General features: G+C 39.4%; 14 protein-coding genes and 1 long non-coding RNA gene across 32 annotated transcripts; 7 read left to right on the plus strand and 8 right to left on the minus strand.

Annotated features, from left to right (window-relative positions):
* The first annotated feature begins 855 nt into the window (after positions 1-855).
* LOC115745231 (CMP-sialic acid transporter 2-like) lies at positions 856-9152 on the plus strand. Its single transcript, XM_030680677.2, has 16 exons — positions 856-1179; positions 1709-1915; positions 2496-2612; positions 2904-2960; positions 3852-3929; positions 4775-4819; positions 4933-4992; positions 5166-5285; positions 5401-5478; positions 6244-6313; positions 6530-6637; positions 6845-6978; positions 7083-7162; positions 7480-7525; positions 7619-7679; positions 8696-9152. The coding sequence occupies exons 2-15, from the start codon at positions 1748-1750 to the stop codon at positions 7667-7669; spliced, it is 1212 nt and encodes a 403-aa protein (XP_030536537.2). The 5' UTR covers positions 856-1179; positions 1709-1747; the 3' UTR covers positions 7670-7679; positions 8696-9152.
* Positions 9153-10199: 1047 nt separating this feature from the next.
* On the minus strand, positions 10200-25615 carry LOC115745230 (lysine-specific demethylase JMJ25-like). Of its 4 annotated transcripts, XM_048284252.1 has the most exons (14): positions 25045-25613; positions 24482-24597; positions 23595-23694; positions 23371-23512; positions 23024-23087; positions 22188-22941; positions 21244-21573; positions 19515-20201; positions 18959-19031; positions 18287-18372; positions 12194-12313; positions 11640-11701; positions 11052-11132; positions 10200-10592 (listed from the first exon to the last, which is right to left on the minus strand). In XM_048284252.1, exons 1-13 carry the CDS (start codon positions 25240-25242, stop codon positions 11090-11092), a joined length of 2775 nt encoding a protein of 924 aa, XP_048140209.1. In that variant the 5' UTR covers positions 25243-25613; the 3' UTR covers positions 10200-10592; positions 11052-11089. The 4 variants fall into 4 exon arrangements, 3 of the variants coding, with proteins under 3 accessions (XP_048140209.1, XP_030536536.1, XP_048140214.1); XM_030680676.2 differs by lacking the exon at positions 11052-11132 and having other exon boundaries at positions 25045-25612; XR_007199569.1 differs by lacking the exons at positions 10200-10592; positions 11052-11132; positions 11640-11701 and adding an exon at positions 14370-14481 and having other exon boundaries at positions 25045-25614.
* Positions 25616-27414: 1799 nt separating this feature from the next.
* LOC115745233 (DNA-directed RNA polymerases II, IV and V subunit 6A-like) lies at positions 27415-29354 on the plus strand. The gene is made up of 6 exons (XM_048284461.1): positions 27415-27566; positions 28344-28377; positions 28466-28635; positions 28712-28763; positions 28852-28919; positions 29012-29354. The coding sequence occupies exons 1-6, from the start codon at positions 27532-27534 to the stop codon at positions 29079-29081; spliced, it is 429 nt and encodes a 142-aa protein (XP_048140418.1). The 5' UTR covers positions 27415-27531; the 3' UTR covers positions 29082-29354.
* Positions 29355-38247: 8893 nt separating this feature from the next.
* Positions 38248-43449, plus strand: LOC115745324 (uncharacterized protein YnbB-like). 5 transcript variants are annotated; one of them, XM_048284295.1, is made up of 13 exons: positions 38263-38394; positions 38679-38990; positions 39248-39406; positions 39937-40047; positions 40130-40192; positions 40304-40417; positions 40501-40650; positions 41082-41159; positions 41244-41465; positions 41582-41668; positions 42010-42129; positions 42664-42756; positions 42893-43449. In XM_048284295.1, the coding sequence occupies exons 3-13, from the start codon at positions 39299-39301 to the stop codon at positions 42950-42952; spliced, it is 1206 nt and encodes a 401-aa protein (XP_048140252.1). In that variant the 5' UTR covers positions 38263-38394; positions 38679-38990; positions 39248-39298; the 3' UTR covers positions 42953-43449. The 5 variants fall into 5 exon arrangements, 4 of the variants coding, with proteins under 4 accessions (XP_048140247.1, XP_030536671.2, XP_048140252.1 ...); XM_048284303.1 differs by having other exon boundaries at positions 39248-39361; XR_007199571.1 differs by lacking the exon at positions 38679-38990 and having other exon boundaries at positions 38248-38394; positions 42010-42115.
* A 1154-nt stretch (positions 43450-44603) lies between these two features.
* LOC115745284 (PTI1-like tyrosine-protein kinase 3) lies at positions 44604-50093 on the minus strand. Of its 6 annotated transcripts, none has more exons than XM_048284329.1 (8): positions 49904-50093; positions 48347-48527; positions 47040-47293; positions 46808-46934; positions 46430-46703; positions 45420-45552; positions 45210-45296; positions 44604-45091 (listed from the first exon to the last, which is right to left on the minus strand). In XM_048284329.1, the coding sequence occupies exons 2-8, from the start codon at positions 48495-48497 to the stop codon at positions 44960-44962; spliced, it is 1158 nt and encodes a 385-aa protein (XP_048140286.1). In that variant the 5' UTR covers positions 48498-48527; positions 49904-50093; the 3' UTR covers positions 44604-44959. The 6 variants fall into 6 exon arrangements, with proteins under 6 accessions (XP_048140286.1, XP_030536608.1, XP_030536607.1 ...); XM_030680748.2 differs by having other exon boundaries at positions 49900-50093; XM_030680747.2 differs by having other exon boundaries at positions 48347-48524; positions 49881-50093.
* A 9549-nt stretch (positions 50094-59642) lies between these two features.
* Positions 59643-65009, plus strand: LOC115745311 (50S ribosomal protein L22-like). Of its 3 annotated transcripts, XM_030680796.2 has the most exons (8): positions 59643-59659; positions 59692-59866; positions 59955-60114; positions 60257-60339; positions 62295-62456; positions 63233-63343; positions 64096-64162; positions 64245-65009. In XM_030680796.2, the coding sequence occupies exons 3-8, from the start codon at positions 59997-59999 to the stop codon at positions 64523-64525; spliced, it is 822 nt and encodes a 273-aa protein (XP_030536656.1). In that variant the 5' UTR covers positions 59643-59659; positions 59692-59866; positions 59955-59996; the 3' UTR covers positions 64526-65009. The 3 variants fall into 3 exon arrangements, with proteins under 3 accessions (XP_030536656.1, XP_030536654.1, XP_048140366.1); XM_030680794.2 differs by lacking the exon at positions 59643-59659 and having other exon boundaries at positions 59692-59862; XM_048284409.1 differs by lacking the exon at positions 59643-59659 and having other exon boundaries at positions 59692-59842; positions 59953-60114.
* A 3273-nt stretch (positions 65010-68282) lies between these two features.
* LOC115745309 (uncharacterized protein At3g49140) lies at positions 68283-75301 on the minus strand. Of its 2 annotated transcripts, XM_048284285.1 has the most exons (14): positions 75276-75301; positions 75111-75232; positions 74653-74773; positions 73445-73649; positions 73255-73357; positions 73101-73165; positions 71906-72019; positions 71702-71800; positions 70676-70829; positions 70300-70406; positions 69946-70095; positions 69064-69159; positions 68833-68933; positions 68283-68680 (listed from the first exon to the last, which is right to left on the minus strand). In XM_048284285.1, exons 2-14 carry the CDS (start codon positions 75142-75144, stop codon positions 68608-68610), a joined length of 1422 nt encoding a protein of 473 aa, XP_048140242.1. In that variant the 5' UTR covers positions 75145-75232; positions 75276-75301; the 3' UTR covers positions 68283-68607. The 2 variants fall into 2 exon arrangements, with proteins under 2 accessions (XP_048140242.1, XP_048140245.1); XM_048284288.1 differs by lacking the exon at positions 68833-68933.
* Positions 75302-76983: 1682 nt separating this feature from the next.
* LOC115745243 (non-specific lipid transfer protein GPI-anchored 22-like) lies at positions 76984-77863 on the minus strand. The gene is made up of 3 exons (XM_030680688.2): positions 77523-77863; positions 77307-77390; positions 76984-77154 (listed from the first exon to the last, which is right to left on the minus strand). The coding sequence occupies exons 1-3, from the start codon at positions 77851-77853 to the stop codon at positions 77006-77008; spliced, it is 564 nt and encodes a 187-aa protein (XP_030536548.2). The 5' UTR covers positions 77854-77863; the 3' UTR covers positions 76984-77005.
* A 1824-nt stretch (positions 77864-79687) lies between these two features.
* LOC115745264 (protein WHAT'S THIS FACTOR 9, mitochondrial) lies at positions 79688-83797 on the plus strand. Of its 3 annotated transcripts, none has more exons than XR_004015903.2 (3): positions 79688-79820; positions 82033-83565; positions 83649-83797. XR_004015903.2 is itself a non-coding variant. In XM_048284316.1 (1 exon), exon 1 carries the CDS (start codon positions 82142-82144, stop codon positions 83438-83440), a length of 1299 nt encoding a protein of 432 aa, XP_048140273.1. In that variant the 5' UTR covers positions 82033-82141; the 3' UTR covers positions 83441-83797. The 3 variants fall into 3 exon arrangements, 1 of the variants encoding a protein (XP_048140273.1); XR_007199572.1 differs by having other exon boundaries at positions 83658-83797; XM_048284316.1 differs by lacking the exon at positions 79688-79820 and having other exon boundaries at positions 82033-83797.
* Positions 83798-85430: 1633 nt separating this feature from the next.
* LOC115745263 (2,3-dimethylmalate lyase) lies at positions 85431-91817 on the plus strand. The gene is made up of 8 exons (XM_030680712.2): positions 85431-85849; positions 86574-86785; positions 88202-88483; positions 89258-89380; positions 90120-90273; positions 90672-90883; positions 91154-91190; positions 91289-91817. Exons 1-8 carry the CDS (start codon positions 85471-85473, stop codon positions 91405-91407), a joined length of 1518 nt encoding a protein of 505 aa, XP_030536572.1. The 5' UTR covers positions 85431-85470; the 3' UTR covers positions 91408-91817.
* A 157-nt stretch (positions 91818-91974) lies between these two features.
* Positions 91975-99482, minus strand: LOC125316355. Its single transcript, XR_007199592.1, has 3 exons — positions 99470-99482; positions 92214-92758; positions 91975-92115 (listed from the first exon to the last, which is right to left on the minus strand). It is a non-coding gene; the product is annotated as an uncharacterized LOC125316355 (long non-coding RNA).
* LOC115745262 (clathrin interactor EPSIN 2) lies at positions 92559-100120 on the minus strand. The gene is made up of 14 exons (XM_030680710.2): positions 99923-100120; positions 98893-99046; positions 98599-98650; positions 98248-98327; positions 98081-98159; positions 97812-97895; positions 97528-97673; positions 96530-96889; positions 96186-96227; positions 95975-96070; positions 95726-95883; positions 95204-95397; positions 93600-94464; positions 92559-93499 (listed from the first exon to the last, which is right to left on the minus strand). The coding sequence occupies exons 2-14, from the start codon at positions 98925-98927 to the stop codon at positions 92985-92987; spliced, it is 2706 nt and encodes a 901-aa protein (XP_030536570.1). The 5' UTR covers positions 98928-99046; positions 99923-100120; the 3' UTR covers positions 92559-92984.
* A 2645-nt stretch (positions 100121-102765) lies between these two features.
* LOC115745265 (mitochondrial import inner membrane translocase subunit PAM16 like 2) lies at positions 102766-105305 on the minus strand. Its single transcript, XM_030680714.2, has 4 exons — positions 105062-105305; positions 104892-104979; positions 103252-103385; positions 102766-103162 (listed from the first exon to the last, which is right to left on the minus strand). Exons 1-4 carry the CDS (start codon positions 105062-105064, stop codon positions 103037-103039), a joined length of 351 nt encoding a protein of 116 aa, XP_030536574.1. The 5' UTR covers positions 105065-105305; the 3' UTR covers positions 102766-103036.
* A 1888-nt stretch (positions 105306-107193) lies between these two features.
* LOC115745241 (extensin-2-like) lies at positions 107194-112027 on the minus strand. The gene is given in 9 exon segments (XM_048284249.1): positions 107194-107260; positions 107359-107809; positions 107906-108516; positions 108608-108646; positions 108713-108967; positions 108998-109136; positions 109138-109642; positions 110843-111603; positions 111697-112027. Coding segments are annotated over 8 exon segments (2931 nt in total). The 5' UTR covers positions 111903-112027; the 3' UTR covers positions 107194-107260; positions 107359-107394.
* Positions 112028-134086: 22059 nt separating this feature from the next.
* Positions 134087-137038, plus strand: LOC115745321 (vesicle transport protein GOT1). Its single transcript, XM_030680808.2, has 6 exons — positions 134087-134247; positions 134920-135011; positions 135100-135180; positions 135269-135366; positions 135454-135529; positions 136557-137038. Exons 1-6 carry the CDS (start codon positions 134220-134222, stop codon positions 136590-136592), a joined length of 411 nt encoding a protein of 136 aa, XP_030536668.1. The 5' UTR covers positions 134087-134219; the 3' UTR covers positions 136593-137038.
* Positions 137039-139348: the final 2310 nt, after the last annotated feature.

A 139348-nucleotide genomic window follows, 5' to 3' on the forward strand; every position in this document is an offset into this window, starting at 1 on the left:
ACTTATTTAATCATTTGCTCGACGATGAAGTATTTATGCCATAATAATATTGAACGCACTCTTTTTTTTTTTTTTAGAATACCAAACCAATTGCAATTATGCCAATTCAATTCTAAACATTTTGCAATTATATCAATTCGGTTCATTCGGTCAATTTTGGTCGGCCAATGCCGATGTGAATGCTAGCCGAATTTGGCCGTCCAAATGCATATTATTTTAATATTTATTTTGGAATTTTTTTTATTTTTTTATTTTGTTCCCTATTTTTCTTTCTTCTTCCTTTCCTTCCATCTCCTTCCTCTGGCCGAAAGAAAAAATGAATAAAATTAAAGAACATTAAAATATTATGCCTTTAGCCGGTGTTCATGTTGGCATCGGAAATGGTTTATGACTGAATTGCACAATTGCAAAAGATTTATGGCTGAATTGACAAAAAAAAAATTAGGACTGAATTCGCACAATTGCAATATTTTTTTGGATGTTTTTGATAATTTTCCTTTTTTTTCTTGCAATTGATGGAAAGAAAATAATTTAATATTTGTATAAATTTTAGGTAATTATATGGTCAATCAGTTTTTTATGCTTATGTACTTTTTTTATAAATTTATTAATTAGGTTGTCCGAAATAAGGTTAATCATTCATTGTTGGTGAATTTTCAATATCTCCGACCAATTTAAGCGAAAGAAACAGCTGACCTCACAAATAAAAACGAAGGAAAGCGACGAAATGGAGTCTAATACCAACTTGTAGATTCGATGCTCAAGTCACCCATGACCTTCGTCACCCGCGACTTCAATGAAATTCTATTGGTCCGACTTAATACCACTCGCATCTGATTGGTCCGTCACTGTTCCAGCTGCAACTCGCTGTCCCCGAAAGCGAGAGGCGCACGAAGACCCCATTACTATTGAGTTCCAAGCCAATGAGAAGAAGAGAGAACGCTCCAAAAGAGAGACAGAGAGCGAATCTCCCCCTTCTCTCCGACGTCCGCATATTTCTCTGTCGAAGCGCATTTGCTCCTTGTTAACTGGAGGTGTCTTGGTGGATTGGAGTCTCGGAAAGAGTGGAATTCGCATTCGCCTGCTCGGGAGAAGCTCCGGATTCGGCGGGTCGGAGCTGCGATCTGGCCGGTGAATTCGCCGCCGGCGGTGGATGACTCCGAGGAATGCGCGTTTTTGGTGAGTCTTCGTTCCGCACTTCATTGATCGAGGCGGCATTTTTGCGTGCAATTCGCTGTTCGGTTAAGATTGTTGTGGCGAATGTTTGAATTTGCTTTCCTGTTGGTGTGATCTGCGCTTTGCGATTGGGTTTTCATTCGGATCACATCAATTTTGAATTTTGAAAGTTGGGTTCGCAAAAATGAGGTAGCTTTGCGTTGTGTTGTGTTAAAGGCAAGATCCGGTGGAAGTCTGGTCGTAATGGTGGCATTCGGATTGAGTTTCTGATATCAATGAAGAATTGGATTGAGTGGCTGATCGTAATGAATAAGAGGTCTGACAATTGTGTGCCTTTGTTGATTTTCCTTGCACTTGGCCGATGAGTCCAGAGTTTTGTCTTACGAGCATCTAGAATTGATTAAGGCATTGATGATCATGTTTTTGACATGAAATGCAAGTCTTACAGAAATACTTCTATCATGACGAAGATTGAATTAATCCTTTACTTGATTTTGTACTGATTTTCGAGTTTATCTGTAGATACCTGTAGATACATCTGGCAAGATCGTGAGATTTTAGGGGCAGATCAATGAAGAACGGGATTATAGAATGCAGTGTTTGCCACTCGAAGCTTTTGTCACCAAGCTCCAAAACCATATCAAGGGCCTATGACCGGCACAGAAGCAGAGTATCGTCCAAGCAGCGTGCCCTCAACACCCTCTTGGTGGTCGGGGATTGTATGTTAGTTGGTTTACAGGTAATTACTTGCATTTATATCAGTTTTTGCTTTCCTTCCCTGGATTGATTGGTTCATTAGGAAAACCTCTTTTGTCATTCCCACAAATTAGTAGCAAAAGGCATGGTGCATGTTCTTGAATTAATGCACGAAGTAATAGTAAAAGCATTTCGTTCTCTTCTCCATCCGTTCCCAAAAGGAAGATGTATTCACAGTCATCCACTAGCTTATATTCCTTTAATTGTCCTATGTGCTTCTAGAAACATGAAATGCCTAAATATCCTCATGGTTCTGGTGTGGTATTAGAAACATGATGTTATGCTAGATGTATTAATCGATCATACATTACACTTGGTCTTTGACTTCGCTTAGTAGTTGTTGTTGACTTTGTATGGTTTAAATAAACAAGCATTATTCTTCATGATTTCCACTGAGTCATTGGCTTTTCCAAACGGTTGACTATTTTTACCATTTTGTGTTCTTATCCACTACGGAATTATATTTTTGGCTTGTCTTTTGATAGTCTACTTGTAGGATCTTAGTCCATGCTTTTTGAAGGTGCAAAGATCATCTGACTTGTTTATGACTTCTGTTCTGCCAGCCTGTTTTGGTTTATATGTCCAAGGTTGATGGAAAGTTCAACTTTAGCCCAATCAGCGTTAATTTTTTGACTGAGCTTGCAAAGGTCGCTTTTGCAATTGTTATGCTTTTGTTACAGGTACTTTTCCCTTTCTCTTTTTTCCTGACTCAATATACATCAACAGTTTAGTGTTGTCCAGCTTTTCACATATAATATTACAATTGATCTGAGACTGTGGAAGGAAGATTGTCTTTCGTGTGGATAATGCTGTTAAGCATGTAATGTACATTGATTTTGGGGAGGGGCTGGGGAAGTTTAGAAGATAGAGGTACTGTCTGAAATACCAATAAAAAAAAAAATGATACTTAATAATGGCATTTTATTTCTATATCTCATGCTAAGTTCTTGCTGTCTCGATTTACTCTGTAGGCAAGGAATCAAAAAGTTGGAGAGAAGCCATTGTTATCAATATCGACTTTTGTGCAGGTATCAGTTCGATACTTTAATCCACCTTAGTTTTATGTATTTTTAGTTTGAAGTTAAGCCTTTTGCTTCATTGTGGAGTACATATCAAAATAATTCACGTTGGAAAAGTTAAGCATGTCAGGTTTTTGCACCATGATCTGTCATTTGCCCTTACAAAATTGTCAATGAATACATTTGCAAGTAAACATGGAATATGCGCTCGCATGATTAACATTCTCCTTGGGTATAATACTTACTCAATGAGTGGTCTGTAAACCTAGGCTGTTGTACTTTGAGATTTTGATATTTTTAATCAGGGTATTAACATAAGGATGAATAAAGTTGCGAGACAGATAGCTAGCACCACATTGAGACTGCTGCAGAGGTGGGACAAAGACTCGCATGACTACTGCCCAAAGAGCTGGCACTAAGTAGGCCTGGTGCCACTATAATGGACTTCTCATAGTGTAGCACTGCAGAGTATGGAACCGAAGGAAACAGGGATGAATAAGGAGGATGTGGGGATCGTCGTGGGTGCCTATTGTTCCCATGGGATGAAGGATGGGGGAGTTTGCTGTTTCAGCTATACTTAATGAGTGGTCTGTAGCAGCGAGACTAGTTCCCCGGTTACCTGCCACCAGTATACTTGCAGGTTAACATTAAGTTTACCTGCTAGGTGATGGACTGGTGTCGGCGACAAGTATTGCTTTAAAGATATCAATTTGGAAGGCTGAAGAATGTTGTGGAAGAAGGATTTCCTTTTACTTAGTTTTTTTCTCAGCAACTAAGCATGTGCTCACAATCTGTTGAATTCAGACCGATATATCTCAATGAAACGTAGCCTTAGATGTCCTTTTAATTGGCCTAGCTTTTCAGTTTTGATTTTTGTTTACAAGTTCCATCTCTTTGTAGGCAGCACGCAACAATGTGCTTCTTGCTGTTCCAGCCCTTCTCTATGCTATCAATAACTATTTGAAGTTCATCATGCAGGTAATTTTTCTTCATTGACATATCTATATGCTTCTTGACCTAGTGATGTTCTGCCTTTACCATGATTTAAGAGATCTTGGGCTTGACTTCTGCATTCCCCCTCCGTCATCATACATATTAAGGCAGCCTTGAGTACCAACTAACCTAATTCTCTTTTAAATCATGGGTTTGACCATACCCTGTAATAGATGATGCTTGAAATGAGAACATGATTTGATACCAAAAGGCACTTTTATGTACATGGCCAAGAAATGCGTGGAAGTTTGATGTAGCTTTACAATTGAATCTTATTCAAAGGGGAGTTTTAAGTATGGAATGGATCACCACATGTGCAGACGAACAGAGCCTACCACGCACTTATGAAGATAATAAAATTTAACTGACAAGTTTGTGAGTGACTGTCCATTTGGCTTCTGTTATGATATGCTGTTCTTCCTCCAAATGGTTTGACACTAGTTATTAAAATCAAATGGAGTGAACAAATTTGCTCAAACATATTTATAGAAATATGACCGTGCTTAATGATTGACATGTTTGTAGATTCTTAATTATTGCCAGGATGTACGTAATAATGAATGTTAAGTGTATTTTCCTATGTGCGATCTTAATAGACAAGGAATGTCAAACGCATGCTTAGTGTGTGTGTGTGTGGTCGCACTTGACCTTTTAAGCAGAGGAGCATTTAATGACATGCCTTGCTTATGGCTAGAAAATTTGTGCCGCTTTCGAGCAATATTCTTCGCCCTTATTCATTCTTTTTGGGACTTGGTTTGCTGTTGATGTTGGAGTTGCTGCAGCTTCCAAATAGATTGGCTGCTAATAACTGGGATTACATTTTTCTGCAGTTATACTTTAATCCTGCAACAGTGAAAATGCTAAGCAACTTGAAGGTACTCTGATTCGTAATCCGTTCTCTTGTTTTTCCATTCTATAGTAGTTTTAGCTGTCAGAGTTCACTTAATGTGCTTTTATTAATTTCATGTTTTTATCACAAATCCTGCAGGTTCTGGTTATTGCATTTTTGTTGAAAATAATAATGAAGCGCAGATTCTCCATAATTCAGGTTGTTCTGGGCTTTGATATCCTGTTTCCTTTGTTTTTCAGTTCAGACGAAGTTTTGGGTTTTGGGTGAGGGGAATTTCGTTGATCCACAATGTCAATGAAAGTTCTCTTTGTGGGCATAATACACCATCTTTACTATTTGAACATGTAAATTGAATATTCATTTATTGGCAGTGGGAAGCCCTTGCTCTCTTGCTCATTGGGATTAGCATTAATCAGCTGCGCTCACTACCCGACGGACCTGCTTTGGGTCTTCCTGTTGGAACGGTTGCGTATATCTATACATTTATTTTTGTAAGAGATTTCTTGTTGCTTTTTCATCTTATTCTTGTTAGCTTCTCTTTTGGACTATTTTGTCTGGTACCTAGATTTATTTCATTAGAAGGGATGCCCATGTTTTATTTTGCAGGTCACAGTTCCGTCTCTTGCCTCTGTATATAATGAATATGCTCTGAAGAGTCAATATGACACAAGTATATATCTTCAGGTAATATTTGCAACATGTGTAATTTTGTGGTGCTCCTATTTCTCGTCATTTTGGCAGACTACACCATTTTGCGATATATGTGGTGTTGCCAGAGATACTATCCTAAAAGTTTAGGCTGTCAAGGAAAGACCTAATATATCTAGCATATTTCTTGACCTGCCTCGTCCTCTACATGTTCAAGTCCATCCAACAACACAAACAGAAAAACCTTTTAAAAAAAAAAAAAAGAGTGAGTGATAGGATTGGAATTATTGGCCCGTGCTTTGGTACCAACATTTGTTGCAAAAGATTGAGATGTCAGGTAGGAAATGGACTCGCGCTAAATTGGTGTATTTCTTGTTTTGCAGAAACATCTCAAGTAGCTATTATGCTAGATTTTTTAAGGGCCATATTCTTGGCACGTCCTCTTGTGTATAGGCCAAATTTTTATACATCGGACATTGGATTGGTTTTCCCATGTCAAATTGACAATTGCAGGCCCAAAATTTAAAGAAAGTAAAACAGATGAGTGATAGGATGGGAATTCTGGATGTGCATTCTGGTACCATGTGGACAGCATTCACTCCAAAAAATTTAAGTTAGGACAGGCTCACATTGCATATCCGGGGATTTTCTCTCTTATTTTGGACAAACATCTCAAATCAAATAGTTCACATCGTGCTATATCTGTGATATCCCTTTATGTAACATTTGTTACTTTATTTATTTTTCTTGCTTTGCGGGTCTCATCTTATGCCCTTTTTCTAATTCTTCTTTCTGTTGCAGAATTTATTTTTATATGGATATGGTGCTATATTTAACTTTCTGGGAATTCTTGGAACTGCCATTGTTAAAGGTATTGGCATGCTTTTAAGAAGCTGTTTAATAAATAAACCTAGCATTGTGGCCGACTTTTTTCCTTGATTTGATTGTGATGAACTATGTCTTCTCTCTCTTGGATGGCATCCTTGAGTGCATTAATTTGATGGGACTAAATTTTTCATGTATTCCAAAGTAAATTTTCTAATGTATTGCAAAATACTTACAGTTTGTTATTACTTTTTCTTTTCAGGTCCCAGCAGCTTTGACATCTTGGAAGGACATTCAAAAGCTACCATGTTTCTAATCTTTAATAATGCAGCCCAAGGAATTTTATCTTCCTTTTTTTTCAAATACGCAGGTTTGATTTTGTTTTGCTTGTTCTGCTTATTATATTTTGCTCATCTTTAGTTAGAGCTCTCTAATTTTGAATATATTATGCTTAACAGGCCTGTCTATCACGTCCAATTCTTTTGACTTAATTTTGTCTCACTCGTGTCATCAGCTTTTCTAAGTTCTTCGACAGAATTAGTCTCTTTCCCCTAATTTCTGCATTGGTTGTAAATAGATACAATTTTGAAGAAGTACTCGTCAACAGTTGCCACAATCTTCACCGGCATAGCTTCAGCTGCACTCTTTGGTCATACTTTAACTGCCAACTTCGTCTTAGGAATTTCTGTTGTGTTTATATCAATGCATCAGGTAAACTGTGGATGAAAGTGGCTTCGTTGTACAGATTTGGGTTTGATTAGATTCCATAAATTTAACCATATGGCTAAGAGATTGCTTTTGCATCTTTCCCTCAGTTCTTTTCACCCATTTCAAAGGTTAAAGATCCACCAAGAAATGGGACTCTGGAATTAGTTGATCATCAGGACAGCCACAGGTGATGCCGATATCTATTCATCTTTCTGTAAATTTCTTTAGCTTATGGAAAAGCAGTCATAAAGATGTGGTTCTAGTGCCCGTATTTGGAGTTACTTATCTCTTCCTAATGCAGATTTTATTGTTCTTGATGCTGCTGTTACCTAATGTTAAAGTATTAGAGTCAATGAATCTTATATAGATGGAAATGATCAAAGATATTTTTGGGCATTACCTACCAGAAGTCTAGAATATTTCACGTGGAAATTACTTTTAAGCACAAACATATAAGTTTCTTTCCCCTGCAATTAAACTTTTGTGGTGTTTCTTCCTTTTCAGGTCTAAGGATTCATTTATAAATATGGCAGCAGGAGCAAATGATGAGGTATGAAATTTATCTGATTAAATTAATAGCTTCTAATCCTTCTTAAATTCATCCATTTGTTAATCTTTCTCCATATTTATTTGCCTACTCCAGGCTAGTCATCGGGTAGGGTCTGATGAGGAACAGCCTCTACTCCCCAGATAGGTTACGTCAGGTCTGATGCTCCCTTATCCATTTTCCAGATTCACTTTGTACTTCCCTACTTTTATGTCTACGGTCAGATTTTGCTTACTGGGATACTTAAAGATTTCATCTCTCAAGATCCCAAAATGGGTTTGGCAAAGTGGATATTCTGGGTAAAGCTAACTAGAGAGCTTTAAGAATGAGACTAACAGTTGGTCTTACTGCTTGTAGACTCTGCAACAAGGATCCGTTTGTTTGAAGGAAAACTGTTTCTGGGAAATTGTTTTCATGATATAAAACTAATCGATTTACGAAAAACGTTTTTCATGGATTGAAAACAACAAGCTTAAGTCCTTACCAAAAAAAAAACAACAAGCTTAAGTTGTAGGAAAACGACTTCCCTTTCTGGCAAGAAGGAAACACTTTCCCTATACCACCAAATAAATGAAAACTAACCATATTTCTTAAAAATGATTTTCATGTAAAATACTTCCCAGTATATTGAAGTTTTCAGTGAAACAAACACATTCTAAGTAGACAGAGAAGGTATGGTTTTTCCCTAACGGAAAACTTGGGTACACTGAGTCCATATGGACTGGATAGATCTGGATTGTCACATATGGTAGTCCTGCATGATGCACTGGTCTGACAGTGCAAATCTCGTCCATCCATCTGAATTTGGTGCGGGAAACAGATGCTTTTAGAGACAGTCTTTTGTATATCTCATCTTCCACAGGTCACATCATAACTTGCATATGCATATATAATAATTAGTCTAACACTGGAACCAGCCTATTTCAAAGGCTGTACCTGATGCGTGGACTTTTCCAGCTCCTTTAAACATTACATGTTGATAGTTTCTGGTCAGATTTCTAGCCAAATGTTGATGCATGTGTTTTAGTGATGATGTTTTTTATTTTTATTTTTTGTTAGCTTGGCCTTCCATGGTGATGATGTGCTGTAGGAGAGAGGCCTTTGGCTCCAAGGCCATAGACATGATGAGATATTTCAGTTTCTGGTACTGAGTAAACTGCTTTGCCTTTGCAGGAAATTTTCAGGCATTGTCTAGGAAGAAAATGGTACAGAGATGGCCACTTATCAGATTCGGTGTGGAATAATCGAGCAATGCGTGCTGCTCCTGTGGGATCCACGAGTGTCGCTGAATCCAGTTAGTTCCGATATTGAAGCTTTTTCATTTGGGAGAGCTCGAAGCATTTTTTCTTTTGGATAGAAGATAGCAGCGCGTAAGGTGCCATGCCAGTTTTCGAGATCCTTGGATTTCTGTTGCAGACAATGTAAAGCCTATCATTCTTATCTGTATTCTTTAAGACATTGAGAAATATTTTTTGCTTCGACTTTTCATAGGTTTCTCAAAATATGTATTCTTTCTTCATTTATTTTTTTATTGTTTTTTTTTTTTTTTTTTGTGACAACAGAAGTTCTCATTTCAATTTCGTTCTTCCAAAGGAATAGAAATCAAATGCTCATAAATTTGTTGAACAGACATTTAGCTTTCCGTTTTTTTTTATGGAGCGACAATGCTCCTGACCATACGAGTGCTTCTGTTATACTTACAACGTCCCATTTATGAACCAGCTATAAGTACGTTGTCCAAGAGTGGTGAATTAAGAACTAGGAGCAGTGGGCAGCATAGTTTGTTCAGAAACAATGTAAACAATCAAGTTTCACCTTTCATTGTAACTAGAACACAAAAAATGACATTCTAATCATTGGTGAAAGATTGTCCTAGGGGCTCTCCGGCCAGGGAGGGGCTTGCTCTCGTAACCTTATCTCCCGGTGTATGTACAGGCAGGCTTTTGATGATGATGTCACAGTAGGTACTTTTTGATGTGGCCGTGGGATGCAGATAATGGGGATGGTGGTAGCCATGGATGGCTATGGTGGTGGTGGGTCGGGAGTAGATTCTCTTTTATCACCCTCCCAATTGTCTTTTAATGATGTTGATGTACGTAACTGGTTTTATATATATACATACACGCGTGCGCGCGAACGAAATCAGGTGTTTAATGATATGTGTGGGATGATCTTGTCTATGACAAGTACAGATTAAGAAAACCTTCTAAAGGCCCATACCCTTTAGGCACGCTCCCTTTGTTGATTGTTAATATGGCCTCATCAGCGACTTTTGTTTTCTGCATGCGCCACGTGACATGTATTAAAAGATTAAAAGAAGATCGCGGGTAGGTAACGATCTGGGACGTCACAGCTTTGTTTTTCATTTACAACTTAGTATGCTGGCAAATAGATTTCGTTTCTTCTGGATTTAGCTTGCCAATCTAGCAAAGCTTCAAAGCTCTAATCTCGACGAACAAATGATGAGTAACATTCTCCTTATTGCGGGTTTGTCCATCATTTGGCACCATTTAGAAATCTTATTCCTTTTTTTTTTCTGTTCAAACCAGGAGTTAATATCCAGTCTCTGTCATCCCTACCTGCCGAAGGGAGATGCCAGCATCAAACCTGAGTCCTCCGGGCCGAATGAGACACCAGTGGCCAGGAAAGAATGAAGTATGGAACAAGTCAAAACATCTATCACCAAAAACAAGTGACACACTTTTCACTCTAATTATATTGCTCTGAAGTCCTGAGAATTGACACTCTCGAATAGACCAATTAGCCGAATCATATCTCAACTACAGGAGATTCAGTTGGGTGCAAAATTATACAACACAGGGTGGAATTGTCATACCCAAAATGCCAGCTTCAGAGAATACATTGCATGGGGAAGTCCTCGCTGCCTAGGATTACTAAAATCAGAGGACAAAACTGAGCTGCTGTCAATCAATCACCAAGGATCATTCAAAATGCAGAAGGCTTCGTTGGTGCCAATGCCTCCGCCCCCCCCCCCCCCTCCAAAAAAAAAGAAAGAAAGTGCATCGAGTCCCATTTCCATTTTCAGGATCTTCCTCCACTTCATCTTTTCCTGCATTATTATTTACCATAACAGAAAAGAGAGCGCTGGTGAGGGAAAAATGAAGCAAAATGCCATTGCTAGAGAAATAGAACGAGAAAAGGATTTAGTGAACAATTCAGTCGAAGAACAGAAGTCAAAACCCCCCTAAAGGACATGAGATCACCACAAAATATACAGAAAAAAAAAAGCATACAATAGGTCACAGGCTGGCGTTACACACTGCCAATCGTACCATCAATTTGGTTACAGAATGCATATAGTGGAACATGAGACTTCTGACAGTTCCATCTATGAATAAATTTCATGAAAGTGAATTTTACGAGTAATTCTCCTGATTTTTCATGGTAAATTTTCCTTGTTTTTGTCAATAGTAGAAAAGTAAAACAGTAGAGAAAATTCTCTCTCTAGAGTATGAAACAGAAAAATAGAACTATCTGAAACTGTTAAAACCAGCCAATACCCAGGTACCTCTTCACTGAGCCAAACAATGCTCTGATCATTTCAGCCTAGTGCTTTCTTCTAGAACCAATTGCTAATATCACGTTCAGCCTTCAATTATTAAGTAAAATGCATGGTTCCAGTTAGTTCAGTGACTTTTTCTCTGCAAATGTTCATCAATGTCCTAACCTTAGCAGGGAAAACCCATGTCTTGCCGAGTCTCTGATCAAAGGAATTTGGGAGTCTAATAGCTCTCATTACCTAGTACGAGCTTCACAAACACTACAAAAAGCACTTGATCATGTTGAGTTGGACATGACATGTACAGTAAGCTTATAGCTTAACAGAGCATGCTCTTCAATGTAACAAACATATTGCATTCTTTGAATCAGCAATTCAGTAAATTATTTTTCAACACCCAGTACTCAACTACAGTGGAACAGAAGGAAGGATCTGAAAATGGTAATCAATCAATCAGAAGCAGGTACACAGATAGTCTTCAATTTTTGTAGGCTTGAGATCAATGCATCCAGTCTCCCATAAAGCTTCACAATTGGAGAATAAAAAAGAAACTAAGGACTAGAAAAACAGGTTTTCCAGTTGTATGTATCCACTTACCTGGAAAGTGCTTCCAGATCTTTCACAACCCTTTGCAATCCATAAACAGCCATTTTCTTCACCTAACATGGGGGAAAAAAGAACATTTGATACATTATGCAAAAATGTTAAATTGCGGACCCAGAAAAGCAAGAGATTTAATTTATCTCCTAGATTTAACAGCGTCATGTACAAAGACAAATTACATGTAATAGTTAAATAGCTCAGAAACTACCATTAGTAACGGCAGATGGAGGGCAACTGACTATCTCAAAATGAATGTCATTCATTGATAGAAGGTGCCTAACGGGAGTACTGATTGTACTTGAAACTAACCAAGGTGATGAACTGGGGGGAAAAATTAGTAAGACCATGCGCAGACAAAACGAGGGAAAAATGCAAGTGCACGTAAATGTTTTAGTCACAATGCTCTGTACTTGAGATGAGCAGTTAATACTTGAGATTGTGGGCATCTACACACACACACAAGTGCACAGAATCAATACCTCCAACTTTTGTGTACGCGCACACGTGTATGAATGCACAAGAATAAACAAAGTCCGCAGAATTAATACCTCCAACTTATCTTCCTTGGCCCGGTGATTTGCAGGAAGTACACGGAATTCTTCTGTTAGTCGAAGGCACTCCTTTATATTTTCAGGTGAGACAAAGTCGAGCGCAACTTTGATGCACGACTACAAAAGGAGGTTAGAACACAATCAGCAAACTTGAACAAGGTAGCAACCATGATCAAGGCATAAGATGCATCTGACGGAAACTATAAACAAACAACAAATGGTTGTAGTCTTAGAGATAGCACATACTAAATTGCACCTAAGCAACAAAGGCCACAAGCCACTAATTGGAAAATAGGAGCACAAACCAGAAAGTGCCAAACAGAGTTTATGGAGGTGGTAATAAAAGCCGATTGTTTCAGACATAAGCATACTACTTTACAAAATTTGGTAGACTCCATACCGAGAACATAGATTGAGATGATTTGAGCATATTTTTTCAAGATCCCTAGATGTTCCGATAAAAACAGAAGTTTGTTACCGAAAGCATGACATGAAGAAAGGAAGAGGTCGGCCGAAACTTACCTGGGGAAAAGTAGTGAAACAAGATTTAATGAAGTGGAAAATAAATTGGCGTACGGTTCGTCTTAGGACGGAATGGAGGAAAGCTATTAGCATTGTGGAGGGGCAGAATTCCTATGTTCCAGACTGTCTTTTTTAATCCTATCTCCCTATATATATTTATATATTTTTATTTTTATATATTTATTTTTTATTTTTGTATTATTATTTCTTTTCCCTCAATCGGTCTTACGTTTATTTTATTTATTTTTGGGTTCATCAACCGCCGACCCCAACTAATTTGAGATAAAGATGATGTTGATGTTGGTAGACTCCGTACTGGGAAACCGATACCGCAAGGGTGATTGGTTCGTGTCTTAGCAGCTGTTCCTGCTTCAAATTCCTATTTTAGAACCAACAGCTGAACAAGCCAATTTAGGAACCTATCGTTCTAAACGTGCTAGTTGCAGGACCAATTGGCCTGTAGTTCTAAACCTGCTAGCTGCAGGACCAATCAGCCAAATTCATTTTTATTTACAAGAGTTCTAAGCTTACCATAAAACATAAAATTAAGTCTTTGAAACACAAGAACTTCCCTTGGTTAAGTGGTACCTGTTTTCATACTGAATTCATCATGTAAATCCTATATATATAGAACACATTCAAAGCTGGTTCACCCAAGAATCAGCCCAATTTGGATGGTTCCTAAGTAAGACCAGCGGTTGCAACCTAGGAGGCAGGAATGAAACCGGGTCTACTCAATTTTGCATCTTGAGAAGGAGAAACCAAGTAGGTTCCCCATAAAACCAGCCTAAAATAATACTGACAACGTCAGTTCAAATTAATTTTTAAGTCAAACCAGCCCAGTTGCACAACCTGCGTTGCTCCTAAACAATGAGGACACCACATCCTTAATTTGTGAGGACAAAAATAGGTGCAACGTGGTAAATGTTAGCATCGTTGATGTGGGAGCATTAAATAAGCTGAAAAATTTAAGAAGGCAATTAGTTTTTACCTACTTTTAATTTGTACTATAGAAGTTTTTGTATCTCTTTATTCAACTCCAATGTCTGGATATGCTTTTATGCTCCATTTGGGACACTAAAGATAGGGGAAGAAAATTTAAACTCGTCATCTCTCATTCTCGGAAAAAAAAAATCATATTCTTTCCCCTTTCCCAAAGCAAGCATTAGAATCACATGTCCAACACATGACGACTAATGATGCTCATAGCATTGATTAAATGGCTGAGATTTCAAGATTACTCTGTCATTATAATTGGTCTTTGACCTCATTATTATTAGGCATATTTAGTCCTATTGATTGCTGCAAATTTGTTCATTCAAGTTAATCCAGTTTTCTAAACATCAGGCATGGAGTTCTCTGTATTCCAACTTCATCGCTTCAATCGCCTTATTGGCTCGTAGTGCCGTACCATCTTCTCCACCATTAAAGCATATTCAAGCCTCATCAAGACTACGCACATGAACTACTTCAACCCATCTCTGATAGAATTTTTCAAACCACACCAATAATGGAAGGCCGTCTGGTGGTCAGTCTCAACCCAACTTGAATTGATAGGTTATTGAATTTGACAGAGCAATCCTCGTCTACTATGTTTCTTTGCGTCATAGAATGAAACTTCTTGTATAACCAGCCGGTAAGAATTGCTTACATGATCAGTCTTCATGTCCTCCCATGAACTCAAAGGGGCTGCTGCTCCTCAACTCTCTTCCACGAGTGAATCACAACCACTTTCAAGTATTCAACTTCAGCTTAACAAACACCTATCTATCTTTGGCCATAGATGTTTAATCAAAATGGGTCTTAACAGTCGCTTGCCAATCTAAATAGTCATTGACAAGCTTTTAACCAAAGCAATTCGCAAGTTCAATCTTGAATCCTTGATCATTAAGACTGAGATGTACTAATTATAAATAAATAAAAATTATACTAAGTGATGTGGCAATCCTGTACCATAAGTGTTAAATATGACTATTTTAAGTACAAACTAGGAAAAAAAAGATTTGCAAAATACAAATGTAAGCCCACAAATTAAGGGACCAATCCCATAAATTAAGGGATACTAAGAAACATTTCCTAATTAATTATTTACAGTTATTTCCTAATAAGCAGGACGTAAAAATCAAGACAATTCACCCACCGATCGGTGGCCGAGTTGGTTCGAGTTCGGTTCCTTTCACGAGAGGTCCTGGGTTCAAAACTCCTCGACGCCGGTGTCTTAAGTAGGGGGTCGTGGTGGTGGGCTCCTACGCTAGCCCCCCCGAGGACTAGTCGTGCTCCACCGCTGGTTGAGCGAAACTCGCCGGCCACGCGGAACCTCGGTTATCAAAAAAAAAAAAAAAAAAATCAAGATAATTCAACACTCCCCCTCAAATTGAGGAATATATGTCTTCCATTCCCAGATTGGAACTTATTTCGTGAAAGATCCCACCATTAAGTCCTTTGGTCAGCACATCTACCAATTGATTTCCAAAAGGTACGTAGGACACGCCTCTTCTAGCTTTTCTTTGATGAAATGTTTGTCAATTTCAATATGCTTCGTCCTATCATGCTGTACGAGGTTATGAGCAATGTTAATTGTTGATTTATTGTCACAATCCAGCGTCATACGACCCTCCCACTCGTTTTTCAAATCTTCTAGGATGATTTTGAGCCATAATACTCGCATATTCCTTGGGTCATTGCTCAAAATTCTGATTCAACACTCGATCTTGCAACTACATTCTGTTTTTTACTCCTCCAAGTCACTAAATTTCCACCAAGAAATGTGCAATAACCAAATGTTGACCTTCTATCCACCACCATGGATCCTGCCTAGTCAGCATAGGCATAAGCTTGTAACACCAGTTTTTTATTTCTTCTCAATAGAACTCCTTTTCTGGGACTTCCTCTCGAGTAATGTTGCACTTGATTGATGGCTCGTAGGTGTGATTCTCTTGGGTCATGCATAAACTAACTAATCACACTCATTGAATAGGCAATATCAAGCCTAGTAGAGCCAAATAGATGAGTTTCCCAACCAATCTTTGATACCTTTCTCGATCTACAGCAAGTTCTTCCTTTGCCTCCCCAAGTTTTTTATTAGGCTCAATAGATGTAGCTACTAGTTTACAAACAAGTTTTCCTGTTTCCTTCAAGAGGTCGGTCACATACTTCTGTTGTGAGACAAAAATTCCTTGTCTAGAGAAACTTCAGTGCCAAGGAAGTATTTTGAGTCTTCCCAGCTCCTTTATTTCAAACTCTTTAATCAAACAACATTTTAGCTCCTGTTTCTCCTTATTACCTTCATCGTGACAATAATATCATCACAGCACACAAGCAGTGCCATCACTCTCCCTGTTGCCGAATGCTTAATGAAGAGATTAGGATCGCCTTGGCTTTTTTTATAGCCCGAAGCTTTCATAAATCTGGAAAATCTCCCAAACCAGGCTCTAGGAGATTGCTTTACGTAATCTACCTGCTTTGTTTGTTGTCCTTTCTCCTTCAAAGCCCAGTGGAATACTCATGTAGATCTCTTCTTGTAGGTCTCCATGTAAGAATGCATTTTTCACATCATACTGTTGAAATTGCCAATTAAAGTGGACCGCTAGAGAAAGTAAAATACTTAGAAGGAAGAGCAAAACAGAAGCAATGAAGGCTGCAAGTGAATGAAGTTTTATGACAAAAAATTGAGACAAGATTAGAGACTAAGTCGGAAAAAATATAGCTAAAGGGATCACAACAATGACTGTTGCGATCAAATTGTTGAGCACAAAAACAAATCCAGCAATGAAGGCTGTGGTTGGAAGATTATTGAAGCAATGAAGGCTGCACTGCACCATTATCCCAGAAAAAACAAGCCTAAAGCTTTGATACCATGTAAGATTTGATGGGACCACTGTTAATTATTCTAAAAATTTAAGCTGTTAGATAAAATAGTGATTTAATATTTAATTATTCTATCAATGTTGAAACATCCTGATTTTTAGGTCTCGATTATTAGGAAATAGCTATAAATAATTAGTTAAGAAATGATTTCTCAGTATCCCTTACTTTATGGGTTGATCCCTTAATTTGTGGGCTTATAGCTGTATTTTTCAAATCTATTTTTCCTAGTTTGTACTTAAAATAGTCCTATAAATAGCTTTGTAACTGTTGTATAAGATAAAAAAAAAAAAAAAAAACTGTTGTATAAGATAAAAATGAGAATTATCGTGATTCTTTTCTCTAATTCTTCATGATATCAAAGCAAGAAATCCTTGGTTCAAAACTTTCTAGGCCCATTTGTTTCCCTAATTAAATATGCCCACGCTTAGTACTAAGTAAAAAGACCAAACTAAACTTTTAGAACAGTTGACGGTGATCCCTCCAAATGTCATAATATCCATGACAAAGCACATCCACTTTCAAGTTTTCAACTTCAGCTTCATAAACACCTTTCTGTCTTTGGCCATAGATGTTTATTCAAAATAAGTTTGCACAACCGCTTACCAACTTAAATAGTCAACTACATGCTTTTCACTAAAAAGTTCTCATGAGGAATCTCTCCAAAATTTGGGTCTTTCTATTTCATATCTCAACTGCAATCTTGATTCCTCCATTATTAAGATTGAGATATACTTCGATTAATAAAAAAACACATTTGCTTTTACTAAGTGTTGAATACGACCTACTTGTTACAACATCCATCTGCAATTTGCCACATCATGTTACTATTCCAATGTTATAAGCCTTGGTATGCAAAACATTACTCATTAAGATTGGCACCAATACAATTTCAATCCACCTATTCCTGCATTATGATCAAACCCACCACCATGGAAATGACTTTCATCCGCGTCAAAATCTTTATCGTTGTAACTACCTTCAGGTAAATCCAAGGGTTTGTGTTTCCCTTCAGAATCTCCATACAAGCTTCCATAATTTCTTAGCATGTGCACCACTTGCAACCAATCTTCTACTATACTACTCGCCGCAATTCAGCAACAAATTACACATTTTCAAAGTCCCAAGAGCATGTGAATCCATATTTGCAATAAAAGTAAGATACTTCCACAGTAAAAACTAATCAATAAGGATAGGTTACAAGTCAACCAACTCAATTTGTGGAACCGCCAAGTCAATGGAATGATACCTATCTATGTGGTATGTTGAGGAATCCGGCATGCCTATGCCACTCATGAAGCAAGCAATTCGTGGCTATTAAATCCAAGAAGGGGTAGTGACATGTTACAAATTAAACCGCAATGAACCAACAAGTCCATTTGTACCCTCACTTACAAGTGGATCATATTCTCATGATAGTTGAGACAAATCAAACCAAGTTGAAATGAGTTAGATTAGATCCCATTTTGGAAGACTGATCCAGAACAAATTTAATAGTATAAGATTGAACTCGAGATTAATTGTAGGTTCCAAACATCGTGCTCATCTTTCAAGTTCTATACATCATCATGCAGATGCACTTTGAAAGTGAAACCTACTTACATGCATTACCTTTAGATTAGTAACATTAAGCTTCCCAACTTATTTATTTTCACAATAATTTGCAAACTTTAAATATAGAAATCTCTGTTATGCATTATTTACCTTCAAATTTCTAACTTGATGGGGGCAGCCAGCAGGAATAAAAACAGCATCTCCAAGTTTTTGAACGAATGTCCAGGGCTCAATTCCTGCATTTTTCATACGGGAGCAATGTAAAGAGCAATGCATATAATAGTGGCTGGATCAATAAAATGAACAGAGTAAGCCAGGAATGATGGGGAGGAGGATGATATGGACGGTGCTACATTGGAAGGGTTCTGAGATAGGTAGTGATCTACTACTTAACAACCCTTTCCAACTTTAAAAGTTGGATTGTATAAATGGAGCAGGTGCAAGGTATTTGACAGACAATAGAATCGGATAATTATTTTCTATAATGTTAGTGATATGCTACTTAACAACCCTTTTTAACTCTAAAAGTTGTATGGGATAAATGGGGGTTGTGCAAGATCATTGGCAGACCTACAGGGCCTGATGATAACCCAGCAAATCCCAGGTACAAAACTTTACTATAATTTAATATAGATTCCTTTTATTGGAAAAATTGTCTCCCTATGCAAGGAATTTTATGTGCAGTAGGATCAGATATTCATTTTCAATAAGCTCCTCTGTCATTTCTCGTTATCTCTGTTTCAATTTCCATTTAACGATTGTTCTTTATGAAGTTGACATGCATGTTGCACCATCTTCAGATGAAACACAAGACCAACTAACCATATTCTTCCTTCAGCTTCCTCTTGTGCTCTGAAGTTAAGTACATTGTCTGATCATGAATTGGATGGACAACCTGCAGTGGAGAAGCATGGTTATATATCATACATTACAGCCTGCTCTGGCGAAATGAAGATCAGAGTGAGATCAAATCTCACAAAATTAGACAATCCAATCAACTCAACTATAAGTTATTTTCCAGATAATAATACCACAGGAACTTAAAAAACAAATCAGTGCAAAAACTTCACAAACTGCTGACAAGTTACTTGCCTTCAAATTTTCTAGATTTTTTCTGGCACTTAGAACATCGCAATGAATGATTTCAGATCAGATGCTTTTAGAAAAAAGAAAGAGGACTCTCAACATCTAAAAGCACAGCATCCAGTCAATTAAACAACTTGAGTGTCTGAACAAACTCAGACTCAAGCAAAGGTTAAAATTCAGACGTCAAAATATATCCTACACTTCTTAGAGGACAGAAGCACTCGTGTACTACTACTTTTCATACTTTCAGTAACTAAAACCCATGGGTTTCTATTTCCAATACAAGCATTACCTGGCTCAGAAGGTTGCAATGGATGTGTCTAAACTCCTTAAAATGCTTCATAAGATATTCCTGCAACTTTGGAACATCTTGTCGCCTAAAAATATCCCAAAGTGCACCTCCCTCTGTCTGTTCTATCCCCTCTGATGCAGAATCCAGGTTAATTTCATTACTCTCGCTCATGTTATCTGGGGAACCCAGTACTTCCTCATCAGTCAGATCTTCCAGGTCATCCATCTCAATTTTGAGTTTACTCGACTTTACTCCACCAGAATGCTTTCTCCTCTTCCTTTTCCTGCCCGGATTACCTCTTTTCGTTGTGCCATCTGTCTCACCCACTTCAGTAGAATTGCAAACAGATTTCTCTTCTAATGTTAAAGCGGACTCACTCTTCACTTCCTGGTCCACTGATAAATCCATGTTATTGTGATTTGAATCACTCTTTGGATCATTAACTTCACAAACAAGCTGGTCAGTATCTCCATGCAATGTACTAGGGCAGTCATTCTTTAATGCTACATCCACCTCTTCAGTCTCACAGATCGATGACAGCTTTCTCTCCTCAAACTGTTTCCCCACATTAGAATCAGAATACAGCTCTCGTTTATCCTGTGCAAAATGTTTTTGCTTCAACTTGTTAACACAACGAAGCTGACCAGGAGTGAGAACCACCTCTGCAGTATGTGTCAGGATATTTACCTGAAAATTGACATCCGAATAATTCAATCTGACACAAGAATATAAAAATAGAAGAGGAAACGACGCAAAAGGGGAAAACAAGATAAATCCTCAATGAATTAACAATAAAGCTTTGATCAAGAAATTTCCCCTGTTCCGAGGCAGTCAACCATTGATAAGAAAGTGAAGACTCTAGTTGTGACTGCAAAACTAAAGTGAAGCTAAGAGAAGGCGAAGTTATGATATTGGGAAACATAGTGAGAATGAAAGAAAGACTGGAAAGTTTAACGAGAGAAGCATCATGATGCTTCAGTCCACAACCAAGAGACGCCTTCAGATGCAGGGTTCTTGCACAATAGCACCACCCAGAGAACATACAATTAAATGCAAATGAATAATGACACTAGAGGCAATGTCGCTACAGTCAAAACAGTGTGAACAAAAGGGCCAAAAATTAGCTTTAAAAAAAAATAAAATGCTAAGATGGTAAAATGTTTCATCTAGAAAAATGCTAATGAGTTGAGAAAGTGTCTTTCTAAGGCGACAGAACGCACAATTGGCAATTCTAGTTCATGGATACTAAATTTAGATTCACCTTAGAATACTTAGAATAGAAAAGATTAGACATTGCATGTATAAAGAAGAGAAACCCATCAATTTCTTTTTAATGGCCTGGCTGGGAGCAATACACCAAGCAAGAGCAGAAGGAGAAGAATAAAGAAATTTCGAACTGAACTAAGCGGACCAGACTGAAAAGGTTTGATCGGCTCAGCTTCCTTATACATGTTTAGTCTAGAACTTGGTTTCAGGCAGGAAAATATCCTAACCAAAGTATCAGCAGGATTGATCCGTTTATAAAAAAATGTCAATGAGCAACGTCCATAAGACCAAACCATGAATCAGACACCGGCACAACTAATCTCTGTCATCTAATTATTGTATCCTCAGGAACTGAAAGAAAAGTTCAATTGGGAAGTGGATGATGTCTCGAGTCTCTCAAGTAAGGCCATAAAGTGGAAAATGATTCAGCATTGTAAGAGTATTGTTAGAATAGCGGACATACAGCGTCAGACATGTCGCAATGAAGCTTTGTAACAGAATCTCCACGCCCCAACTCTGGGTGAACTCCATAAGCAATGTATGTCTTCGGCCCAAGATCTGGTTTCAAGATATTATCGGGCAACTTCACAGCAACATTAAGAATTCCATGGCGAGGATGCGTATATTCCTTGAAAGGCAACGCAGTCATAAACTCGGCCCCATGGCGTGGCAATCGGTCCTCAAATGCATTTTTTGGTGGCCAGTCCTTCAGCTTTAGTATCTGAGGCCATGATTTAGTGTCAGATCGACCTTCTGTATATCCCTTGAAAAATTGGTGAATGTTTATATCCACCTGCAGGATCACCAACAGGAGAAATATGACCACGATAAGGAAGCTAAATATAAAAAATACCAGATTGTCAAATAAATTTCATTCCAAAAGTAAAGTTGAGTTGCACCCACTATCATGCCTTCTCTCAGCCTCTATATGTATATCAAAGGGAAATGAGTGCAGAAAGCAATGTAGTAATTACATGGCATCACTCCAGTGAGGGATTGAAAGTCTAAAACTTGGTTTCATTTGCAGGCTATTAACTCAAAAATTCCTCAGTCTTATTATTCATAACCTTAACAATTTAACTCATAACTGCCTATGATAAAAAATCCAGTTGATCCCATAATCAAGTAAAGTTTCAATTTGTCTAACCAGCCAAAACCTCTTGGGTCTTTAGTACGGGTGGACCACCCTGAACCAATCCCTTGTTCCTGATTTTCTGGATTTTCACCAAAGAGTTTCTTAAAATTTCATGAAAATGCATGTGCAGAGAAGAGGCTTATAGGCACATGTAATTGAACAGAGGATCATCAAATATTAGATACAAAATACTACAAGCCAAAGAGAGGTAGACCATTGGCATGTTTAGGTTCACTGTGAGAAAGCAACCTACGATCATACAATTAACTAACCAGACTCCAGTCTAAGCAATCAATTGCTGTCACATCCAAGTGTTGACCATGTTTCGTATTGGTAATCTGACGAAATGCACGCCACATGACCATTGGCTCCCAACTCAATCCGGATGCAGTTTCAAGAACATTGCCTACGACAATAGGTTCGCCTTTGGTCCAGTGGGACTGGAAATGCTTCAAATCTTCAGATTGGATGTCCTTAGCTGTTGGGCAAAACAGATAATTATCATCGGAATCCTCACGGGAGGCTGCTTTTCTCAACTTATCACTGGCGAGGTCAACAATGCCATCTGATGTGAAACAAGAGCATCGATGCCCAGGATCCTCTTGAATCTCCAAGTAATCATATCCTTGGACTAATTTCTCAGCTTTTTCAACCAAATCTGAGAGCGGTTTATCAAGAAATATGCACCTCAATTCGAGCAAGCCATTTCCACAACCACCCATAATTTCTGGAGGGCAAGGTATGATTCCATCATCTTTAGCTTTCCACTCCAACACTGACTTCACATTGTCATCTGAGGTAGATACATCATTGACATTAATGTCTACCTTTTCTTCTAGACGTTGACGGCGAGGCTTACCACCATGCAAATAGTCAAATCCATAATTAGCGTATTCTGCGACCACCTCCTCTTCACCTCCCTGGAGGTGACCCTCGCGGATTTCACGGCAACAAATGAGACAGAGGTCGTACGAACAGTTTGGACAGCTTCGGTGAAAATCAAATATAGAGGTTCTGCAGTTGTTGCTGCAAAAGTATTGTAATAAAGTCAACTATGCTGTGTACTTGGCTAATTGAAATACAAAAAAGAATGGTAAACTCCCCATACCAGTACACACGTTCATCTTCGTCAACATCTGCTTTCTGTACCCTTAGCTCTGATAAGGATAAACCTGTCACAAAATAGAGCCAATCACTTACCATGCCACAGTATTCTCCACAAAACAAAGTACAATTAACAGGCATCCTTCTGTTAACTACACAGGACAAATAATATCTCCTCATACTTACATGAAAAAGAATTAAGCAGTCCATGACCATTTCTTTTATGGAATTTGCGTGTCAAGCACACAAGAAACAATCACCGACAAACAATTCCAAGATTAAAAGCCTCTTCCAGCATTGACACATAACATCAGGAGTAAGTTAGTTTGTGCTGGCACATAAAAAGCTGACCTTGAAGTTCTGCCTCCAATTTTTTCTCCAATGTTTGCTCTTGATTCTCATGCTGCAGGACTGGCAGAAGCTTTCGCAAAATATACACATTGTGTCGCAACTTTTCAACATCACCATAGGTTAGTCCAGCGTCAAGCATTTTCTGAGGGAAAACACAGAGAGCCTAAATTAAAGCCAGCAAGATATAGAAATATCAATGAAGAGGAAAAGATCGAGTAACTGACTTTCAGTGACCCATCCAGGCGCAAGCATGCTTTACAATTGCAGTTGCCACAACAAAATGGGCAAGCCTCCGCAATGGCCTCCTCTGTTGATTGAGGATACCTGCATTTGAATACCAATAGTGATCAAGGGATCATGTCTGCAAAAAAATTGCTAAAAAGTGGATTACATATGACCATGAAAATTTCTCAGCATGCCTGAGCATGGACCACCAAACAAAACAATGTGGATTATGACAAACAGATCCTTCAGAAATTTAAAGGACTCATTGATTGTTCTGATGAAAAACAAAAAGGAGGAGGGTGAGACAACCTTCTACTCAAGCGAGAAAAAATTTACCAGAGTAGAGTTTCTTTGGTATTGCGCTTATTTAGCAATCAAAACCAGTTACAAGCATGAATCAAAGTTTCACAAAAGTGATAATATTCTTCAGTCCAGCAAGTAGTCCTCTGTGCATGCACTTGTGTGCACGAGGGATGGAAATCATCTCTAATCACTCAACATGGACAGAAAGGGCTTACTGTCAAACATTAGTAAGGGGTCCAACAAACAGAACCCATCAGCATAAAAAGCACAAAAGTCACGGATATATTATGCAGCAGCCCCTTATAGACACACAAGGAAAGGTATAACGCATGCATTCATCAAAAATGTTTCATTAAGCATTCCCACTGTATCCTGTAAAATGATTACTATCACGTGATTCAAAACTCGGTAGTACACGTCGACAGCAATTGGAAATGAGAATGACATATATACTTTGTTCAACTTCTAATCTGTTAAAAATGCAATATATACTCTTGAACAGACAGAGGGTGAAGAAGCCTAGCAATAACCCAAGCTCGAATCAACCATGCACACGCAGAACAAAAGCTAAAGGAGCAGTTACCAAGTATTTATGCAGGGGATGCAATATCTCTTTGTCCTGCATCTCGTACAGCGAACTACCCTTCCCTTATCGTTCCGCTGGCACTGATGACACATTGTGGATTCCACCGCATTCCCCTAAAATAAAGCCCAGACCACAGAAAACACGATCCTCAAACTATTACATTCTAAGGTACCTAACAACCAAACTTTTTTGGCAAAAGCACAAAACCAACTGGAGATTTAATTCATCCTTAAAGTAACCAAGATGACAAGGATCAGTCCGTGTTTTTACCTTCTAAAAGAAACTATTTCGAACGTAATAATCCAAAACTAGAACAAAGTTCAAATATTGTTCAAGAAACTTATCTAATGTGGAGACATTGATGAAACAATACCTAAAACCGACTCAGCCAAAACCTTTCTTTCCAAAAAAACCACCCAAGAAAACTAATTCAAGAGGAGAACAAGTGCAGCTTCTAAAGATACATTCTCGAACCAAGGACGCGCAAATATAAGATCTCACCCAAGCAAAGAGAAAACAAGAACATGATTACTCTCGAAGCCCATGACCCAAGAACATACATTTTCATCCAGATGCCTCGCGCGGCATTGCTTGGGGAACTTGAGCTCGTCGCTCTCGCCATCTGCCCGAGCTTGGACTTTCGCTTCGCTCGTCGCTCTCCGACGCCCGCTTCGAGTCCTCGAAGAGACCCCGGGATCTTCGCCGACCTCCGACGCAGTCCCGTTCTGCTGCTTCGCCACCCGGAGCTTCTTCCCCATGTTTATCGTCTAGTTTCCCCTTCGAGAAATAACTCAACAGTTGTCCAAGAAAGGAAATTTACTTGTGGGGTTGCTTATATATATCAACAACTGAACAGGGTCGTGATTATTGGCGCAAACCGGGAAGAATTAGAATAAAGAATCGAGCATTGTGGATTACAGTGGGCGGGCGGGAGAATTTGGAGGGATTTTACAAGCGCAGAGAGAGAGGGAGAGAGAGGGAGGGGAATTTGGAATTCAAGTCTTTTTCATTGATGTCTGTGCAGAGAGAGGGTGATAGTGGGAAGCACACAGGATCAAAACCGGAGGCTGTGCGTATGGGTTGTTCCTTCGCGGTTTGGAGATCAAAAGACAGAGAGAGAGAGACGACAGGCTTTCGTACGATGTTTCGAACCCGCGCGTGCGATGAGGCGGCGAGTCGGTTACAGAAGCAATTGGAACCCCAAAAAGGGAAACTTCTTGTTTAACGACAGGACATGTACAATCTTAAAATCCGCACGAAAATACAGTTAAGTCACAAAATTTTAAAAAAATATAATCCAATTTTAGAACTTGCCAAATTGACGTAATCAAGTCATTCTATTTATACCATCCAACTTTACTGAAGAAAAATGCTGACTTAAATTTTTTTTAGATGGCAATTGCATGGCTAAGACATGAAAAATAAGAGCAAAACGACATCGTTTTAGTCTAAATATTATTTTTATATAAATTTTTATTTAAATTAAATTTAAAGAATAGCTTAAACCAAAAAAAGAAAAATTAAAAAACAAATGTGAGAAACTAGACAATAGAGCTATAAAGCCCCCACCACGGCCAACTCACCATCCCTAATGAGATCTTAAGGAATTTATATCCAACAACGTATATCAAGCATATTCAGTAGGGCTATAAAGCCCTCACCGCCACGACCCGCCATCCTTTATGTGATCTTGAGGAATCTATATTCAACAATACATATCAAGTATATTTATCAACACTCAAGTGATGACGAGACGCTGGAAAAATTGCTTGATAGCCAAGACATCGGGATAGACATATCAGAAGAAGTAACAGGAACTCGATGTTTGGGAGGACAAGCAATGGAGTGGGTTTATATAGTTCGAAACACAAAAGGAAATCGAAACAACTAATTAAAAAAAAAACCGTACCATATCTTATGGACCTTAATAGTTCATATCTTGATAAAAACTACGACACATGTTTGTTGGAATCAAAAGAATATACTTGTTATGTTGGAAAAACACGCATCATACACGCATATAACATATGCCGCAATATATCCGAAGAAATACACTTCGGATCTAATTTTATATTTTACCAATCGAATAACGATGTGGAATGTCCTCTTTCACCCGGTTAGCGCAAATGAATGATTTACGACGTCATACTTATGTAAATGGTTAATATTACAAAAAATCTCAAACTGGTACACATGTGACAAATTTACCTCAAATTATTTTTTTTATCATAAAAAATTTCAAACTAGTACACTTGTAACAATTTTACCCAAAATTGATACACTCATAACAAATCAACCTTATGTTAGTTTTCGTGACGTATTGCTAAGTTGGATGGCATATGATAGTTCACAGATATATCGGTTTGAGATTTTTACCGTCCGTTTGTCACAGGTTTATCAATTTGAGTTTTTTCGTGATATTAATCTAATTTAATAGATGGTAAATTTGTCATAGATGCATCGGCTTGGGGCTTTTCTTGGTCAAAAGAGTTAGTTTATGATAAAATTATCACAAAAATATCAGTTTAGGGTTTTTGGTGGTCAAAAAAATAGTTCGGGACAAATTTGTCGCAGGGGTACCATTTTTAAGTTTTCTATGGTATTAACCCTTGTGTAAATAATGTGATTTTCTTTTAGTTTCTCGTTACTTCGTTAGATAACTTAAAAATGTAACAACATTCGATCATTACATACGGGCCTTTCATACAACAAAATCGAATCATTAGATGATTTGTACGGACAAAAAGTAGAGTTTTAGTGGAAGTTTTTTCCCTTGAAAGCGGCGGACCTAATAAAAATCCCTATTAACGATACATTTAGAGCTAATTAATAATTAAAGAAGAAAAGTCGGATTAATCAATGGGTTGGGCTTTGATCGGGAGCCCAATACCCAGAAGAAGCCCATTTATTGGGTTTCCACTACAAGTAAAGAGATTGCGGCGAATCAGTCGGAGCATAATCGATTTCCAATCGAATTAGGGTTTAGTTCTACCCCTTTCCCCCTATTCGCCTTCCTCCTCCCGCTCGGAGCTCGTTGGCTGATCGCAATGGCGGACGATGACTACAACGATATTGACATGGGGTACTCTCTCTCCCTCTCCTTCTCCCTCTCCCTCTCTTCCACTCTCTCTCTCGTGCTCTTGAGATGCATGTCGCGTGCTCTGTCGGATTGGGTTCGACACGATCATCATTCGCGTCTTAAAGGACCTTCCTTTAGTTGACTGAGCTGGTTTTGTACCTCTTTCGGGGATCTGCTGCTGATTTGGGTTGGCCGTAGCATGTTGGTCGGTCGCAACGTTTGAAAGCAGAGTATGGATTAGATCATTTAGTCCATCTAGAGTGCGAGTGTTGTAGATTATTTTGTGTTGGTTTTCTTGCTCATGTGAGCAGTGGGATTTGCTTTTTCACGTGGAGTTATGTGCTGGATGAACTGAGAGCAGATACATGTAAGTTCCCATAGTCGTTTGAGAGTTTTTGGAGCTCCTTGTAAGGTTTACTGGATTTTTTTTTTTTTTTTTTTTGGTCTGCAATCATTTTTAGGGAAAACATGTGCTGTATGCTACTTCACCTGAATTATGTTGTGCTGTGTTTTCGGTCCTGTTATGTGATTTGCAAGTTTCCATGCTTAATTTCATAGTCTCTGTGCTGTATCTCTGATTCCCATGTGGGCGCGGCTGCATTGGAGTCTGGCGATTGCTCAATGTGCTATTTTCTTTAGATTTCTTTTCTAGGTTGTTTTTGGGACATGAGTGTTTGTTGTTCAGTTACTCTAGCTATTTTTTAGTTGCATAACTTTTCTAGAGGAAACATTTGGGCATTTTGTAGTTCTTTTTGGATGCTTATGAATTGTTCTGTGCAGGTATGAAGAAGAACCGCCAGAGCCTGAGATTGAAGTAAGGGTCCAACCTTTCATGGTCTTTCCTTAAATGTTTGATCATTTATAAATTTGACCGACAGTTTTGATGAATTCTCCACACGCAGGAAGGTGTAGAGGAGGATGTCGATAATGCTAACAATGAGGATGTTCCTGATCCTCTCGATGGTGAGGAAAAAGAAGAACAAGAACCTGTAGAGCGACCTCGTAAGACGTCAAAGTATATGACCAAATATGAGCGTGCTAGAATTCTGGGTACCCGTGCTCTGCAAATCAGGTTCATGTTCAAACATTCGGTATTATCAGCCACTTGTTAGTTCTGTGTTTTAACAGAATTTATTTTGATTGAACAGCATGAATGCACCTGTCATGGTTGAGTTAGAGGGTGAAACTGATCCACTGGAGGTATGGACCGTACTCAAGGTTTTACTTAGAACTCTTAAAGTGTCTTATTCAGTGTTTACTTCACTATGGAAATTTTACTATCTTGCAGATTGCAATGAAAGAGCTCCGAGAGAGGAAAATACCATTCACCATCCGTCGCTATCTCCCAGATGGAAGGTGAGCTTCACTGTCAATGTCATGTTCGAGTTTGCCAATGCAATATACCCCCCACTTATCTCCATTATATAATCTAGTATATCGTTTTACAGTTATGAGGATTGGGGAGTAGATGAATTGATCGTGGAAGATTCCTGGAAGAGGCAAGTGGGGGGTGATTGATAATTTCGTTGAGTGTGAAGATTGGATGCGGGATGGATGAATTCTGTAGTGGTTGAATTCTGTAAATGCTATGGTTTTCGCAATGAACCACTCAACAAAAATCGATGACAATGCCAGTGTCAGGGTCATGAACATTTTGATGTGCGTCTGCGCATGGTTGCTCTGAGATGGAGTGTTTGACAGAGATCCGGCGATTTCTAAACTTCTAAACGCTCTACTTAATACATGTGTTTTTGGCCGGGAATTATTGCTTTAAATATATGGAGATACGTGTAATTGCTAGTCGTTCCTCACCCTGCCGTCATCTCTGCGACCGCAAGATGACACAATGGGAACGGTGCTGCCCATTCTTGCTTATTTCTGCATAATGCATAGAACAGTACTTTATGTAGTGGAGGTAAGACGATCTCTCTAGGTAAGGGTGGGTTTCTGTTGGTAAATTAAAAATGTTATGATGGTAAATAATTCATTAATTCACATAAGTTGAAAAGGAGTAAATTGGGCTAAGATGGCTTTTTCTTTTCATTTCGGTTTGTATGAACGAGCAAGATGTTCGGTGCTAAAGATGATGCCAGCAATGTTGGAACTTCCTTCAGTAAAAAGTAATAACGAGAACTTGGACCTCCGCCATGAGATTCACAGCGCAGATAATCTGGTATGGCTCAGCTTGAAGTTGGACAAGTAGAAATTTAGCAATCGAGCCGAGCCCGAACTACAATGTCAAAAGCGTCGGCAATTGTCAAGTCCGGTCGGTTAATAAAATTTTGACACAGAATTTGTTTGGTTGGTAACATGTTTGTAACTTACCAGAATGTAAAGGTGTGCAACCGAACTGGGTAGAACTAGGAACTGGATCAGCCCGCCCAAAAAATTGATCCAGTTCCAAGGTGAACAAGTATAGTTCTCGGTTCCAAATTTTTGGAGCCGGTTTGAACAGGTCCAATTGCAAGTGAAGACCCACTAGGGAACCGGATCGATTTTGAAATCGGTTCTTAGTTACTGTAAAAACAACATAACTTCTTTAAGTTGAATCTAACTCTGCCTCGCCTCATTTGTTTCTTCTCCATTCTTTGTCGCCTCTCTCTATTCTTTAAAGCAATATTTCTATGGATCAATGGAGAATGGAGTTCAAAAATTTATGTTGATGAACGAGGAACCGAGTTTTATAATTTATGTTGTTTGAACTTTTTATTATTTATAACTGTACATTGTTATGTGTTTGAACTTTTCATCGTTTATAGTTGTACGTGATCATATGTTTGGCCGGTAGGGATTTATGTTGATCGTCTTTTACTTTGAGCCATTTTGTTGCTATATTATTTTGCAGTAAAAAATGACATCAGAAAAAGGGAAAAAAAAAACAGGTTCTCGAATAGATCCTGAAATCGGATCGGAAAAATAGGGTAGGTTCTAGAACCGATTCCAGAAAAAAGGTAAGTTTCGGGTTTCAAAAATTGAGAACCGGTTACACTACAAAAAAACACGGATTTAGCCACGAAAATTTGCGACGGAAAAAATTTGTTGCTAATTTCCGACGAAAATAGCAACAAAATGAATATTCGTCGTTATTTGCGACGAAATTAGTGACAAAAAAATTAGTCACTAATTAGCAACGAATATAGCAACGAAAAAGAATTCATCGCTAATTTGCGACGAAAATAGCCACGAAAAATAATTCGTCGCTAATTTGCAACGAAAATAGCCACGAAAAATATTTTGTCGCTAATTTGCGATGAAAATGGCCACAAAAAAAAATTCGTCGCCAATTAGCAACGAAAATGGCCATGAAAAGATTATTCGTCGTAATCTCCTTTGCGATGAAAATAGGCTTCATTGCCAATTAGCAACGAATGTATTTTTTCGTTGCAAATTCTTTTCTTAAATGTTAGCGACGAAAATCAACGTTCGTCACTAATCACCAAAACTTATATAAGTTCTTATAACAATGTATCATTGTTTGACGAATATAGCGACGAAAAATAATTCGTCGCTAATTTGCGACGAAAATAGCCACGAAAAATATTTTGTCGCTAATTTACGACGAAAATGGCCACAAAAGAAATTCGTCGCCAATTAGCAACGAAAACGGCCATGAAAAGATTATTCGTCGTAATCTCCTTTGCGATGAAAATAGGCTTCGTTGCCAATTAGCGACGAATGTATTTTTTCGTCGCAAATTCTTTTCTTAAATGTTAGCGACGAAAATCAACGTTCGTCGCTAATTAGCGATGAACTTTTATTTTCGTCGTAAAATAAGCACTTTGAATAAAAATATCAAAGAAAATATTAAAATTACTAACAAATCATTATTTTCGTCACTAATTTAGCGACGAAATGTATTATTCATCGCTAATATGATAGAAATAAAAATAAAAAATAAGATGTTCAATTTATCAACAAACTTGCTTTTTCGTTGCTACGGTAGGACGAAATTTGTTTTTCGTCGCTAATACGATATAAATAAAATAATAATAATTACCGACGAGCAATGTTTTTGGTCGCTAATTAGCGACGAAAACCAAATTTCGTCGCAAATTTGTCGTTATCATTTAGCGACAAAAACCTATTTTGTCACTAATTAGTGACAAACCACGTTTTCCGTCGCAAATTCTCTTCTAAAACTTAACGACCAAAATTGCCGTTTGTCGCTATTTAGCGACGAACGTTGATTTCATCGTAAAATTAGCACTATGAATAAAAATAAGAAAGAAAATATAAAAATTAGCAACGAATCACATTTTTTGTCGCTAATTTTATAGAAATATAAATAAAAAAGGAAATATTCAATTTAACGACGAATTAACTTTGTCGTCGCTAATTTAGCGACGAAATTCATTTTTCGTCGCTAATATGCTATAAATAAAAATATAAGTAAAAAATAAAATATTAAAATTAGCGACGAATTAGCCTTTTCATCGCTAATTTAGCAACGAACAGTTTTGTTCGTCGCAAAATTAGCCCTGTGAATAAAAATAAAAAAGAAAATATTTCAAGTTAGCGACAAAATGTGTTATTCATCGCTAATATGATATAAAAAAAATAAAAAAGAAAATATTAATATTAGCAACGAATTTGTTTTTCCGTCGCTAATATGCTATAAATAAAAATAGAAGTAAAAAATAAAATATTAAAATTAGCGACGAATTAGCTTTTTCATTGCTAATTTAGCAACAAACAGTTTCATTCGCCGCAAAATTAGCACTGTGAATAAAAATAAAAAAGAAAATATTTTAATTTTGCGACGAACTAATTTTTTCATTGCTAATTTAGTGACGAAATGAATTATTCGTCGCTAATATGATATAAATAAAAATAATAAAATAAAATATTAATTTTAGCGACGAATTTGTTTTTTCGTTGCTGATTTAGCGACGAACTAGTTTTTCCGTCGTTAAATAAGCGACGAATTATTTTTTTCGTTGCTAGATTTCTCTCTCATATCTTTTTGTTTTTTTGTTTTTGGTCATATCTCTCTCCCCATATCTTCTGTAATCTTTCTTTTGACAATTTCTAAAACCCTCCTGCCCAAGTTTCAGTTCCACATGCTCTCTCTCTCCTGCCTTGACTGAGCAACCCTGTACGACGTCTTCATCTTCTTCTTCGCTTTTGCCTCTTCTTCATTTCCTCCTTCCTTCTTGTTCTTGCTTTCTTTTTCTGGTTCAGCCGAGCGACCCACCTCCACTCGACCACTACAGCCTGCACCACCACCCTTCGTCTACTCCCGTCACCAGCCACGCCTCACGGCCAACCAACCTCGCGCGAGCCGCAACCAGCTGAGTCGCTTGTAACAACCACCCGCTAGCCTCGTCACCTGGTCGCCATAAACCCGGGACCTTTGCCCCACGACCCTCCTCCACTTGACCTCTACTGCCATTGAGCACTGCTACCTAGCCACCTCCGGCCACCTGAGTTGGCTGAGACCCACAGATCTGACGATGACCCCGCCGTGACGATGATTTGAGCTCCCTGCTCGTGAACCCCGGCGCCCACCCGAACCACCGTAGCCACTACTCGGCTTGGCCGCCGCCTAAAACTTGCAACCCGAGACCCTTAGCTCGCGGCCCAACCGCACACCTCCAGCCGCCATCACTACGACTCCACAAGCTCGAGTGGTCACTCGCGAGCCCAGTTGAGCTTGGGAGCCCTGAGATCCGTGAGGCCCAAGTATCAACCCTCGAACCAGCAGCCCGCCGTGCTGCGCCATCATCCCCAGCAGCCCCGCCATGCCGCGCCATCGTTCCCAGCAGCCCTGACGCCGTTGTCCAGCCACTACCCTAGCCCTAGTTGTCCATGGCGCCGTCGACCAGCCGCTGCGCATCATGGAACCGTGATCCTCGCGACCCGAACCCGTTAAGTTGGCCCAACTTGAGGAACCCGTCGACTCCTACTGACCCGACCCGAACCCGAAAATCCGATACCCCGATCGCAGACTCGACCTGACTCGGTGACAGAAAAATATTTATGTCATTCTTGTGAAAAATATAGATGAATGTATCTCGTTTTCATCTTTCCCAAAAAAATGTATCTCATTTTCATATTGTTATAAAATTTTGATATTATTAAGTGCTTAATCAATGTTAAATATAAATTGCAGAAATTAATTTTACTTTTAATTAAATTTAAAATTGAAAAGTAAAAGCAATGATTTTATCATATGAAAAAAATAAAATTTCGTCGCTAAATTGGGTTTTGCGACGAATTTTGCCACGAAAAAAAATTCGTGATTAATCCGGCGTCGCTAAATTTAGTGACGAAAGATCGTGTTTTCGTCGCTAATTTAGCAACAAACATAAAATTCGTCACTAAATTCGTTGCTAAATTTAGCGACGAAATTTATTTTCGTGGGAAAATTCGTGACTAATTAGCGACGAATAAGTTTCGTCGCTAATTTGCCATGGAGGATAATTCGTCACAAAATTCGTGGCCAATTAGCAACGAAACTTATTCGTCGCTATTTAGCCACGGATAGGTATTTGTTGCAAAATTCGTCACTAATTAGTGACGAACTTTGTTTTGCGACGCCAAATTTTGCGACGCCGAATTGGCCATGAATATTTTTCTGTCGCTAATTTTCATCGCAAATCAATTTAGCGATGAATTTTGGTCAATTTTTCGTGGCAAAATCGTTGTTTTTTGTAGTGTTATAATAGGATAAGTTTCAAGTTCCAGCTTTAACCTACCCACCCCGAAATCGATTACCTCTACGAGAGAGTACAAACAATTATTTGATTGTTTTTAGGGATTATGTGCATTAGAAATCCTAGAACTTGTTATCAAAGTGCAATTGAGCCCTAAAACTTTCAAAAAATGTAATCAAGTCGTAAAACTTGACAAACTAGTGCAATTAAGTCCTTCCGTTAATTTCGTCCATTTCGGCTAATGAAAAATGCAGATGTGGCATTTGTTTTTATTTCTTTTCTCTTTCCTATTTGGCATCGACGTAATCGCAATAAGAAAGATAAGTCCAAAACGACGTCGTTTTGATCCAAATTTGCTTTTTAATTTGAATATTCATTAAATTAGTAAAAGAAAAAGAAAAACCAGCAAAACCAACGAGGTCCCTCCCCCACCATTGCCGGAAGAGTTGGCGATGGTGGAGCGAGGGTCGACCGGGCCTTGGCTAGTGGCCGGCGACCTTGGCCGACAGCAAGTGAGGGTTGTCGACCCTCACCCAAATCGGACTAAGTGCTACCGTTAACGGTGTCGCTTAGCCCCACCCCGATCAACGGCGGCTTTTGGCCGGGTCTAGACAAGGGCTAGCAACCCTTGCACGATTTGGGGGAGGGTCGCAACTCTCACTTACCGTCAACCAGGGTCGTCGCCCACCGGCCGGGGCTTGATGACCCAGGCTAACCCTCGCCCCACCATCATTGGCCCTTCTGGCGATGGTGGACTGTGGCGGTGGCAAAGGCCCTATCTAGTTTTGCTTCTTCTTTTTTTAACAAAAAATTAACTCAACTATTATTTATGTTAAAAATCAATTTTGGACCAAAACAACATAATGTTGGATTTATCTTTCTTGTTTCAATCATGTCGGTGCCAAGTAAGAGCGACAAAATAATAATAAAAAATGCCGCATTGCCCTTTTTAGTTAGCTGAATTGGATGAAGTTAGTGGAATGACTCGATTGCACAAATTTGTCAAGTTTTAGGACTTAATTGCACTTTTTGAAAGTTTTAGGACCAAATTGCACTTTAATAATAAGTTTTATGAATTTTAGTAAACATATCCCTTGTTTTTTTATTGCCAACATTTTATTAATTCATCAATATTTGCTTACGTATAATACCAACATTGTTAAAAGTTTCTTTTATCATAGGGAATCGTATACTTCTAAGCAAGTCGGCCTACTAATCATTATTTGATTGTTTCGAAATTTACCAAATTTCTAAGAGTTTATCAACCCTTATAAGAAGTCACCGGCCTTGATTTGGGTTATTTACCAACTTTTTATAGGTTAAGGCAATGTCTAGTTTAAAATAGTTTTACTAACTCTTATTTGATCGAGTAAACATACATTTATTATGTTATTTAGAAATTACCGATCGTTTCAATAAGTTGTCTACATTTTACGGAGAGCTTACAAATTTGTTTAGTTTATTCTCTTGAAGGAAATTACCAAAACTTATATTAGTTCTTATAACAATGTATCATTGTTCGAAACTACCGCTGTTTTAATATTTTACCAACATTTGTTTGTTAAAGTTACCAAAGTGCTAACTTTACTACCTTTTATTGGAGATTACCAACTTATATTTGAGTCTTTGATCGTTTTGAAATTATTATATATTGCAAATTAATAAGCACTTATCTTAATAGCTTACCAACTTTTCTAGGAAATTATTAATTGTTATCCGAACCTTTTGCCGAAGTTTTTCTTTTTGGAGTTCACATATCGTTCTCATAGTTTACCATTATCGTAAAATACATCAAGGTGTTAAAGTTACTGTATCTTTATGAAAAAATAACCATCTTTTTTCCAAATTACCAATTACTCGAATATTTACTTACATTTATTTGCAGAATATAATTTACCAACTCTTCCATAAAACAACCGATTTTTATCTGAAGTTAGTTTTCAACATTTATTTGAAATTACCAAGTGGCTCAATAATTTACCAATATTTATGGAAATTGACCAACAAGTAATAGGTCAATAACTCCTACCATAAATTAACCTAACTATATCAATAATTTACAAGTGTTAATTTGGAGTGCTTATCAACATGTTTAAGTTACAATCTTATACTAACTTCTCAACTCTTTCAAAATCACTGACTGCATTTTAATAATTTACTATTTTAATTACAGATCTTAAATTGCCAACTTGTACATGAGATTATCGTCTTTTATTCAAGTAAGTTACCCATTTTTATTGGGAAAAAATCACCAAAAAATTTAAACCATGTCATTGTGGCACATTTACCCCAAAATTTTTCTTGCGACACTAAATATCCATTCGTGTGATATATTTACCTCAAAATTTAGGGTAAATATGTCATATGAGAATAATATTGAGATTTTTGGCATAAATATGTTATATGAGTATAAGTTTGGGGTTCTTTATGTCACAAAAAAAGTTTGGAGTAAATGTATTATAGTGGGTATAGTTTAAGGTTTTTAATGCTTTCGTCCCATTTTTATTTGATTGTTTCAAATTAACAATTGTTCCATAATTAACTAACATTTGTTTGGGGAGTTTTTGGGCGTGTTAAAATTAAATCACATAAACATCTATAAGTGGACTCAAATGAGAGTTATTTTTTTCGGTTAATACCACAAAACTCCAAATTGCTACACCCAAAATAAATTTACCTCAAATTGATTTTTTGACCACTAAAAGCTCTAAATTGGTACACCTGTGACAAATTTACCTTATCGTTAGTTTCCGTTAAATTTTACCATTAAAGTGCTGGGTACCTCTTCATTTGTCACAGGCGTACTAGTTTAAGATTTTTCGTGATATTAACCCAATTTAATGGAAACTAATGCAGGATAAATTTGTCACATGTGTATTGGTTTAAATTTTTGATAGTCCAAAAATTAGTTTGGGTAAATTTGTCATACGTATATTAGTTTGGGATTTTTGGTGGTAAAAAAAATAGTTTTGGGTAAATTTGTCACGTGTATACGAGTTTGGAGTTTTTCGTGATATTAACATTATTTTTTTATAAGAACTGGTAACTTAACAAGCCGATAACATATGTACATAAATATATAAAATATGGCAATTTCAAAAAATCAAACAAATGTTGTTAACTCAATATGGTAATAGCTTATTAAGCTAATACTAGATGGTAACTTAATTAGTTAAGGTTTATAAATTACTCAAATGACAAAAGGACATCAAAAGTGCCAAAATTTGTGTACGACGCTCATTTTGACATAATTTTTTTAGATCACTTAAGTGCTAATTCTTTTGAAAAACGATTATTTGAATGTCAACTCTGGTGAGTTTTGTCTGAAATCTTATGTGGTATTTTTTTATTAATAAACTAATCCTACGCTTATCGAAAGATCCCAATAAGAAACTGAAAAAAATTTATACTTAAAAAATATTAAAAAGTTTAAAATAAGCTAAAAAATAAAAAGTTACCACTTGGACTTATTTTTTTGAAAAAAAAAATTACCGTGTAATATTAAAAAATTAATAATAAATGTCACGTAATCGGTTGGTCGAAATCTCTTGCCGTTGGCATACTAAAGTGATCATTTTTTCTTTAATTTAGCACTTAAGTGAGCTGACGAAAAATTTTAGTGCTAAAGTGAGTGTCGTATACAACCTTTGGTGCTTGTGTTGTCTTTTTGCCTACTCAAACTAATACTAATAAATTGCTTTAAAAGTGTAGCAAATAAATATTGGTAAGCTTTTGAAAACAATTGATAATCTTTAAAACAATCAAATAATGTGGGTAAACAGTCTCAAACAAGAGTCAATAATTTTCCATATAAGTTGATAACTTGATATATTGATAAGCCAAGCAAGTAAATATTTGCAATTTTCAGTTGTTTATTCATAATTACATGCTAAATAAATTGTCAGTCAAAATTTAAATTATTAGTCCATTTTTGGAATTTGCCAAATTACAAGCATGAAAATATCGGATATTTTCACTCACCGAACCCAAGAACCACTATTGACAGACAGTGCCGCTACGAACGAACAAGCTTGAGTCTTTGATTCAAAGGGAAGAAGATGAGGGTCCTATCCTTTGCACCTTCTGCTTGTGCTTTCTGCTCACCAAGAAACGCGGTCACAGCTCGTCCCAGCTCTCAAGTCTCGATTCCCATTCACCACCCATTCGTTCCCGAGGTAACGCGTTGAGAAATTCCGGCCAAAGCTTCCATTTTTTTTGTTTCTTGTGATATTGCTGTAATCCGGCGTTTCGTGCCGGTTCATAGAACGTTCTGTTCCCATCGAGGTCGGCGATGGAAAGTGCGTATTGGGTCTTTTCCAATTTCGTTTCTTGTGAATTCTAGGACTAGTGGTGTCAAGGAATGGAGCAATGGAATGCTTGACTCCAGAGCTTAAGCTCAAAGTGTTGGAGCATTTAATCTTTTAGACATGTCACTATTGATCGCATGATCTTTATGCAGGCTTGAGTTCGGGGCCTAACTCAAGCTAATATCTGTAAACTTAAGCTTTAATAGTAGAGCTGAGTCGGTTCAAGCTCGAGGTTGGTAGATCGTGCCCTGCGGTGAGTATTGGGCCTTCACATTTTACGGCGAGTTGAGTTCGAGTATTAAGCTTTGTCGGTTTAAACTCAACTTTGATTGCATTGCTGTAAAGCACTGCACTTACGTCTTGTTGACCTCAGGCGGTTAAATTGAACTGACTTGTCAGATTCTAGAGGAGGCTGAAAACCAAGTTGGGAACTAAGCAAAAAATGCATTGTATTACACTGAGAGGTTAGGAATAGTATTCGGCTTGGAATCTTTTTCAGTTGCCGAGGCATAGAGACAAAATATGGAAAAACAAAAGATGATTTGTCCATTCATAAATCCTTAATGGTGGCCCAGGTCAGCTGCGAAAAATGAGAGGTGAGACGTGGTCTTAGTGCTTTGAAGGAGCCTGAATTATTTGCAGTTTGAAAGCTTCATTTTGGAATGCCAAGTGCCTAAATTTGTCTTCTTTTCCCCTTTTCTTAACCCATTGGGCAACACAGGTTTCAAAAGCAGTGGATTCATTGTACTCCGAGTTCAGATCTGTAGATGTGATGGTGGCGAAGAACACAGCCCGTGTACTTAAAGCTTTTCAGAATGGTCGAATTGGATCCCATGTAAGGAAGCATATGCTTTTGTTAGCTCCAGATGCTAAGTTTGAGGTCGGTATTTGATAATGAGAACTTAACACGAGGCGAAAGTAGACTTTTTCATGGTTTTCGGGGTAGAGACTTCTGTAGATTAAGTCACATAGCCACGCTCACAGTTCAGTTTCTTCGCCTGAACATTGTGTCAACTTGAACAGATCATATGTACGGTTGGCAATCACAAACAAGTATTCAATGGACTTAGGAATTAACATTTGATGTCTGCTTTGGTGATGGTCATCAGTTTTCTGATTGAGGATATGCATAAAAAGGAAATACTAATGTATCTTTGCACTGGCACTTGTTGAGGTATATTGTAGTACAAGGGAATTCATATCATGCTTCCTCTCTCTCTCTCTCTCTCTCTCTCTCTATATATATATATATATATATATATATATATATATATATCTATCTATCTATCTATCTATCTATCTATCTATACATAATACTTAGAAGACTGATGAGAAAAGATGAATAGTATTCTCAATCATCTCTTCTAATCTTGTACATCCTGATTTGTGTCCTTCCATGTCTGTCATCAGCACTTTGGCGGATGCACTGGATATGGTCATGAAGAAGCAGGTGGACGTGAAGCACTTGACCAGGCTTTTGCAGACATCTTTGGGGCTGAATCAGCAATAGTACGCTCTCAGGTTGACGAAAAACTGCTTATTTTAAGTTGGAAGTATAATTGCTTCACTTGGTTAACTTTCCAAGCATGTGCCTTTGATACAGTTCTTCTCAGGCACTCATGCTATAACGTGTGCTCTCTTTGCCATTCTGAGGCCAGGGGATGAGGTAAGCTCTATATTATATCATTGATACTTGTGTTCAACTTGATTGGGTGCATTCTGATGCGAATGCAGAGTAAATTTAAGAAAGTAAGATCTGCACTAACTTGATTGTCAGCTTTTGGCAGTTGCTGGGGCTCCCTATGATACTCTACAGGAAGTTATTGGCACGAGGGATTCTCACGGGCTGGGTTCGTTGAAAGATTTTGGAGTGAAGTACCGGGAAGTGCCAGTATGTTACTACAATTTAGGACTTCACCTTAAGCTTTTCATTACTTTTGGTAATGACTTATTCTCTTTATTGGCATAAACCAGCTTGCTGAGGAGGGTGGACTTGACTGGAATTCGCTTTCCAGAGCTGTGGAATCTCATACAAAATGTGCACTGATACAAAGGTCTTGTGGTTATTCATGGCGTAGGAGCTTAAGTGTCAAGGACATAGGCAGGGCAATAAAGATGATAAAGGTAGGATTAACAGGTGCATGAGATGCTGAAGAGAAAAATTTATCTATTTAAGCATGGATTGAGCTGGGTTTTGAATCCGAAGTTGGTTGCTTGCATCATGATTGACCTTATTTTCCAGTTTGTCGATGTAAAGTAAATTTCGCAAGGTGTTGCATATTAGAGTAAATTGATGTATAGGTGCTCTTAAATAGTTGGGCTTTGAAAGGAGAAAAAGAATAAATGCAAATGGAAAGAACCTAAATTAGTCAATGACAATATTACACTTGATCTGTTGTGGGATCATTTTCTCATGAGAGGTACTGTAAAGAATTATAGAACAGATCTATGCCTAGATCAACATTGACACAAACGTTTTGTTTGAGCATGAATTAGAGCTTTTCTTGCAACTCCGGACTGTTTTTATTCTGTTGACATTTGTTTGACATCCACAGGACCAAAATCCTAACTGCTTGGTGATGGTGGATAATTGCTATGGTGAATTCGTTGAAGGAATTGAACCTCCAATGGTGGTATGTGCCTCGGTTCTTTTCTAAGTTGTCTGTGTTGCCCTCCCTAGAGACAAGTAACAAACATGCTGTTGAATTGGGTTGCAGGGTGCCGATTTGATTGCTGGAAGTTTAATAAAAAACCCGGGGGGAACCATTGCACCATGTGGTGGATATGTTGCTGGCAGAAACAAATTGGTAATGGCTGCAGCTGCTCGTCTCTCTGCACCCGGGCTTGGAGTTGATTGTGGGTCAACCCCTGGCGATATTATGCGTGCATTTTTCCAGGGATTGTACCTTTCGCCTCAAATGGTTGGTGAGGCAGTCAAGGTATTTGATTTGTTTGGACATTCTTTACTTCACCATTGATTACGATTTTCTGTTTAATGAATAAAATTTGAGTCCTTATCTCCATAACATTTACTGACTTTGTTCTTCTTTAAAAGGGAACTTATCTTGTAGCTGAAGTTATGGCATCAAGAGGTTATCAAGTGCAGCCACTTCCTCGTGCCCCTCGCCATGATGTTGTACAGGTTTGTCAGGTCTAGGCTAATAATAGTTGAAGTTTGAGTGTTAATCTTTGTATTGATTCTCTGTAGATCACTTTTGTTTGGTTTATAATCATGGTGTATTTGGTGACTGCTGTGCCACATAGACCTTCATACCCTTTTCGTGGTTTATTTCTAGGAATTATGGTGTTGTAGAGTTTGGTTTAAGAATTATCGTTTTTGTTGAGTTCCTCCTGGCCCTGTTGGCCATTACAGGAAAATCACTTTCCACTGTTGAATCTTCAACATGTTAGCACAAAATAATCGCATTTTTTCAGAATGAATATAACATGTGGGTTTGGCTTTTGATCCTCTATTCATTTCAGGCAGTGCAGCTTGGTACTCAGGAACGACTTCTTGCTTTCTGTGAAGCTGTCCAGAGAAGCTCTCCGGTAGCTTCATTCACTAAACCTGTGGCAGGAATGACTCCGGGCTACGCTTCTGAGGTCTGAACTTTTTAATTATGAACAAATAGTTATCATTAGTGGTTATTCTTAAATTTACCGTACCGTTTCCTGTCAATCAGTGGGTGCAGTCTAATCTGGAAACTGTTTGAGACAAATTTAATTTTTGGATTATATCATCATTGCACTCGACAAATTCATCATTTTTAATTCATGAATTGTAGCTACATTTAAGCTTTGCCAAAGAGAGGTGACCCTGGCAATTACATGGGACTGACAGTCGTTTTGGATGTCTGCATCATGTCATCTGCAAGCATACTGTAGCACTCATGTGATAGCTCTATAAAGCTATGAAGGTTGTTTGGAGAGAATTTTTTCTGGAAATGGTGTCTTATCCCTGCTGACCGAGCCAGAGAACACATAACATAAACCATGATGTATATCCATTTGGTAGCGAATTGATTTTTTCTTGAAAGCATGATAATTACATTATGTAGGCACAATTAACGAATTTGATTTGTATACCAAAGTCTTCTCAGGAAGCTCTCATATTAAAAGTCCCTTACACTTTGTTAGGTGATCTTTGCTGATGGAACATTCATTGATGGGAGCACGAGTGAACTTTCTTGTGATGGACCACTAAGAGAGCCATTTGCTGTATTTTGCCAGGTCAATTATTTTCGCTTTGCTTGTGTGTCCCTTTGTTGTTTATCAGATAGTTTCGTCTTTGACTTTGCCCAAACTAGTTAAACACCGCGAGTTATGCTTTTGGCTTTCACTTACACTTTGAGAATGTGCAATATAGGGAGGCACGCACTGGACCCAATGGGCTCTAGTTTTGGGAGAGATTCTGAAATCCATATAACCTCGAGACCGGGCCACAGGGAGCCGAAAGAGTTTCGCATGATACTTTCATATTGACAATTTTGCCATGAAGTCGCAGAGGAAGTTCCATAGTAAAGGGTGCAGGTTTTGGCTTGGGTCGAGATGTAACTTGAGTACTGAGGAGAAGGGGGGTAACTCAGTGAGGTGACATTGAACTCTTTGGATTTTCTTCCCCTCTTCCTATTGGATTCCGCTGCGATCAAAGTTGTTTAATATCGCAAAGGCAGTGGTTAGAATGGATGATCTTGAGAATTGATACTCGGCCCATGTTGCTGTCTTACATCTCATGTTAAGAGGTTTTCTTGCTTCACTGCGGGGACCGTCGAGGGCATGGAGATATATGTGGAGTGTTTCGCATGCTTAATGGAGACCCAGATGCTGAAATTATATGATCTTTTTCTCGATTGGAAGACATTGGTTATGGTCTTGTCATTCCAAATGAGATATCATATGAAAATGGGAGAGGTTACAAAAATAGTTGCAGGGTCTTGTATGCAAATTGCAATGCTTATACTTCAGAACTGGGATTGAAGATCTTTCAGGTGCTGTTCCTTTTCCCCCTGGTTGCAAAGAAATGGCGTCCTTGGTCGGTAAAGTTTGGCGTCCTTGTGGTTTAGTCCTTGATCTTTGTATAAACTGAATTATTATACCCTAACACGCGACTTGATCTACAGGTTTTGTAATTACCAGCATTGAAAAAAAAGGGGAACTGCCGGTTGAAAGAACCATCTTCATGGCGGGTGGTATATTTCAAATCCGAAAAGCCCTCGACCTTAGGACAGTAATGTTTGAGTTCTCTATAACACATGGAATTATGGTGGGATTAAACTCATCTATAGGAATTATATTCACAATGAGAGTGACGCCTTCCAACACAAGATTTGTTGGGAGAAAACATGGGCAACGGTACACATTGTCACATACCGACAACTCTGAATGAACAATGAATCTCAAAAACAATATCACTTCTGAACATTTTTCCATGAGGAAAATAAAACAATAGCACACAACTTTTTAAATCAAATATTTTCTGCATCATTTTTCGATCATGAGAATTTATTTCCTCGAGTCATTAGCTTGTCGGCTGGAATGTCTCATAAAGATGGAAATTCATTCACAAAAGAGAGAAATTATACGTCAATTGGGAAGTTATCTAAGCGAAGCGATCATAATCTCAAGCCGGTAAAGTTGATGCGTATTAACTGATTTGTCTGTGGTGAGCAATAGAAGGAAGAAGACACGTCCTTCGCAAAGAGAACTGGTGCTGTAGTCTTCTTTAATCTTGAAGATCTGTAGAAAGACATGAAGGTGTTTGTAGAGGGATTGACCTCTCAATACACATGAACTATAGCAATTGTTGATGCAGCGCTCCAAACTCTGATTCAAATCCAACTTAAGACTTAGTAATACGGATTTCGATTTACAGTCAGACCACATAGTGTGAAACCCCACAGTTACGCGAGAGAAGCCTTGCTTATGCACCTTTCTTTTTGCATATTTAGGAACCCTGCTCATGTGGGACCCACGACTTCGCGAAAAGGGAGCATACACAGGTCCATCCAACATGGTACATAGTACATGAACCTCTCCTGTCTCAATTATTTCAGCTTGGTTGAAAGTAAACTGCAATATCAGATAAACAAAAGCCCATTCTTAGCTCATGCCACAAAAGCACTCAAGGTGTCTCGTGCAAACCACATCAGATCTCCTATGCATAAAATTAACAAGATTTCACACCACTCGCATCCAAGCACAAATTCCAATCCCATCTTCAGTCCAAACTCTAGGAAAAGAAGCATGATCATTCGATCAGATCGCACTTAGTTGACACAAATGGGTCCATCCACTTTCTGCACGCACGCTCATCTTTATGAAGAAAAATTAAAAGAATACAAGTCCTTCACATCGACTCTGTAGAGTAAAACAAACTGTGCATGAGAAGCAAGAAAAGGCAAACAGTGAGAGGAAGCTTTCAACTCATTTAACTTTAGGTCTCGGGAGCAGGAACCGCAGCTGGAGCTGGATTCTTCAAGAGCGGCTGAAGAGCCTTGACAACTATACTCATGTTTGGACGGAATTCAGCTTCATATTGCACACACAATGCAGCAACAGCTGCCAACTGAATGAACCAAAATAACAAATGATTAAATTGGGAAAAAGAGTATGCGATTGCATGTGAATATATATATATATATATATATATATATGATGCTAATGCTCGTGCAAAAGAGGAATACCTTTGCGACTGCTTTTGGAGGATACTCTCCCTTCAGCTTGGGATCAACACACTGTTTGACTTTGTCCTCGCTCAATCTCGGAGTGGCCTAGCATTTCATTTCATTCCATGAATTTAAGTTAAACTCCGCCCAATGCACATAGACATCCTAGAGAGGAAAAGGAAGTGTTTTCTTTTTTCAGTTTCGGGAAGCAGAGGTAAGGGCTCTCACCCAAGTAACTAGACTCTGCTGTCCACGAGGCATGGTATGATCAACAGGTTTTCTCCCAGTCAAGAGCTCCAAGAGTACGACACCAAAGCTGTAGACATCGCTCTTCTGGGTCAACTGCCCAGTCATTGCATACCTAAAATAAAACATGCAAAGTGGCCAAGTTATATAAGCTGCAGATCTGAAAATGTATCGCGAGCAATTCTCAAGCTGAGGTTGATCTGGTCATTAGTGAATTCAGTATAAACCTCAGCAGCTAGCTAGGAAAAATAACCATGACCCTCTCATAAAATGGAAGAATGACCAAGACCCTAATTGGACTAATTTTCAGACCAACTAAAATCAGAAACAGGCAGGTACCTTGCCTGAAAACCAAAACTACCAGCATAGGCAGACAATTAAGCATTTAAGCCATGGATTTTTTAAGAGAACACTCCTAAAAAGATGAGGATGAATCTTGATATCATTTAGCTGCAAAAACCTCACTATATCAGGTTCATAACTGCTTGTTCCTCCAATTTATTCAATAAAGCCCTCTAAGACAGCCCTTTCCAAATTTTCACCCCGTAAAATTAACATCACCTTGTGTAGAGGTTTTGACAAGCTATCAAAAATTCCAATTCACGAAAAACTTAGAACATGTATTAGTTTCAGGCAATCTCATTATGAAGATCACATCAACATCATGCTTTTCCACCAACAGGTGCAAAACCAAATCAAGCTGAAAACTTGCACCAAAAAATTTCCAGCTTTTATTGTGGATACATAAACAAAAGATACGATCATCCAAACAATATTTATTCTTTCGATGATTGACACAGCGCCACCAAATGTAATTTTATCTTTTGCTAATGCACATAACATTGTGAAAGTGAAATGAACAAAACCTAGAACTAGAAGTGACATGATTGAGAGAGAGAGAAATGCAATGTTCCTGAAGCAACTCGATGAACTAAACAGACTAATTGGACAACCCCACGACCAAAATGATAGAGGGTAATTAGATGTATTACTCTGGAGCATGGTAGCCAAAGGTTCCCAAAACTCTAGTAGAATGAAGACGGGCAGCCATATCAGGAGCCTGATTCGACAAGTTGAAGTCTGCAATTTTCGCTTTGAAATCTTCAAATAGAAGAACATTGCTGGATCTAATGTCTCTGTGAATTATAGAAGGCTGCAACTTCTCATGCAAGTACTCCAAACCACGTGCCGCATCAACAGCGATTCTGACTCGCTGCATCCAGTCAAGTGTAGGACCTGGTTGTGCACCTTGGACTCCCTTTCTGCCTGTACTTGCACCAAAAAAATTAAGAAAAAAGTATGTATACCATGGTTCCTCTTGTGATCAACACAATTAAGTGAAAAAGGGGGAACCCACATAGGCTGAATACCATGTAGTACATCGTGCAGAGATCCCATGGTAGCAAACTCATAAGCAAGTACCCGGAGATTTCCCTCCACACAGTAGCCAAGCAATTCAACAAAATTTTCATGCTTCAATCTTGAAACCACAGAGACCTAAAGAATCAAGATTAACAGAATAGGTAAACTTGCTGACCGGCAAAAATTCAGCATAAAATGCCCTACAAAGGCTGAATATCCAGATACCAAGGCAGGACTCACCTGTGTCAAGAATTCTATGTTCGACTCTTGCTCAGAAGAAACATCAAGCTTTTTGACAGCCACCGCTTTCCCGCTATCTAAGTTCGCATAATATACTCTTCCATAAGATCCTTCACCAATCAATGCCTTTGATCCAAAGTTATCAGTTTTCTCTTTCAATTCATCCAAAGACAAAGAGGGTACTTCGATAGGTGGCGGTGCCTTCTGCACTTCAGGCCTGACAGGGGCTGATGCCTTTGAGCCTTTTGGGAACCCTAGAATGAAAAATTATGAGCGGATGTCATAAGTGAATGAAGCTGTAGAGACTCAGAAAGCAATGAAATTAGACGAAATAGCAACTGAGAGATAGTATCAGATAATTATCAGACTTGACATTGCTTTATTAGAAAAATATAGAATTCCTTGGTCAGTATTCCATTGGTTCAAAAAGTTTTGCAAATGCAAGAGAAAATTTCACCTTCAAAATCATTATAGGTAACGCCACTATTCCTTCATCGACATTCGTAGTATCCTAACATCAGCTAAAAGTTTAAATCACAAGAAGAAGATTTAACGAGCAACATAAAGTACTCTGCTGCAGATATGCTTCAATTCGCATTCATGTCAGCTTCCAGATATTCTTGTGTGAGAAAAGTACCAACAGAGGATCTTGAGTTTGCAAAAATTTCGGAATAGATCTCTCAAAGAAATAAGAGAACATACCATTTCTGTTCTTATCATTGATCCAGCAAAAAACCATGTCTCAATTCACTAAGATTAAAAAAAAAAAAAAACAAGCTAAAAACTTGGCTGATCATCAGATTTTTTCATATGAAAACTTTTATAATCTACAGAGATGCATAGTCACCAAACTCGAATACTCACTACTCACTAAACATGCACACTGAAACAGTAATTTGTGGAACTGAAACCATCACAACTAGCACCTTATGGCAATTCTGAGAAAGCACTTCCAAGGAAAAAAATAGAGAAAGCTTGCAATGCTCAAAGAAAACTGAATTCCCAAGCATTTCAAGGATTTTCATGGCACAGTATGACCCAAAAAGAAGCAAAGCACTAGCACAGATAACTGTTCAGAAAAAGTTTCCAAATCATTCGGTCGCCTACATACATTTCTATCTATACCAATATCTGAGCATAATCTGACCAACGAACATAGCCTAGAGTCACTCTCCCACTCCTTTAGGAAAGCTGCACTTGCATCATCATTTACTTAAACAAACACTTTAAAGAAAATAGATAAGAAACCAAAAAAGTTACGAAGAAGCAATCTGCTTTCTTCGATGAAATGAGTTTAGTGGTGGTACCATCAGCATGGTGCCTAGGGCTCTTGAGGAGCTCATCGTCTTTCGATGGATAAGACTCTTCCACTTGACATGTGCAGCAAAGCCACCTCCTCATCTTATCCCTCTTCCTCAATAAAAGATCGTCTTGTGCCCTCGGTCTGTCCAGTCGCATAAAGTAACTAGGAGGAGTAGCATGTGCCTGCCACAGGGGATGGATCTGTGAATCATCTAAAACAAACACAGAAAAGGAAAACTCTGGACATTCTACCTATCAATAATAATCACTGATCCGAACTATTCACAAGTTATCTTTCACGATACCATAATATGACAACCTCAACTAATTTTCAGGACCATGATCAAACTATAGAGATGACAATTGCGGTAAACTTCACACGTGTACATTTAACTTGGACCAACAACAACCTAAGTTCCATCACTACAGTATTCTTATCTAGGTTCATGATAGAGGGATAAAGAAGCATCATAAAAACACAGAAAAATTGCAAACATGGCATAATCAGCTTTATTAGCAAGCCCCTGAAAAATTAAATAAATCTCGATTCCTAGAGAGAGCTACTCTTGGAGAAAATTAGAAAAAAGAAGTCCAGAAACCAAGGCAGCATCGATTATCCCACCTCAGATTCTAGTGCCAAGTATATGGGTACCGATCTCGGATTTGAGTTGAAAAAGGATAAACCTTTGACATTAAATCCCAAAACCCCCGCACAACGCCACTAACTTAGAAAACAACTTAAAAATTTGTAGAAGTCTCACTATAACCACTGCAATACATTATTCATTCGCGAGGAAAATTAAGAAATTTTTTTGTGTTAAGAATGGAAAAAAAAAAAACCCAGTGACTAATAATGACAATGTTGTAATGCCAAACACTGACTGAATTAGGCTTCATCAATGCATCCGGCTAATGCAATATCAACTACCTGTAACGAACAAAAAACAAGAACACAAGCATATGCATGAATGACCCACACATACGACAAACGAATCACGAAGACTATCAAAAACCATCCATGTTAGACGAAAAACGCATTATTAGAAAGGGAAAAAGAAACATAACGGACGTTGCTACATACCCCTAAGCCACGGCGATGAAGATCGCGTTCCATCAAGCACACAAGAATTGATTAATTTCACAATACAAGCGAAACCCAACAATTAATCCGGTCGATCGAATCACAAGCTCCAAGTACCAATTCGAAAAGAGGGGGCAAAAAGCGATCTTTACGTCAACGACACGGTATCAGAAAGAAATGCAAAAGAAAAGGAAAACCAACACTCTGGCGGAGAAACCCTAAACATACGAGGAAAGGACAAACAAATACCGCGGGAATATCAAAGAGGGACAAGAACGCGTCAAACCATATGGGGGAGAAACGGGAATGACAGCGATGAGAGCTGAATCGGGCAGAGATCAAAATCCGAAATTGAAGGGTTTTGCCCAACACGAAGATCCTATAATTAACCAACAAGAAAACCCGGAAAGGAAAAAAAAAAAAAACAGAGAAAATGGAGAAAAGTAAAACAAGAATACCTGTTTTTCTCTCTCTCTCTCTCTCTCTCTCTCTCTCTCTCTCTCTCTGTCTCACTCTGCGTCTATGGCCGAAAGGTTTTCTTTGATTTGTGGGTATGCTGCGATCGAACGGAAGTGAGAGGAAAGTACAGGTGGGAAGGGAAAAGCACTCTTCTTTCCTCGCTTTGCTTTATCTGGGTGGTGGTGACACAACGGAGGAGCAAACGCGTCGCGCTTGTTCTTTGGTCTTTTATATTTGACTATTTTCTTGGAGGCATCGCTTGAGATTGGGCTTGCAATTTATTATTTATACCTCATTTTGGATGTTTGTTTCAATTGCGTCGTTCCATGCTTTTTCCCTCTTACAAAAACATCAACAGCGGCACGGAAGCGTGGTCGGTGCAGATTCTGTGGTGACGACGTGCAAGGGCCTGGCTCCTTCCTGTTCCTAGGCACCAACCGATATATTGTTGTTTTATTTTTATTTTATTTTTTGGGTTAAGTGTGCTTAATAAAGATGTCCTGATTTCCAAAACCGATCGTACTTAACAGTTAACACACCAGAAATCCGCGTTACAAAACATTTATTACTCAATTGCTTAACAAGTGTTCTTGAGGCACTGTTTGTTTAACAAAATCCTCCTCATTATAATCATATAGACAGCGCAAGTAATTAAGTCAAGCGAACGAAACAAGTTAATATTACATTTTTTACTCAATTTCCATTGACCTGTTTTATCAAATTCTTGTCATTATAATCATATAGACAGCATAGGTAATTAAGTTAAGTGGACGAAACAGTTAATATAATATTTTTTTACTCAATTGCCATTGACCTGTTTTACCACAACTAGCTAATTATTCCAATATGAAGTTCAAGAGATTGGCGCAAAGGGTTGTCAGCCTTGCCGGCCAGCCAGAAGGGCCCATTGGCCCTCGCCATATCCAAGCGAGTGAGCGAGTTTGGCCCTTGCCTTGCCTACCACGAGCGAGCCATAACCGCTTGTCATAGACAAGTGACGGCCGAGTCACCGTCGCCTAACCTCTGGTGTGAGTCTCCTACCCCCGTCAACGACCAAAAAGCTCTACATGGCAATTTTCTTTGGATAATTAGTGGCATGTAGACATAATTGACAAAATTGCTAAGGAAGAAGTTGATAATATATTTGGCAAGAATAGGAGGACTCGATCAAATAAATTAAGAAAGTTAGAGATCTTGATTGTCGGTAGGTTTAAGGATCCATTCGCACATTTGACAAGAGTCACGAGCCTAAAAATATACTTAACCTTCTAGGTTCTTGGAGTAAAACCAATCATTTTTTTATGTTTTTATTTTCAGTCATCCAAAGAATACTTTGAATAGGAGTAACTAACGGAAAATGTGACAAACTTTAAGCATACATCTAATTCCATAAGTGAGAATAACTAGGGGTGATCGGTTTCCGATTTGATCGGGTTCCCTTCAAGAATCGGGAATCGGACCGTGGTCCCGATTCCCATTTTTCGGAACCGGGGACTAGACCGGCCACCCTAGGAACCGGGAACCGGACCGGACCGTCCCGGTCGGTTCCAAGGAATTAATAACACGACAAATTTCTGATTTTAGTTTCTTGGAACCAATAACACGATCAAATTAAAAGCTACATGACTTGATTGCACAATGGTCTAAGTTATAGAAAAAGCACCGTATAATATCATATCGGTGAACCCAAAGCGTAAATTGGAATAATTCGGGTAAGTATTCATCGCATATGGATTTTGATTCTTCAACTCAAGCATTTTTCAAGGAATCCGAAGATAGTGCAAGTCTTATAGCAGGAAGTACATTTATCGGTTCTCTTTGCAAACTTTTGTTGCGGTATGGCCAACTTGGAGAAAGTACTAGTTGGGACAATCGGTGGTATGACATCTGCTAGATCTGCTGGGACTTGCGAGAGATGTGAAGATCGAAGAGGCGGGGTTGCGAAATGCAAAAGAAAGCAAACTCTAAATAATAAACATTACGGTTATTTTATTTTATTTTTTAAAAAATTCGACCGGTCCGGTCCAGACATTCTTGGTTCGAAGCGGTCCAATTTGCTCACCCCTAATAATAACAGATCTCTAGACACATTGAAGTTTGATGAGGCTATTTCAACTTCTTTTTTTGGTTTTTTATTTCAACTTCTTTGTAGAGAACAAATTGAGTGATACACAAAAAATCACTGGAAAATTGCCAAAAACGTCATAAATCTATTGTTTGTGCCAATTCGGTCTTAAACATTTTGTATTTACGCCAATTCAGTTTTTCTAGCCAACTTTGGCTGTCGGCACTAACATTGGCAATTTTAAGAAAATGTAATAATTTCTTGAATTTTTTATAATATTAATATAACTTTTTCTTTTTCCTTTTTTTACCCCTTAGAATTCAAGGCCGGCGAGTGCGTTATGGCCCTCGACTATGGCCGACGAGGGTCGGCCGACGATTGTATACAGTAGATGGTATGCTACCTATCCTATCGGGGTGTGCCTATGGAAATTATTAACAACATTACATAAGATTATTTACTCAAATGCAAGCAGATGACATATTATTTCACGATATGCCAAATACCACATAGTAGCTCACCGATATATAAGGTGAGTTGGCCAGGACTATCTTGACTCACGAGGCATTGTCACCACCAACTCATGGGGAACGAGATCATACACATCCTTTGCCATGCCTCAGTCCATCATCATGGGTGTCCTCTATATTAGTGAGAATAGATACACCATTATACATTCACATGATGATGGCCATTTCTTAATATCATAACATGACTACACGAACCATATCATACCATGACTACAAAAGACATGTCATACCATGGCTATAAGAGCCATATCATCATAGGATTCATGTTATCTCAACCTTGTGGAGAGCCATCATATACAGTAGAACAACTGGCTAACTCCAAAGTTTCATCCACATACTTATACAAGGGAATAGGCCATGGCAAAGGTCTTAGTCATATGGCATCATTAACATACATTTCATACTATTATAATAATCGTCACGTGCATCTCAATAATATGTCATTTCTCATGCAATTAATGATAAACAAATAGTCACATGCATTTCAACACGTATATCCATCATCATTTAATCGGGAGCCATACATAGGTAATCGGTAACTTAAGAACCAATACTTATAAATTGACAACTTCAGAACATGCAACTTTATTCAGAAATGAACATTTCAAACAATTGACGGCGTGCACATCAACAAATTAAAAAAATCAATATCATGAATGTATCGGAAACTCAATAATCATTAATGTGAATATCGACAACTTAATAATCAACAATGTGCGGATCCGCAACTCAATAATTATTAACGTGAACATGGTAGCACTTAGCTAAGGAAATTGTAATTTAGTTGGATTACAAAATATCCTCTTCTAATTTAATTTCAACATTCCCACTTCTTATACTACCAAATCTCATGGGAATCGATTATTCACAATTTCGACATGCAAAAACTCATCGATTCACATCAAACAAACACAAAAACACACAATCATTATAACTTGCTCACACTTAATCATCAAAGTTCAAACTAAAATTAACAACCAACAAACAATTAAGTCAAGAGTATTAAATAGATCATTCTAGCTTAGCACCTAAAGTTTTCACTTACCTAAAGTAACCCGACATGTGTGGAATTTTGGCTTGACTTTTGGAACGGTAGCTTGATAGAAGGTTGGTGGATGAGTGAATAAAGTGAGGTAAGCCTCTTTATATAGTCCTTGTCCTCATGATTGCATCTTGATTTAGCCATCAATGATCCTAAGTTTAGAGTATTAAACGGAGAGCAAAATGTCCTCATGGGATTGGTTCAAGTGGCACCTTTATTAATTGAAAGGTAAATGTTCCAATGAATTAACTTAAATATGCTTCCTAGAGTACACATCTTACATCTAGGATTTAGCTATCATGATGAAGGGATAAGTGACCTTGATAGCCATGATTAGAATACACATCACTAACCCTAAGGGTTAGGCAAATGATGGGGGGAAAGATGGCTTAATTTTATTTGGCCAAGTAAAATGAATGAGTCATGAATAACATTAATGTGTTCCGTTGTCATGGATGATGTAATACATGATGTAATGCATGATATCATCACTAATCTAACTTCAATGTCACTAAGAGCTTTTGGGTTAAAACAATAGGTGGAAAGTGAAGAGAGGTGGCTTCTTCTTGGCCGAGTAAAGAGAACGAGTCAGCAATGCATTAAACGACTAAGGTTAAAATTAATGATGCAATACATGACATCATAGCCGGACTAAACTTGAAGTCCAAGTTAAGGATATGCGGGTATAAAATACTTAGGAAAAATGAAAAAGGTGTGCACAAATCATAATACAAGCAACTGCTCAACTATATTGTTTCGAAAGTAGATATTTTGTTAAGTTACTAAAATATTTAGTAAATCAATATGTAAACAAGGAAACCACTAATCGTTATAAACGTTGATAAGTCCGAAAAATATTTTGAACCCATTCAAATCATTAATGAACAATATCGAAGGTTAGGAAAATCTTGATTCAATAGATTTAGAACTTGAAAACAATTCAATACGCATTTGGAGCATATCGGTCCCCTTATTCAACAAATATGAAGGTAAATCAACTACCGTCACTCTAAACCATAAACCTCTATGTCGTCATCTATCAATATATTCCCAAAACATTGCATTCCAAGCAACGACGATCACAAAAAGTGATCCTAATTACTACTATCGAATGTAGAAAATTCTAGATGTCACAAAAAAAGAAAAAAAAAAGAAAAAAAAAACTTAAAAAAATCATTAAATTATTATTAAATTATCATGCCAACGCTGACGGGTCAAAGTTGGGCGGAGGGATTAAATTGACTCAAATGCAAAATTTTTAGGACTAAATTGACACAACTACAATAAGTTCGGGATTTTTTTAGTAATTTTCCTAAGAAATCATTGTAGCAAGTATATTATCTTGAAAATATTGGCATGGGGATTTGACATATCAATGTTAGAGCCTTTTTGGCTTGACATTCAATATCATTTGAACTAAAATTCTTAAAACCATTAATGATAACGATCTATTATCGATCAATCAATTTTCCATTGATAGATGAAAACAATCCATCATCTCATCAAGAGATATTGATTTCACTTGCATTGACTCTTTCGACATCAACAACTACTCACCCATGGAGAGCTATACGCATAAGTGAAAATTTTGAATTGCTACTAGGGCTGACATAATGGTCTGATTCTCGAGAGCTTCGATCCGGTACCCCTTTTCATAGAATTAGAACTAGTTACGATCGATCCGGTTCCCGATTCCATGGAAGTGAAACGGGTACGGTCGGTCCGATTTTCAATTCTAGGTGGAATCGGACAGAAAAATATATACTTTTTAAATTTCCTAAATGTACTTAAACCTAAACCTAATATGGTTAATATGATTTTTGGATTTAGCGACCACGCGAAGCAATTAATGAGTGGTGGTACGGTGAATGTTGTTAATAAGAAAAATTTAACGACACACTATAAAAAAATACGACCGGTCCAATGATTGACCGCTCGGGCATCGGACCGAACCGATTGGTGCGGTTCTCGATCCTTGAAACTAGGAACTGGTCCTTTCGATTTGGTTTCCGGTTCCAAGGTGTGACGAGACCTATCTGAAAATCGATCATCCCTAATTGTTGCCATTATACGGTTGTCATTGTTCTCGGGGAATGCGTTGATCATCTTCACTCCATTATCTTGAACTTTCCTTGGCATTGGACCTGTTTTATGATGGAAAATGCTAGACAATAGACCTTTCTTTATGAATTATTTGGGAGTATTTGACTAATAATTGGCAACCAATTAGATTCTCACCGATCTTGGCTATTGAATGACTTGCCCCGAGTGAGTTACTATTACAAGGTTATGTAGATCCTAAGCCCCGAGAATGGTAGGGACAAAGCTCTTGAAAGTAGATACTTTAGGTTTGGAATAATGACACAAATGATCATTGAACTTTGGCGTATTGTGTAATGCGCTCCAATAACTTTTAATTTGTCCAATGTAGTCCCTAAACTTTAACCTAATATCCAATGTAGTCCTTGAACTATGTGGTCCCTCAACTTTTGGAACATGTTCAATTTACTCAATGAATTATAGGAAATTGTTCAATATAGTCATTCCATTAATTCAAGTTTAGGGATAATATTGAGCATTTTCTTATAGTTCATAGACTAAGTTGAACATGTTCAAAAAGTTCGGAACCTACACCGAACAAGTTGAAAGTTCGGGAATAACATTGCGCATTGGCTCAAAGTTGAAAGACCATATAACATCCTTCCTCAATATAGAGTTGTAGTGTTCCAGGCTCGCTATCGATCTAAGTAACACGCTATGCTTTAATTTGATATTACATATAATATATTTGGTGCATGCGGAAGACTAAAAGAAAAACAGCCCATCATACCAGTGCATACGTAACACGATAAGCAAACAATTACGTGGTATGGCCTCGTAGGGTTTCACTAGCTCGTCACACGCATACAGTAAGATTATTAAGCAAATTGACAAAATACTTACTTTATATATAGATAAGTAGTTCTTTCATTTTCCAATTCAAATGTAAATCACATCAACTGGGAGAGAATATAAAAAAGAAACTAGTGTCATGATCCATCATCGGCGTACTCCATCAACGCCATCATATACCACCACACAACCATCGTCAAAAAATAGCTGCCGTGGAACTCCACTCCTCCAAAAGCCAATATGTACATCCTCCCATGTCTACCACCCATCATACTACATGCTAATACCACCGTTGCTACTATCATCACTATTGTCACTTGCAAGAGTAGGTGTTAATGGTCCCAACCACCGACTTAGGCCCCCGTACATAGATGTCGCTGAAATAAAGCTCAACACACTCAACCGGAAGTCCTACATTGACTATCACCGTGGCACGTAATCTCCATGAACGCTAAACGGGGGATGAGACTTGGTGCGCCCCTCCCAAATACACGTAGTGTGCATTGGCGCTCCAAAATGGTGGGTAGACTTGAGAGAAGAAGAAGGAAACGACATATCTACCTAGCTGAAAAGATGTCAACCAACGGGGGTGAGCTAAAGCTTAGCAAATTAGACATATAATCAAATGACTAAATTGTCTAACTCATCGACCAATTGGGCAAAATTGACCAGACAGGCCAAACAACATTAGTTATTCACCATATGCTAAGGCCGAGCGCCCATTCACCCTATTTTCCTTAAATCCACATTCAATTAATATCAAGACAAGCTGTTCGCACTAAATTTCAGACTGTCCGAGGTCACAATAACGTGATACAATAGGTATAATTAACATACAATACGTAATTGGTCAATTATCCCATCACCATATTTACGGCCGAAACACCACGCATGGTGTGACTTCAATTTACTTTACTTTAATGACGAACTTAATGACCATCTCACGTATTCAAGCTACTCCTAACCTAGAGTTGCTCACTTAAGTGTTAAATCAAACATTGCAAGCCAATTTTTCCTCCCCGATCACACCCTATAGCTCTTGGTCACATCACACTATATCCCAAACTTCAATTCACCTCAATTCAATGAAAATTCGGATGATCAATCTTTGAACCCTAGTCACCTAGAGTCTCACCGGTGTAATCCAACAACTAGCTCGGGCATGCAAGCTCATTTTCCTAGCCATGCAAGACAATTTCTCTCTCGGCATGCCCATTCTCATGGTTGATGATTCACGCCACAATTATCGGTTATCGGAACAATCTAGTAGTAAGGTTTAGATGACTACTTGCCCTGGGGTTGAGCTTGAAGAAGACGAAGCTCAAATTGCACTAAACAAACCGCAGGTCTCCTCCTTTGCTTCTCGGTGCTGCGAGGTTCACCGGGAGACAGCAGGCGAGAGACCGACCAGTGGCGTCGTCGGGGCCGGGGCTCGAGGCTAGGGAAGTTCGGGGACCATCTTTATCGAGTTGTGGTGTAGCCAGTGCAAGTTGAAAGTGAGAGAGGGTCTCGAGCCAGAGGAGAGCTCGTGGGTGGAAGAGAGAACCGAGCAGAGGAGAGAGGGAAAATGAGAAGAGAGAGAATGAGTGAGGTTTATCTAGTGGGGCTAGGCTAGGTTGGTCGATGGGGTTCCATGGGCAAGCTTCGCGCTCCAATTTTGCTTCGGACCACTTTAACTTACAACAATGCCGTTATCCGTCCACAAATGGTCTGTCCATTTCTAATTTCATCGGGCCCGTCGCTAATTCAAGGCCAATGGTCCACCGTCCAAGTAATTACGTCCCCCAAAATCACAATCTCTGATAATTCCAAGCTCGACATTGACCAATTTGCTTGTAATTCATACCGGTTGAAATTCGGGTTGTTACAAACCACATTGGATAAATTAAATGTTCGGGAATCACATTACACATTAGCCAAAATTCAAGAACTATTTGTGTCATTTTTTCCTTTAGGTTTTGCAAGAAAAGGATTTTCCTTGATACCCAACAAGCGAGCATACCGACGATCGGTGTGCTCGTCAGAAATTGATCAAATGTCTAAGACCACTCTCCGACTCAATGGGCTGGGATTATTATGTGGTCCCATGGCCCTCTATGTACTCACTCTCATCTTGTTTCGATTTGAAACGAATGCTTTTTACCTCGCTTTGCATTAGATTTGTTGAAATGGGTCTTAAATCCATTTATTAACTTAGAATTATTTAAACGAGTCATAAATGGATTACCTTAAATTTGATTAATGTATTTAAATGGTTTCTTGAATGAAAAGCCTAAAATTCTAAATGAATTCGAAGAGTTATTATTATTATTTTTTGCTGCCCTTTTAAGCTTGGCGCATGTAAGAACAAGAAACAATCTTTCTGATCTCAAAGATGTTAATCTTGCGAGTGTCTACAGGTTTATGTTGTGAATAGATTGAATTTCAGTGATGGGTACTCTGAACCGCAACTTGATTGGGAAAAAGATGAGACTGAGGGATGAATTGGTACAGCAACTTGAAGTCACCTTGGTGATCGTTTTGCGAAGTCCTAATAATTGAAAAAACACCAGCAAACTAATGTAAATGATAATAACATTTGATCAAATATAATGACATTTTTAGGTTATAGATTTTTTTATTGGATTACGTATTAACAAAAAAGGTTAACGCCACGAAAAATCGTAAATTGATACACTCGTGATAAATTTATCTTAATTTTTTTACCATTAAATATCCCAAATTAGTACACATGTGATAAATTTATCCCAAACTATTTTTTTGACTACTAAAAATCCTAAATTGGTACATCTGTGACAAATTTACGCTCCGTTGGATTAATACCACGAAAAAGCACAAATCCATACATTTGTGATAAATAGACGGTAAAAACCCCAAACTAATATGTCCGTCAATTGTCACGTATCATCCGACTTAGACAGTTAAACCGATGAGGTCCTAAGTTCGAATCTCTCCGGTCACGTCTTGAAGGACTTAATCGGTGGCGGTGGCGCTCATACCCCCACCACCCCGTGGAATAGTTCATTGCATGTGGGAAACCTTAGTTACAAATAAATTTGTTATAGTCATATTAATTTGGGATAAATTTATTATAAGTATATCATTTTGAAGGTTTTTTTTGTGATCAAAAGAATAATTTAAATTAATTTGTTATTGACGTGCTAATTTGAGATTTTTCGCAGCATTAATTCAAAAAAATAATATTTGAGAAAATAAAATTGTACTACCCACTGCCTCCCTCTGTCCGAGAGTCTCTCTCCTCCTCTCCCTCGGTCGCACATCACAGTCGCACTCCAAGCCGAAGCAACCCTCGCCGCCGTCCCTGAATTTCGCTCGCGCCCGCGGCAACCCAGCGCCGCCTCTCTCCCTCTTTTGCGGCTCGCCGACTCCGATTCTTCGCCAATCTTTGCCGTCGCCCCGCCTAGCTCGCCGATTCGCCGTTCGAAGCCGAGGCGAGTACGATGATGTCTATTGACTTTGTCGATGTTGCCTGTCCCGTACAATCTAGAACCAATGACACTTGCCTTATGTTTGATGTCTTCAGGACACAGTTGTTTCATCTGGTGAAATAAGAAGCTTAAGAGGGATGGCTTGGCGGACACAGTTACGAACCTTAATGTGCCATGTCGGGGAAAGACTGGAGATTAATGGCCATGCAGCTACCGGCTTCTCTTGTTCCCGTCTGCTGTCTTCTTCTGCACCTGGTTAGTCCATGTTCAATCTCTCTCTGCTTGAATCACGCCGCTAAAACCTTCGTGAGAACCGTGGAAAGATCCTGTAATTTTCGGGTATCTTGCTGTCTAGGAAGTCGGACACAAAAGTTTGATAACTTGGAGTTTTTGGCAGGTGGCGCCTCCAATTTACAGAGACTCTGGGAATCTCCTTCTGCAAACATCCTAAGACCGCTATACCAATATCTTCAACAGGCGGTAATACTGATTTTCTTCCATTATCTGACGTTTTTGGTCATCAGTTAGACATTCTGCTGCCTGGTTTCGTAAAGCCGAAGGTAGGGACTGCAACGGGATCATTCTGGGTTGACATTGTTTCAGCCGGCCTGCTCTTGCGTTATGATTAGTTGTCATGCCTTCAATGGCTGTAAGATCCGTGACCGGTTATCAACACCAGCTTCGCCTGGCTTCAGTGACTAGCGATGCGACTTGGACTGTCCTCTGGCCTTGCTTTAAAATGTCTATGTGAGTCATGTGTAGCTGATAGATAGATTACAGGTGAGAGGAATATGTCTTGTGCATGCCATTTTAAATTATTCAAGCCAGTGCTTTTGTGCGTGCACGCCTCCAGGATTCGCTGTTGCAAAATTAGGAACGGTTAATAAATGGTCAAAACTTACATTGTTTTTTAAGTTTAGTTATAGAAGGAATCGAAAGGAAATTAGAGAAGGGAGCCCAGAGCAAGAAGAAAGAGGATATCATGACTTTCCCTGATTTTTGTTTGCTCATATTTGTTGGGTTAAAAGCTGTGGAGGGGAATGAAGTAAGTTTTAGTCTGAAGTGTCATTTGTCATATTTGCGGTGAGAAGCACAAGTAAAACTGAAACGTGACTAGTCTTATTGGCAGTGAGAAATAAAACGCTACTTCAGGTATTACATGTTTCAACTTGCGAGCCTTTTGGATTTCCATCCGCTTCAATTAATTCTTCATGAGAGATTAGGCCAAAGGCATATACTTTTTTCTTATTTCTCCTTTTCCCTTGTTAGCTTTCTTTCACTTCTTCCCAGACAATGGAAATGTTTCCTTATGTTTATTTTTCCTCTCACTTCACCTTCTCCCCAACCAAAGTAAGCATGAAAAACCAAGGTGATTACGCTGATGAGTTTGGTTCAAGTGGTTGGAAAGTTTGATTTGGAGCTTAAGCTTGTCACTTGGAACAATTATACTGTATTCCATGTGTTGGTGTATTTGAGGATTAGCAATAAGTTTGCACATCTTATGGGATAACCTACAATATAGCAATTTGACACACTTGCTAGTTGCATTTCTGAAAGGTATAACTAAGCTGAACTGAATTAAGATCTAAAACTTTCAGACCTAATCGGTTGGGTTTTCTCTGTTCTACCAGGTTGAACAAGTACCCTTCCATTTTGCTGGGCATACGTCATTCTCACTATTATCGCTATTTCAACTACTGGAAGAATTACTTTGAAGATATTCCTTTTTTTGTAGAGCACGGGGAATACTCTTTTTTTATTTTTCATTTTTTGGCACAGATATGGATGTACTGATATAACTCCTGCATCTTTTTATGGAAGTACACTGGCATTTGAGTAAAGCAGCGGAGATATTTATTGTGACAAAATGATATAGGTCTTTTTTTTTTTTTGGCTATCGACATTGATATTAAAGTCAAGGTTAAGTCTACTTTTTGTTTTTGAAGTATCGTTTGTTCGATTTGGTCATCTTGACTTTGTATTTCATGGAATCAAGCCCCGCCACTTGTAGAAGCAAAGGTCCTTCCTTCACTGACATTGTCAATGTGTTGACATACATGCTGACATACTTTATTGAAGTACAAAATAGTTGAAGTTAATCAGTAAGAAATTATAAGAACGTAACTTTAAGAAGAAACAAAAAAGGAAAGAGAAAAAATAAGTTTGTGAAAAGGGAAGAAATTATTTAAGCAACATGTAAGTAGTTGATATCTACCGTGTAATTTAAAATTGGGAGTAGAGGGTACATTCCTGTGTGTAAGGTTGTTTGGTCACTGGTGGTGAGCATTCTGATGTTGGTGGCTATGCTTGACTTTGTTATTGGTTGGTGGTACGAAGTATAAGCTGTCACGTACAGCCAGCTTGATACATAGCTTTTCTTTTCTGAAACATTGTAATTTGACAATGTTAATCAGGTCATCTCTTTTCTGTTTCAGGGGATTTCTAGTTCAAGAAAGCTCCTGGCTGATTCATCTGACACAGCTCCTATTTCTTCTCCATTAACTCCTATGTTGCCACTAAGCAGTGGAACAGGTGAAAGTCAGAAAGTGGTTTCTAAGCCTTCAAAAGTTCAAGCAGTATTGAAAGGCATAAAGCAGGTAAAGTTGCAAGATTGTGCTCATTTTTATCTATTATGTAGGGTTTCAGATTCTGCCTATGTTTGATCGAAAGCTTTTCTAGCCCAGTCATCCAATAAGATTGACTGAGATCACGTGAATGTGAAAATCCATATGGTGATCTTGAGTTGTGGTTCTATGGTTCTCTTTGTAGAGTACGAGGACTACTAAGACTGGTTTAAAAATTTGATGCACTAAGTTAAATAGTAGATTCTTATTAGTTTTCGTTAAGTATGACCAGTTGTTAAATGTCCATTGGTAGTCCGATAGATTGTTCAGCATTACTCAAATGCTTTTAGAAGGCAAATTGATAAGTTTTTTATGAGAAATCCGAGTACCCATTTTTAGCATCTCATGAGGCTACATAACAGATGATATTGTTTATGTACTTTCATATATCTTTTCCTTGAAATAATTTGTGTAAGAAAAAAGGACTTGTGCCAATGACTTGTTTGCTGCTTAACTTTGGCTCTGCAAACACAGGATCTGTAGAGTGCTTCTTTTCTCCGGATAATCTGTGGTGCTGTGATAGGCCATCGGTGTTGCATTTCTCAGTACCCTTAGTAATACTCATAGTTTTATTTTCTTATCTCTTGAAAGTATATGTTGTGGGTTGATTTATTGATGAAAGCTCTTCCACTATGATTTTATAATGCGACAGTACGTCTCACTGCTATTTGGGGCCTTTTTCGTTTATTGTTCCCTTGAATCAGATGCTCATGCTTACACTGTAATTTTAGCTTCTCTTCTGGTTTTAGAGTCCTAAGAAGGTCAATTTGGTCGCTGCTTTGGTTCGTGGAATGCGTGTTGAAGATGCATTGTTGCAATTGCAAGTGACCGTAAAAAGAGCTGCAAAAACCGTCTACCAGGTGATACAGACTCGAGATGATGCGACTTTTCATATTGAAAAATTTGAGAATTATTCTTGCCTTGCCATTTGTGGAACTACTTTGCATCTTTTACTTTTAAAGTCATTGCACTGCACCCTCAGGTTTGTTATTCGCCTATTGGACATGTTACCAAATCATCCCGCCCCCCTCCCTCCTGAAAACACCTCCCTTGCTCAAAATAAATGAAAAAGCCCTAACTCTAGCAAAGCTTCTGCCGGTACCTGGTTTGTTTCTCTTCCTCCAATGTTGGTACCACGACTTCGCTCTCGCTCTCTCTCTCTCTCTCTCTCTCTCTATATATATATATATATATATCTATTTCTGTGGATTTGAAGCTGTCCGATAGTGACAATCTTGTCCACCACGAGCTCGTGTCACAACGCTTTCTAAGCGATGTGCAGTGGAGGGGGTGGGGAGGGGGGAGAGAGTGGATGCTAATTGTGGCCAGGCATGGCAACAGCAGTAGAAAGATTAAAGTTTTGGTGATTTGAGAATTAATTTGTTTTTATTTTTATTTTTTTCTATTATAAAGGGTAAATTTGGTCTTTTTTGTCTATGAAGTTTTGTCCTAAATGCTAAGTGGGTTTCTAGAGATAGGCGAAACTGAGTGATATTTGTAGAAAAAGAGAGGATGGTTTTTGGCACTTAATTTTCCTTTTATTACTTGTTATTTTTAAGACTATCGCTTTTCATTTGCTTGTGCATTAATCATGTTATAGTGAATTTTTCAGGTTATTCACTCTGCTAGAGCAAATGCCTCGCACAACCATGGATTAGATCCCGAAAAACTTCTTGTTGGTAAATTATCGAATAGGAAATGCTTCAATTTGTTTAATGCTGACTCAGATTAGTTTTTGACTTCCCTTTTTGTCGAATACAGCCGAGGCATTTGTAGGAAAGGGATTTTACCAGAAGAGAATTAGCTACCATTCAAAAGGAAGATGTGGAATCAAAGTGAGACCTGAGTGCCGCCTGACAGTAGTAGTGAGGGAGGTAACTGCCGAAGAAGAGGCTGAGATAGCAAAGCTGAGAGTAAGCAATTTCCGCAAGCTTACAAAGCGGGAAAGTCGGCTTGTTCCCCATAAGCTCATTGAGTCCACTCCAATCTGGAACCGTAAAGGCAAAGCTGGCAAGAATGAGTCGAGTGCGATGGCTGCATGATCCATTTTATCCTGGATCACTGCACTTGTATGGTTTACTTCTGATGAAGTTTTGAAACGCCCCTTTGTTTAGAATGTAGCCAGGTGCGAGCGAGGAGAACCTAGCAATAGTCCCCAGTACATTTAGAGGTAATTCTGAATGAAGGTAAATTAATTAGTGACGTTAATTACCGTTGGAGGAAGGTAGGTTTTGTTGAACGTAAACACCAAATCTTCGAGCTCACTTTTGATGGACTTTAAAACATAAAACGGAGTCGAAGAGTGATGGCCTGCTGAAAGTCATTAGCAGGATTTTTTTTTTTGTTGAATTTGTTGCTATGAGCTAAGGGGAAACATCTTCGGTTCATTCTGCTTGATCTAGAGTTAACAATTGGCTGCGGGCTTGCATGACCCGGAACTTGCCTTCTTTCTGAGTCTTCATGCTAATATCATTCCTTATTCAATTGCTTGGGAGAAATTCAAGGTTTTCTGCATCTGCTGATAAATCTGTGCAAAATATAGGGGCCAGCGAGAGCTAAAAATCATGTCTTCCGCAATGTCTCTGGGCGTATGAGCGAATATGTTGCCTATTTCAAAGGTTATGGGCGTCTCCACTTTAACTAGCATCATGGTTTAAGGTGGTCTTAACGCATTCACAGGTCCTTTGAAACACTAGATTGCCGTGGTTCTGCCATGAGTACCTCCGAAAAATTATCTAAACATGAGCGGAACGGAACAAGACCTTTCACCATGTGTGGTCAACCTTATCTCAGCCCCAAAGTTCCAATTTGAAAGGGTCCTTGAAATAATTTTTTTTTTAATTTCATAACATCTATGTCGGTTTTTCTATTTGAATGAGTTCAAATTTTAAAAAAAAAAATCGCTTTATAGATGGACTGCTACTCTTATTGATATTGATAAGTGCAGGCTGCGAAGCCGCTAAAGCCCTTCACACATTGAGTGTGGTGCTAAATGAGGTAGACCCCTAACCAAGTCTTCTTACAATCATGATCCTTGCGGATCGGATCATCCATATAATATATAAAAAAAAAATTCATACATTTTATATCTTTCCTTTCGAATGAGATCTCAATTCCAACGTTTCCTCGGATTGGCTTTGGGCCTTTCCTAGCTGTGGTAGCCCTTGGACGCTGTGCAACAACTTTTCCAATTAGCTAGACATCTCTTTGTTCGGGTCATGCACACCACAAGTAGAAAAAAATAGATCTCTTATTCGCCTTCCAATGGGGGAACTCTCTCGGGTCCTATTTTTTTGGAATCTCTTTGGATCATCGGGTAAAGCAGCTGGTCCAGCATTAACATAATCCCCGAGCGGAACTCGTAGCCGCTAACCCTAATATAAACTTTCCTGCTCAATTTTTTCGAACTCTTTTTACGATTAAGCGACCCTCTTTAGATAATTCGTTCAATCCAAGGATAGCTATAATGTCATGAAGTTCTTTATAATGTTTTAAAGTTTGTTTAACTCTTTGCGCAATTTCATTATGTTCCTCCCCCAATAATGTATCTTCATATATCAAGAACTAAAAAATCACCCTTTTCATTCTGGTATGACGGAGGGATCGTACCATTCGTGCCTTTTTTTTTTCATGCTTTTCCAGAAGGTCTGAAAAAAGCTGTAATCAATGAGATTTTCCTAATCCAGCAACGAGAATGCTGCCTTGCCCTTCTCCTGCTGTGGAAGGACTTCAGCCTGTGGGGTAAAGTCTTAAAAATTGTCAACTTGGTGCATTTAAGTTTCAAAAATTTATCAAAACTTGCAATTTTGATGCACTTTGCGTCAGTTCTTCCGTTGATGGAAGGGCTTAATTGGACCAAAAGCTACAAGTTTTGAAACTCAAATGTAAGAAATGAAAGTTTTAGGATTTAAGTGCATGAAATTGACATGTTTTAGGACTTAGCCTCAAAAGTTTCTTTGAATTATCTTTCCGTGGTTCATCTCTAATGGTCAGGCTTGTAAAGTTAGCTTAGTGGTTAAGCGCTTAATTTTGATATAATTTGATCTATGTTCAGATCACAACGTCTGTTACTTAGATTAAACTTACATCCGCGATCTTAGGTGGAGCTTCACTTGATGATGTGAACGTAACTATCTACATGTATTTTAAGGGTTAGTCGAGCTGAAAGGGTAAGATCCCCCGTGCTATCGTTAAAGAAATTGTTCTCGTCTTTTGTTTTGGCTGGACATCCAGCGGTCTTTGTTGCCGATTTTCTGCAGTTTTATACCAAAACGCCGATTACATGTTGACAAATCTAGTGGAAAGACAGAGACATAAGAGTTTATAATTTGAGAGGCTTTGTCCCATTGGAGCGTGTCCTATGTTTGCATTCATGATCACTTAACTTGCCGAAAGCTTAATTTTTTTTTTTTTTTTCCATCTCCAAGAATCTTACCACAGAAGCAAAAGCAATTTGAAATTAAATTAATCAGCAAAGAAAAGGAGACCTTGAAAATAATTGGAGAAATTTTTAGTCCACCAAGCTATAAAAATGCTACTCTTGCTCCATGCATCAGTGCAACAACAATGGAGATGAAAATTGACCCGACTTGCTATCTCTCCATGAAAATTGAGCACATCTCTTGTACTCTCAAGAAGTCTCTCTCCGAGGCCCTCACCCGGTTTTGCCCCTTCTCTGGGCGGCTCACCAAAAAGCAACCTCTATGTCGATCGCAACGATGCGGGGGTGGTGTATGTCGAGGCCCGTGTGGATTGTTTGCTCTCTGAGTTTGCCGAGAAACCCGAGATTAGGCCGCTAGACAAGTTGCTCCCATTGCATGGGGTTTCGGCCGGACCAGACGAAGAAGCCTTTCTGTTAGGGATAAAGGTGAACATGCTCTCGTGGGGGAGGGATCGTTGTCGGGATTTCCGGCTCACACGTTGTGACCACATTTATAGCTTTTGAGGACATGGACCGCCATAGCCACAAGATCTCCCGATCAATCGATGCAGGCGGGACTGCACAGCCGCATCAACCCTCTTCCCGAGCAGTGATACGATGCCTAGCAATGCTAGAATGTGGCTGGGGAGCCCCTTTACCAAACCGGGAAAGAGCAGTCGGAGGAGATTTGTGTTCGACTCTGCAGCCCTCTCAAAGTTATAACTTAATGCTAGGTGAGTTCATTACCAGTCTGATTTAGCCTTTCAACCAACTCGAAAATCCTTATTATAAGGTACTTTGGACATCTGGGGGAGAAAGTTCACTATTTCTTATTCCGGATTCGAAATGATTGACTTTTGTAGTTTAGTTTACTGCATTTTATGAACTTACACAAGCTAGCCAGGAGCGAATTCGTTCTAAACCCAACTCGAATTCAAGCGCTGACCGGATTCATCTGGAAACATGCAATAAGAGCTTCTAGGATGCTGTCAGGCACGCAGCCCCCATTGGCAATGGCCCACTCGGTGAACCTCCGCTGCCGAGTGGAACCGCCACTGCCCGAATATCCAACCTGGAATATCACCTGGCCAGAAGAGGCGGGACAGATCTATACGAAGATGAGGCAAGATTGTCACACTTTTGTTAGTGGCGCGGCGTGGGATTCGACGACGTGGATTTCGGGTGGGGTAAGCCCAGACGGGTGATTATCAGGACGGCACGATGTATGAAAGTGGATAAACTCCGTTCTTGGATCAACATTAGTTCTATCTTGTCCCTCTTCTTTACCTCATGATGGAGGACCCTAAACATAGGAATGAGGCACAACTATCATCTGCCTATCTACGTATGTCCGAAAGTGGATAAAGCTCGCATGAGGCTGAGCCATGGATTTGATTTTGATGACCACTTTAACAAATCTCTAGTAGTTCTTTAATTTTGCATCTCTTAGTAGAAGATAGAAGATGACAACCAGGACTACTCAAATCTTCTCCTACATTCTCCCTATACGTTATTGAACTATTGCACAACAATTAAACAAAAACAAAAACATTACCCATGGCCGAAAATATAGAAAACGATATCAAGGCCTACCTTATGGCTTGACTTATTCCTAATTATTACTCTGAAGGTTCGGGTCTCATCACAGAGAAAATCGATAGAGCTAGTAAGGGTCGGGATTCCTATATCCATCACCATGAGTTCTCAACTTTTTCCTCCGTGACCTCGGGAATAATAGTTGCTGAATCTGCTTCTCTGCTGCAGCCTCCGATGTGGCCTGGAAGAAATATGGTCTTTGACCATCAAACAACCCAAGCAGGAGAGTACAAAAGATAAAGAAGAGAAAGGAAGAAAGAGTGTAACACTTTCTCCATGAACTATCTCCTGAAATGATCCTGTCAATCTTGACGAAGCAAAGAAAAGTTGGACCTTACTTCATTAGTTAATGACATATGAGGCTTATGCATCTCTCTCTCCCCCCCTGTATGCACATGCGTGCACCTTGGCACACTTGCAGATGCTCCTAGCGGCTCAATTTATTTATTCGTACTACAGGTAAAATCCAAATGGTTCTAACAATTGAGGAAAGGCCACGTTTTTTATGGTTGAAAGAAAAGACAAAGTAAAAGCTTTCATTTTTAAATTGCAGCAAGAGCTCACCTGAGTTTTGAAAGGAAAACGGTGTGTTCGTACTTCGGCTCCAGAATAAACTCTGACATCCATGCCCAGACTGTCAACTCCAATTAGATTAGCTCCCTATATGAGCAGGTATTTGATCAGGAACAAAAGGACTTGTAAATGAACAGCAGTAATTGAATAGCCAAAAGAACAAAAGTTTGCAAGGCACAATCCATCCAAACACACAAAATGGGATATGTAATGAGAGAGAACAAATTAAAAAACCTTTAAGAAGAAAACGACAAAAGAATACCATATTAAGCTATTTTCCGCATGACAGTTGCTAAATGCTTCTTCTCAAATGATACATTGAGGTAGAGAACACAAAAATCTTGTTTTTTTAACCTGGATGGATCCCAGGAAAGACAGAATGAAACATTGGGAAGCTGAAATTATATAAAGGGTTACTGAGTTTGGGATGGGAAATAAATATAGTCGGAGAAGATGCGCAAAACAGGAAGCTTGTAGTATCATCAAACATCCCTAAATTATGAAAAAATTCTGTGAAAATGTCGGAGGGGAAAAATAATAATCTAGGATGGCTAGTATCTTAATAGGTTGCTTCAAGGACATTCTTGAGAGAGTGGTTTTCTACCGAACAAATGGGAACTACAATCTATCAATACTGATCATTCCCATATCTATATGACTAGACTGAAAGAGCAAAAGATAAAAAAAAGTTTGCCAGGAAAAGAAAAGGAGAAAATGTATTTACACTACAAGTTACTAAAGCAAAACACATAGAAACCATGACACATGCAGTGCTCTGATCCACACGCCACTAAAATGTGAAGGAAAATCCTGACACATCCACGGAGAAGCTACAAAGAGATTATGACAAAATACCGAGACTGACTCCTTTACCTCCACATGAAGCCCCTTCCTTTTGCAGAGAGCTTTCAGGGCAACATTGCACCTAATTCCTTTCTCGCTAAAGCGGTCTAGAATTGCTGACGTGGAGTGTACAAGGACATCGGGCTCAGCATCTAGAAAATCTTGCAAATGAATTTCGCACTGAAAGCAAGAAACTGCAAAATTACTGGAAGTTCAACACTTTTTACATGACCTATTTCGTTGTGGTCGGAAGATAATGTGATAAGTCACAACGAAACGATATAGATATACATGGAACCAGACAGTGGACCAACCCCAGGATCAACTGGAACCGTCTTATGTAACATTACAAAGAAAGATGACCACCAAGAGAGTAAAATATACCTGAGAACCATACACTGAGAACAGCTCTATTCTCAAAATCTCTAACCTATAAATTATCGAGTTACAGCCTTTCCTGTCGCTTGAAGCCAAGGTAACGACATCAGCATCTAAACAAGAAGACAAGTTTTAGTAGAAGGAATGTCCCATTAAAGTACTAACAACTACTATGCACGACATTCTTCTTTCAGCAATGCAAAAAATAATCTCGCAAAAAGGACATATTAGACACCTCAATCCTCATACTTCCAACTCAGGAAGACCAATGGAAATATCTTCGATAATTCAAAAAATGTAATCACATAGTAGAAATTCAAGTTATTCGGCAATAGAAAATAGTGGGTTGGTCCATCACATAGATTCTGTTGTTGAACTATACCTTTCCAGTCCAAGTTGTGGTTATCGGCATCCTCACTTTGAAAGAGCTTTCTCAGATAAGATTCTTCATCAGAAAAAGCAGGTCTGAGGCATCCCAAAATGGACAAGCCATTTGATGGATTGTCCATCTTTTTTTCATACTCCGTATTGACTGCCTATAAAATGAAGTCAGAAAGTTTTCTTTTAGCACAATGAAAAAAATCACTTCTCCTGCTTATAAGTGCAAATAGACAGACATCACGCTACCTACACATACTCTTCTGGAACAGAAAGAGAGGGTGGCTGGATTGAACAAGCACTAAACAAAGACAGGAGTGAATGAGAGAAAAGAAGGAACAGAGCAAGCAAGCTCTCTATGGAAAATCCTTGAGGGTTATTACTATGGAAGTCTCGGTTGCAAGACTGATTTAATAGGGGACAAGTGAGCATTTCAAGACAAACTTGCCGACTGATCTGGAAGTTCCTGCAAGCTAAGCATCATCAATGACAAAGACTACATCCAGGCCTAGACCTTTACATATGAAACTTGTTGTACACCATTGAAATGCTATTCAATGCTACAATGTACTCCGGTACTGGATTTTCATTTTAGGGGTGCTTTTCCCCATATCCTCAATGCAGTCGATGCTAAAATCTACACTTTTTAGCACTAATACACAATAGCCATTATGGAGCAAATGAGAGAAGTAAGAAAAGGTCATTGTGAAGATGCATGTTCCTTTGGTGTCATCATTTTAAACAGGTACTCGACATAACAAAGCTATAAAAGGATTAGTATCTCAACTTAAAGCTACCATACACCAGAACTGAAAAATTCATGTTGATAATGGAGTTGCAAAGAAGAGTCAAGCACACAGCTGAATGCAGTTCATGTATTTAGCTTGAAGAAGTTGCAGTTTTAACATTAATAATAAGTAGGAGTGAAGCTTCTCTGCAACATAATGATTTTCTTAGTTAAAAGTACTCAGCAACTGTAAATAACTAGGTCACCGAATCACCTAGAAACTGAATAGAGAGAAGTAATCACCTTTATTAAGCACTTGGCAAAATAAAGCGGATGGACCAAGATAGAAGGATCTGGCATTCCCCAATCTACTGCACTATCGAACACTTCAGTTTCCATTACCTGTTTTACCCAAAAATGCACATGATTGGAGAATCATAGCATGGTTAAATTTCAAAGATAACAGACTTTTTTTTTTCCATGTTAAATAAGCACATGACACTCCACCTCAAGATAATCTTCTTCATAAGATATCTCAGTCATACCAATATCTGACATATCGTACTCATCAGCCATCTTCTTGTTATCATAAACTGGTATATCCATTCCGATGAATACATTCTGAAGAAATTTGTCAACCAAATATCAATTAAATCTTGTGCAACCCATAACTTTAAGGGGAAAGAGGAATCGTGAAAATCACATATATGTAATGGATATAGAAGTCTAATACAGCAATTAAGTGAACCATCACATCTACCAGAAATGATACAGGACTCCCAGACTAATGGTCCATGAGCTCCCTCCAAAAGCTTTTTAAGAGGATGTGATTAGGGCCCTGTTCATCTCAAATGAGGTGAAATTCTTTTATACATCCACCAACCAAATGATACACATGCTCCAACGTATCAGAGTCATTAAGACCATTCCATACACAAGTAGAGGCCACTTCCCACTTGTGCCTTATTTCTCTCAATCAAAACATGTAACTCTTTACCCCTTATACTCGAGATCTAAAGATTTGATGCCTAATCTTTCTACAAGGCCATTGGAGCAAGACAAGATTCCAAGAACATCTCACCATGCAAAATGATTCATAGACTAAATGCTCTCTAAGCAGCTTCTCTTTCCCCCCATTTAATCAGGATGATGAGAAATTACAGAATCACAACCAAGTCATTACACTCATCACGCAAGACAATAAGTGAACAAATGAATCTCTTCCTTGTTAAATGTGCAGAGGCATTGAAAAATTTGGTCGAAACTCAATGCTTCATCGAGGATTTCATGTTCCACAATACAATGGGTTAAAGCTCCTAAACTGCTGAAAGTAATGTTAAGGCAATGAGGTAAAAACAGCATCTGAAAATCACTCCTGCTTAACCTGGACCCGTTGGAGGAAATGGGAGAAAGTTTGTTGTGGGATAAGAACAGTCCTGCAAGCTAAATACATCACGCTTAAGTCTGTTTTGGTTTGAATTTTGCCAGCTAATATCGTATTTCTTCAAACTTGCCACATAACCAATCTGTTGAAAATTATGGGAACACTTCTAATACTTTGCCATTAAAAGAATATGCTGGTATAACTTAGCCAAGGGAGAAACAATAGAACCCTAGATATGAATTAATCCTACCTGAGGTTTTCGAGTTGAAGACTTCCTAAATGCTAAGGAAGCATTTCAGAAAGGAAGGAGAAACTCACCACGGGGCTAGTTGCACCACGATCTTCTAGGATGTTCTCGCTGTCGAAAATTTCAAAGAATATATCTGGAGAGAACAGATTTTCAGTGAGACCATATATACAACCAATTTGAAATTGGTTTAAAAAAAACAATGCATTGGTGAAAGAAGGAAACCTCCATAATCATCCACAACATACTGAAACTCTGCCCATGATATTTGTTCATGGGGCTCACAGTGTACAGGCCCTGGGAAAACTAGCAAAGCGCTACTGCATGCCTGAAGAGGTAACATGTCAACGTGCTAAATTGCTAATGAAAAGCAGAATGATTCTGGAACCTAGCACCACTCCATTATTATGTTTACCTCAACAGTTGTCCTTGCAATTTCTGCTGAAGTAAGTTTAGTGTCGCGGGTTCTCTTGCAAGGTTTAAGCTCTTCGAGAGGATGGTAACCCTGGTCGCTTATGTAATTAGATGAATCAGGCAGAGAATCAGGGTAATCAGCAGCAACTGAAACCCTCGAAAGGCAGAGCTCATTTCCTATTGGCAGCCACTGGAAGGGTAGCGTTCTGAAAAAAGAATTGGTGCATCTGGAAGTCAACATGACATTCTCATGAAATAGTATATGGATATCGACAGAATGGGAATATTTCCCTTCTAGTTCTGTGTACATGGACGAGTAAGTGTGGGAAAATAAGAGAGAGAGCACCTGAGCATAAAAAGGGCATGTCGACAATGAAAATTAGAGAACTAACTACTCCATGACAGTCTTAAGGAACATACACATTAAGTACAATATATCTTACTATTTTCAAGTCAATTTCACCTAACGAAGAGGCAACGACATTCAGATAACGGCAGTTGATATATGGCATTGCAAGAAAACCTCTCAAACAAATGAATATGGCATTAGCAGGAAACATTTTAAACAACAACAGCAAAATGTTCTCAATTAGTATGTTAGCTAAGTCATTATCACAATGTCTATATCACCAAATTTTCAGTACGATCCATATTCATTTTGTCCTCTCATTTTACCCAGCATCTCAATCATAGGATCACATATTCTCATGGGAGAGGCTGAATATTTTCGTTCCAACCATTCAGAACATCTCAAGTGAATAGTTATACCAGCAACCTCCAATGTCCTTATTGGTCGTATGGTTTTCCTATAGAATTTGTCATCGAGCTCAGGTGACATTATCCTGTGGCCCAAGATTTGATACATGCTGAAGGTTTTTCATTTCTAACCCTGTCCTCCACATGTTTGAACCCGTAAGAGTTTGCTTCAGCTTCTTAGTTTTTCAAGGGCCACCACTTTGTTTGAGTTGAAGTTTGCAAAATTGGTTATCGAATCAGTGTAGCACCAATATTTGTGGAAACACCAAGAGTTGTTTAAGATTACCAAACCTGAGAAGGCCGTACGTGTACACCAATCTTACTTCTATGCATATAAACCAAAGGATTGCATCATGCAAACATAAAATTGGACGAACCATAGAGTCATGGTCAAACAAATCTAAACAAGGGTCCTTCTACATAACCTCCGAAATCCAAAGTCAGACCACACACCTCATTGAAGAAAAATCCACAGCCCTTCGCCCGTCGAGGGGATGTTTCATCCAGCTGCTCGTGCTTGCGATACCACAAGACGTCGAGCATTCCGAATGGCACAGATTGTAACGCGACGAGCCTGATCACACCACCAAACAACACCAAAATAAGCAGGACGCCCACCAACCACCAAGCCAATCCACAGCACAAGCACAAAAATCCTTAAAACTCTTCGAACCCTACTGCCGTCAAGCGCGTCTAATCACCTCGAACAAGACACCGAGTCCTAGGTTCCCTCTCCCAACTGAGCTAAAATGCATCTTTTTCTCCTTTTTCCCCCCAATGAGCTTCCTCCCAAAACGTGCAAATTCAAATAACGGACGTTTGATCTATCAAGCGAGTACATGTACGACATGCAAATTTTCCATTTTTACGATTCATATCGACGAAAGAGCTCAATGGGTGGTCGGAGTTACCGAAGGAGAGGGAGGAGGCAGCTGCAATCGACATGAGAAACAGAGAAGGGACCCGAGATCAGATTGACGAAGAAGAAGGCGAGAAGACGAGAGGAGGAGGAGGTCGTCGTCGTCGTGCGCGCGGCCTGATGCTTTGCGAGATGTGGTTGCAGACGGTCGTGCCGCAATCTGATTCGCTTCGCAGGTGTCCGAGCGAGGGAGAGCCTGTGTGTTCTTCTGGACACGAAAAATGAAAATCTGACACACAACACAACCAGGACACAGCAGTTCTGGTTTTCAAGTGTCTTCTTCTCAGAGGATCATGACATGGCATATGCCTTTTCCTTTTCCTTTTCCCAATTTTTTTTTTTGGCTAAATTTATAGTACAAAATTTGCTAATTTCTTTTGTCCTTCTAGTGACAAAAACAGATAATAATATGGCATTTTTCTTCCATTATCTTGCTAGTTACTAGTTATTTTCTTATCATTTCGATCCATGTGCGATGCCATCGGCGGCAAGACGATCTGGATGGATTCATAATAACAATTAGGGAAACATGAATCGGGAATGATATATAAATTGGAGAAACGAAATAATGACGTTTAAAAAGGGAAAAAGAATTAGGTTATTTATATTGATCGTAACATTTGGGCACGGATTAACTCTGAGGTGATCGGCCGGATAGCTATTAAACATGACAATGACGTCGGTTCGAGCGCGTAAACCAATTTTTGGGATCATGAAATGTTGAAGTATAATTATTGCATCAATTATTTTGTAAATAAGAAGAGAAATGTTAGATCTTACCAAGTGAATTATTGAGCTTTTTATAGGTCCTTGAATATGATCCGTTTGTTTAAAGAAGTCAATCACGGCCAAACTAGTTTTTTTTTAGGTAAACCACTCTTGGTTAAAAGAATGAAAGCGATAGAAGTTGCTCGGGAAGCATCTTGATTGACAATTGCAACACCTGCGAAGCCAAATCTATTTATAGCAATTTTTAATAACTTGTCTCATCCAGTTTTGAGGTGCTAATGATTTAAAAGGTGAAATTACCAAAAGGAACATAAAACTTTTAATTTTACCAATTTAGTCCTAGTAAGCCTTTTAACAATGTCAACGTAGATCTAAAATTTTCAACGGTGCCAAGTTAGTCCTAAACATTTTGATAATTTGCCAATTTAGTTCTTCTAGTCAATTTCGATTGCAAATCACCGACATGACGATCTAGTTAGTATCGATTGTCCTACATAGTATGGATAACTTTGGCGTAGATAATTTTTTATAATTTATAATCTTTCTTTTTTTTTTCCAATCCTAGGCTGATGACGCTTGAGTTCGGTGAGGGGATCATGGCCCTCGACCAGATCCAAGCAAGGGCCGCAACACCCTCGCTAGCAGGCCCTCGCTAGCCCATGGTTGGAAGAAAAAAGGAAAGAAGAAAAACAAAAAAATCAGAAAATTTTAAAACATTGTAAAAGTCATCCATATCAACGCCGATCCAGTCATGTAGGATAGCCAACGCCGACTAGACCATCATGTTAGCAATTTCCAATCAAAGTTGGACGGAAAGACTAAATTAGCAAATCGTCAAAATATTTAGGATTAAATTAGCCAATCGTCAAAAGGTCCAAGACTTAATTAGCACACTTGAAATGTTTACGACGGAATTAGCAAATCGTCAAAATGTTCAGAATTGAATTGACCGAATTAAAAGGCTCAGGACTTCTGCGATAATTTTCCCGTTCTTCAACGTGTATTGCCAAACATACCACTCACGGCACTTCACAACACAACACGGGTTCAGCCGCAGCGACGGGGACGATAAATAAGTAGCCCCAGACCATTGATATATTGCTTCTTAGTTCACACGTACATGATCCTCCAGAAAGAAAGTTTAACCAACAGAGATGATCATTTGGGGAAGAAAGAGGGGAAGCAGCGGCAAGCAAATCCGTCCCACAACATGTGAACAGCAGTATTTATCAGGAGCAAGAAGGCAACTCCGATACGCCGGGGTCGTTTTGCCGGGTCGCTGCTCGAGACGAGGCTAGATTGATCTCCTGCATCAGCGACAACGAGGAAGAGATCAACTATGATCGTCTACTGTTCTTTTTGTACTGTCGAGGAAAAATTAACTGGTAACTTAGTTCTGGTTCATCTTGTGGGGGGGAAGAAAAGGGAGAAGGAAGAGGAAAGAAGATGATTTGATCACCGTAGATGCTCCCGGCGATTGGCGGGTCTGCGAATTGCTCGAAAACTTGAGCTTCTGGGGAGTTGGGATCCAAATGCAGAAGAGCTGTATTTAGAAAGGAAGCAATGGGAGAGCATAAAAGCTTAGTTATACATGTAATATGAACCTCGTCGCTCTTGTTCAGTGATTGCTTAGATTATTAGATGAAGTCCGCAGCGGCACGGGGTAACCACTCACCGGGGCAATTGGAGACATTGGCCGGAGCATGGCAGATTGAAGGGAGGGCGAGTGCGAGGGTGGCGTTGAGCTTGAAGCCGAGCCCCGGCTCGTCCCGGTCTCGGACCAGCATGCACAGGCACCTGCTTGTCTCGTCCACGTCCTTTCTCAGGTTCACGCAGCATGCCAGGGGTGGAGCTTTGGCGTCGCCACCGACGAAGGGTATGCATGGCGAGAGATTGGCCAGCTGGGCCGCGCACTCTTGCTTGTCTCTCGCCATGTCCGAGCTCACGCCATTGGCGAGCATCGTCGTGATCGCGACCATCGCCGTAAGCCAAGGTGATGAGCTCATTTTCGCTGAGAGAGAGGGGGGGGGTGATTCAGGAGAAAGATGGAGTGATTAACAGATGATTAAGGAGATAAATAGGATTGTTTAGTCATTACTAATCAGGGGTTTGCTTTCACCAAATCAGAGAACGCAGAGGAGAGAGTAGGTGATGACTTCTGGCGACGGGCAGCTTGACTCCCGGACACGGTCTAAACCCTCAAGCCATGATGAACCGATGTTCCCTGATGCGTTTTGCCTAGGTTGTCTACATCCTAGACTTAGACCATTCATTATTCATTTTACAATTTAGCAAGTAATTTCGTTTTTTCGCATTTATAATATTGCGATTTCATAAAAGAGATAACTATATAAGTTTTTACCTGAAAATTGATTTCCTTCTCTTAATTTTTTTTTTTCATGAAATAGATCGAAATGAAGTAATTTTTTTGTACGGCCATTCGATATAGTATAGAACGGAGCAAAAATTGACGTCGTGCATGTCATTGCACTAATATATTCTCTTGTAAAGAATTGTGTCGCGCATCGTTAATTGCCCGCCTCATTACGATACTGGTTGACCAAAAAGTCGAATTGGACAAAATCTGATCGATAGTAAGATTACAATTATTGTACCTTAGAATTTTTATTTTTTTATTTTTGGCTAGGAAAATATAGTTGAGCACCACCATCAATCAATGTCAGCAAGTAATTGATATTTAAATTGGTGCCATTTAATTCCACTCTCCCAGAAATGGCACACGTCTTGCTCCAATCCTTTTCATCAAAATTTAAACGCAAGACCCAAAAAATTGTGATTAGAAAAACTTAGCCACGTTTAGGGAAAAGGAATTTAAAATGAATATCCAATGTGACCCCTCAACTCCCATGCATTTCCATTCTATGATTGTCTTGGATTAGTCAATAACTTGGACACCTGAGGATGTTAGTGGGCATTGAACCTAATTTTGGCTAATTAAGCTAGCAATATAGGGTTCCCATGCATTGTGGAGGGGTTTAGGATCCGGAGTACTGTTCAAATTTCTAAAAGTTTATCGAATTGATCAAAGACGAGATAGGCGTGACAATTCGTGTCCACCAATAAAAGTTCAAGGTCATGTCAATTACACGTGTATTGTCGTAAAAAGATTAATGTGAATTCGACATGTTCAAAATGCTCGATGTGAATATGATTTCTTGTTGTCAAGGCAAAATCCAATGTAATCCACGTAACTCAAGTTTAATCAACAAAGATAAATTAGGTCAAAATCCACCCAAAACAGCCCAAATAGCTTCTTTGACCTAATTTATAGATCGTAAAAAACTGTTACGTCAAAATTCCCATCATCATAATTAAGTGTCTTAAATACGAAGCACGCGATTAGGCAATATTGTATGACTGCGCAAATTAAAAACTTGAGGATGCAATTGCAAAAGCTACATAAACTGGGGGACTAAATTTGAATTTATCGCAACAAATACGGCCGCTAACTAATATATATATATTTGTAAATTTCGTTTTGTTTTCTTTCTCGATCTTCACTCTTGTTTTTCAGATTTTGTCCTCCCGTTTCTGCCGCAAGCTCCATTTTTTTCCGCCGTTGTCGACAACCTCGCTTCGACGAGCTGAGCCGAACGTAACTCCGGCCAAGCTTCAGTCGCAGATATTGTCAAACTGGGCAACCACACTGCCACCTCCTCCGCTCCTTTCCGGATTTCCCTCTGCCACTCGTCCACCGCCGACAGAGCCTGAGCTTATTTGACTCCGCCGAACCTCAAGAGAGAACCGCAGCATTTCTCCTCCCCTTTCCTGCCCCCTGGCCACTGGCGCGCCGCCTCTCTCACCGGATATCCCCACATTTGTATCGACGTACACCGTCCCACTTCGCACTCGCCATTCCGGACAGCGTTTCCTCAGGTACGTACCCAATTTCGCCTCTTGGTATTTACCGGGAACCACCGTTCGACGCCAACTATCGCTTTGTGATGATCCGGTAGGACCCGAACTCATGTCTGCATCGATTTATTTTGGATTATTACTGTTGGAAATGCATTGCGAATCACCTGTTCGATGAAATGCCTCTCTAAGCGTACGCTTCAGCGAGATCATGCAATATATTCAAATATTTAGGCGGCAGTTCTTTTTTTCTTTTTAATATCCTTTTCCCCTAAGTACTTGGATCAATTGGGATTGCCAAGGGAAGGATTGGGATTTGCAAGATCTGTTAGCATTGATGACTACGTCAATGCGGAAATTTTCCACTAATTGAGTTTAACTATAAGTGAATCAATTCGGTAAAAAAAAAAATTCCAAAGTTCCTTTGTGAAACTTGATTTTGAATTATTGGTTATCACATGAGTCCGTTCTTTTTCTATATAGAGTTGACAAAATGCTTGCTGAATCTTGAATCTGATGATCAATTTGCGCTTGCTGTAGTGGTTGTTGATGCATAGTCTCTTGCTGTTGGGTGTGCTGTTGATCTGGTGATGAGCCTAATATCTGTTGTTGTTTGGGGACATTCCGCTTCTCATCCTCAATCTCTCTGTACTGACTCAAGGCACTTGCTCCCCTTGTGGATGACTGATCCATCTTTTTTGGTATCTTATCCTAGCTCTACTGGGTTTGCTTTTTGATACCCTTTTTATACAGTTAAAAAAGGACCCTTCTATTATTTGAGAAATTGTAGTAGCATCCCTGCTATGTAATGTTGGCATAGAGTTTGTAGGTGACCTTGTTCTTCCTTTGTTGGTAATGGGTATGTTTCCTTATTTTTTCACTTAATGTTGCAAATCTTGATGGGTCTGAGTATTGTCAAATCCGTGAGTATTTTAAGATATTTAGTGCTTACAAGAGTAGAAACCAGATCAAATATCTAGCCCGAGGAGAAATTACAGACGATGTGTTTTAGTAGCTTGATTCGTCAAATTTTTAGTAAATTTAGTATTTGAATTTTTTTTTTCTGTGTTTTATTTGGTTATAATTGGTTAGGTTTTTGTTTTTCCCGTATGCTTTTTCCCATACTTAAGGGGAAAAATTGCTGAGAATTGGAGCCTGAGTTGGGCAGGGTATAAGTCGGGTCAAGGCTGGGTTGGATATGTGGCGCTAAAATTGTATTACAAAAAATGGGACAATATGGGTAAATGGGTCAATATGGGTCGGGCCCATTTTCGACCAACTCACCCATTTGATAGGTTTAAGAAATTCAAGTGTTCTTTTCCAGGTGAACTAGAAAGTTTGGATGAAGAATGCCAAAAAGCTGCTCGAGGTTTAACTTGATGTAACTAGAGGAATCAGATCGAAGCTTGAGCTAAGTGATCTTCTAGTGCATGACTTAATCTCACCAAGAGGAAGATTTTCTCTTTAGAATCAGAACTTCGTAGGAGTACCGGCGAGAAACTACGACTAGGTCCAAAATTTTGATCCAATCATCATGTCCAATGAAGGAACAACCTAGATTATAAAAGTGAAAGTTACTTTTGCTGCACAGATCAAAAAGACTATGTATCTGAAGACTTTTGTTGGCCTTTGGAGCAGCTTTTACCTGGGATTAATATGTTGAGTATATTTTGTTCCCAATTGCACCGTGTGAAAAATCTGTAGAAACATCCGCGGCCCTTCACTGAATGAAGTGCTCTAATCCAGTGCAATTTGCTCACCGGCTGGAGTGGGGAAAAGCCGCTGATTTATTAGTGCATAATTTTGCTAGGGCTTTCTATGCCTTGAATTTGAGTGACTTCTAGGTAGTTTGCTAAATGAATCCGGGATACTGGTGGTTGAAGCAACTAGCGGCAATGTGAGTGTGATAACTGATTGGATCAGTGAGGATCAGTGAGACATAGTTCTCTGAGTATATGCCAAGTTCTAATTTCCCTCCTTTATCAAATTAGGCACTAGATCATTACTTTGTTCTGTTTATCTGCTAGATGTGCAAGCCAAGGAAGTATCTGGTCATTGAGTTTCCTTTTCACACTCTGATATGAAATTTCGTAATGATTGTGTACATGGATATCAACAGCTTTAGTTTTTCTATGATGATGTTCCAGGTTGAAATTCAAATGCTCTAAATGTATTTATTTCTGTTTCTTACCTTTCCCAATCACCCTACTCTTAATGAGAAGATTCCGTCACTAACCTATCTCAACAAATATTAACTCGTTGTTTATGATGCTGTCTTTTTATGCCATTGCATCTTCCATCATTGACAGTTCTGCACAGCAGCACGTGGAAATGATGTATATTGCATTGTCAAAACCGAAAAGAATCCGTGAAGGAAATAGCGCCAGAGATTACTAAGAGTTCTCATCTAGATGAAGGATGTTGCTCTGGTTATTCGTTAGGACTGGAGAGTTCAATCTCTTCTTTAGCTGCCGGCAGGGTTTTAGGTATCAACAGAAGTGTAGCCTGGTGAATGTGAAATTGAAGTGGGTGAAAGATTGGGAGCTTGACACTGTTGTTTCAGGGGAGAGGGACCTCAAAGCAGTGAACTTCCTTATTTCTCTTATTGCCTCTGCTCCGCAGTGTTGCCTCCCTGTGTACCACCTCTCTCGCTCTCGTGGACAACTTGGCCTTCCCCATGATCTCAAGCTCTCCACGTTTATCAGGAGATACCCAAATATTTTTCACGAGTTTTATACTCCTGACAGTGGAGGGACTCCTGTTCCCTGGTTTCACTTGACACCTGAAGCCCATGGACTCCATCAGGAGGAACTCAGTGTTTTACAACAGAACCATACGGATGTCCAGAACAGGCTTTGCAAATTGCTTATGCTCACTAGTGATAGGATCCTCCCTGTACAAACTATTGACCAGTTGAAGTGGGATCTGGGGTTGCCCTATAATTATCAGGAATCCCTGATTTTAAAGAGTCCAGAATTGTTCTCTTTAGTCAGGCTCCATGATGATCGAACTGGCGTGAAACTTCTCTTTTGGGATGATCACCTAGCTGTATCTGAATTGCAGAAGAATGCTGCTTTACTGCAGAAGGAAGAAGATTTAAAAGACGGCATCCTATCTTTTCCGATTCGATTCACAAGAGGCTTTGGGTTAAAGAAAAAATGCACGAGGTGGCTAGAAGAATGGCAGAGCCTTCCTTATACTTCTCCTTACTCGAATGCGTCCCACTTGGATCCTCGTACTGACATATCAGAGAAAAGGATTGTTGGAGTCTTTCATGAGCTTCTACACCTCACTGTCAAGAAGAAAACAGAGCGGAAGAACGTAAGTAATCTTCGCAAGCCATTGAGTTTGCCCCAAAAGTTCACCAAGGTTTTTGAGCGCCATCCAGGAATCTTTTACATTTCAAAAAAGTCAGATACTCAGACTGTGATCCTTAGAGAGGCTTTTGAGGGAAAGCGTCTCTTGTACGAACACCCCATTGTACAATTCCGGGAAAAATTGGCAAGCATGATGAGGAAAGGGCTTCTAGACAGAAGCAGGGGCAATTACAAAAGTTCTGGCACTGGTGATCTGGCAGAGGATGCCGGCGTAGCAATCAGTGATGATCAACAAACTTCTGACCAAGAGACAGATGCGTTTATGTTTTCAGATTATGATTCAGATGGGACTTTGGACGATCCTTGTCAAAAAACAAAAGGAAAATCCTCCCGGTGCTAAAGTGGCGTTTGAGATCAAGGGAAGCAGCTATATTGGTGTAAGACAGATGAGTTCTCTATGAAGGGAAACTGCACTGTGCAGATCTCACTTCACGGTGACTGCTGATCTAAGGACATCAATTTGCTGTGAGTTCTTTCCCTGGGCATGTCTACTTTGGAAGTTCATTATTTCTTATTTAAGTTTTACTAGCCATTTATTTGATCTTCAGGTGAGAAAGGCACGAATACTGGCAACTTCCGGGAGCCTGAGGAATCGGGGAGGCGGCCTTCTTGCAAGGTCATGGAAGAGCCATCTTTTTGATTTGGCGGTTATGTTAATTTGCCAAAGTTAGCATCTGCATTGGCATTCCAGTAATCTCGGCTGAGGTTTCAGCAAATCTGCTCAGAATCATCCTGGAAGTATGTCGTCTGGACTGGCATGAACAGCAGCCGATCGCAACTGAACACGGTCCGGTTTCACACTGCTGCAATTCGAATCCAGTTTGAGTTTGCTTTAGAATAGCGGCAATTTTCATTCCGAGGCAGTCGCTGTGATAATTTCAGCAATGTTGTGCCGCCTTTTGCTGTACACAAAGTTGTGGTTCCATACATACTTCTCGAGTTCATCAACCAAACCGATGTCGATGTTCTGCTATATTGCGAGATGTAGCTACCTTACTTCCGGTACAAGCATGAGCTTTGCAAAATGACCATTATGTAAATGAGGGCTGTTTCGTTGAAAAAAAAAAAAAACTATTGATATATCACCTGGCAACTTCTAAGTGTGATATTTTCTCCAAAATTTTAAAATAAAGGGAAATTTTCACATAAAAGCTTGAAGTGCGCTCATTTTTTCAAAATTTATTACCATAAAAAATCCTAAATTGATATATTTATGATAAATTTATCTCAAAATATTTTTTGATCACGAAAAATCCTAAATTGGTGCATTTGTGATAAATTTATTTCAAATTGTTCTTTTGACCACCAAAAACCCTAGACTAGTATATTTGTGATAAATTTATCTTAAATTAATTTTTTTGATAACGAAATACCTTAATTTGGTATACTTATAACAAATTTACTATGCGTTAAAATGAGTTAATATTACAAAAAGTCCTAAATTGGTAAATCTGTGATAAATAGAAGGTAAAAATCTCAAAATGGTATACCTGTTAACGGTCATGTGTCATCCAACTCAATAATTTGATAGTTAAATTTATCGAAAACTAACGAAGAATAAATTTGTTATAGATGTACCAACTCAATAATTTGATAGTTAAATTTATCGAAAACTAACGAAGAATAAATTTGTTATAGATGTACCGGTTTGGGGTCAATTTGTTATAAGTGTAGCAGTTCGAAATTTTTTGTGGTAAAAAAAATAGTTTGGAATAAATTTGTCACATGTGTACCAGTTTGAAGTTTTTCGTGGTATTAACCTTTTTCTCAAATAAGAGTGAAATCATCACGATAGCTTTAGATAATGTTCTAACGCCGGCCAGCAACATATTCTGGCCAATCAAAAACATTTTCGTTCAAAGATAATATTAGCTTTATATTATTTTTTATTTTCCTTTTCTTTTTTCGCACTTTTTTTTTTTTTTTTTTCGTGGTTGGCAAGGGCTCGACGACCCTCGCCGGTGACCGGGCCGGGGCCAGCATGCCCTTGTCGCCCACTAGCAAGGATTGTCACCGGCCTCGAGCGAGGCTTTGCCCCCTCGCCCGGTCCCTTCGGCGAAAAGAAAAGGAAAAAAATAAAGAAAGGAAATATATTCAAAAATGTAAAAGATGAAAATGCCCTTGATCAGTTTGAAGGTCAAGCCCTTGTTGAAGACTAACATAGTCATTTCAGGACTTTATCCAATTATTCGAGAAAATAAAGAGCATTTCGGGTATTTGTTTTAAAACAAAGAAGAAAATTGATAAAACAAAAGAAAAAAAAAAGGAAAATACAAATTATCAGCAAAATGCCAACTATATTATATTGCAACTGTCCATAGCTTGCGGGCTCACTTTCACCAGAGAGAGAGAGAGAGAGAGAGAGCAACTATGGTTTCTTCTTCAGTCATCGGTTGCGGAGAAACCACCTTCTCTCTCCTCCGCTCACCATCGCCGCCGCCGCCGCCGTCTTCTCTCTCTTCTCTTCACTCTTCCGCCTCCACAACCGCTCCGCCTCGCTCGCCTTGCCGCATTCAGCTCGGACGGTCGATCCAGCGCGCTCTCCGCTCTAAATCGCGGAAGGAATCGTTCCGCCCGCCGTTGGCGTGCTCCGGTGATTACGGGATCGGGAATCCGGCGACGGAGTCCCCGGCCAAGGCGCTTCGGCGCATCCTCGAGTCGCCGGGGATTCACCAGGGGCCGGCTTGTTTCGACGCCCTCAGCGCCAAGCTCGTGGAGAGAGCTGGGTTCGGTTACTGCTTCACGAGCGGTGAGTTCGGGAGTCGTGTTTATTGGTTCGTGATTGGTTTTGATCGATGATGGTTTGTTGGGGACTGCATGATTGTTTTAACTGCCAATCGGTGTGTCCATTTCCAACATCTGTAGGGACGATCACTTAAATGCGAGCTTATGGAATTTGATTAAACCGATATTCCAAGTTCCATGTATAGACAGACATTTGTCCAAGTTCCATGCATCCTGTAGTATAGGAGTACCTTAGTTTTCAGTGAGCCACTAGACTATGCCTATGACGCAGCAGAGCTGTAGCAAATTCACTGAGGTTCGGTCTGTTCAACGATATGATTTATGCTCCTTAATACTGGGGATGGTTGTCAATGAGCCCCAAGGGGGGAAGGATATCTTTGTGATTTTCAAAGAATATCAGAATTCTGATTCTTGGCATTGAGTTGGTATAGACTTGTTATAGTAAGTCAACTATGAAGATGGACTAGAGTCATCAGATTGAGATGCATCCCTTACTGCTTTGAAGTTTCTTGAGCTCATCATCATCACCTCACTACAGTGTTTCCTCTTCCTGAATGTAACTATGACACCAACATAATCCCATTCCTGATTGTTGGAATTTCTCATTAAATTCTTACTCCGATGAGAGGACAGATGGAGTGTGAGCTCTGTTTAGATTTCAGCTACCTCTTACAAAATGTGTGTTATTATGTACGTAGGTTTATAGTTCCCTTATCCTTCTCTGGCAGGGTTCTCAATATCTGCTGCTAGATTGGGGTTGCCTGATACTGGTTTAATCTCCTATGGAGAAATGGTAGATCAAGGGCAACAGATTACTCGCGCTGTCTCTATTCCTGTCATAGGGGATGCTGATAATGGATATGGAAATGCAATGAATGTGAAGAGGACTGTGAGAGGATATATCAAAGCTGGCTTTGCTGGACTCATTCTAGAAGATCAGGTAATTACTCTAAAGTAGTTCGTAGAGTTTTGAGCATTTTTATCGAATACCAATCTGTTTATCTTTCCTCGGATTTGGTTTCACGCATTCTTACTAGAATTGCAACTTGTTCAGGAGTAAATAATTGCCATCTTAGATTGTTAGTAGGAGCTCTTATGAACAAAGAAATGAGGCTTAAAGAAGATTGATGTTGTAGGCAAAGAAGCATGTTTCATTTTGATGATCAAGTGAGGATATATTGGATTTCTTTGAAGATAAGTGGTGTCAAGCATGTGGCTATGTAAATTCCTGTGGGCTGTACAATCACATTATATTGCCATACATGCATGACCAGATGGACAAATGAATTTTTTGGTAGAGCAAGTGTTTAAATCTGCTGTGCTAATTTAGCAAAAGGTGAAGTTACATTAAAATAGCTGAGATAGGTACCCTTGAAACATGTTACGACTAAACATAAATAATGCAGAAGGCATATTCCATAGTTGATTACAAGCATGCTGTACAATCTCATTGGCGAATAAATGGTGGTTTGATGCGTGAAAATCCTAATGGGTTGTTTCATGAGATTCTATCTGTAATGTTTGTTGCACCTTGTGTAACCTTTCACAGGTCTATCCATGTTGAAACTGACTACAATTTACTTGGAGTTCTTGGTACACATGCCTCTCTGGCAGCAATTTCATAGGCTGGGCAAAACTTCTTAATAACATTGGTGATATAAATTACAATGGTGGGATTTTCCATCTGATAATGTGGAGTTAACTGATAATCAAGTCAATTTTTTTTCTCAAGGCCAAATATTCATTTGAGGGTTGTGCTTTTACCCTAATATTTATATCTATATTCTGAATCTAGCTCTAAAAGTCCTGCCAAATCTTTTGATTCATCTCAATCTCGACTGTCAGCTCACTATAGTAGGATTTTCTTTCATGAATTGTATGTCCACTTCGCGACTTTGCTTCATTCAAATTTCCAAGCAGTTAGTGGGATAACTGTGTTGCTTTTAGTTGTACATTTGTTGTCACTGCTTGTCTCCCTGTTTCATAATGCTGACTCTGTTGTTGATTTTCTGAAGACAAAAAATATAACAATAGAAGAGGGAAAAATTGTTAAGTCCACATGTGTAAAAACTAAGAATATTGAAATAATATTAGCTCTTTTTGTGTTCTCGTCATATGTCAATTTGTACTAGGCCAGAGTATCAGTTTTTTATTAACCAGCATCCCAATAGATTAGTTGAACTACAGCTGATAATTGACTTTTCTGTCAGGCATTATAGGTCTTCTGCTTTGATGCTTTTATCTTCCTTAGTCCTGGCTCATTCGTGTACTTCTTCCATGTACTTCATCACTTTTACATCAACTGATGTTTATTTCTCTATAAGACATGAAATGCTTACGAAGTAGTATTTACAAGGTATCTCCAAAAGCTTGCGGTCATACTCGTCATAGAAAAGTGGTGTCTAGAGAAGAAGCAGTGATGAGAATAAAAGCTGCTCTGGATGCGCGAAAGGAAAGTGGTTCTGACATTGTTATTGTTGCACGAACTGATTCTCGTCAAGCGATTTCTCTGGGTGAATCACTCTGGAGGTCTCGGGCTTTTGCTGATGCTGGAGCAGATGTTCTTTTCGTTGATGCTCTAGCTTCGAAAGAAGAGATGAAGGCTTTCTGTGAAATTGCTCCGTCTGTCCCAAAAATGGTACAACTGATCCCCATTAATATGATCTTCAATAAGCTTTTTTTTTTTTTTTTTTGGTTGAAAGTTTGGACATTCACGGTGCCTGTCTTTTTGTCATGAACAGTTATTCATAAGTAACCTTAAAAATGGAACACCTATCAGCATCTGTATTTTACTTTTCCCTGCTGACACACCTAATAAAAGTCATTATTCAATCAGATCCCAATGCTGAGGTCATGACTTTGATTGAAATGACAGGAGCTATGACGGTGGGGGGAATTCATTGGTCGAGTGAGCTCCAGGCTTTTTTCCTGGATATTCGAAATTTAAGGAGAAAAAACGATAGCAGTTACCACTTACCATATAAGTACACAAAATGTGCAAAAAAGAAATCCCCAGAAAATTGACTAACTGAAAAATGAACATAAGAAAGTTGCTTTTGTCGCTTTTCCTTCAGTCAAACATAGAGCAGTCATGAACCAGGAAAAATAAAAATAAAAAACCTTAGATTGCTTGAAAGTTAGCCTGCGTTGCTTTTCAGACAGTGCAGCCCTTGCGCAATAAATGTCTATATGCTTACACTTGGTTTTTAGTGGACAAAGGCATCCTGGCATGTAATTTCATTCTGAGAATGCAAAGTTACTTGTCCCCACAGCCTGCTTGTTATTATGTTGGGTTACACTCATTGTTCATGAGTTACAATGTGACCAAACAAGGTCAATTGCTTGTTAAAATCATTGTTCGCAGTTCGAAGTAATTTGCAATGATTGACAAAGCTTTCTTTGATCTGCATAGGCTAATATGCTTGAAGGAGGTGGGAAAACACCAATACTCAATCCTCTTGAACTTGAGGAAATAGGATATAAACTTGTGGCTTATCCGCTTTCCTTAATCGGGGTTTCTATAAGAGCAATGCAGGTAGCATGTGTTTACTTTTCCTTTTACTGTTAATGGGAGATTTATGTTAACCTTCCTGCAAATTTAAGCAGCACGTTGGGTGCAGGAATTTTGTGTTGAACATTTCATATATAGGGAGGTCATAGTATTCTGGCTTCTGAAACTAGTATTTGTCTTTTTCATGGCTGTTTGGTTGTGCAATTGAATACCTTGCCTTCATCAAAAGGATTTTTGGTTCTGTCCTCTACTGAGTGATCAGAACTGATGGGCAGTAGCCCCGTTTAAGTTTTCAAATGTTGTTCAAGCCTGGAGGTATTATTTTGTCTCAATTAATTTTGCAACAGGGATGGTCAATATGCTTGTCTTATTTCTTCTTTCTTGGAAGGACCTATTTAATGCTGGTATCGCAGAATACTCTAAGACAATATGATAGGAATTTAAGTGGTGCAAAAGGAACGATCCTTTATAAGCTCAATTGAGTGGCGTGTAAGGCTAATACTTTTAGGTGAGGAGAAATCATATAATTAAAATTAAGATGGGTTAGGTTGTTCCATAGGAATTCAGGTGAAACTGGTCATGCTAGATGTCACTTTAGTTCTCCTCTTAGGTTGGAAGCATGTTGATAGTAGCTCTTTCGGGTACACTGACGTTTGCCATGGTCTGTCCTTCGATTTCTCTTGCTTCCACCCAGATGCATATTCGAATTCAATAACATAGAGGTTTATTCTATCTGCTTTCAACCATCTTTCAATTGTTTTAGGATTCTCTGGCAGCTATCAAAGGAGGACGAGTACCACCTCCTGGAAGCATGCCATCTTTTGAGGAAATGAAGGAAATCTTAGGTTTTAACACCTACTATGAAGAAGAGAAGCGTTATGCTACGCCTACCACCAGTCAATTGCCTTCTCGCGAAGGTTGGTATTTACTTCCCTATGACCCATTGAAGTATGCCCAATTGATTAATTCCATTGATTACTTCTAAAAGTCAAGTCCGTCTTATGTTTGATACTAACGAGCAATCACCATTCCCTCCTCAGTCATAGAGGTGTACATTTTCTTTTTGGATTAGCATTGTGAAGTTTAGCAGTTAGCCATGAATACATATTTTTTGACCAGATTTTCCAAGTAGCCATAAAAAAGGTTCAATGTGTCGTTCTTGCTCCGAATGGAATTTGGCTTGGCTTAACTACTTTAGTTCTTGAGTTTCTTGTTTTAAGAAGATCCATAAGTTCTCTTGTTCTTGTTGGCACCATTAACATCCTCGAAGTATTTGCAATTTTTGCCCTCTCCATGACATGAAATCATCTGTCAGTGGGCACTGAGATGTACAGTACATCACAGAGGACTCAAGAAGATACAGAGCAAAGGAGTCAAGTACTGGAAGCTCCCATTGTTGAAGTGATAAATCCTACATATTATGGGTCAGAAAGCTCAAGAGGTCCTTTCTCGGGTCTCTGGTCTCGAACTTTGAGAATAAAAATAACGGGAAGAGATGGTCTAGAGAGACTTGACCTCAGGATTCCAGTAAGTCATAAAATGGATTTCATCTTGCATATCTGTGGTAGTAGCAGTACATCAGTAGTTTCATTCTTGCTTGTGGCCTCCTATTCCAAGATATCATTTTGCTAAACCACAGCCTGAAAACTTGTTCTACCATGTTACGTGCCAGTATTTTCCGTATGAATATAATGCTTATAGCTGGCACAGTACATAAAAGTGTATTCTCACCTCTATGTCCACATTATACATAACGGATGAATGTTATCTGCCTGTCTTTCCTTTTCTTCTCTGCAGGCCGGATTATTGGATAACATCACGAATATCGTCCCGGGTATTCTTCGTGATTTTTGGCAATCTTGGCATTTTTGTCTGTTCTGGAATAAGTTTCCGAGCAGATAAAGAGACTTTACTTCTTTTTCATCGTTGCAGCCATCGCCGGTGTAAATATTAAAGAATTGTTGGATGACGCAAGTGCAGAAGTCGGAGGGAAACTCTTGTTAGATTTTAACGATACAATGGGCGACAGGATTCAAGTATTTCTGGAGTAAGACATAGCTGTCGCTTGCTTGGATTCTTCAGAACAATATCCAATCACGAGCAGATAACAGTGGTGCCGGAAAATTCTCTGTAGAAGAACACGGCCCACAGTCAATGAAAAGGGTCCTTTCAACAGTTGGTCAACCTTTTTTTTTGGATCCCCTTCCTTCTCTCTTGCCCCAGTAAGCCAGTGACTAACGTATTTACATGACAGCTAGGATATGGACACTTTCAGGCGTTACCGATTCTTCATGGAGGCAATTTCAACCCGATAGAATGCTTCAACATGTATACTTGCAACGTGCTATTATCAAGTGAAAGCACTACTGAAATTGAGTCGAGAATGAATATATGTGTATACACACACAAATATCGCGTTAACCCTGTTTAGATGAATCGAGGATTACATGGTATGTAAGAGACGTCGCAGTTTAATCTTTTCCATAACAACGTTTGGCCTATGTGAAAATTAATGATCTGTGACATAGAGCAAACTCTTCTTTGCTCAAGTTATTATTTTCTTTCATGGTGAACAAGAGAATAAGCTTCATCTTCAGTATGCGATCAAATGATCTGTCTCAGTTGATCAAACAAAAGTCAATTGACTTGTTTGTTAGGGAGCTGGAGATTGATTGAGTTGACCAGATCTCCTCATAACAGACTGATTAGTCGGCTCTTTATCTTTGAAATCCCAAGCTACCATATCTAGAAGGAAAGGTCTTTAAGGCGGCTGAGCTTAGGGAAGGTGCACTAAACTGAGATTCCATTGGGACAAAATGTGCGTCTTACGAATGTCTTGGCAAGAGCTGGATCGAACGAGTCTATACCAAATGGTGTTGGGGCCTCCCAAGGGAGCAGTGTTTTCATCCATGTGGATTTAAGACAACACCATTCCAAATCACCTTTCAGCTTCAACCCGACATCCTTTGGATTCATCGACTACACACTCTTTGAGTAGATGCTTCTCGGAGAAAAGAAAAATGCATCGATACTTGTCCACTTAAAAGTCTTCAAGGGGCTGTAACCATGCTCTATCATTGTTTTTCTAAATCAGTTCATCCAGACTGTTCAACGGTCTGTATAAGAATCTTACCGATAGTTAATATTCTAGACTGCCACATCAAAGTAAGAAGAGCATGACAACTATCTCCAGTCCCCAAAATCATAAGTAGAGCACAATTTTATACAAAAATTGACGTACAGTACTTATTTTTCATGCTCAATCACACTAAGAATCTCAGGCAACTGATACAAAAAAAGGAAGAACATCTGTAAAAGGGAGAGATACTGAAAATCCCGGAAGCATGTTCTGTACCATGGCTTAATATCACAGCGACTCCAATACAGAGGTACCTATCTCAACTCTAGGGTCCAAGGAGCGATAGTCCCAGGCAATACAAATTTACTTTGTAGCAGACGGAATATTACCCGCAATCATATGAGAAACTATGCCTTCGTATCTTCAAGGAGACTTGCTGCGGAGTAAGGACAAGAATAATGCCTGTTCGCTATGATAACATCCACACCTCACAAAATTATCATGTAATTATATTGCTGCTTTCCCCATTGGGGCACACTTCACTACCTTTCACCGATATCCACCGCCATATGGCTGTTGAGCATACGGATTTCCACCCATCATGGGGTTATAACCACCCGGCATCGATGATCCAGGAGGTAAGCCAGTTGGCCGTTGCATCGGAGCTCCTTGCCCAACTCCCATGTTCATCCCCATGCCCATGTTATACCCCGCATTCATACCCATCCCCATATTATTCATCCCCATTCCCATGCCCATAGGTTGATTCATACCTCCATAACCGCCCATAGGCTGATTCATGCCCATGCCAGACCCTTGACCACCACCCATTCCCATTCCCATGCCCATGCCCATGCCCATGCCCATGCCGGAACCAGCCATGGGGTTAGGTGGAGGCCTAAGAGCACTAGCACCAGCGCGGCCCATTCCCGTACCTGATCCCATAGCTTTGCCCATGTTAATCGTGGACGTTACAGGAGCAGCAGACTGTTTTTCCATCCTCTTCTCCCTTCGATTTATTGCATCGAAATCAACTCCTATGTCTGCTAGTGGATTGGTCTTTGCTGCATTTAGAAACCCACAATGGCATCATCATCTCGAAGACATGCTAGCAGCCTACTACTTAAGAACAGAAGTTAATGAAAATAGAATTTAAGCACTCACGTCCAGATATATTCAAGTTGACTAGCCCTCGGCTCAGTGTATCAGCCCATACAGTCGACTTAGTCTCGAACTTCTTGTCCTTAGAAGGTTGAGGTACAATAGCAAGTGCACCAGTTGAGGATGAAAGAGGTTGCTGTGAAGCCGCCAGAGAATTTTGCCCCGTTTGTGGCAGTAAGTTGCCAAGAACATCATTGTTCGGTTGTACACCTCCTCCAAATGATGCTTGCTGTGGCGGCATATGAGAAGTTACAGTAGATGTACCTCCTGATGGTAAAAAGCTTCCATTGGTAGCGTGCACAGGCAGCATATTCTGTGGAGCCATGTGTGGAGGTGGTGCAGCTCCAGCCTGTGGGTAGACATTCCCGTTAGGAGCTGAAGTTCCCATGTGCTGTGGGAAGTTCCCATAGTTAAATTGCGGCACCGGTCCAGTTTGCATATGCGGAGGGACTTGTGAAGCTACTGGCGCCACGGGACCACTCTGTGAACCAAAGTTCTCGTACATACCAGCTTGCAACTGTGCAGGATGACCACCTGGAGCAGAAAATGGTGCCTGTGGTGCAGCGACGGCTGAAGGTCCAGAGGGAGGAAGAATGTCCGCCAAAATATCAGTGCTTGGGTCAGGCTCAGAGTAAAACTGTGAATTCTGTGCGCTAGCTGGAGCATATGTTAAGCCAGACAATGAATTCCCAAATTCGTAGTCGACTGTCGTTTCTGCATGTGAGCCACCCATTTGAGGGATTTCCGCATTTTGGTTCACATTTGGCTGCATAGTGGCTACAGGTGCGGCAGTTGGTGGTTGGATAGGGGCGCTGTCTCCAGATAGGGTAGCTTTAAAAGGTGAATCACCAAATGGATCTTCAAATGACTGCATCCACAAAATCATTGTAGAAGTTGCAAATTACCAAAACACGAAGTGGACCGTAATTAAGGTCAGAAAGGACTATGAAAAGACATTAAAGCCTGCAATTGAAGAGAGAAGCTCAGGAATAAATACGACAGAAGAAGTTTCTCCACAGTGCATGAAGCTAAATCTTCATTCTATTTCACCACCAAAATTTTAAACTAATCCGAAACTTGAGGCATAGGTAGGGCCCAACATGTAATTATGACCCCGAATCAAGTTTCAATTCACTTCCTGGATATTAGATATTAGTATTACATGCAAGGGTTATATCTGGCATAAACCATGCTCCTTTTGAATGAGGCCGATAATTATACTCGAACTGCAGAAGCATGGCATATCTATGACATATACGGTATGGAACAATTATCCGAAAGGTAGGGGGCCCATTGAAGATGCACATTAGCTACAATTAAGAATTTCAACAGTAAGCACCTAGCTACATATGCAAATTCTGTAGGGGGCTCATCATGTCTGGTTGCATTAAATCTCAACTTAGTTCACGTTTGTCATAAAAGCTTTCACCAACATAAGATTCACCACCATAAACCCGCAATGCTTTTATAGATGGAGTCCCATGACAATGGCATGCACATCCAGGGAAACCAACAAGAATTTATCACGCCCATCAGTTTCTACATCATTATTAACTGAGAAGAAAAGCAGTTCTTAAAGTTGCTGCATTTAAGACATAAAATTGCACCTGGTTCATGACATTAGATGCTGATGGGGGAGCTGCAGCAAATGTGGGTCCAAAGTTAGTGTTAGCCGCAGCATCAGCTTCAGGAGCAGAGGATCCAGATGTCACTGGCATGATGGCTAATGGGTTCGCAGAAAATGAATCTGACAAAGAGCCAAGCAAGTCTGTTTCTGCACTCTTTGATGTAGTAGGGGCAGCTGATCAAAGGAAGTAACAAAAGTGAGTTTTTCAGTGTTTATGGGACAAAAATTGACAAAGAGGCAAAACCTAAGCTCCTAAAACCATAAGATTACTGCTAGAAAAAAGAATCTATGGACAACCATTCCATTTTACGAAAGAATCAGTGTAGAAGCAGGTTACCAAATTGTGATATGAAATGTCAACTTGTATATTAGCTCATAGATTATGCCACATAAATTTGTGCAACCAAACAGAACTATGCATATACACGATTTAGCATATGAGTACACAAGCATAACTTAGGAAAGAATCACATGTGATGTCATGAAGTAGAATTAAGTTTACCTGAAAGTGGACCGCGTGGATCAAACTCATCAAAAGTCTCGAATTCCTGCTTTGCAGGAGATGCAGAAGAAACAGGAGCATTAGCTGGTGGGCTAGTATTATCAGTGACAGGGGGTGAAGAAGGTTTAGGAGCAGATGTTGCTGGAGTCTCTACATCCCTGTAGTCGATTAGAATGAAAAAAAAAACTGAGAAAGAGCAGAAAGGGAAGCAGTACAAACTATAATATTCCTATAGATAAAAACAAGTACCTTTCACTGTGAACAGGGCTTCGAGAGTCACCGACAGCTTCTTCATAACTAGGAGGCGCACCAATGTTTTGCTCAGAATATTTTCGATCAAGCCGCCTGTCAGATGTAGCAATTTTATTTATAAATCCCAATGCAGGAATCCTCTCCAAAACATATTCTGCTGACCATGCCGTTCATAAAAAAAATCAAGCAAAAAAGCAGCAGAGATTACCTCTCATCTTGAGAATTATCATCAGCTCTGCCAGCACTGCCTCTGTAGCAGATGACCATACATTAATAGTTTTATAGCAATCAAAACAATCAGAAAGTGCACACAGGAATTAAAGTTAACAAGATCAAGCGCGTGTTCTTACATCGCGATAGACAGCATCCTCTTGCAAATGTAAACATTAGATCCATACATATATGACCAAACAAATCCAAGTAAAAGACTTATTAATTATTATTCTAGACGACAAAGTAGATAGAATTCACACGAGAAGGGAAAAAATGTATTTTAACTAGCATGCTCGAATCAAGAGAGTCCAGGCAATCTTCCGAAAAGAAAACACGTACCGGGATGAGTACTGACCATCATCATCCACAGAACGGTCTCTCTCTCTATCATGACTTCTACTTCTCGATGTGCCATATTGATAATCGTCGATGCTTCGACTTCTTCCTCGGTAATCATCATCCCTGTAACCGTCTCTTCCATAACGTTCTTCATAGTCTCGGCTGTAACGGTCTCCATCACGACTATAGGAATCCCCATTTCTACTGTACCGATCCTCATCCTTGGAGCCCCAGTCTCTCTCTCTCCCGTAGCCATATTCATCCCTACTCCCATATCGGCCTTCATAGCGATCATCATCATATCTATCACCTGCACCTGATGGCCTATACATTCCACCAGTTGCTGACACGCTTCGGAACCTGCTTCGAGACAGAAAATCAACCACATATTTTGAACCAGTGGAAGACATTCAACTGCATGCAGATTATCTTACAAGCAGACAACCTTCTCTGTGGACAGAAGGGGGAACACATCATACTTCAAACATAAAAAAATCAACCTGGAAGCCTTCCATACAGGTTGGCACCCTTTTGTGCCTCATTTATGAATTGAGGAGGTCAGGACTTCAATAAAACCGAAAAAACAGTTCTCTTAATTTTAAAACAAATGCTATTTTCTCCTTTCATTATAACTTAGATGCAGTAGGCAAAAGACAATTGTAATTTTCCAAAGCCAACAAAAGGAGAACCGACTTTACCAGGTGAAGAAAAGCAACTAAATCGTGTCCAAATGATCCTATGAGCTGTTGACCCCTAAATTCAGAGCCGACAATCTTATAGGTTGTACCGTAGCTTTAAAGGGATCATTATCCAATCCAATACCATCCTTTATCAATCCCATTCAATGGGAGAAAGATAAGAAAGAACTAGCCAATCTGGACCATCCAATAACCAGAAAGAAATAATAATACAGGGTCCAGAAAGGAAGACAGGTCACTCATCATCCGTAATCGAAGTTAAAAAAAAAAAAGATACGCGGAGTTAGAAGGTAGACTCACTTGTCCCTGTTGGCAGCAGCCTTCTGTCTAACTTCGACAATCCGTTCCTTGTCATTCACCAGCATCACAAGACCCTGAGACTTCCTCCTCACATTGTTTCCCTGGTCCCTTCCACTAGAGTCGATGTATTGAAAATCGGACAATGTCTGGTACGAGATCAATTAAAAAAAAAGTATGCTGTTAACAGTAAACACGTAGGCGACAAAAAAAAAAAAGCAAAAGCAATAGGAAGCACAAACAAGACCAACATAGCCAATCCAAAGATAATTAGAATGGAAAATTACCGATATTTGGTAAGCATGTTCTCTAATCTCATCTATGACACGTTCAGATCCATGGGCAACCAGGTACTCCAGAACAGTCAATGCCTGCATGAAGAGAGACACTTGAGCAAATAACAAAATATTAACATAAATCTGACCATGTACTAAACACCACAATCCACAATGTTTTGAGGTAAGATACAATGAATAGAGAAGACACTACCAATTCCAAGAAGCACATCAAATAATTGAAATAAAAGTTGAATTTATGCCCAAAGGAGGACAATTACCTTGTAGACGTGCCGCCAATTCTTTCCAGTATCGTTGATCCGCTTCCATATTACCCCCATTATCATCTGGTACTCATGACTGTAAAGTTCATACAGTCAAAAGTAAGTAAAACTGACTTGGCCAATGAAGCAAAATCCAAGTAAAGGAGGATCAATTTGTAGCTTACTAGTTTCTGGAAGCCTGCGCAATATCTGCAAGAAGCGTTCCATGGGGACCCCATGGTTCATTGCTCGTGGCATCAAGAACCTGGAAAACCAAGAGAGCACTCAAGTAAAACACGTGGAAAGTCCTATGACTGCAGAATTAGAAGCAACACAAATCGATATATCCACCTCAAATCTTAAAGCTCATATCAACCACGTATAGTTGATCTATGGAACGAACAATGTATGCTTTAAAACTCTTCCAAGAAGAAGTAACAATCTAGACACTACTCTCACTCGAACATTAATTATCAGAAAAATATTTTAAGATAAATTATCAGGCTATTACTGAACAAAAACGAAACAATCATTACCTTCTGTTCTATTCCAGGAACTTTAAGCACTTTCTTATTCACCTCCCTCTTACTGCAGAACACAAAACCCAAATCAGTAGTAATTCCAATTTCGAGGTAACCAAGACTCCATATACACCAACATAGTCGTGATTAATCCTGATTCTGTAGTTTTCTGGTTAATAAATTTAACTTGATTCATGGAAAAAAAAAAACACTGCCGTCTAAAAAACCTTGCACATTACATAATTCAAATGTCTCAAGTATGTTAAACTTTAAATAATGGAACTTTTCCTGGTAGTTGCTATGACTTACATGTCCCTGACAGTTTGATCAAAGACCTTCTTCATTGCGGTGGATGTTTAGATCAAAAGACTTCTCCAAGTCTTGGGCAGATAACACCTTCCTGAGACCTTATGCACTCTTAGCCGAAGGACTGCTTCCAAAGATTAGGGTAATTCTCTGAAACCTGATGATAGTGAAAAGTGCAAATCAACGAGAATGGCCTAGAAATTCAAATAGGCTAGAAACTTCACCACTTTCAATATAGGCAACTGAAAATACACAAGTAGAAAAGGGTTGTGTCTTGATGCTGAATTGAAATATTCTTGGCAATGCAGCACGAATCAATTGAATCAACCAAAAAGATTTCCCAATTCCCAAATGCCGTAGACTTAACGAAAATCAGATTGGCAACTACCAAGTACTGTGTTGTCGCTCCACAAATTACAACTCAAGAAAATATAGAGCAGGTGAAGTAAAGCATGAATATTGACTCCCTCAACACTGGTCCTCAAAGGTAAGAAAAGCTCAACTGTACCCCCATTTTCCTCGCAAACAAACAACATTAGATCAGATCTTTTAAAACATTAAATTTCTATGTAAACCCGACATCTCAATCTCCCCCACAATTCCAACAGATCCACCGACAACCTAAAAGCGCAGAAGTTTCCAATGATTGCCTGTTCACACAACTGCAATAGATCACTGAGAATCCAAAATCGCAAAACTTTTCAATCGTTGCCCGTTCGTAAGAAACACCAGCGCAAGATGCCCAAATTTAGAGTCGGCAAAACAGAGAATTCGCCATTACGAGAGGGATCGAAACCATCAGATCAAGAACCAAGATAAATGAAACGAATTCCGAAGCACGGGAGACCCAACCCAGCACTTATAGCAATGCACAGGAGCAACATGCATGAAAAGAAGAAGCAGTACCGAGCTGAACCGCAGAGAAATGGCCGAATCGCAGAGGAAAAAGACGAATCAAAGGACGACCCACGACGGAAAAGATTACCAGAAACCCAGATCCCGTAGAGAGGAAAAGACACGATCGTTTCATTACCTGGTAATCGGATTTGCGGCGACTGTTCGGCCAACAAAACCGAAAGTTGACGGCCAACCAACGATGACTCGTAGAGAGAGAGAGAGAGAGAGAGAGAGAGACAGAGGGAGAGAGGATCGGCAAAGAAGAAGAGAGGATGCAATCCTTAAGAGTCGGTGTTGGGTTTCTCTCTCTCTCTCTCTATGAGAAGCGCATAGAGAGACAGAGAGAGAGAGAGAAAGAGAGAAAGATGGACACAGCGCACCTTCCACGCAGAAAACAAAGGGGAGGTGAATTTCCTTTTTCTTCCTTTTTCATTTTGATTTTATTTGATTTTTTTATTTGTTTTTTGGTTTCTTATTTTTCATTTTGTTATTTATTTATTTTTTTACCTTTTGGTGCTCCTTACTTTTTTTTTTTTTTTCATTTTTTGCGTGGCTGTATGCAAGACACAAGGATTTAATAGCTGTCTCCAAAGCATAATTTGATAATGAACACAATCGAAAATAAACCATATTGTAACGTTCGGTACGTAGTTATTTCGATTTCATTATAACAGAATGAAATGTTCCGAAAGCATTTTTGCATTCTCTAAATAAAAAAATCAGAACATAATTTCACGATTGGCGAGATTACAACGTGAATTCACGCGGCGCTGCCTTTTCTGTCGATCCCATCTCGAAAGATATTCGTTCTAAATGATTTAACGGTGATTTCTTGCTATACAGAAGTTCACTTTCCTCCATGAATTTATAGAAATATGAACTTTTGGCCAGCCACGGATGAATGCATTTTGATTAGCTGCCTGAAGAAAAGCCAGCATTCTTCTGGAACGTTGGACTTGTCAATTGTTAAACTCTCCAACTTTTTCTTTATTTAAATCCTTAAATTAGTTTATTATTCTTAATTAATTTTTTATTTTATTTTTTGTCAGCCAACATGCTTAGTTGGTCCACAAAGTGGAAGAATTCTCAAATCAGAAGTGCATGGATTAAAAATTAATTTTTTTTTGTCCAATAGAATTAAGTTTTTATGGATGGTGATTGGTGAGGTAAGAGATTGACCTTAAAGACGGATTTACCGATCCCAGCTCCTGCACACAATTTTAGACTTTTGCTAAAAAAGTAAAAATCATTTTGGAGTTATACAAAGTAATTACTTTTTTTGTTTTGTGAATGCACTAGGTTTTTCTTTTAGATTCTTCTTTTACATATATTAACTTTGTCGCAAAGAAGATCTTTCAATAAATCTAATTTTTCCCTTCGAGCAAATTTACAGATTAATTATCGAATTGAATCGAGAAAAATTCGAACATAAACAACTTTATAACACAATCAAATACTAAGCTCATATTTTCATTGTGCATCTTACCAGTTTTCTTTTATAGATACATTATAGGTTAGAGGATGACGAGATGAAACAAAGAATACCTCTTCAAAGATCTTCTTCCTAAACAAAATTCAGCAATGTGAACATGTAAAAGATGAAATTACATTAGATCATGGTTTTGCACATAAGGAAGAGAAAATCAAAAAGAAAAATTAAATTTAATTCATTTTGAGTTGACATTAATTAATATTATCAGTGGAATGTTCATGAAAAACATCGAGGTGACTCAACGCGCATGAATTTCTTCCTCTTTTTTTCATAATTATTTGATATCGAAAGTGCAAAGATTTGATATTCCTCTTCGAGACTAACCAACTTAAAATGAACATATTTATCACTAAAGTGAGCATTTAAGATAGAGACGACGAAGAATCGACAAGTCACGATGAAAGCACTGACCAAGAAGAGTATTTGCATCTTCCAAGTGATACCGAGTTCAAATTTGAGGAAAATCCATAACAGGAAAATAACCAAATTGAAGCAAATCGAGAAAGAAGGAAAACAGAGGAGATGAATTTTGTCCAGCCAATGAAAATGGGATGGATTTAGTTATTTGGGGAGTGAAAACGGGTCACCCTTTTGACAAAATGTGCAGTCAGGCAAGGCAACAACAGAGAAGTCAAACCTAGGGCTTTGAAGGTTCAACAAAAGGTTGCCAATCTGGCCAGAGAAAATACAGAAGGTGGTCATATTTTGGTCAAAGCAAAATGCTCCGAGAATAAGCTGGATCTAATCCAAGACACTCTGTACAACTGGAGGCAGATTGTATCAGTTTGTTAGGAGTGTTCAATCTCCTTTTGAGGTGATTGCATATCTGATTATCGGTCATATCATTAAGCAAATTCACAAAGCAAAAGACAATCTTCAACAACAGAATAATAAAAGCATATTCCTAAGAAAATGGTTTTCTCCGTTTGAAACGGTCCTCCAAAGTAATATTCTCTGTATTATTATTATTATTATTATTATTATTATTATTTTTGGACAGAAAGTGATATTCTCTGTATTACAACAAGGTTTTATTAACAACTGTTCCGAGACACTTATTAAGTACATTTAATAAGACGATATACAACTGGAGACAGTACAATGCATACTACAATCTTTCCTTATATCTACTTCCAACTATTTATATCCATTTGCTACTGTCTTTGAATTCATTCTTCCTTCATCGGAATTGATTTCACATTTTTAGTTTCCCTTCCGATCCGATAATCTCGAAAAGTAGCTTTTGGTTATTAAAGGTTTACACGGGGAGCACATGAAAATTTTCTTAATTCAAGGATAATTTCGTGCGATTTGAAGGTACAATGTCAAGTAGAATGGAACATTTTTTACCCACAATCTTATATTATCGAAATTAAGCGAAAATATCATGCTGGTGTAAGGGATTTGGAGCGGGTAAGATCACCATCAACAAAACCAAAGAGATCATCTCAGCCCCAAGCGAGCCAGAAAATAGATAATCATCCAAAGAGGGGGAAATAGACAAAATCTTGTAAGTCATTGTCATTACTTTGTATAGAACCCATTCATATCTTTGCTGATTATTATCAGAAGGACGTAACTTTGCCGGCCGACTGCTACATAAATTAGCAATGAGATCACATTATTTGGCAGTAGGGATGAACTTAAAACCAAAATACATACAGTGCAACGTATGTTGACAAATTCCACCTTTCAGGTACCCGGCCGATTCGCCTCATGAAAGTACAAACTACAAGATTATGCACAAGCCCTGGACGATCAACTTGGGGTACTTTGGCCTTTACCTTGATACGCAGACTCTAAACATTCCTTAGCCCGATGAACCTTAGACTGAATGTAGAAGCTCCCATTTTTCGCATTCTTCTCGAACAAAACATCATATTTCTGCTAGGCCAGAAGCGATTTGTCTCAGAACAGACCGATATAAGCATATGGGCATCAAAAAGCTATTCATGCTGCAAAATTTTGCATACCTTCAATATCTCTTCCCAAGCGGTTTCCTCGGTCACACCAAGAATTTGCCTTGCTTCTTGCTCCGTCATGACCTTGCTAGCTCGGCGGACAGTGTTCTGTAGTGTTTCTTGGGCAACACCAGTTTTTGAGGCATCTAGAACAAACAAAGAGAAATTACGTTTTATAACATATAAAGCTACACCATTAAAGAACATCGTGCTTTGCTCTCAACATACATCTGAAATACGCATTATATCCCATGAACAATTGGTTGTTGCAGACCAAAGCAACCTCACTAATTTCCGCAGAAGAGATGAGAAACACCGATAATCAGGTTAAGGACAATCCACACAATAAACCCCAATCCTACTGTTTAGGTCAAGGATTATCAATTTCACATCTTTCAAACTAATTGACTAAGGCAGGACTAGGAGGCAACTCATTTTCAGTGGTATGTCCAAAAAACACTGGGTGAAGGAAGGAGCAAATCCAAATCTGAACTTCTAACTCGTTCTTTTCTTTTCCAATTTCCTCCAATTCCTTTCTTGACAGTTGACTCATCTAACTTGTCTGATATGTGCAAAATGGTCTTTCCATTTATTTGGAACCAATTCCACAAAGAAAAAGTAGAAATTTGAAAATCACTACAAGTTAGATGGTTGCAAAGGGCGATTGGAAAATGCACCAATAGAAATGAACCGTGCGAACCAAGTCCTTGTTGGAGTCCCAAAACACTTTAAAGGCAAATCCTAGCCGTAAACTAAAATCACAGAGGCTGAAATGTGGGGGACAGGCCTTTAGATTGATGGGATCACCAAAGCAGGGACATTAGATCACATTTTAGAGGGTCACAAGTCAATTAACATCAGGTTGGAGAGTTCAAAAATAAATGTTGATGGCTACAACCAATCTAACTGTCTAAGTTGTAAGTGAGTTTCACCTACGTTAGCTACAACCCAATTACAGAGCATCTGGAAGACTGGAAGTACTAAATTGCATTAAAAAGCCCTACAGTCTCTGCTAAGCATGTTAAGGTAACTCTGCTTTACTTGAAAGAACTCAACTTTCTTGACTGAACAAGTCGCAACAATTCGGGCATTATCAAACACATCCAAAATGCCGATTTCTGGCAATTAAATGACGCTCCTGAACACACCCTGATAACATTATCCTCGTGACATTTATGTCAACGATACCATAATTCCGTCTAAATCCCACGTTTCCTTTTTCTAGTGTTGCCAGATCGTGATAACATGCGCAATGACAAGAAAAGCTCTTCTCCGAAGAAAATCTTACATTAACAGTAAAAACGGAACACCCACTTGGGTTTTGAAGATAAATCATCTAAGACCCCTTGCCACCAAACAACACCTAGCAGTTAAAACCATCTCATTGTTTGAAACCTTTATGAGTCCATTAGATTGCCTTACACCTCCCATAACTGATAAATTCCATCCCAGAGACACCACCCAAAAAGCGATAGCAATCTCACATGGGTCTAATTACATTCTCTTTCACCACTCATTACTGCTAACACGATTCATTAGCTAAGCACCTTCACCTAATAAAAACATGGGAACGAAAACAATCCGAACGCCAGAATTGGCCACAAAACAAGAAAAGCCGCCCGAAAAGAAAGAGAAAAAAAAATGAAACTTACTGGCAAGAGCTTGACGATACGCCTGAACAAAAGCTCGAGCTAAGATACCACCGCCCATCACGATCAGGTTCGCAAGAATTTTCGACGCCTACACACACGATGAATCAATTTGAACGAACAGAGGTCGAAGACGAAAGATTCGAAATTTCAGCAGAGCGAGCGGAACTAACCATCTCCTTCCTCTGAGGGGTTACGAGGATCTGCGCCCCGGACCTGTCAAAGTTACAACCTTTGATTCGTGCCCCGTCTCCCGCGGCTGCTTGCCTGGTCTCTCAGCCTCAAGTGGATCAAGAAAAAGAGTATGTGAACGAGGCGTGAGCCGACGCCTGAAACCCTAAAATCAGATGGGAACTTCCCGAATTGAAGAATTTGTCAGGTGGAGGAGGAGGAGGATGTATAGAAGGAATCTTTCTGTCCAAGGAAAACAATGAAACCGGAGTTCCTGAGACGGCGGACGATCTTGCAGAGGAAGCAAGTCCAAGCGACCCAATTACCAATCACAGCCCAGCCCAAAACTCTTGATTGCAACCCAATTTCTCATAAAAATGTCATGTCGGTCCGTATCGATCGTCTCATTCTTTTGATGATTTGGATTTTTCATCGAAGTGAAAATATCACGTCAAGTTGAGACTGGACCACATGATAGATTTGAGAATAGATTGAAAGATTGTGAATTTTTTAGACAAAATAAAATTCGGGACAATTTTGGGTCTGGACCTAAAGTTTGGGGTTTTTTTTAAGATAAACAAAAAAAAAAGTTTGTGGTAGATTTGGGACTGGACCTAGAGTTGAATTTTTTTTTTTCAAGATAAAAAAAGTTTGGATTAAAATTGAGACTAAACCTAAAGTTGGGGTTTTTTTGTTTACAATTTTTCTAGACAAAATTAAATTAGGAGTAGTTTTGGGTCTGGTCCTCAAGTTTGGGATTTTTTCTAATACCAAAAAAAAAAAAAAAAAGTTCAAGGCAGATTTGGGATTTGACTTAAAATTGTTTTCCGAAAAGAATTCAATATTCTCAACCAGGGCCAGCCCGGCTTTAGCAGTGATTTTTCATGCCCGATACCAATTCAGGTCGATGGAGTTGTCAATTTTCTTGAGATCAACTTGAGAGTCATGACTCATAAGCAACTTCAAAATCGTTTGGCATAAGCCGAAACGAGGGATTCATCATAGCCGATGAAGGAATCCATCGTTCGTCGAAGCCGGATAATCTTAATGGCATATCAAAAACGAAAACACCTCGCTAACCTTTGTATTTTTCACTTTTTATGTTTTTTGTTTTCCGAAAGTAACCGAGATATATTTCCCAATGAAAAGCTTAAATCCCTTCATTTTCCAGTCTCTTGTTGGATTTGTCCTTCCGGTAGTATTTTTCTCTCTTCAATAATTTGGCGTTGCATGAATTTTTTTGGCGTTTTAGATGAGTTAGAACACCGCTGAAACTTTGGCCAGAGCGACCCTCAATGGAAGTTGTCCGCATTTTCGACAGGAACAAAACAGGGAGAGCTTAGAGCTACGAAGCAGAGTACGCAGACAATGATCAGAACCAAAAGACTCTCCAAGCACAAAGGACTCGCTCTAAACAGGGTCTAATTTAAGCTAAACTGATGATCTCTTCGGCACAAATTTAGCCCGATATTCATCAAATGATGCTTATGTTTCGTGGGGCAGTATAGCAGTAATTGGAACTGGCTGGTACAACGACTGAGGCAGAGTTTCCTTCCCAGTACTGAATATTCTCAAGCAAATGCTCTGCCACATCCGTTGACTGTATAAAGCATCCAGCAGTGGTTTTCACATTGTTTTTCTCCTGTTCTTTGGCCACGTTAGGTGTGTCATTTGGTTCCGAGTCGAAAGGGCATCAAGATAGGTGTGAGATTTGTTTAAAATTAGGAGAAGTTGTGGTTTTGCTTTATTTCTGAAGTGGTTGTTGCACGAAGCACAAGAGGGTCCAGAAACAATCGACCTTAAATAAACAGAAGCCTGCCAAACAAGCCCATACGCAACGGCTATACAACAACAAATTAGGTGGAATCTAAACAAGAATCAGACAAAAAATTCAAGGGAAGGGGAACGAAAAAGAGAATGCCAAATGGGCTTCCTGGTACTGTCTCTGTCTCTCCAATCTCGTACCCTGTTTCTTTACCTCTGTATCAGGAAGCTCTTTGAAGCCAATTTCCCACTGGAATATAAGAACAGCGCAACTTGGAACATGGTCACCAATGAAGCCGAAGAAACTTGGTCTGGTCGATGAAGGTTGTGTCTTGACGAAGCATTCAGATCCTTATTCGAAGAAGCAGGATTGGAAGACTGAAGTCCGATTCTATTCTTTTCGGAACCCTCCTTTATTACATTCTGCAAACTAACATCTGCAACACCAAAATTAGATCAAATCTGTGAGTGTTATTGGGAAAACATGAAAGAAAATGTTCTAATTGCATAAACTCGTTAAAGATCATGGACTTACATGATTGGAGTTGGTATGTGACTAAGCCTTTTGAGCTTAGTAAATTGGAGGCGGCGGTGATCCGTAGATGTATGCTGGGGGAGGAGGCGACTTCACTGGGGGTGGTGGCGATGTGTAGTGGTAGGGAGGAGGAGGGGATGGTGAAGGGGGAGGTGGTGACTTGTAGACATAAAGAGGAGGTGGTGACGGTGACGGTGGTGGTGGAGACACGTAGTGGTACGGCGGTGGTGGAGATTTCACCGGTGGCGGAGGTGATGTGTAGTGGTAGGGAGGAGGTGGGGACATGTATACATAAGGAGGAGGTGGAGATGGTGACGGTGGTGGTGGGGATATGTAGTGGTATGGTGGCGGTGGAGACTTCACCGGTGGTGGAGGTGAAGTGTAGTGGTAGGGAGGAGGAGGAGATGGTGATGGGGGAGGCGGCGATTTGTAGACGTAAGGAGGAGGTGGAGAAATGTAGTGATATGGCTGTGGCGGAGATTTCGTTGGTGGTGGTGGGGACTCGTAGTAGTATGGAGGGAGTGGAGAGGGTGATGGGGAAGGAGGGGATGGGGATGGTGGTGGTGGAGACTTGTAGATGTAGGGAGGCGGTGGAGGGGACTTGTAGATGTATGGTGGAGGAGGAGGCGACTTGTAGATATAAGTCGGCGGTGGTGGTGGAGGAGACTTGTAGATGTAGGGCGGCGGTGGAGGTGACTTGTAGATGTATGGTGGAGGAGGAGGTGACTTGTAGATGTAGGGCGGCGGTGGAGGAGACTTGTAGATGTATGGTGGAGGAGGGGGCGACTTGTATATGTAGGGCATCGGCGACGGTGGTGGAGGAGACTTGTAGATGTATGGTGGTGGTGGAGGGGACGTATAGACATAAGGAGGCAAGGGTGGTGGTGGAGACTTGTAGATGTATGGCGGTGGAGGAGGCGACTTGTAGATGTAGGGCGGCGGTGGAGGAGACTTGTAGATGTATGGTGGAGGAGGGGGCGACTTGTATATGTAGGGCATCGGCGACGGTGGTGGAGGAGACTTGTAGATGTATGGTGGCGGTGGAGGGGACGTATAGACATAAGGAGGCAAGGGTGGTGGTGGAGACTTGTAGATGTATGGCGGTGGTGGAGGGGCGACTTGTAGATGTAGGGGCGGCGGTGGAGGAGACTTGTAGATGTATGGTGGAGGGGGACTTTAGATGCGGTGGAGGAGACTTGTAGATGTATGGTGGAGGAGGGGGCGACTTGTTATGGGGGCGCTTGTATATGTAGGGCATCGGCGACGGTGGTGGAGGAGACTTGTAGATGTATGGTGGCGGTGGAGGGGACGTATAGACATAAGGAGGCAAGGGTGGTGGTGGAGACTTGTAGATGTATGGCGGTGGAGGAGGCGACTTGTAGATGTAGGGCGGCGGTGGAGGAGACTTGTAGATGTATGGTGGAGGAGGGGGCGACTTGTATATGTAGGGCATCGGCGACGGTGGTGGAGGAGACTTGTAGATGTATGGCGGCGGTGGAGGGGACTTATAGACATAAGGAGGCAGGGGTGGTGGTGGAGACTTGTAGATGTATGGCGGTGGAGGAGGCGACTTGTAGATGTAGGGCGGCGGTGGAGGCGACTTGTAGATGTATGGTGGAGGAGGAGGCGACTTGTATATGTAGGGCATCGGCGACGGTGGTGGAGGAGACTTGTAGATGTATGGTGGCGGTGGAGGGGACTTATAGACATAAGGAGGCAGGGGTGGTGGTGGAGATTCGTAGATGTATGGTGGTGGAGGAGGTGACTTGTAGATGTAAAGGGGGCGGCGGTGGAGATTTATAGATATATGCCGGTGGCGGTGGCGGTGGAGACTTGTAAACATACGGTGGTGGCGGTGGAGACTTATACACATAAGTAGGCGGAGGTGGTGGCGGGGACTTGTAGACGTATGGTGGTGGCGGGGGAGATTTGTAGATGTAAGGCGGAGCGGGAGTGGGCGTGGGCTTGGGCTTGGGCTTCTCGCACTCCTTGTAAGGAGTCTTCGGGGCGTAGGCGAAGGGCTTGGCGTAGAGCACGACTTCGTAATCGGACTTGGACTTGAGCCTGAGCTCCGCGCCCTTCTTGCCCCAGTGCAGGTCGGTCGGGATGCTGCACGGCGAGTCCTTGGGCGCCGCGTGGAGCTTCGCCTTGCACGCCTCCGCCTTGCCGTCCTTGCCGTAGCTGAACCCGTCGACGGTGATGCTGTACTTGCCGTTGATCTTGGTCTTGCCGTACGCCTTGATCTCCTTCTCGCCGGCCTTGCAGGTCACCTCCACGACGGCACCTGCCCCCCCCAGTTACACAAATAAATTCATAATTAGTATGAGTTAATGATAATTATCGATTTAAAATACCCACGAGACGAGAATCACGTACACCTCAGAAACAACCAACAAGATACGAGTCAACTACAGGACGATACTCCGACGGAACAGTCGACACCTACTCCGCAATAACCAATTTCGTCTTGCCGTTTCGATTGGTCATTGTCGTTTAAACCCAAGAGAAAGGACATTTATCACATAATAAAATATTTGATGAGTATTTACAGGAATAAATGATAAAACAATATTATTTTTTGCATGGGCCGGACGCCGTTGACCTATTATGCAGCCCGCAGAGAGAATAATTAGGTTTTGTACTGTCGATGCACGTGCCTAAACGTGGGGAGATTACTAAGGTCCGATTAGCCAAATAAGCACGACTTAAGTGTGATAATTAAGCTGATTAATGCACAGGGAATTTTAAGTGTAATTTAGCACGATGAAGGAGATTACTAAGGTCCGATTAGCCAAATAAGCACGTCTTAAGTGTGATAATTAAGCTGATTAATGCACAGGGAATTTTAAGTGTAATTTAGCACGATGGAGGAGATTACTAAGGTCCGATTAGCCAAATAAGCACGTCTTAAGTGTGATAATTAAGCTGATTAATGCACAGGGAATTTTAAGTGTAATTTAGCACGATGAAGGAGATTACTAAGGTCCGATTAGCCAAATAAGCACGTCTTAAGTGTGATAATTAAGCTGATTAATGCACAGGGAATTTTAAGTGTAATTTAGCACGATGAAAGGAGAAATGGGATTCTGCAATTATTGCTATGTCCGGCCAAAAAATAAAATAAAAATAAAAGTACAGTCTGAATTAAACGGAGGAATATGGAATTCTGAGGATGAGTTGGACTCCACTCTCAGCTCAAGTACTCCAAAAGTCTCTAGAGCTATGGAAATTAGAAACCCATTTGATCCGAAGATCTTGACTCTCCATCATAGGTTCCAGTAAAATCACCCCCACATGATTTGACTAATCACCTAGACCGTACTAAATTTTACCGACCTAGTCTGTAGAAATTAATGTAATTAGCTAGCAAATATGGTTTTGCTCCGTCCTAGTATCATTTGTCGCTATCATTGTAATTATGAAAAATGGAAAATATAATAAGATTATGAAATTGGTCTGAAAGAGAGAGAGGGAGAGAGTGTACCTTTGAGGTGCTTCTTGTCGTGGGATTTCACAGGGTGCCCCCAGTCGTAGCATCTGTAGCAGTAGACTTTTCCGACCACCTTGACGATCAGGTGGTGGGGATGCGGGTGAGGGTACGGCGATGGCGGCGGCGGCGGCGAGGTGTAGTAGTAAGGAGGAGGAAGAGACTTCGGAGGCGGCGGCGGCGATGTGTAATAGTACGGCTTCGGTGGAGGAGGGGATTTCACTGGAGGAGGCGGAGATGTATAGTAGTACGGCGGCGGGGGAGAATGCGCCGGCGGTGGCGGAGATTTGTAGTAATAAGGCGGCAGAGGAGATGGGGAGGGTGGTGGTGGTGATTTGTAGTAGTATGGTGGTGGAGGTGAGTGTTTCGGCGGTGGTGGTGAGGTGTAGTAGTATGGAGGCAGAGGAGATGGTGAGGGCGGCGGCGGCGATTTGTAGTAGTAAGGTGGAGGAGGAGATGGAGATGGAGGTGGTGGAGATTTGTAATAATATGGAGGTGGAGGAGATGGGGAAGGTGGCGGCGGCGACTCGTAATAGTAAGGTGGAGGAGGAGATTTCTTTGGGGGTGGTGGAGACTGGTAGTAATATGGTGGTGGTGGCGAGGGTGAGGGCGGGGGTGGTGACTTATAGTAGTAAGGTGGCAGTGGGGAAGGAGACGGTGGTGGAGGAGATTTGTAAACGTACGGTGGTGGCGGGGAAGGTGAGGGTGGTGGGGGAGACTTGTATATGTACGGGGGCTGTGGATGTGGTGAAGGTGGTGGGGGACTCTTGTACACATAGGGCTGTGGATGTGGTGAAGGTGGTGGGGGACTCTTGTACACATAGGGCGGTGGTGGAGACGACGATGGTGGCGGAGGAGACATGTAAACGTAGGGTGGTGGCGGAGACGGTGAAGGCGGGGGTGGAGACTTGTACTCGTAAGGCGGAGGAGGGGAAGAGTAAATGTAGCCATCAGCGGAGGCCGAGCCTACATTGATCGAGACGACGAGCACGGCCAATGCCACGGCCAGTGTCGGCCAAAGACGGCCCCTCTCGGGGCCACCACCGGGACGCGTCATCGGGCCGCCGGAAAGCTCACTGCCTCCGGCCAATGTCTAGTGGATCCCGGCGTTCTCTCTATCAAAAAAAAAGTTGGAGAACTGTGATGGAGAGAGTGGGGGAGGTGGCTTTAGCTGGGGAGTGATGGCTTAGGGCTTTGCGTGAGGACCGACTATAAATAGCTGTTCAGCAGTAGATAGAGGAGAGCTGTCATTGATAAAATCATTTTTTCCTATTTTTTTTCTACTTTTTATTGTTCATTTTTTATGACCACAAAAAAAAAAATATATATTTTGTCCATGAATGCATCAAATGGGGTTTCTCTAGCTGGCCTTGATAACTTATTGTAAGCAACTGTTTGGATTGTATTTGATTCTTCTAATGTTATTAATTCATGTTGGGGTACGTTCATACCTGCTAATGCATTGGACCATATGACAAACATAGATTGATTTCAATCCGTCTCTCTCAAAACTCTCTTTCATCGCAAAAGAAAAATAAAAGTACCGAAAATTAAGTAAAACCCGAGCCATCAGATCTAATCTTTTTTCGACCAAAAAAAAATTAAAAAAATCGAAGCTTCGACCCTGTCATCCGACGGTGGTGGAACCAGCCATGCCGGTGCCTACTACGCTTCATCCGATAAATTCCTAAAAGTGATGCATGCTAGGGTTCCCCCAAACAAAAAAGAAAAAAAAAACAAATGCACGTCCATCTCCCTTATCTTCTCACTAACCAAGACTTGAATAATTTGTTTTTTTCTCTAGGGTTTTTTTCGTAAATTTCAGGTGCATGCATGTGATTTCTCAATAATGAGAATGGCATGTGGTGGGGAGCTCAATCAGTGGCAAAGTTGCAGCCTTTTCAAGAAAATTTGAGCTACCCAAAAAGTTGAGAAAAGAATTTAAAAAAAAAATAGAAAAAAAAGGGAAATTGAAGGTTCTATTTCGTGCAAGAAATAATAAAAGTTCAGGCTTCTTTTGAACATAAGTGGGAGTGGACCCTGCTTGGCTGTCTAAAGGAGAAGAAATATTCCTTCGACCCAACCCAAAGCCGAAGATTATTCCGCTCCTGAGTGTGTATAATTTCAGTAGGTTGGTAATTTCAACTTTGTCCAAGCTTAGGGTCTGATAATCTGTCTTAAAATTGCTATTAATGAAGCAAATTTATTGGGTCATAGGTTTTAGATGCAGCTAACGTTAATTGCCATGTTCCTCAAATGCTGACCACCCCACATATTAATCATGATCTCTCTTATGATGTCTTGTCTCTCACAGTCAACTAATCAATAATTAGAACAATGAAAATATTGATTATAATAACATTATAAAAAAAACACAAAATTTCTCTTGTAGTCCTTCTAATCATGCCAATTCATAACATGGAAATTGCACCCCCAAGGCATGGTAGAATAATATGATAAATTGCACACACAAAATCTCTCTGTCTCTCTCTCTCTCTTTGGCCTCTCACTCTCAGCCCTTTTCTTTAATTGGTCAATGGCGTGTGATGCTGTGCCTATCCAGTCCTGAGTTGGAGGATAACACAGAGTGGTTGGTGCTACATGAAAATTACAGTAAGCCCAATAGTTTAATAATTTTTATTTTTATTTTTTGCTCCCAATTTTTTTTTTTTTTTTTTGCACAAATTGGGAGTATGGGTCAGTGAAAAGTTGGACAGAGGTGTAAAAAGAGGGAGTGAGAAGGTTCCTTGGTCATTTTCCAAAGCTTTGAGATTTTGAGGAATTGTGGGCTATGTTTGGGAGGCAAATATGAAGTATGAAGCATGCCATATTGAGGGTGATATTTATTTTGTGTGGTCAGCATTGGACCACTCCTTTCTATTCACTCTCTTCTTTTTCTAATTCCAACCTTTTTCTTTTCCTTTTTTTTTTTTAACTAGCAATGAAAAATGTAATTTTTTTTTTGCCTGGGCTGGGATTCTAATTTTAGAAAGCTTGATGTGTAGGTATGGTGGAACAGGTTTCATATAACTATTGCCAAAAAAAAAAAAAAAAAACCTCACTCTGCAAAGGGCAGACATATGGAGTTTCATACCACTTTTCTTTTGACTTTTTTTTTTTTTAAATTTTGTTTTTCTGAAATTGTCTTCCTAAAAGGGTTGTTCAGAATACTTTGCAGTCATAAAGATTATGAAGTTAGATCCATTTGATAATTGTTAAAAAGACAGAACAGGAGTTGCAGAATGTTTTTGGCCAAGTAATAGGCAATTGCACAACATTCTGTCTTTTTACTGCAATTCCTGGAAGTGACCATCAAAATGATGATTTGATTAGGGCAACTTCCCATGTTGAGTCTTCCTTTGTCTGTGTAACGTGAGAACAGCTGTTTTAGCTGGAAATTCCATCAGATCCCCAGCTCTTTCGACCTGCATAAATTAGGAAAAAAGCAAAAAAAGACAAACTGGAAGTAATTAATTAAGACTTAAGTATGATTAGTAGCTCAACAAGTGCATGCTTAAGTTTTTTTTTTTCTGGATATTCCTCTCCCTTAGTAGCTCCACCTACTGGTGCTAATAAAGTAAAGTATTAGGTGCAGATTTACTCTGCTAAGTTTTAGGGTTCGTGCAATTTCGACCGTCTGATTTTCTGATTTTTTTTTTTTTTTTTTTGCAATTTAGTCCTCTAAATGGCTAACTCTGTACTTACCTCTAAAGCGAACATTGATCCAGTGTCAATAGCCTAGCAACTTCAGGGAAACTTCATGGCAAAAATGGACAAAAATAGAATCCCAAATTGAACGTACTTTGGACCTACAGCACCAATCAATAATGCATGAAGAAGTACAATTGGTAAATCATTGGGAATAAAAAAAGATTACATGAACTAGTGATGTGAAAAACTCGAGTAAAATGTGCGCACAGGCTCCTAAAGCACATGCTTGTGTGTGGGGATAACACAGATTCTGACATGAACATGAAATTAATCATCTTTTTTTTCTATAGATGCTGACATATATTTGGCTTAATTTTCACGACAATATTGTTCATGATTTGAAACTTTGGACAGAACGAAAAAAATGACAGTATCCTGTAATATCTGGATTAAAAAAACAGATGTCTGGCAGGAACTCTTGGCACTGAATCACTAGTATGAATTTCAGTAAATTTTCGAAATGTGTGTACTTTTTTTTTGGGGGGGTTTGCAAATGTACACCTGTCATATTTGCAAGAGTACCTATGTAGAGAAGAAACCCTAATGGCAGAGCCTTATGCATGAACTAGCACGTCTATGTACGTACACACACACACATATATATATATATATATGTAAACAGTAAACACACATGCAAATGTGTAAAGTCATCAATAATTAAGATCAGATTGATGTGTTGATGATCAACTTAATCAAGGCCACGAGTCCTCACATGGCGGGTTTCGATCATTGGATCAAGTCAAGTCATTATCATGCACGATCGCAAGTATTTTTCTATTTTTTTTATAAATGAATCGAAAAAAAAAAAGGACAGAAGGCGAAGGAGAGAAGCGAAACACCGTCCCCATACGATTTCTTGTTCTTGTCTTCCATTTTTTTTCCTCAATTTTTTTTCTTTTATAATAATTGCTGTCCTTTTTCTTCGCTTTCATTATCGTCCTCAAATTGTCCATGATCTGGATGTTCTCGCACCCCGAAGACCCAACAAAAATGACGCGATCTTATAACAATAAGTTATAATTGTCTCTGAATAATGATACAAATGATTCGATGTTTGCTGTAGAAAAAAGGTGAGTTATAATTGTGAGGTTGCAAAGTCGACATCAATGGTACGATCAATAATGTCCCACTCCCACATGAGAAGCAATGAATTGGTTTTTTCCCTCCATAACATGGTGGGTAGTGACAATCTTGCTAGGGTTTAAGCTATACGCCAATTCGATCTTTTTTACTAATAATGTACTAATTTAGATTAGGATATTACAATTGGGTCATGCACTGTTGGATCATGCATTGGATCCTTTTACATGTATCTTTCTCTTTCTTTCTAGACAAATCTAAAATCTGTATATAGCTACATAACTTTTTGTTTTTATCCGACTTGGCAATTTAATTTGGACCACTCGCGAAGTTAGGATTCGTCACTTAGGACGACGAGAATAAAAGGAAATCGTGATATCTGTTGGGTTTTAGCGGGTTCTTGTAGAACGAAAGACATATATATTTTGTGGAAACATGTAATTCTTCGGTAGCTTATGGCGTAAATGACAACTATTTTATTTATGAAATCAATTTCTAGCCATAAATAAACTATTCTATTTTTAGTTTTTGGACGAGCCTACGAGCAAATAAATGTGTTTGATAACAACACAAAATTTATGTTCCTGGAATGGAAATTTGTTTATTAATATCATAAAATTTCTAGGTTTGCCGGCGATTGGTGGAGCGTAAACCGGAGGTAGGTGGGTCGGCAGATCGACGATCGGCGAGTGGTGGCCTACAGACCGGGGAACTAGCGGACGACGAGTGGGGCCGCCGTATGGCGGATGTCGAACGGGCGATCGATGGACCGGTGACGGGCCTACAGAGGACGATGGATTGGCGAAAGGCAGACCGGTGATCGGCTACTTATGAACCGGCTATCGACGGATCGGCGACCGGGACACGGAGAGGGAGTGAGTGATAAGAATAATTCGCATTTCTCATTTCTAATCCAAAAATGGAGAAGTTAGAAATTCTAACTTCTCATTTCTATTCCAAATCTATTTCTGAAACAAACGGATTTTTGTTCCAAATATGTTTCGGAAATAAGTTTGAAATAGAAATAGAAAAAAAGAATGGCATTCGTGCCCTTAATTAAAAAAAAAAAACAAATCGTTACGTAAATTTGTAATGACTTGCAGGCGAAGCAAAAGTCAGAAAATACCGAAAAGCACCAAATGGCCAAGTAGGGTCAAGAGGAAAATTGTAACTTCGTTTGTTGAGATTGATCTTTCGGATTTCAGAACATTCATTTATTTATTTATTTATTTATTTTTTTGTTTGTTTATTTTTGGATCTTTGCGAATTAAATTATTTAGTACATCATTGCCATTGAAATGGTCATTCACGACAGCCGACAAAACCGGTAGCCGCCTCCAACGTGCTTTTGGAATTTTCTGCCGATTCACAAAATGCACCTTAAATTTTTTTTTTTAAAGTCAATTGATTTCTTTTATCTATTTACCATTTCCAATCGCTTTTTCAACGAGCAATTTTCCTTTTCTTTTTATAGCGTCGCGAAAAGGGATCGCCAATGAAGGCTTTGCGACGTAGTGCCGACACCGAATGGGAAATGACGGAGAAGGGAGGAACCCGCCGGAAGAGCATACCTCTAAGCGAGGGGGCCATGCAAGAGGAAATTGCAAATTGAAATTGTTTTTTTTTTTTACCAAGTTGAGGATCGAATTGGCATACGTACAATAGGTTAACGATTGATTGGGCAATTTCCTCCTGTAAATAAGAATTGAAATTTCTGCTCTAATTTGAAATGAAACCCACCTACAAAATCACACTCTCGGTTGTCCTCTGCGCTCTTCCTTTTTGCAGTGTTATTACCTTTTGTGATTAGCACAGCGCATTCACCTACAAAACCTAGAAAGAGGGATAAGATCAAAAGTTTTACCTAACTGGATCAAACGCTTGATTTGCAATAAGGTTTAGAACTTTCAAATCATTTAATTTACGTATAATTATATCATTTTGATTCAAGATCTTCAAAAAGTTTGGAATACGAGTTGAGGGCCATAGTTCATTCTGAAAGTAATAACTTTCCAATTTCGAAAGAGTTTAGCTCTGATGGGGTCAGATGATTGACTTATAAAATGTAGTCAATTTAGAGCATTGAAATCATCTAAAAAATATATCATTGTGTTTTTATTGTAAATTATTTTCACAAAATTTGGAGAAAAGGACCACAACTTTGCATTAAAAGCATAGAAAGTTTTGTCATGACACGTTCATACATTGCTTTGAGGAACTTTTCATAAATTGTGGAACATCCAAGTTACATTATCACATTCAAATCAAGTGTAGGAAAGTACTATAACGTAACATGAAGAGAAGGGAAGCCCAATCATCACATTCAAATCAGTCGCCGATTTTGGTTTAAATAAGTCAGAGATTTACTCATTGAGCGTGTGACATTTATCCTTATTTTGATGATTTGTCTTGTTATTGTAATATTTTGTCAATATGACACCACACCCGAGGGGTGAATGTAGTCAAGATGAAGCAATGCAATCATCCTTTAGTGCAAGAAAAAGAGCACTTCACAATCCTCGGAAACTCCTTGAGAAAATTATCCAAAAAGTCTTAAACCTATTACATTTTTGTTAATTCAGTCATAAATTTTTTAATTTTGCTAATTGGATCCTAAACATTTTCATGTTTTGCCAATTAAGTTCATCTAGCCAACTTTAGCAAAAAATCGCTGATGTGAACGCCGGCCATCTTACATGGCATGGCCTGTCTTGATGTGGACATACTATAATAGTATTTTAATATAATTTTTTGGCATTTTTCATTGTTTTCTCTTTTCTCTATCATTTTTTTAAATCTTTTATTATGCTTTCCTTCTTTAACTTTGTCTTTTTTCTTTTTCCGATTTTCGTTCCAAAGGCCTCAGGCAAGAGGTCAATGATGGTTGTAGAAAGAGAAAAGGAAAAAAGGAAAAGGAAAAAGAAAAAGAAAAAGAAAAAGAAAAAGAAAAGTAAGACAAAAAGAAGAAAAAGTAAAGAAGGAAATTAGAAGAAAAATAAGTAAAAATTTTGAAGAAATATTAAGATATTATTAAAAAAAATTATCCGCGTCAGTGCTGACAGTGTCATGTATTGGCCGGATGGACTCAATTGATAAAACGTGAAAATATTTATGACTCAATTGATAAAATTAAAATGTTTATAACTGAATTACCAAAAGTGTAATATGTTTAGCACTCTTTGGAGAATTATTCCGAAACTCCTTAAAAATGAGAAGAGAAACAAATTTGACTTTTGAAAAGCACTACATCATCAAAGTGAAACAACTCCAATCATGGTGGTGGAGGTGAATCCGTAAAACTAGCTCTGTTGGTATTAGAATTCAAAGTTTTGACTGCTAACATCGTGCATATGCAAGCGCGTGCTTTGTCGCTTTGCTCGCCACTTTTCATAGTATCCTGGACCGCAAAAGAGACTTGGCAAAAGCATTTATTTGGTCCTTCGATTGGGGCAAACGTTTTGATTGTTTTCGCTTTCTTTTCTCCTCAACTTGGTGTCCGTGCAATAATTTGGGAAGAACATTGCTGCAAACTGTATGTGTCCATGCAATATTTGGTCCCGGTCGACAAGTATTTTGGATTGCTTGTGTGAAAGGTCCGGCATACCAGTGCGATGAATCTTGAACGCCAAATTTATTTTATCTTTTAGTTTTTTTCCCCTTCTTCTTCTTTCTCCATTTGACACAGCCGGGAGTAAGCGGCGACGGAGGCTTCTCCTTTGGGCGAGAAGATCAAGGTGTGGAGAGAGAGAGAGAGAGAGAGAGAGAGAGAGAGAGAGAGAGAGAGAGAGAAGTTATGTTAGATTTTGTGGGACCACTGCTTAAGCTGTTAAACGAAAGTGTGGTTTAATATGTAATCATCCTTTCAACCTTTGGGTTTTTGAGGAAAATTCCTTTAGACATATGGGGTATTTTGATTTTTTTGGGATAACAATACTTGCTACCTGCAAAGATTTCACATCCTTCTTGAAATATCGTATTATGATGCATGTGTTCATCTAGGTGAATGGTTTGCATGAGTCTGTAAAGATTAATAAAGACTCGCATCTCAAACTATAAATCATAAAAAATTATATGGTAGGGCAATGCTTTTGAACGAATCGAGCATCTCAATTAAATGATATGAACTTACTTAATTCGTTCAATTGAGATTATGACACGTTGTATCTATAATTGTATCTCAATCTCTCATTTATCCTTCAAGACCGATGCACGTCGTGATCCCGAAAACCTTAATGCCATCGTTTTGTTTGGAGACCTCTATCATTTCTTTTTAACGATTTCTTCTGTGATAGAAACTTTGCCTCGTCTAGACCCTATAGGGAAGTAGGGTCTCCATAGATTAGGTGTGATTGAGCTAAAACGCTAAGTTTGTTGGACCATAGACAAAAATTATTTACCCTAGATGATATGGACAATTGAACATATAGTACCCTATATAAATCACACATCTTTGTTCTTCCCCAAACTCATACCAAATTTACTATTTGCTAGCAAAATAGAAAGGACGGTTAGTAATAAGGAAAAGAAGAATTGTCCGACCTTTGGATACAAAAGATTTAATTACCATGTATAAACACTTTACATACCTAGAGTCGCTTTTAAATAAATCAATTTAATGAGTCATCTATCCTATTACATATAATAAAGAGAAGGGGAAAGTATAAAAAAAGACCCAAACCTTTTAATTGTGTCAATTTAGTTCTAAATCTTTTGTATTTGTGCCAATTGAGTCTATTTCGGCTAATTTTGGCTGGAAATCGTTGACGTGGACACTGTTTACTCTACGTGGCACGGCCGACTTTCACATAGGCTTTAATACCTTTTTATGTTTTTTTTTCTTTACTTTTTTTTTTTATTGATGACCGGCGACGGTCTTTGGCCGACCCTTGCTGGTTACGGGTGAGGGCTGCACGCCCTTGCTGGATCTAGGTATCACGGTCACGCCTTGCCTAAGCGAGGGCATTGCAGTCCTCGTCGGCCATAGCGAGGGCTCGCAAGCTTTGGAGGGCGTCTCGGCCCTCGCCCATTTTAAAAAGATTTCGAATTTCGAAATGATTTCTCTTTCCACAGATATAATTCCTTTGTGCTGTGTATCATAATCATTGATTTCTCTTCGTTATTTGATTATTCAAATATTTTATAACAAGTTCGATGAATCTTTGAAGCATCAAACTTCTTGCGCATTGCCTGTTGCATATTTTCTAGTCCGTACAATGAACAGCCAACAAAAGTAATTTCATGTGAGTTTGCGACATGCATAGAGCGGTGAAAGTTGACGCGGGAAAATTACCTAAAATGTCTTAACTCTATTGTAATTGTGTCAATTCGGTCATAAACCTTTTTTTTATTACCAATTGAGTTCTAAACATTTTACATTTGTGCCAATTCGGTCTATTCAGTCAATTTGACCGAAAATTGCTATCGTGGCGCGATCGAAGCCGACGTGAAATTTTTTTGATAATATGCTATCATTTTTTTTTTATTTCCTTAATAATCTTTTCTTGTCTTCTTTTTTTCTTTTTTTGTTAAGGCTAGCAAGAGGTCTCCGGCCACCGGCTGAGGCCCGGCGACCTCCGTCGGCCACTAGGCAATGGTCCTAATACAAAATATTTAGCATTCGATTATAAAAAAAATTAAAAATATAATTGACACAATTACAAAAAATTTAGGACATTTTTAATAATTGTTCCCTCGAACTTCAATCGTTCCTCCCACACACACGCAAGAGAGAACATCATGTATCGAATCTAATTGTCGGAGAGGACGAGAAAAAGAAAACAAACCATGTAGGCCAACGATTTGTCCTTTCAGTAGATTTCTAAATGTTTACGACAAGGACACTCGAACCGAAACTTCACCTAAACACCCAGCCAAAAACTTGACATTTGGCCATGTAGATGAGGATGAATCTCTACGCAATCACCATCAATCCATTGTCATCCAGCGTAGCACTCTTTTCCATCATCGAGAAAATGAAGCCCCTCCCCCCTAACTTTTCCAATCTCCCAACTCGCCAAGCCTAAAATTTCAATCTCATGGAGTTGACATTTGTCCTTCGGGGTTGGCAGTACAAATTGAAAATTCACTGCATTATTAAATTTTACTTAGGGTGTTTTTTTTTTTTATGTATTAAGCAAGGTAATTATCAAAAAGGTAACCGTCTCCAGCCAGTGGTGAGGTTTCTAATGACCCTGTTGTGAGTCAACAGTCTGGACTTGTGTGGGGTTTGTGAAGGTTTGAATGGATTAACCCCCTTTGAAATCTGGACTAATCTCTAGGACGAACCCAAAGCAGGAGTGCAAAATTGTCAAAAAGACTCCTCGAATGTCGTCACATCATGCTTATTTTTTTTTTTGGGTCAAAACAGTACATTCATTCATTCATTCATTCATCATAAGGAGCTCTCTACTAGAGCTAGACAAGTAAGCTTCTGAACATAAAGTATTCTAGAAGGGTTGTGTGGGTAAAGACAACCAACTGAGGGGAAAATTGCCCAAAAAATCTAAACTCATTGCACTTTTATCAGTCAAATCTTAAACCTTTCAATTTTATCAATTGAGTACTAAACCTTTTCACATTTTGCCAATTGAGTCCATCCGGCCATTTTTGGGTTGCTGACTTGGACACCGACCGTTTTACGTGGTACGGTCGGCGCTAACGTGAATAATTTTTTTATAATATTTTAGCATTTTTTATTTTTTATTTTTTTCTTATTTTTTTCCCTTTTCTCGTTCATAGTGCCGGCGGGGTCACCGGCCTGCGGACGAGGGCATCGTGAACCCTTGCCCAACCCTTGCGGGCCATATCGTGTTAGGAAGTATCGACACTCTTCGAAAGCCTCTATGTAGTGTCGGACACCGATACACATTCGAAATGTGGTTAGCACTTCGTACACGCTAGAGACATCGAGTCCAGCATCTCGATGCCATTTTAACACGTATGGAGTCAATTTTAAATATTTTTAATAAATTATGGGTAAAAATATAAATCTATCAACAATATATATACTTTAAGTCTTATACTCAACCACCCCAAAAATTAATATACCCCGTCGGCCTAAAAAAAATCTAATTGTGAATCCCTAATAGAAGAAGAAAAAGAAGAAGAAGAAGAAGAAGAAGAAAAAGAAATTCACCACTTATAATAATTTATCATGTATATATAAAAATATATATTTAATATACAATACATCTCGACATGTCGAAATTATCTATTTTTTAAAAAATAATGTGCTGGCGTATCGTGTCGTATCGCCTGTCGATCTTACTTATACAACGAGGGCGTCGCGGCCCTTGCCCACACTCGCGGTGGCTGGCAAGGGCTTGTTACACCCTCGCTAGGCCTTGAGAGGGTCGCAACCCTCTTACCCTGGCTGGCAAGGGCTTCGTGGCCCTTGCAACCCAAGGGCCAGTGTCCCCGTCAGCCTTTTGAACCAAAAAAAGAAAAAGATAATAAAAGAAAAAGAAATTTTAAAAAATGTAAATATATTATTAAAAAATATCCACATCAATGTCGGTCAAGCTAAGTAGGACGACTAGCATTTATGTCGGCGATTTTTGATAAAAAAAAATTAACCGAATGGACTCATTGACATGAGGTAAAAATGTTTAAGATTGAATTGATAAAATTAAATGATTTAAAATTGAATTGACAAAAGTGCAATAGATTTAGGATTTACATTTAGGATTTTTTGGATAATTTTCTTGCCAATGAGGGAGCAGGGTTTTGTCACAGTATGCTGGTCACCAGTAATGATTTGCATACTTATATGTGGATATAGGACTAGGATGTAAGACTGAAGCCCAGTATTATGTGACTTCAGATGACCAACAGTTCATGTTTCCTTGAACTAAGCAAAAATCCAAATCTAAAACGCTTAGCATTAGTCCCTTTCAAAATGGACAACTATGATATGGCACCAGGCTATGTGATCATAAGGATATTCCCATGAATATTTTCTATGTCCAATTTAGATGGCTTCTTCTCAATTCGATTTCAGAGATAAAATCTGACATGTCATGTAGAGACGTTACTGCACAATATCAATTTGACTGTAGCTACTGAAAACACCATAAGAGAATCTGAGTCAACGGGAACCATGATTTATACCTTACTTAAGAAAATGAAATACCTCAGTCTACATCATCTGATTTGAATTTGTATTAGTGGTTATCACTTAGCCATCAAAAAAGTTAAACGTATAGGTTTAAATGTCGAATGAAAAGACCACACGACTTTTGTATTGTATAAAAAGTTCAAAAGGGTTTGCTATGATTAATTAATCCGCTCGTATATTAGCCGGCTAAACCTTGGATCCCACGCCGCCCGGCCCCGAATCGGCCGACCTACCATTTCATTATTCTTTCGTGGAAGCTACGGTGGAGGGGCCTCTGTAATTTTCACGTTGTGGATTCCGTTGGACCAAATCGCCGAATACATCCATCCATTTGCTTTGGCTTAATGTATTATAACTAATCAAGAGGGGTTAATCCAAGTAATCTCTGAGCCGGATCTTAAACAAGGGCGGGTCGGGTCGAAACACATGGCCGAAACGACGGGCGTTCCGTTGACTTTTGCATACAAAGCTCCTGAGCGAGCAGGTTCCATCGTTCCCACGTGGGGCTTTATGTGCAGCACGTGACATTCTTCCTCCTTAGACGACAAGAGCAAGAGACGACAGCGCGTCGTGCCGCTTCCTGATCCCGAGAGATATGGTCCTGCACTTAAACTGGCTAATGCTTCTTCTGGTGCAAGCCGACAAGAGGAATTGGACTTAAAGTAATATCATTTAACAGATGACTAACATCATCTGTTTTTTTAATTGCTAAAACCATTGGTTCCATGAACTTTCCCGCTTTCCCCGACCGTGTGCCTCTGGTTATAAATCAAATATGCCAATTTATTCCTAAACCATATGATTATTTGTCGATTTAATTTTAAACTTTTGATAACTTGCAAACCTAAGTATTTCAATTGTACTAATTTAGTCATAAATCTTTTGACAACTTGTCAATTTAATCATTCAGGTTAATTTTGACCGGAAATAGGCGACGTGGACGTTGACTATCTTACGAGACTTGACCGACGCCGATTCTGATAACTTTTGCATTTTAAATTTTTTTCCCTTTTTAACTTTCTCTTTTTGGTCATTTTCTTTCCTTTTGGCCTATGGCCGGTACCCGGCCATGGCCGACAAGGGCGTTGCGGTTCTCGCTAGATTTGGCGAGGGCTCAACCCACTCGGCTTGGGCAAAGGTCATGCTCGCGACATGGTGAGGGTTGCCTCGCTAGATCTGGCAAAGAATGCCCTCACCTGTGGCGGGTCACTATCCATGGCTAAGTAGCAGCCACAGCCCAAAGGGAAAGAAAAGGTAAAAAAAGAAAGGAAGGAAAAACAGAAAAAAAAAAAAAAGTTAATAATTTATTCACGCTAGTGTCGGTCACGCCACATAGGATGACCAGCATCCACATTAGCATTTTCCGGCTAAAAACGTCGTAAGTCAGTACATTTTGTAGGCTTCTAACCCAATTAGCTCATAGAATCGAATCCCGAGCCATTCTTTTACGGTCCAAAAGTTTAACATAAAATGGTCGTGCCCTCAGTTCTAACGTAATGCTAGAGCGATGGGTCTCGAGAATTCGATTTCTCGTGCTTTTTCATTCTTCATACGTAAGTTCGCTCATCCAACATTAGTATTGCTAAAAATAGGCTCAGACTGGTCCCTCTAGAGGCATTAGACGTCCATTTCCAACGGCTCTAAATGTTAGCATCAATAAGGAAAAAACCCTAAACGCAGGCTCGTTGTGCCTACGATCAAAGACATGATGGTACAAAGCTGGATTGGGAAAAGAGATGGGCTTAGTTCGATAGCTAGTGAGTTGTCCCCGTTGATTAATTGTCGACTAGGACATTACCAATGACGAGACTAATGTTGTTTGAATGATAGTGTCCTCATCAAGGCGCGACAATAAACAAGAAAGAGAAAGTCACACGCACGCATGCACACGTGTGTAAATATAACTTTGAGCGATTGGCTGAGCTTACGACATGATGGAGAGATTTCGCATCTCAGGAAAGCGAGATGTCTCGGGTAATATTTGACCTAATTTCTTGAGGCCATTTCGTGCGACTCTTCTATGTTCGGTATCGATGGAGTACCTTTCAATTGGATAGGTAACACAATTTGATATGTGAATGTCGGTCCAAGATAAAAAGGAAAGAAAAAAGGAAAATTGCATAGTGCTGATGGAACAGAAATTTGTCGCGCCAATTTGGATATGTCACAGATTTTTTGCTTTCTAATTTTTAGAACATGGTCTGTTATGGAAGAGCAATTTTATCTGGGGTTGGTGAGAGCCCCCGGGCGTTTGTCCAGTGTATTTTATTTAGCGTATTTCGATTTTCAAAGCACCGACTTTCTACAATCTTATCAATAGCATTCCTATCCTTTTTTCCTAATTTAATTGTAACTTTTCCATCATTTACACACGGCGAGAGAGAGAGAGAGAGAGAGAGAGAGAGAATCCTAGGAGATGGTACAAACCATACAAACCTATGCGGTCATTATTTCATATCATATGCAAGTGAACAACCACAAAAAAGAGAAATTGTTCAATGATCTGGACAATTATACTCATGTAAAAATTTCACAGCGGCTAGGGTTATAGACAATTATACTCTTCCATAACCGTTAAAATATTCTCGAAACCTACATTTCTTATTTAGCGTATTACAATTTGATATTTTGTACTGCGGCTAGGGTTTCTTTTCGTTTGGCATTGAGGATTTTCTTTATATGAGAGATTTGTAGCCGTGTGCTTTTGTTCGATCAATAAGACCGACTTCTGTAATCTGTACTCTCTTTGATCATAGTGGAATTTCGTTTTGCCTCGCCCGTGGACGTAAATAACCTTGATCGAACCACGTAAATCCTTGTGTTACGTGTTTGTTTTCGCATTTGTTTTTCAACAGCAATTGTACCAATTCGATTCTCAATTTTTTTTTTTTTTTGGTTAATTGAGTCATAAATCTTTTGCTTTTGTGTCAATTCCGTCCATTATATCAAATTTGTCCGGAAATGGCTGATAAGGATGCCGACCATCCTATGAGGCACGGATGGCTACAATTTGTTGAGGAGCAAGTCGACTAGAATATATTAACGGTTCTACACCACACTAAATCATCGATGTGAGATTTCTCTAGCACAACTTACACAAAATTTTAATTTTATTGTATTCTTTTATTATTTTTATGTTTTTTTTCCTCCTTCCTCTAGCTGTTGAGGTCCGCCTCGCTCATCCATCGGCGAGGCGGACCTTACCTAGCACCATGAGGTCAAGCCTTGCCCGAGGCCGGTGAGAAAAAAAGATAAAAAATAGAAAAAAATGTTCAAATATCATTAAAAATTGTCGATGTCAAGATCGACCTCGTCGCGTCGGCGATTGTTAGTTAAAATTGACCGGATGGACTAAATAAGCACAAATATAAAAGGTTTATGATTCAATTGGAAAAAAAAAATTAGGACTGAATTGGCGTACTTACAATGTATTTAGAAATTTTTTTGGTAATTTTCTCTCTAATACACTCGCTATCCTCATTTTATAGACAATCACAACATGGAAAGTAAATTATAAATAATACGTGACAGTAGAGACACTTTAACAAGACCCACTTATACTTGCCAAAAAGTTATTGTGGAAAAGGAATTATTAGCTTTTCCGGACATAAATGAATCATCAAACATTTCAGATCAGTAATGTCATCGTACGTTCTCGCGGTGGCCCGACAATAGGGCGCAACAAGCATTAAGATGGGGCGTTTGGCAGTTAGGAATAGGGGGGAAACATTGAATGCGCGACGATTCTTGCACAGCCACTCAGTCCAATTCCCATCGTTCGTTCATTTGATGTCCTTTTTCGCGACGAGTTCGTGTTTTCGAAGGAGAAACTACGGTTCGAATCCCGCGTATTCACGAGCATGATTTTACACGAATAACATTCGGAAGACGCGGAACTTGAAAAGATGAAACCGAGATATACTTCCACCCTAACTACAGTACATCGTAGCTTCTACGGTACGAGAGAAGTTGATTTGACATCGTAAAATAACTTGACAAAATATGAGAAGCAATCCTTTTAGGAAGGAAATCGCCATGCCGACTGGCTTGCTAATTTTAGAATCGACAAGCGCTTTGACACTAAAATTCTTTTCGTTAACTGATAGAGAGACAGTAGATTTACGACGTTAAATTCTTGTATTCGGTGGATGCCCTTTTTTGTGTCCAACAAAGGAAAGAGACAATCATAAAAGCAAACAATTGGAGCTTACAACGTTTTGGTCCAACCCTTCAATTGAGGGAGATCGACGCACAAATTACAGCCACCAAGATTCTTTCGGTTTGGTTTGCGTCCCATTAAGAAAATTCTCCCGATTTGTGAATGCAAATAACATTCACCAGATAGACTCGACACGACACGATGAAGTTGTTTTCGCCATAACAACAATGAAAGGAACGTGCTATGTTCATTGCTAGATATTTAACTCATGCTTCGAAGACTATTCTGTAATATTATCCAGAAATACAGTTGTGAATGTCAAAAATCCTAAGGGAGGGCAATTTTTTCTTTGATCCTTTTCGATATTCAACATATCAATAGAAATTGGTCGACACATCCTTGCACCAAAGCCTTCTTATTGGTTTTTTTACTTAATTATTGTGACGCATTTCATTGATTTACTTAAGAAGTGCATCAAACAGTTGACACAGTAATAAGTTTCAAAACATCTGGTAAGTTTTAGGATCCTCACCTCTCTTTATTGGTCTGGCCAATATATGACTTATTTGAAACTAATTGAATGAACGCAATATATAAAAAGAAACCTTTCTCTTGTATTCATGAGCTCAATACTTCTTTACCATGTCAATTTTCAATTAGAGGCTATGAAGCCGGAATCGCTATTAATCGTTAGTCAGCCCTACGATGGTGAATTCGTTCTCGAGCCTTGTACACATGCCCATCACACTATAGGAGCTGGCCACACCTGAGGTCATTATCTTAACCGATAGAAGGGGGATGCTGAAGGCATGGTTAGTGGCTAGAGTGAAGTCGACATTTTGTCTCCATAGACTAAGGAGACAAGGGGTTCGACTGTATATAAGGTGTACTATGCTAATATTAAATACTTTTACATAGGTAGTCATGAAATGCAAACTTAGCAAAATTGTAATTACATATGTGTTGTCGTCTGATTCTTGTTGATATAATTATCTTTTACATCCCAGTGTACCAACTAAAAGTCTTAAGTTTCAAGGTACCTAATCTAATTTGCCTCTATCGTGTTTTCTAATCTCAAGTCTCGAGGCGCTTGTTAATTATATTTTATTTAAGGGGTTAATACCACAGAAAATCCCAAATTGGTATACTCATGACAAATTTACCTTAACTATTTTTTTTAATCACAAAAAACCTCAAACTAGTATACTTGTGACAATTTTACCCCAAACCGATACATCTATAATAAATTTACCCTCCGTTAGTTTTCGGTGAATCTAATAGTTAAAGTGCTAAGTTGTATAACACGTGGCAATTGACGGATGTACCGGCTTGAGATTTTTACACTCTATTTGTCACATGTGTATTAGTTTAAAATTTTTCGTGGTAATAATCCAATTTAATAGAGGGTAAATTTTTCACAAGTATACAAGTTTGAGGATTTTCGTGGTAAAAAAGTTAATTTAGGATAAATTTATCACTTGTGTACCAATTTGAGGTTTTTCATGGTATTAACTCTTAAGAGTATTTACTCTTTATTTAAAGCAAAGCAATTTTGAAGGGCACTGATTGTGCATGAACACGAGATCAATCAATGAATTGAAAACTACGTAATTTCTTTAATGATTGCTTAAGCACTCGTTTTTATGAAGTTTTTTTAATGTCTTGTGTATGCTTAGCCTGCTCATTGATTATAAATCATACTCAATGAACCCACCTAATCATTTTTTTTTTTTTTGGGGCTGGGGGGCGGGGCTAGACAGTTGAGATAAACATATAAATAATTTAGCAAATAAAAAAGCCAGACAAGCCAAATGGAAGCACAAATTGGAAAAGCGGGAAGCCAAGATGCCCATCTAATCAATCTTCTCCTTTTCTTCTAGATTATGTTGATAAAATAGCAAAATTTCGCAGTGCACTTAATTTCGTTCGAAATTTCCAGACGCTCATTTTAGTTTAAACTTTTGAAAGTTGACTATTTAAGTGAGTCCTGTGACTTGCCCCAGCTTCCTCAGGACCAACTCTATGTTGAGGAGTTACTTGGAATGCTGCTAAGATATCAATATCTTTAGTTTCGTAGTTAGGAAGCCGAAGACTTTAACGTGACATTCTTTTAACTTTATGAGTATTTTTACATGAATTCCTTAATTGACAAAGGATCCCACGAGGCAAATAGAAAGGGTAAATGTGGCAAAACCCAAATAGATCCGTCTCTCACAAATCCTCCTCCTCCATATTCTGCCCTGGCCGACGGAGCCCAACTTTGGCATTGCCACCACCACCACCGCCTCCGGACACTTTTACTCCGGCGCACATGACGGTCCGGACACCATTGCCCTCAAAGAGACCCAACAACAAGATCACCCACCTCCGCATCTCTTTCTACCTCTTCTACTCCCTCCCCTCTTCTTCTCATCTTCACTATCCCTCTACAATGACGTGGCCGTTATACAAGGCTCTTCGAGTCCATCATGCCCCGGGCCCGAGCCGCCGGGGTTGTCCGGAAGGCAAATGACCGATGCTACTCAAGTGATGGAATTTCCTGTATTATTGAAACTCACAACAAAGACGGAAAGTTACCGGTCATGAGTACAGAACTCACAACCCAGATTTTTCTCAATACTCGACGTGAGTACAGAACGGCTTTCTAGACAAATCCGTCGGACCTACAAGTACAGCAAAAACTACGAGAATCCACATCATTCTCTACATTACCAAATGGCGAAGTAGGTGGTCGATGAGTAGACAAGATATTAAGAATATGTCTTATTGATGAGATGAGGCCACATGGAGATCCGAAACAGATGAACAACTGAGATTTCTTCAAATTTTTGCTAATTAATTAGCTCGAGCATCACTTGAATTGATTGGTCAAATTGCTTGGCCTTCCTACTTAATTTGCCTATGTATCAAGTGCCAATTTAGATTAGAAAAAGCCTCTCATCAGAGTGCTATGATTGTGGGGGACCAAAACATCGCCATTCTCTTGATAAAGTATAGTAAATGAAGGCACTGCTGTTGTCCAGTCACTATTATAACTTTGTAGCTAATATTCGCAATGTGTATTGACTTGCTAAAATGTTTGTCTTTGTAGATGCATTTAAGAAATTATCTTAGCAAAGACAAGAGGGCATGTTGTCATGTGGCTAATAAGGTCAGTCCATGTGGTAGATACACGAAAATGGTTGCTCAAATAGTCAAATGGGCGGAGTGCTGTGGAAGAGAAGACGTGGAAGATTCCCTCTTTGACTTTGGTAGTGAATGTCACGTACTGGGGAGGTTATGCCATCATCTAGCGGAGAGCACCGCCCAGCCCATTGGAAATTAGCTGGTCTGTTAGTGTTAACTATTCACTATCTTAATCTAAACTGATGATTGTGTGTAACAACCAGGTTCGACGAGAGCGGGAAAGTGATCGTCGGAGCATAAAAGTCTGAATAAATAGCAGATCCTAGTAGGCTTATGGGATGGTGAATGAGGCAGGAATGAACCGAACTGTGTATCGAATAGGAAGAGAGCGATTTTAGAATATATATAAGACATCTTTTGATCTAACAGCGAGCTTTACGCTGAAACTATAAAGCATAAGCTAGCGCATTATCGGCAGGAGAGTTCTGTGGAAGATTCCTCTTTGACTTTGGTTGCCAATGCCACATATTAGGGAGATTATGGCATCATCTAAGGGAGCACCGTCCAACCCGTTGCAACTTAGCTGGCTTGTTAACCATTCACTTATCTTCTGATGAAAAGAAAATATTCACTTGTCTTTTTCTAAACTAGTCTTTATGTCTTTGGGTTGGGATATTAGTTAACCATGCCATTATATGCTTGGGGATTGAGGTACTATAAAACCCTAATCGAGCAAGATCAAGGAAGAACGTGTTATTTCCCCCAAAAAATGAAACATTTGAAATCTGCAGGAAACATGAATTATCGCATATGAAATGGAGCAGGCGAAAACGATAAACCGAGAGGAGGATGTGTTTTGGTTTTATATTTTGCCATAAAAGTTCGAGCAAACTAGGCTATAAAAAGTAACGGAAACACATATCTACACGCTTTAGACAAACACCAAACTAGGCCCATTCGAAGAAAAAAAAATGAAATAGAACGAAAACTAAAGAGTGGCTCGGGAAACAAAAATAAAGAATTGTGTGTTTCGAGGATTGAAACCATGTAGACATATCATAGGTTTCAAAATAAGCTTTCAAGATTATATTAAGGGAGCCTCGTCGTTCCATTATGTATGATTGAGTTCTAGTTGAGTCCTTACCACGAGCCCACCTTCTCGATTCCGTGGATTCGATTCAACCACTTTAGATGGTCGTCGGCAATCCAAAACAGATGTGGGTTGCCCCAATTAGGTGCTGCCTAAGTTGTGCTTTCAAGTATCGTAAGTCTCATTCCCTAATTTCTCCTTGTATATGCCTAGCCACCATTCTACTACAGCATAAGTAACCAAGATGCAACCTCGGATGCCGCAGATTTCTGAACAAAAGCATTGAAAAAAGCACTTGCATTTCGACGTAGCTGTCACGTTATTCCAGACCAAAGATGGAACCAACTGAGCATCCGATCCTTGAAAGCATGCCTTAGGCAGCACTTAACTGGGGCGGCCGGAACCCATTTTGGACTTTCGAATTTGAATCTTGGGCGGGTGCAATTTTGTCTTGACCCGAGCACGATCATCTAAAATTGTATCAATTCATGCGCACCTTAGCCCAAGATTATTAAAGACATCAATTAATGTCTGAGCAGTTGGCGGTGTACGCTTACTCCCTCGGTCCCACTCCGCCGATCGGTTGATCCGGTTGTCCAAGATTCATCAGCAAATTCTACTGCTCTTAGCATTGAGGCTGCATTTGGTTCAATATTTGAAATAGTCTTTGAGAAAATGTAAAGGCCTTTTGCCTAAAGGGGTTTGGGAAAATGCTAATTGCGTTCGGTAATAACTCCTCCGAAAATGGGCTTTTGGGTTAAATGGTATTGAGTAAAAACAACTTTGCAAAGGGGCTCTGGATGCAACTTTTTTATTTTTTATTTTTTATTAAAGAACTTAAACCCTTCGCCGGATCAGAAATGGTCTCAAGGCGCCAGTGAGCCGGATCTAGCGCCGAGGGTCGCGCGACCGAGGCGAGGGTTGCATGAGGTCGGGCGGCCGTCACCCGGGTGGCCGGCCATTCGTCGGCCTCAACTCTCATCGGTCGCCCTCGGGTGAAGAAGATGAATAGTAACAAAGATGGGCAAAATGAAAAAATTAGAGAATTGGTGAGGGTAGTTTTGGAAAGGAAAAAAAACCTTTTAGCATTTGGCCAAATGCTGAAAGCCCAATGTTGATCCCTATCGGCATTGAGCTTTCGATTTTCTCAAGGCCGGCCTAAACTTAAACTAAACATTTCAACATGCTCCCAACTTCATCATACCCAAGGAGCTTTGGAGGCTGCAAGTCCCTTGGAAAAGATGAATCAAATGCACCCTAAGATGCTATGTGCCATATTAGACCTGTCAAACGGGTGAGTCAAGTTGAAAATAGTGCGATCCAAACAAATCCATTTAACTTGTTTTGATAGATTTTCATACAACAACAAATCTAGTTACTCATACCCGACCCGACTCATACACATCATATATCCGATCTTGACCCTTTTACATAGAACACTTTCATATGTAATCCAATATAAGAAAACTCATACCAAAACCGAGATGACGGTTCGAAGTGAGTGAGCGAGAGATCAAGTAAGGGCTAGAGAGAATGAAGAAAGAGTGATAGATGTGAGTTGGATCTAAATAAGTTGTCAATCAATTTACGACCCATTTAACACCATATTATGTTAAAACTCTTTATTGAGTACAAATAACACAATACATGATATATGTGTTAAGAAATGAGTTTATGATCCATTTTGACAAGTCGATGCCACATTCACATAATGCATTCGTATGCTTTGAAAATTGTTACATTTCCTCTTGGGGCGAGACATTTATTAAACTCGAAATGTCTCAAAGCTTATTTAAACGGAGAAATAAGAATTATCGAATTGGGTGCAGATGGACATGTTACTCAAGGGTCGGACAAAGAAAAGTCCGGCCCGCCATAGTCCGCCCGAGCTAAGCCCCGCCCCGAAATCCCATATGCAATGTTTCTTACCCGACATCGGGGTTTTGGGCCTAAGCCCAATTGTAACAGACAAGTCCAGTTTCGCAGATCCGACAGAAAACCGCCGTCTGTCATTTCCGTAGGATTTCTCGTTGCTGTTTTTTTACTTTTTCTTTGCGTCTCCTTCGCTTGAGCGAGCTCGAGATCATCACCAATGGCGTTTGAAATGGACGAGCAAAAGAGTAAGTGCAATTGACTTGCGGACCTTTTTGGTTTCTGCGCTGGTTAGAGTTTTCAGTGTTGTGTTGCTACTTAAACCTTGTGATTAGGTTGATCCGCGAGACTTCTTTGATACGGTGTTACAGTGTCGATCTGCAGATCTGCAACTTTTGTTTCAATCAATCGTACTTTGCCTGAAGCAATAGCCGCTTGATGAGATAACGCGTTCTTTAGAATATTTGGGGAATTTTAGGTGCTCGCATCGTGGTAGGTGTGCGTAGAGCTACACAAATTTGTAGCTTTCTTCTGGTGTGCTGGCCTTTTGGGTCAGTGGCCTTCTTTGCCCTGTAATTTTTGTTAGTAATTGCTTGCAATGCTTTCCTTTTTCCGTTTGTAAAGTTCATGACATGATTCTCGGTGTAGAGTTTTGGTAGAAATTGGCGACGAAAGTTGACTGGGGTGACATTCCAAGTTAAAGAATCGGATGGTTATCTGTCATGTAGATGAGTCTTATTTGATGCATATTTATGTAGCAATACAACACCCGCCTAGGTTTCGAAATGTTTAAGGCTAACTCTGGATCTATCTCTCTCTCTGCGCTCGAAAAATTGATGTGCGCGCTTGCAGGCATTGTTCTAGTTGCTTCTTGGTTAAGTTAGACTAAAGGTGTGTTTTTGTTTGTTTCCAAATTTCAGAGATTGGGCTCGGACTTATAGGTTTTGGCATCTTCTTCTCCTTTCTCGGAGTGATTCTTTTCTTTGACAGGGGCTTACTAGCTCTTGGGAATGTGAGGCTTTCATCTGCTTTGATATTTTTTTTGGCCTAGTCATATTGAAAATATAATTCATTGCCAGATTTTTTTTTCCTGGATTTAGATCCTCTGGTTGGCCGGGGTTGCCCTTCTGCTCGGTTGGTATTCTATATGGAAACTTTTTTCAAACAGAGCAAACTACAAGGTATGCCTGATCACATCTTTTGTGTTGTCATCATCTTTTTCTCATGGCCGACTGGTACTTATCATGATTTCTCCCTTTATATTTGTAGGGTTCAGCATCTTTCCTTCTGGGGCTCTTCTTAATATTTGTTCGTTGGCCAATACTGGGAATCATCTTAGAACTATATGGCTGCATCGTTCTCTTTGGGTTGGTTTTCAAACCCACTTATAAGTGATGGTACCTATGAGTAACATAGAAGCCATGAAGTTCTCATCTTGCTCTATCTCAATGCAGTGGTTTTTGGCCGTCGGTGAAAGTGTTCCTTTATCAGATTCCGGTGCTTGGATGGATTATTCAATATCCAATTTTGGTAACTCTTCTTCCACACACACAACACATTCGCGTGCCCCCCATCTATTCATGGTCATGACCACTGTCAGACCATCAGACTTGTTTTAACAGTTCTTTCTTTCATTGATCAATATTTTGGTAAGTCCTTAGCAAGAAAGCCGTTAGAGACCTCTATGTTTTAATGCACACTAGATGGAAATTAGTGAGCGAGACCTGGGACCCATTTAATCTACCGTGTCTATGATGTGATCAAGGTCTAATAGAAGATTGTGGTTGCTTGTCTTTGTGTGTCCAGGCCTTATAAAGTTTTAGTACCATTGTTTATGACATTTTGAACTCTTAAGCCTATGGGACTAGGTCACTAATTGACATGTTCATTGTATGGAAACCCTGTGAGGAGGCAGTGGGTAGACGTTTTATACTAGTGCACTGTATATTGCCGATTTTAAATGTCACGAGAAGGCTTTCACGTTATTAAGGTGTTGTGGCCTGTATAATGGGCCTGAGATCTCTGCATATCGCTCCAACTGCTAATCTTGACATGAAGTTTTGATGTCATTAGACTATTCTCTTCTGCAAGATAGCTGAGCCTTCCTTTTTTGTCCACTTTATTTTGGAAGATTGATGGCATAATTGAGTGATTGTGGTTTAATTCATTCTGTGTTGGCAACGTGTTTCTTCTGATAAGAGAACGTGCTTAGTGTGTTATTGATGTACATATCATTGGCACTGCCAGCAATCTGTGTTTGCATGCATAAGCACTTGCTTTCGTATGTCTGGGGACATCAGAAAATTTCAAAAGACACTAACAAGGACCATTGAAGAAGCTATTTGGTCTAGAATTTGTGGGAAGATTGTCGGGACGTGTGAACGGTTTGTGTTGATGGTTACCCTCTTGGAGCATTTCATTCAATCAGGCTTAGTTCATGTTCCATACAATCCTCGGATACACTGTATACAACTATACGGTAATAAATAGCACAGTATGCATACTTAGGAACCTCTGGTCGAATCTCTAATTAATGGCATGCTATTTCCAATTGCAGCTTCTTGGTCGTTTGGGACTGGGCTCGAGCAGATAGCACCTGCTACAAGCTGATTAGGGGGGTGACTTTCATGATGTTCAACGAACAACATGCTTGATTCATTTGTCGGAATCTGATGCTCAGCGACAAAATGAAGTTTTGGGCAAATCTTGAGCCTGGAGATTAGTTAGCTTGCTGTATTAGCTGGGGCGATGATGGGAAATGTAGCAGCTCGATATTTTCTGTGCATACTGTGAATGTTAGCACTCGATGCTTCCGTTGCGAGAGTTTTGTTCTCACTGATAGGATTTTCATGCTAAATTAGTGATTAGCCCGTAGATTAGTGTTAAAGTGGAGTCGAGTCACTAGACAAATATTTATAACCAACACAATTTGGGTGTATATACTCTGTGTTATGCTGCACGACGTGTTGCATGTCGGTGCCTAATGTAGGGGAAAATTGATATGTGACAGAGAAATTCAAAGTTTTGGGTTTGGTTGAATCGCTAGTTTCTGCTATGTATCTTCGCCGTAGTAATGGCTAGTAATGGCACATTCTTGCTAACTTAATCTCTCCTTAGCTTATTGCGAGTTCCTACCCAAACAAATGAATTTTTCACACCACTAGATCTCTCTTTGATCTTGCTCTCAAGGTATAGATTCTTGGTTTGTTCATTTGTGAACAATCGATTTCTATACTGGAAATTTTGAAAAGAAGTTAGTGGGATTCGCAAAAATGAACTCCACTTTTGAGTCAATGATCGATTACGTTTGTTTATATGAATTATGTACAAAACGTTCGACCTAAACGACGGACAACGAGAGCTTATTGGATGAAATGCCAATGAAGGAGGGAGCTGCCAAAGAGAGACAGAGTTCCAAGGCACGTCGATCCAAAAGGGATCCCAATCACTTAGATATCTCTAATTTTACTGATAGTATTCACGCATTTCAACGCAAAATTTCACGGTGAAAAGATCAGGTTACCCCTTCTTGGAAACTCGTTTTGTCATCTTACGTAAGTTTGAGTGATTTGGTCTTTAGTTGGTTTGGAGTGTATGAGTGGGTAAGAGAATTTAGAAGTTGGGGATGAGCATGATTGGAAAGAAATTGATGTTTTCATAAAGGGATGCATATGGATAATGGGAGAATTACCGAAAAAGTTCTAAACTTATCGTATTTGTGCCCATTGAGTCTACTTGGTCAATTTTAGTAGGAAAACACCGACGTGGATGCCGACCATTTGACGTGGCGTAGTCGGCGCTAAAGAGGGCAATTTTTAATAATATTTTGATATTTTTTCGAATTTGATATTTTTTTTCTTCTTATTTTTCATTTTTTTCTTTCTCTTTTTATTTATTTATTTATTCTTCCTTCTACCAATTCGGTGATCAGCTAGAGGCAAGGTTGACCTCGTAGGCCTCCGGCAAGGCTCTCCCTCATTAGTGGGCGGCACGAGTGAGCTTTACCAAAGGCTGGCAAGGTCATCTCTAGAGCGTCATCGAGTTCGGCGAGGCTTGCCCTCGCTAGTATCCGGCGGGAGTGAGCTTTGCCGGACTCGGCGACCGGGTCGAGGAAGAAGGAAGAAAAAAAGAAAGACAAAGAAAAGGAAAAAAAGGAAGAAGAAATAAATAATAAATTCAAGAAAATATTAAAAATTATTCATGCTAGATTTAATCACGCCACATCGGTGGTTTCTAGGCAAAATTGACCGAATGGATTGAATTGATATGAATGTAAAAGATTTAGGGCTCAATTGACAAAAAAAAAAAGCTTATGATTGAATTAGTACAAGTGTAATAGGTTTGAGACTTTTTGGGTAATTCTCCCCGACAATGATGGTTAACTTCAGCTCCATGTATTTCGCTAAAAAATATAACATCTATGGAAAATGTTTTTGGGGGAAGTCACTTTTCAGGAAAATAACAATATCTTCTCATGCCAAGACCTGAAAATGAATTGCAAAATATTTTCCTCTCATTTGCTGAGGAAAATAAATATACACTGTTCGGGCGCTAGTGGCTTGCACATGAGTAGTCAAGGGACTTAGCATGGGCATGAAAACTTGACTCTTGAGCACGGGAACGGGCACTTGTCTTGGATCCACCGAAATCGAGCCCGAAAACTCAATTTTCCATGTGCGGCTCCCTAGTGCCCTGGTCTATAGAGACAAAGCCCAAGTCCCCGACACCCAAGATTTTGGTACCAATGCCCATGCCCAAGCCTTGAACCCAGCGCCCGAACCCCGGTCCATCGAGGTTGGGCTTAGGACATTGGTGCCCATGCCCGAGTCCATCGAGGCCGGGCCCTGCCCCCAAAGACTCGGGCCCGATATCAATGGACCGAGGCTTAGAACTTGGGTATCCGGGGCACGGTTGCTAGGGTTTGAGGCCCGACCTCGATGGGCTCGGGCATGGGTGCTAGGGTCTGAGGCCCGGCCTTGATGGGCTTGGGCACGAGCATTGAGGACCCGGTCTCGATATTATTGGGTCCGGTGTCCCGGGCACGAACATCGTTGTCCTAGGCCCCGCCTCGATGGACTTGAGTATGGCGGCTAGGGTCTCAAGCACGGCTAGATGAACTTGAGTCGGGACGCAAGGATCTCGGGCTTGGCCTTGATGGACCCGGGTTTGGGCGCTAGAGACCCAACCCCATTGCCAAGGGCTTGGGAACGAGCATCGGGTTTCTCGTGCCCAATCGCAAAGTTTCTTATCCAAGCACTGGTACTTAGTCAGACTTTGGAAAATGATTTCCGACTTTTTAAAGAGGAAATCATTTTTCCGAATTTAAACTTTGATTCATTTTTTTTAAGT

The sequence above is a fragment of the Rhodamnia argentea genome, chromosome 1, assembly GCF_020921035.1.
Source record: "Rhodamnia argentea isolate NSW1041297 chromosome 1, ASM2092103v1, whole genome shotgun sequence".
NCBI classification, from domain to species: Eukaryota; Viridiplantae; Streptophyta; class Magnoliopsida; order Myrtales; family Myrtaceae; genus Rhodamnia; species Rhodamnia argentea.

Bases quoted from the DNA above. Each gene is read 5' to 3' on its own strand.
- LOC115745262 (XM_030680710.2), bottom strand. From the start codon at position 98,927: ATGAAGAAGGTCTTTGATCAAACTGTCAGGGACAT. The intron at 95,398-95,725 runs GTAAACTTAATT...TCCTTTGATCAG, and splicing joins TCCACGCGGTCCACTTTCAG to CTGCCCCTACTACATCAAAG. The intron at 93,500-93,599 runs GTGAGTGCTTAA...TTCTAAATGCAG, and splicing joins CAACTTGAATATATCTGGAC to CAAAGACCAATCCACTAGCA.
- LOC115745243 (XM_030680688.2), bottom strand. From the start codon at position 77,853: ATGAGCTCATCACCTTGGCTTACGGCGATGGTCGCGATCACGACGATG. The intron at 77,391-77,522 runs GTGAGTGGTTAC...TTCTAAATACAG, and splicing joins CAATGTCTCCAATTGCCCCG to CTCTTCTGCATTTGGATCCC. The intron at 77,155-77,306 runs GTGATCAAATCA...TCGCTGATGCAG, and splicing joins AATCGCCGGGAGCATCTACG to GAGATCAATCTAGCCTCGTC.
- LOC115745265 (XM_030680714.2), bottom strand. The intron at 103,386-104,891 runs GTAAGTTTCATT...TGTTTGTTCTAG, and splicing joins GTATCGTCAAGCTCTTGCCA to ATGCCTCAAAAACTGGTGTT. The intron at 103,163-103,251 runs GTATGCAAAATT...CTGGCCTAGCAG, and splicing joins CTTGGGAAGAGATATTGAAG to AAATATGATGTTTTGTTCGA.
- LOC115745263 (XM_030680712.2), top strand. From the start codon at position 85,471: ATGGTTTCTTCTTCAGTCATCGGTTGCGGAGAAACCACCTTCTCTCTC. The intron at 88,484-89,257 runs GTACAACTGATC...TGATCTGCATAG, and splicing joins CTCCGTCTGTCCCAAAAATG to GCTAATATGCTTGAAGGAGG. The intron at 90,274-90,671 runs GTTGGTATTTAC...ATCATCTGTCAG, and splicing joins TCAATTGCCTTCTCGCGAAG to TGGGCACTGAGATGTACAGT.
- LOC115745321 (XM_030680808.2), top strand. From the start codon at position 134,220: ATGGCGTTTGAAATGGACGAGCAAAAGA. The intron at 134,248-134,919 runs GTAAGTGCAATT...TCCAAATTTCAG, and splicing joins TGAAATGGACGAGCAAAAGA to AGATTGGGCTCGGACTTATA. The intron at 135,367-135,453 runs GTTGGTTTTCAA...ATCTCAATGCAG, and splicing joins GGCTGCATCGTTCTCTTTGG to TGGTTTTTGGCCGTCGGTGA.
- LOC115745231 (XM_030680677.2), top strand. From the start codon at position 1,748: ATGAAGAACGGGATTATAGAATGCAGTGTTTGCCACTCGAAGCTTTTG. The intron at 4,820-4,932 runs GTACTCTGATTC...CAAATCCTGCAG, and splicing joins AAATGCTAAGCAACTTGAAG to GTTCTGGTTATTGCATTTTT. The intron at 5,286-5,400 runs GTAAGAGATTTC...TTTATTTTGCAG, and splicing joins ATATCTATACATTTATTTTT to GTCACAGTTCCGTCTCTTGC.
- LOC115745324 (XM_048284290.1), top strand. From the start codon at position 38,278: ATGAGGGTCCTATCCTTTGCACCTTCTGCTTGTGCTTTCTGCTCACCA. The intron at 41,669-42,009 runs GTTTGTCAGGTC...TATTCATTTCAG, and splicing joins CTCGCCATGATGTTGTACAG to GCAGTGCAGCTTGGTACTCA. The intron at 42,130-42,663 runs GTCTGAACTTTT...ACACTTTGTTAG, and splicing joins CTCCGGGCTACGCTTCTGAG to GTGATCTTTGCTGATGGAAC.
- LOC115745311 (XM_030680796.2), top strand. From the start codon at position 59,997: ATGGCTTGGCGGACACAGTTACGAACCTTAATGTGCCATGTCGGGGAA. The intron at 60,115-60,256 runs GTTAGTCCATGT...AGTTTTTGGCAG, and splicing joins GCTGTCTTCTTCTGCACCTG to GTGGCGCCTCCAATTTACAG. The intron at 64,163-64,244 runs GTAAATTATCGA...TGTCGAATACAG, and splicing joins TCCCGAAAAACTTCTTGTTG to CCGAGGCATTTGTAGGAAAG.
- LOC115745233 (XM_048284461.1), top strand. From the start codon at position 27,532: ATGGCGGACGATGACTACAACGATATTGACATGGG. The intron at 28,378-28,465 runs GTAAGGGTCCAA...CTCCACACGCAG, and splicing joins CGCCAGAGCCTGAGATTGAA to GAAGGTGTAGAGGAGGATGT. The intron at 28,920-29,011 runs GTGAGCTTCACT...ATCGTTTTACAG, and splicing joins CGCTATCTCCCAGATGGAAG to TTATGAGGATTGGGGAGTAG.
- LOC115745309 (XM_048284285.1), bottom strand. From the start codon at position 75,144: ATGTCGATTGCAGCTGCCTCCTCCCTCTCCTTCG. The intron at 71,801-71,905 runs GTGGAGTGTCAT...TGGGTAAAACAG, and splicing joins ATGAAGAAGATTATCTTGAG to GTAATGGAAACTGAAGTGTT. The intron at 69,160-69,945 runs GTAAAGGAGTCA...CTGCTCATATAG, and splicing joins GGAAGGGGCTTCATGTGGAG to GGAGCTAATCTAATTGGAGT.
- LOC115745284 (XM_048284323.1), bottom strand. From the start codon at position 49,455: ATGGAACGCGATCTTCATCGCCGTGGCTTAGGG. The intron at 46,935-47,039 runs GTGAGTCCTGCC...TTGATTCTTTAG, and splicing joins ACATAGAATTCTTGACACAG to GTCTCTGTGGTTTCAAGATT. The intron at 46,704-46,807 runs GTATTCAGCCTA...GTGCAAGTACAG, and splicing joins TCTGCACGATGTACTACATG to GCAGAAAGGGAGTCCAAGGT.
- LOC115745230 (XM_048284252.1), bottom strand. From the start codon at position 25,242: ATGGGGAAGAAGCTCCGGGTGGCGAAGCAGCAGAACGGGACTGCGTCG. The intron at 23,088-23,370 runs GTCAGCTTTTTA...ATTTTGTGACAG, and splicing joins ATTGGAGGCAGAACTTCAAG to GTTTATCCTTATCAGAGCTA. The intron at 19,032-19,514 runs GTAATGCTTGTA...TCTCCACTGCAG, and splicing joins ATTGCAACCTTCTGAGCCAG to GTTGTCCATCCAATTCATGA.
- LOC115745264 (XM_048284316.1), top strand. From the start codon at position 82,142: ATGTTGCTCTGGTTATTCGTTAGGACTGGAGAGTTCAATCTCTTCTTT.